The sequence below is a fragment of the Cibotium barometz genome, chromosome 40, assembly GCF_041138505.1.
Source record: "Cibotium barometz isolate CiBa-2024 chromosome 40, ASM4113850v1, whole genome shotgun sequence".
Classification (NCBI taxonomy): domain Eukaryota; kingdom Viridiplantae; phylum Streptophyta; class Polypodiopsida; order Cyatheales; family Cibotiaceae; genus Cibotium; species Cibotium barometz.
The window spans coordinates 42,717,648-42,861,826 of record NC_141085.1 but is presented as its reverse complement, the minus strand read 5'-3'; the positions used below and the strand labels follow the sequence as shown (position 1 = coordinate 42,861,826).

The 144,179-nt window shown below is 43.0% G+C and overlaps 2 protein-coding genes across 4 annotated transcripts; one reads left to right on the top strand and one right to left on the bottom strand.

Moving 5' to 3' along the window:
• Positions 1 to 44,123: 44,123 nt before the first annotated feature.
• AARE (acylaminoacyl-peptidase-like protein) lies at positions 44,124 to 116,279 on the top strand. Of its 2 annotated transcripts, XR_015262861.1 has the most exons (19): positions 44,124 to 44,278; positions 44,459 to 44,619; positions 69,747 to 70,068; positions 70,157 to 70,381; positions 70,461 to 70,676; positions 70,772 to 70,843; positions 83,890 to 84,028; positions 84,115 to 84,260; positions 91,682 to 91,764; positions 91,911 to 92,032; positions 92,119 to 92,191; positions 92,607 to 92,793; positions 92,882 to 92,942; positions 93,013 to 93,135; positions 93,449 to 93,509; positions 115,254 to 115,451; positions 115,569 to 115,637; positions 115,741 to 115,817; positions 116,005 to 116,279. XR_015262861.1 is itself a non-coding variant. In XM_086779624.1 (18 exons), exons 1-18 carry the CDS (start codon positions 44,166 to 44,168, stop codon positions 116,090 to 116,092), a joined length of 2,475 nt encoding a protein of 824 aa, XP_086635750.1. In that variant the 5' UTR covers positions 44,124 to 44,165; the 3' UTR covers positions 116,093 to 116,279. The 2 variants fall into 2 exon arrangements, 1 of the variants encoding a protein (XP_086635750.1); XM_086779624.1 differs by lacking the exon at positions 93,449 to 93,509.
• On the bottom strand, positions 47,294 to 49,657 carry LOC147615524 (uncharacterized). 2 transcript variants are annotated; one of them, XM_086778942.1, is made up of 2 exons: positions 48,344 to 49,657; positions 47,294 to 48,238 (listed from the first exon to the last, which is right to left on the bottom strand). In XM_086778942.1, exon 2 carries the CDS (start codon positions 47,981 to 47,983, stop codon positions 47,549 to 47,551), a length of 435 nt encoding a protein of 144 aa, XP_086635068.1. In that variant the 5' UTR covers positions 47,984 to 48,238; positions 48,344 to 49,657; the 3' UTR covers positions 47,294 to 47,548. The 2 variants fall into 2 exon arrangements, 1 of the variants encoding a protein (XP_086635068.1); XR_015262728.1 differs by having other exon boundaries at positions 48,035 to 48,238.
• Positions 116,280 to 144,179: the final 27,900 nt, after the last annotated feature.

Sequence of the window (144,179 nt, the reverse complement as noted above, 5' to 3'; positions counted from 1 at the left end):
GGGAAAAAAGCATTGATCCCAATGATCCAAGTGCAAGTTCTTCCTTGATCTGATCAAGTATCTTGAAGATGCAATTGGATCAGCTTGATCAGAAATGATCTTGACTACGTTAGAGTAAAAAGTTTTCCTGGTGGAATCTCTCGTGCTTTCCGGGTAAGGGAAGTTTTTCTGAGTTCGGTTTTGGAAAAATCGATGGATTAGTCTCTTGTCCGGAGATCCGTGGACGAGGCCCCGAATGTGGGACCCCTATCCCGCGCAAGAAGTGCTACTTCCGCTGCTAGTACCTCGAATCTATTGCTCGGTGGGAACAGGGATCCTACAAATGCCATGCAGGCTCGCTTCTGTCAATAGTTGACGAAGTGGACCATGACTGGTTGAAAATCCTTGCTACACTTGACACCCTCCCATATCACAAACTTAGCACACAATTCGTGCTCCCAAACAGTCAGACCATTCATGAACCCTACAAATCCATTGCCTCGCTTAACACCCTGAGTGTAATTGTAGCCCCACAACCTGAAACAACCACCCTTCTTAGGTTTGGATAAATTTTCCCTTTGGCAAAAATATACAATGAAAATGTGCCTTGCTATCTCCCACAACCTAGCCACAATCTTTTGCTATGGAAAACATGGGTCTCTCTGGGAAAACTCTCTCTTAAAACTGCCCATGCCAAAATTCACTTGGTGGACAACGCATACAAAGCCTTGGGTCCTTTACACAAACTGTACATACTATATCTAAACCCTTGGGTTGTAAGTTTTATGTGGTTCCAACAACAGGTGAGACAAAAGCAGCAGTCGTCCTTGGAGGACACTGGGTCAAGAACACTACAAGTACAATCAACCCAGTTGACAACACAACTAAACTCATGCTTCCCCAAAGCAAGGTAACAATGATCCTCTAGGATGAGGAGTGCATCGAATCTAATCCTTTGCCCCCACCAATTGCTTCCACAAAGGGTATTCTCACACCCCCCACAATAACTGGTATGTCTTCCACTACCACCAAAACTCCCAATCGAGAATGGTCTACAATGGTGGCAAGCCCACATATATCCCATGTTCCACACCAATCTCATATTCTTGGAGGCATGGAACACTTTTAGGAAACCCACACTAACAAAAGAAAACACTTACATTCAAATATCACACGAAATGCGTCTAATGAGTGTTGGGTATTTAATTCCTAAAATTATTAAAGGAAATAACCAGTTGGAGTGTAGATTTCAATGTTATCAATGTAAAAGCACTCCAAGGCCAAATCATAATTGGAAAAGAGTGGATTGATGCCACTCACTGCCAAATCAATTGGCATGAATAAATGGCCACAATGGAAATCAATGGCAACAATCCTCTTGTGTCCCCAAGTGGAAATCATATACACAACCTCACCCCCAACTGCCCATCACCAGCAATCTCCCCTGTGACCACACCCCATGTCTCACCAAAGCCGATTGAAAGGCCATTGTCAACACCATCCAACAATGCCAATCAAGCCTCGTCATCAACAATCCTCCTCAACTCTACATCCTTGACCACCCACACAACAAGAACCCCGACCTCTTACCTTTATAATGGCAATCAATGGTGGGTGCCCAAGAACCTTCTTGTAGCTCAAGGCTTCTATAATGGCTACACAGAACTCTAGATCCCCAAACGGCAACTAAGCTAACATAGGATGTATGTGTCGCCTACATGTGCCTACATGCAAAGAAGGGAGAGGAGATCCTTGGGTACCTCTGCTGCTAGCCAGCAAAGGGAGGCATGCTACTACTATGGGAGATGCTTATTGCCATTGCTGTAGAGAGAGGAGACACCTACTACTATGGGAGATGCTTATTGCCATTGCTGTAGAGAGAGGAGACACCTACTATCATATAGAGAGAGGGGCGATGCCTTGGTGGTGCAGTGTGGAGACAAGGGTCCCTTGCCCTTCCTTCTAATGTGGAGGGAGTAGTGAGAGAAAAGAAGGGTTGTTCCCTTGCATGATGCTTGTAGAGTTGACACTTATAGAGAGCACAGAGAATAAGGTCTTCTTGTGCCCTAGAAGAGGTAACAAATAGAGAAAAACAGGGGCTCTTTCCCTTGGCTTCCTGCACACTAGTAAGCAAGGTGAATAGAGAAAATAGGGGCTCATGCCCTTGGCTGTTTGCACATAAGCAAACACGGCAAAGAAAGAAAATAGGGGCACGAGACCTTGGCTACCTGCACACTAACAAGTGTTATAAAATATGTGATCTAGCATCCATTCCTAGTGTGAGATTCTTAGTGGTACCTTTAGAGTGTCTTGTTCTAAGGTTAGAAGGCTCATTTACTAAAGTAAGAGTGTAGGTCTAGTAGATACTTTCCCTTGATTAAGGCATTACCTTTTAGGTGAGTCTGGTGAGAAATCTAAGGGAGGTGGAGAGATTCATGGGCTCTAGTTTGTGAGTTAAAATACTCTCTTCTTTGGCATTTTCATTAGCATGTGATTATGTGATGCTTTGTGGTGACCTTGAGTACATTCTATTGCTCATTGGTTACATCTCATCTTTATCTTAGTGGTTGCATATGTTGCTCTATAGGTGTGGGTCTATTTATGTGATAATCATCTCCTTTGTGTGATTCATTTAATCATTGTCAAGCTTAATTTTACACCATCTCTTTTAACATGGTATCAAAGCTCCTTTCCATGGGAGTGTAGTCCTTCATGTATTGATAAGATACATCTTAGTGGTTGTGGGTGTATGTGTGATTTGCTCACAAGCATTCTCTTTTATCATTAAGTGGCATTTTTGGTGAGAGACTCATTGTTACATTTGAGGGCTAATTCTTGCTTCTTAGAGTGGCACTTTGGAGCATCAAGAAGGCCAACTTTAACTTCTTAGTAAAGAATTGCTTTGTGACATTGCATTCTCCTTTATGCTTGTGTAAGTGGCATAAAAAGGAGTGAGGGAGGGAAAGCATTATGATTCATCAATCTCTCTTAGTGAGTGGCATATTGAGAGAGGGATCATCTCTTAGTGGGAGACACCATTGTGGGTGTGAACAAGCATTAGAAGAAGGAAATCTCTATGTGAAAGAAGACCAAACCTTGTGTGGTGAGAGCATAATATTAGTGGCGTGATTGCATTGTGAGATAAGGTTGAGTACATCAATCTTGAAGCATTGGAGCTGAGCTTAGAGACCTTCTTCAAAGCCATCATCAACTTCAAGTGGTAACCAACATTGATGATTGAAAGCATCATCAACTTCAGGTGGTAACCAACATTGATGATTGAAAGCATCAACATAAAGAAGGTACCAAAATCTATTTTCTTATGTGTGCAAAACAAAGTGGAAGAGAGCACTAATTGGAGGCTTCAATCACACTTGTGTGAGTGTTCATTGCAATCATTGTGTTAGGGCTTTAGTAGTCCACCTTAGGGCGTTAAGCTCTGAGCCTTGAGCCTGCAAAAATCGCATGAAAATAGACACTTACAATCGATTCAATCACACTTGTGTAAGTTTCCATTGCAATCATTGTGTTAGGGCTTTAGTAGCCCACCTCAAGGCATCAAGATATGAGCCTTGAGCCTATAGAAATCACATGAAAACTGATGCCTACAATAATTTAATAGGCACGAGGGTCACAGAGCTTCTATGTTGCTAAGAAGAGAAGGTGATTTGGAGGCTCTCATTAGCCTCACATTGCACCAAACCATACGCATTTGGTGAGGGCCTTTGTAGTCCTGTTCGTGACAACCTAAATCAGCCAAAAACTAACCCAGATTCAGCACTCATTCAAGCACACAACAACAAGTACAGTCACTAGGCTCTCTAAGCCTAGTTGTTGCAAAAAAAATGGGTGCTATTTACACTCTTAATTTGTTGTAGAAAAACAAGTGTTACTTACACTCTTCATTTGTTTCTAATTAGTGGTGGTCAATTGAAGCCTTTGATTGCATAATCCTCAAGAACCTCTCTAGGCATCTCAATTCGAGCAAACCACCAGTGAATTGCTCCACAATTGAGGAGAATATCAAGCTCCACCATCACCTACTTTCCTCCTTCATTATAGGAGGGAAAGCATTTGTTTGAAAATTTCTTTGTGATTTTTTTCTAAAGCTCTAAGGCTTCAAAGGTCCTTCATATTTATCTTGTGATAAAGGGGATTATCACACTCTTGATATTTTTATCATCTTTGTGGGAGAGTAGCATTACACATGCATCCTTTATGAACAACATAATGTACATGCTCTAGAACTATAAAGAGCACATATAATCTTGCATTTCTTAGTGAAAGGGTTCAAGTGTGTGGTGTGTACATGCTCTAGAACTATAAAGAGCACATATAATCTTGCATTTCTTAGTGAAAGGGTTGAAGGGTTCAAGTGTGTGGTGTGTTAGCGAAATGCCAAGGTATTTGCACACTAAAACCAAAGCTTGAACTGCATTAGCCAAAGATTCAAAGACAAGTTTCAAGATCAAGGCAAAGCCAAAGCTCAAATTGCATTAGCCAAAGATTTAAAGACCAGTTTCAAGATCAAGGCAAATCCGAATTACCTGGAGTGGTCAAATTTTGTGTACACATCTTCACTTATTTGGTGAAGGGATACTTGAGTAGAGCATTTCTAGGTGAAAGACAAGCTCGATTGTAAAGTCCTGGAGCTATAAAGGACTTCCCTATTTATCTAATTTGGGAGCACTATGTGTGTGTGTGTGTGTGTGTGTGTGTGTGTGTGTGTGTGTGTGTGCGTGCGCGCACGCGTGCGTGTAAGGTTGAGTACCATAGCAAATATGGTGGGAAAGATGTTTGATAAAACATATAAATTTGATGGATCCAAGTACCCTACTTAAATGTGTCTCATAGGAAAAGACATGTGGGTCAATGGCACTGACAAGAGGCCAAATAGAGATTTAGAACTCATTACCAAGTGGAGAAATTTAGACTCCAAAGCATTATCTCTCATCATTTATAGGCTAGGTGATAGGCAAATCCATCAAGAAGTGAGCTCAACAAAGACTTCCAATGAAGCATGGCTTAGGCTTAAGTCCATCTTTGGGCAAACCAATGCAGCTGTTGGGTTCTTCTTAAGAAAGAAACTTTACAGGATGGAAAAGGATGAAAAAACTAGTGTTGTTTCTCATGTCAATGACATTTGATGTATGATTGATCAACTCAGTGGTGCAAGTGTTACCAATGATGAAGAGGAGACCATCTATGTGTTGCTCTCCAGCATGCCTCCTTGTTATGAGCAGTGTGTCTCAGTGATAGCAAATCAAACCAATCATACTCTTACCTCAATGACTTCTGCCCTCATTCAAGAGGAAACCCACATGGAGGGTTCCAAAGCTTCAGCTTCTTCAACACCAGTTCTAGTGGAGCATGCCTATTCTGCTACAATCAAGGACAAGAAGACCAAGGCTCCTCGGACTTTCTATTATTGCAAAAAAAAAGGGCCACATCATCAAAGATTGCTTCAAAAGGAAAAGGATAAAGAGGAGAAAGAGCAGCGCAAGGCAAAGCAACCAGAGAAGTAGGAGGCAAGCTTCTCTGACATAGTATTCTAGCAGTTGTTATGTATGACATTTTATAGCCCATGGGGCATTTTTTATCTTGGTGATGTCTTAGTGATCTTTATCTTAGTGGTGGTAGATCTTATCTAAGCACACCCTCCATGGTATGGATGCTTGATCAAGGGAGGGTGTTAGAAAATATGTGATCTAGCATCCATTCTTAGTGTGAGATCCTTAATGGTGTCGTGTTCTAAGGTTAAAAGGCTCATTTACTAGACTAACTGAGTGTAGGTCTAGTAGATACTTTCCCTTGATTGAGGCATCACCTTTTAGGTGAGTCTGGTGAGAAATCTAAGGGAGGTAGAGAGATTCATGGGCTCTAGGCCCCCCCTCTCTTGAGCCTATATAAACAGGGTACACTACTCACTCTCATAGAGCTAAGTGGAGAGAGTAATGCCCATGCTTTGTGTACTTACTGTCCTTTGTGAAAATACTCTCTTCTTTGGTATTTTCATTAGCATGTGATTATGTGATGCCTTGTGGTGACTTGAGTACATTCTATTACTCATTGGTTACGTCTCATCTTTATCTTAGTGGTTGCATATGTTGTTTTAGAGGTGTGAGTTCCCTTATGTGATAATCATCTCCTTTTTGTGATTCATTTAATCATTGTCAAGCTTAATCTCACACCATGTCTTTTAACAACAAGTAGGGTAATCGAGTAAAGAAAGGGCTCTAGCCCTTGATCATCTCATTATGTAGAGCACAGCTGGGTTTTGGCCAAGAGGTGATGATGCAAGGAGAGAAAGAAGAGAAAGGGCTAGCCTTTGCAACCCTGAGTAGGAAGAAAAAGAGAAAAGGAGGGCCACATGCATTGGCCATGTGGAAAGTGCAAAGAAAAAGTGAATCATTTGCTTAGTCAAAGAGTTTTCCCTAAAAAAGCACTTCACTTCTTGTTGCACTTTCAAGGCCATCTCTAAACTACATAATTTTAATGAAAGAAATGTTACTTTAGTTATCATTGCTGTAGAGAAGGAAGGGGCAACACATGTGGATATTTCCTATATTGTGAAGTTGGCCCATGGAGTTGAATCAAAATCTTTTATTCGGGATGTTAGATGGTGGAGCTCATATTGTGGAGATAGGAAACTATGTTTCTTTTTATTAGCAGAACAAGTGCATCTTTTTTGTAGAAGAGATGTTAGATCTTACAAATAAGAAAACTTCTTCCATTATCAGTTTTATCTATGAGATTATCCCACATGCCCTCACTCTTGCTAAGCAGGCTAAACTTGCAAAATTGCTTCAAAAATAAGGCATTAATATCATCCGCACAGAAGGTGAAATAAGCTCGATGAAGAGAGTAAAACAAGGGCTCTTACCCTTGGCTGCCTATGTACTAGCAAGCAGGGTGAACATAGAAAATAGAGTCTCGTGCCCTTTGTCACACACCAGCAATGTAGGACAATAAAAAAAGGAAAGAGTTATTGCCTTGGCCATACTGCCATCAAGTAGAGCCTGGTTGGCTCTTGGCCATTGGCCGCACCGGTTGGACACACAGGGAGAGGAAGGAGGAGAAAGAGCTTGGCCCTTGGTAGCCTATGCAATCCCAAGTAGGAAGAAAGGTTAGAAAAGGTGGCCATGTGCCCTAGCCTGCTTGTAGAGTGTAGAGAAGAAGTGAATCATCTTCTATAAAATAGTCAGGGAGTTCATGGAAGAAGCTTCTACATGGGCCCACCTTTTGCTCTACTGAGTGCCCATACACATCACTTGCAATATCCATGGGCTTTGCATGTAATAGACACATAGACTATTCTTTCACAAAACTACATTAAGGTACATCTCTAGATGGGAGAACCTTGGTGTGGGCAGGTGCAAGCCTAGCCCATGGTATGGCCCATCGCCTGGACCTTCCTATAATCATCAGTAGGACCTCTTCGTGTCTTATCTTTGACCACCCCCACCCATTCAATCCACCATGCCTCTAGCCTACATGCTTAACCATGCCAAGTCCATCGAGCCATAGAGGCCACACCCTGCCTCTAGCCCACATGCTCGATGCTCGACCACGCAAAGTCCATCAAGCCACAGAGGCTGCACCCTGCCTCCACCCCACATTCTCAATGCTTGACCATGCTTGGCCACGCCAAGTTCATCGAGCCACAGAGGCCGCACCTTGCCTCCAGCCCACATGCTCGATGCTCAACGATAATAAATCCGTTGAGCTACAGAGGCCACCAAGGTCCCTTGTAGTTGTGGGTATAACCTTGTGCAAATCTACTACCATATCTTTAACAAACTATTGATCTTGACTCCCCAAGAAAAGGGATGTCGAGTAAATGTCAAAGAAAGTAGTAAAAATAGTCAAAAAATGTAGTTAAGTTGGAGAAGTCCTTATGTTAAGAGAACTGCACCCACACGGGGCACACCTTTTGCCCATTGCCCATGCACATCACTTGCATATTTCACTATGGGTATCATAATTTTTTCACTTCTCACATCATGCACAAACACATTCATTTACACCTGATCTCTTGAATGCTAATAACCATCCGAGTACATCTTTGTGGATGGGGGGACAATAGCATGCCTCGCCCATGGTATGACTAATCACCATGGAGAACCCTCAATCTTGCAGGTACCTCCAATGTGCTCCCATCCATGTATCCTCTTCTTTGACTTCAATTCAATGCCAACAAATCCGTGCCCTAGGTGATGTATTTGCCACAAAACAGCCCAATGTTTGAGCATCATGCTTTGAGATACGGACATAATACCCTATTGTGCCATGACATCATGGACCTCCAACTACCTATGCCAATCATTTCCATGGGATCTTGGCACTCATTCGACTAAACATAGAAGAGTGCAAAGAACTTCTACCAACTACCTCATGAATGGTCCACACCATTTTCAAAACTAACCGAGATGTGGCATGAAGCACCTCTACATCGCCTACTATCACTTCCCATGCCACCTTGACAAGCTTCCTACCACACCATCTTGGCTACCCAAAGCTTTCCATCAATTTGACTTACACCTGGCTCCCAAACTAACCACATAACCTCGACTGCCAACTCCATGTCATATCTTGGACCATCCACGCCATTCACTTCTCAGTAGCTTCACCACCAACTTGGGTGATGGGAGGACAGGGTCACCATTAGGAAAAGGGGGGTATGTTGGTTAACATGGTTTCGCTTGCCCAACCTACCAAGGCACTTTGCCATATTACCCACACGAGAATAGACATGTAACTTTGTAAGAAGATGCCGAAACATAAAAAATAGCCTTACTATGAGCTTAATGTCAAATAAGGAAAGTTCACAGACTTAGTGTACATAGTTTTTTAAGACTAGTAATAGAGGCCGGACCATTTTTAAGTTTAGCTGACTTAGTGTGAAAGCTAGTTACTTGTATGTAAGTAATTTTTTATAATAAGAAATACATAATCATTCCCTTGCAATAGTTTTCTTGTGAGTTCTCCTCCTGTCCCTCTTCTTGCTTGCTTGCATGTATGCTATTGTTCTCTTACTTGCTTAATGGATGCTTGTTCGGATAGGTGTGATTGTAAATACGTCCAAGTCAAGAGATTACCTTAGCCTTGCCGAAGCATGGGTCATTGTATCTTACCTTAGTGCCATAATTTGCAACTTCCTGTGTGGGTGCACTAGCTCGTCCCACCATCCCATCCTCACTATATTGTCACAATGAAATGCTTCTTTGCCAATGGGGTGAAGGGAGAGTCCTTAATGTGTAGTAGATGGAGGCAAGACAAGATCGTCTTTTACAATGGTTCTCTGTCACAAATGATGGGAAAACATGAAGCTAATACAAGAGGGAAACCTACAATCACACCTATCCAAAAAAAGCATCCATCAAAAGCAAGTAAGAACACAATGGCATGCAAGCAAGGAAAAAGAGTGAAGGAGAAGATCTCACAAGTAAATTATTGGAAGGGAATGATTGTATATTGCTCATTATCAAAAATGACTTATAGACAAGTGAATTATTGGAAGGGAATGATTGTGTATTGCTCATTATCAAAAATGACTTATAGACAAGTGACTAGTTTTCAACATAGTAGGTTGCTCAAACTTAATAATGGTTCGACCTCTATGACTTATATACAAGTGATGGTCCGACCTCTATTACTAGTCTTAAGCAACTATATACACTAAATTCATAGACTTTCCTTATTTGACATTAAGCTCATGGTAAGGCTGCTTTATATATCCCAGTGATATTTTATAAAAGTTTGTTTGCTCTCGTATACAGGCAAGATAGCAAAGCGAGCAAAACCATGTGAACCAACCGAGTGGGTAAGTCAAGAGATTACCTTAGCCTTATCGAAGCATGTGTCATTAGTTCTTTCCTTAGAGCCATAATCTATAACTTCCCATGTGGGTGTGCTCGTTCGTCATCCCATCACATCCTCACTTTGTTGTCACACTAAACTTCTCCTATGCCAAAGGGGTGAAGGGAGAGATCTCAAAAGCTAGATGGAGGCAAGAAGAGGTCATTCTTTGTGATGGTCCTCTCTCACAAAAGATGGGAAAAGTAGTAGCTAATGCAAGAGGGAAACCTACAATCACACCTATCCAAATAAGTACCTATCAAGCAAGTAAGAACGCAATAGCATGCAAGCAAACAAGCAAGAAGAGGGAAGCATGAGAGCTCACAATAAAACTAGCAAGGGAATGATTGTTTATTGCTTATTGTTAAAACTGACTTATATACAAGTGATGAGTCTTCACACTAAGCTAACTAGACTTAATAATGGTCCAACCTCTATTATTAGTCTTAAGCAACTATGTACACAAAGTCCATAGATTTTCCCTATTTCACATTAAGTTCATGGTGGTAAGGCTGTTTTATATGTTCCAGCATTGTTTTACAAGTTAAGTGTATGTTCTTGTGCAAGGGTAAGATGGCAAGTTAGACGAGAAAAAGCATGTTAATCAACAGAGTGTTAACATCTTGGTGAAGATGTTAAGAGTACAAACACTAAGCTCGAAAGATGCAACCAAATCTAGAGCTACATAATGTGACCATAGGGAAGTTAAGTATAAATAATAGCTCGATAAAGGTTAAAGGACTTGTAGATGCCCTTTTTTCTATTGGATCACGAGAAGATGACAATGATATGGTGTCAAACGTTGAATGGTCTTGTGGCATGGAACACAACTAGTTTCAGAGCTTCATTAGAGTTCAAGAGAACTTTCCTAATTTTTAGGAACTAATTGCTCTCCTCATCCCGCGAGGAGACAAGGGAAACTTTGAATGGTCGTGTGGTGGCAAGGAACATAACTAGTTTCATAGCCCCATTAGAGTTTGAGAGAACTTTCCTAATTTTTAGGAATTAATTGCTCTCCTCATCCGTGGAAATGAATATTAGGGGGAGGTTCATTCTCTAGAAGTTCATATGAGCAAGCCTTCTACTTAGATACAAGTAGAGGGAGAGGTAGTTTTGTGATCTAAAGGATTAGGTGGTGGTCGATTTGGAAAAATTGAAACCAATTACAACAACAATAACAATAAAATCAATCTCATACAAGTGGAAGATGTCACTCTAGAGGTAGGAGGAGCTAGAGACACCGAGATGGTTGGTAAAGAAATCAAAATGCTATTACTGTGTGGCAAACCAGAACACATTGTAAAGGACTACTATAAAAAGCAAAATGATATGAAAAATGCTAAGTTGCAAAGGCAACTATGCATCATCCAGTAAGTAGGGTGATGATAGAAGTGAGCAGCTATTTGTGATGTAGCACATGCTCAACTCCACCTATAGGAGATGTGTTAAGATCAGGAGATATTTGGTATGTAGATTTTGGTGCCTATAACCACATGACTAGTGATGGTGAGTGGTTTAGAGATATGCAAAAAATGAAAAAACCAAGATATGTGGAAACATGTGATGATACTATACATCCCATTGTGCATGTTGGTAAAGTGCCATTATCTATATAGGATTGTTAAAAAAAGTACTTGATGCACTTCATGTTTTAAATATACAAAGAATCTAGTTTCTATGGTATAGATGGTTGAGCAGGGTCTGTAAGTGAGGTCTAATCCTTAAGGATGTTTTGTGGAAGACTTCAAAAATCATTGCATGCATGTTACCCTTTGCATGGTTGCAAAGGGTAACATAAATGGTAGGATGTTTACTTTAGATATTAATATGCTTGAGATTAAAGTAACCATATTTGTGCATGGGACGGGTGTTATTACAAATATTAACATATGGCATAACTATATTGTATGATCATGTGAATATACAATGGATGAAGTTATCTAGGCCCAAAATATTGTTATAGGTTTTAAGGTTGATGGTATGCATAAATTATGTGAAGCATGTCAGCCTGGTAAGCATGCCAAACATACTTTCCTATGAAAAGCTGTCAGTGCAAGGCCATTGGATGTTATACATTCAGATGTATGGGGACCGACTAAGACTATGACAATTGTAGGTTGTAAATATTATGTTACATTCATTGATGATCGCACTAGAAAAGTGTGAGATCATTTCATGAAGGAGAAAAGTGAGTTGTTTGCTCACTTTTAGAGATTTCCAGCCTTGGTCAAGAAGGAAAGGTATGCAAATAAAATGCATGAGATCAGATAGTGGGGGAGAGTATTTTCCAACTTGAGAAAGCAAGGAATGAAGAGACAGTTTACATGCAAATACACTCCGCAACGTGATGGTGTTCGAAATAGTGTTATAGAAAGGAAAAATAGGCACATTACAGAAGTGGTAGGCCTTAATATCTAAAAAGAATATGCCATATTATTTTTGGACTAAAGCAATAGAAAATTGTTGTTTTCATAATGAATAAGACCCCCACTATAGTTGTTCATAGCATGATGCCTAAACAAAATCTTACAAGCATAAAACCATATGTGTCTCACTTGAAAGTGTTTAAATATATTACATATGTGCATGTTCTCGATGAAATAAGAAAAAAGTTAGATCCAAAGGTAGAGAAATGCATCTTCATTGGCTATGCTTTGGAGTTAAAATGTTACAGATACTATAACCCTACCACTTGTGTGAGATGTGAGTAGGCAGAGATGTTGTCTTTGATGAGATGAGTAGCTGCACCAAACAAAGATAACTAAAGATGAACATGTAAGAAGTAATGATGTTGTACCACATGTAGAGCAATAGTTCACAAGTGCTAAGTGGACCTGGAGAGTCCCCTAGTAGTGGATCTAGGGTTAGTCCATGGTTAGGTAGGTTGAGGATAGATGTATATACACGTGTATCATGCAAATGGAAGGAAAAGGTAGATAAGCCTTTTGTGTTGGCTCTATCAGTAGGCCACTCATATGTGCATGGTGACTCTAGTGGCTTTGAGTAGAGTCTTAATGAGGAGCTTGACATTCTTGGTTATTCTTGGTGTAAGGAGAACCAAGGCTATTTTATCTAGCAATGATCCAGGCAGGTCTATGAGGGTCAGATACTCATGGTGTAAGGAGAACGAGGACTATTTTGAGGACACCTGGTAGTGATCCAGCTTTATGTATGTCTACGAGGATTAGATACACAGTTGAGAAATGGTGGATATATAACCCATCATTATGCTTACATAGTTAAAGCAATATAAAAGTCAGATCCCACTTGTTTTGAGCAGGCACCTTGAAATAAAAAATGGAAGGTGCCATGGATGAGGAGATGGTAGCATTGGATATAAATGAAACATGGGAGAGTTAGTATCTTTGCCTAAGAAAAAGAAGAAAATTGTAAGTGCATGTATAAGGTCAAGCATAACTTGGATGGATCAAAGATTGGTTGGTTGTGCCCAGTGCTATGGCATTGACTATAAGAGCTTCTCTATACCCAATGCCTTTGTGAAGATATTAGCCATTTGATCCTCTTTGCTGACATATACCAAATCCATAGTCACTTGATTCTCTTTTGCTAACATATACCAAATCCACATCACTTGATCCTCTGTGCTGACATATACCAAATCTACATCACCTTCTAGAACTTCTCTCTCACAAAGCGATAATTCACCTTAATGTGCTTCGTCCTAACATGATAGACTAGGTTACCAGGCATGCTACTCATGTTATAACAATAAATGATAATGGCCCTATCCCAGTCTCACCCATAGTAGCTTCTGAAACCAAGGTACCTCATAAGCTACCATAGTAGTGCCCTTGTACTCTATCTCTATACTCAACAAGGCAACTATCAGCTATTTATTACTATCAACACTCCCAAAAGAAAACATAAAGCCATTGGTAGATCTCCTATTTGTGTGACACTACGAACCTAATCAACATTTGTGTACCATGAAGATGTATCTCCTTGGTAGCCTAATAGAATAGTCCATGATCACCTATGGACTTTATGTACCTAAAAATCCATCTAGCCATATCCAAGTCTAACAACCTAGCTCAAGTATAGCCTAGTAATGGTCATGTAGATCAAGCTACCCAACATGTTCAAGCCATAAAGCCATATTGCCTTTGTAAACAACAAAATGTCATGAGGTAATCTCACCACCTCTATACCCAAAAAATACCGTAGCTCACCCAAATCCTTCATCTCATACTTCTCTTTTCAAAGCATCATGACATCATGTATATCAACATCACTATCACTAGTAATAATCAAGTCATCCACATAAATTACTAGTAGCATAATCCCCCTATCTATCTTTTTACATAAAGTGAAAATTATGCATTGGATATCTGAAATCTAATGGTAAAACAAGATACTCCTCCCCAGTCTTGTTTGGACCATGCTCAGGGTGTCTACTTTAAGCCATGTAAGGCTTTGCATAACCTTCATACAAAATCTAGATGTGCATCACTTACATAACTAGTGGCTACATTATGTATACTTTTTCTTACAAGTCACCATGTAAGAAAGGATTCTCTACATCCACTTAATGTACATATCAACCCTTCATCTCTGTAACCATAGCAATGACAGCACTTACAAATTTCCATTATTGTAATTGTGGGCCATTATCATTTATTGTTATAACATGAGTAGCATGCCTGGTAACCTAGTCTATCATGTTAGGACGAAGCACATTAAGGTGAATTATCGCTTTGTGAGAGAGAAGTTCTAGAAGGTGATGTAGATTTGGTATATGTCAGCACAGAGGATCAAGTGATGTGGATTTGGTATATGTTAGCAAAAGAGAATCAAGTGACTATGGATTTGGTATATGTCAGCAAAGAGGATCAAATGGCTAATATCTTCACAAAGGCATTGGGTATAGAGAAGCTCCATAGGTCTAGAAGCTTACTTGGAGTGTGGTGTGTGGAGTTGAGCTTGAGGGGGAGTGCAATAATGTGTGGAGTTGAGCTCGAGGGGGAGTGCAATGTGTGATCATCTAACAATGGTTTGAAGGTTGGTTTCTTACATTGTTGCAAATGTCTTGAAAAAATTTCTAGGTTTGCTACCACTTGAATCATATTACTTAGAGTTATTGACACCCAACTTCTTATGAACAAAGAGCAAAACTTGACTCTTTATGGGAAAACATTCTCCCCCACTTGAAGATCCGAGATGTCCTCGTCTCTTAAACTGGGGATAATCTTCATTTAATTCTTCCTCTTTTTCCCAAGTGACATCTTCAATCGGGAAAAACTTCCACTTGATTAAATACTCATGTAAGATCATGTTTTGAAGAGGATTTTCTCTGACATCTAAAACAGCTTTTGGTTCCAATTCTACTCATCCTTGGGTTAGAAAAGTATTTTTTTTACATCGTTTAATATATATAACTAGGATCTAGGACAAACCTTCTTAGCAAACTAACATGGAGAACATTGTGGATTTTTGAGTACAAAGGAAGTAAAATTTTGATAAGCTTGATCTTAAACTCTCCGTGTAATCACATAAGGTCCATAATATCTAGTTAATAATTTATTACACTTTTCCAAGGAGAGAGAACTTCTCTAGGATCATACACGAAGAAAAACCATATCAATTTATGTAACTCCTTGCTATATCTCTTCACATTGGCATACTACTTTTGAGTATCGTGGGTAGCTTTAATGTCCTTCTTTATAGACTGTATTTGATGATTCATCTCACTGAGCATCTGCTTTGACACTTCCTTGCTATATCTCTTCACGTTGGCATACTACTTTTGAGTATCGTGGGTAGCTTTAATGTCCACTTCCACTTTGCTCAAAGGATTGGACCACTTTTGTAGCATTAGACAATATTTGCCCATATAGTGCCTTAAATGAACTTATTTTGATACTTCGATGATGAGAGGCATTTTAAGCAAACTATACTAGATGTAGATAGTTCATCCACCTCCTGGGTTCTCATCCACAAAATGCTTGAAAGATATCTTCGATCACCCGGTTTACCCTCTCCGGTTTACCCTCTTTGTCTAGCTATAACAATTTTTGGATGATAAGCTGTACTAAGATCCAGAGAGGTACCCAACGGCTTAAAAGAAGGCAGTCTAGAATCAGGACATAAATTTAGCATCTCTATCATCACTGATGGTGGTTGCAAGTATTTTTCATGTGTCTTTGAGAAGACTCTAGTCTTTCTGCTCACTTTTTCTGTGAGTAGTTCCCTTGCTAATTTTGCACAAACTTTGTGTTGGGAGAAGTGTGTTCTTCTCTTCCCTCTTTTCAACCTATTATGCAAGATTTACTCTTCTTCTGAGGAGGGACTAGCTGCCCCTTGCTGATTTGTTTGAAGAGATTATCTATAGAATGTGTCTTCTTATGTTGAGCTCAATGTTGTGGTTGTATATTTGAGCTCTTTCTCTCTTCTCTCTTCTCTCTTCTCTCTTTCTACACACCCTAAACTTGAAAGTGTAATGTTTGTGCAAACCAAGGAAAAAATTTCTTAATAGAGAAACATGCTAATTATTAGTCACACACTAACATGTGATAATATAAGCTACTTATGCTATCATTTGCTAAATCCTTCCATAGACCTATACACAGGTAGTCCTATTACCATGATAAAAAAACATGAATCTAGGCAATGGATTAAGGTGTGTAAAAATGGATTAAAATTAACATCTTGACATAGTATAAATGCAAGGAAGAGATTAAGATTAATAACAAGGTTAATAACAAAATGAGATCATAATGAAAAGATAAGAGGTTTAGCAAAAAAACTCACATATTAATCCATTAAAGAGAGGACCTTTTTTTATAGGTTTTAGTACTTCTCCATTAGCCACTAATTATGACCCATAAGCTTGATTAATCTTTCATATATTTAAGCACCATCTCCCTTGAAATGAGCACACACTTGGCCTCTTTCCCATCTTCTTCTAGGCACCTACTCTTGGCCTCCACATGGGCTAGACATTTCACACATTCCTTCATATTTGGACTCCTTTTGAGCCATTTAACCATAGTTTATGACTTGTACAACTCATACAACCATTTGAGGGGGTCACATAGCACTCCCTTGACATGAGTGGAGGAACAATGGAACCTCTAGAAACAAGAACCACCCACACAGGCCTCTAAACTTCAGATTCACTAACTGGCCATGTAAACAGTGCCTTAAACTTATGAAGAAGTGTTCAATTACCCTATTTTGGGGCACGGATTGAGTGAAGGAGTAGGATTAGGACTAGGAACCTCAAGGTTTACACCCACAAGAAGTAATCAAACCATTTCTAGATGCTGCAATGTTTCAAATATTTGGTGTCGATCCTGAGCTAGATTTATCCTAAGCAGACCATGACTGATAAGTAGCCCAACAACAACCAACAACCTTTTCTCCATTTATGATGCTAAAGTACAATCGGGTTCTCTTGCACACCACCTTGAGTGTTTTACATAGAAACATGTCCTCATTTGGACTTATAGCGGTGGCTATATAGAGTAACTGCATTAAACAAAACCTAATACACTATTCATTGCAATTACAAAAAGGGAAAGAAGATAAAGAGCGAAATTCCTGACTCGAGTGAGACAAAATTGCACAAGTGTGCATGATTGAAATGGGCATTTGAATACAAAAATGGAGAGGACTCTCTAATTTCATCATATGGTAGATATGCCAACTCACACACACATAATTGCTCGATGGCTATAGGCATTGGTTTGCTTACCTTTCTTTTTCTTCTTTTGTGCGACTAGTTGACCAGACTTATGAGGACAAGGCTTACGTTTTGGGACAAGAGAGGACAAGGGAGCATCAAACTCATTGGAGGAGGAATTGATTGGGCTCTCTACTTTCCTAGGAGAGGTCCTCCTTGGTGTCTTTGGAATATCCAAAGCAGCCTCTTCTTTCTGCTCAGCATTAGACCGAGTCCCTTGTCTTCTAGGTATGCCCACTTTGCCACCAATCTTCTCTTCAAGAATGGTCGATGGAGGACCTTCTTTGGCAATTTCCAAAGTCTTGACATCAATGAATTCAAGTGAGGTCTTTGCTGAATGCTTCTTCTCCTTTGCCTTTACACATGATCCTGCGCCTTCTTTTGCACCACCCTCTTCATTATTTGCAAACAAAAAGAGGCACAATATCAACATGTTTCCCTTCCTTGCCATCACCATAAGCATACATCTTTGCAATGGAGGCAATATTATGTGTGGCATGAAAATCCCACAGCTGTGGTTAACTACTCTCCAATTTCATACTACTCTCCAATTTCATCATCTGGCAGATACGCCAACACACATAATTTCTATAAACTTTCATTGTGCTATCAAGGAGAGAAAACACATAGAATGCTTTATATCATAGTGCAAATGCTTCATTCACTCGCCTATTATGATACGAAGCACAAAAGGGCTAGAAGCACATGCTATCAAGCACAACATAATACATTAATAGCAGAGGGACTACAATACATATGTGTTTACAAAGTCTATTGGTGCTTTAGAGCACTGCTGCATTGTGCTATTAATCACAACTTCAAGAGAAGCAAATGCTGTAAAATAAATTTTGCTATGTTGTGACCTGTAAAAAAGCTCAGGCATTTAGTCAGATATTTGTGATGTAATATGTTAATGCTCCAAGGAGAGGACTTGATGTTACCATATTATAGTAGTGATGTGTGTGAACACACTTAGGACCGCCGGGGCACTTTTTCCCTCACTAGGAGGTTTTTTCCCCCGTGCATTGTATATACGCCCATTATTTTCTAGGGCTTGTCAATCTTTCATTTTTGGCACTCATAATACACTACTGTGTTGTGCTCAAGCTTCCTCATCTTCTTGAAGTTGTGTGTGCATTCCTGCAACCCTAATTCCAACAATTGGTATCAGAGCAGGCTTCCTCCTCCCGGGCAGCATCACCGGCACCTGCCGCTTCATCTCCTCCGATTGCGACGAGGTTTCACGAGCGTCTGCAGGTTAGTATATGCCGTGGATGAGCCCATAGGGCTCGGTCATTTCATAATTTTGATCTGAAGTCATTTCGCCCTCCGTTTTTGCATTCCAAGTACTGCGCAGGCAAAATCGTCCTACTGTGCAGATTTTCTGTCAAGATTAAAATCTGCAGGACAGGTGCCCATTCGTCTGTTTTGGGCTGTGCTGCATAGCACAGGTCAATTTTATACAGGTTTACCTCTTACAGACAGCATTTACATCTAGTAGTACAGTCATTGGCCATGGCTGACAACAATGATGTGTTCCGCATGTTGGCTGCTGAGGATAAGTTGGATGGCACCAACTATCCATTGTGGGCATATATGATGCGACATGTATTGGTAGCAAAGGGGTTATGGAACATTGTGCAGGGTATTGATGCACGTCCTATTGTGGCTGGGAATGCTGCAAACACATCAGAAACAGGTACTGTTGATGATGGTGCAGGCACAAGTGCTGTAGCAGCTGTTCGAGAACCACCACTTTCAGCAGAGCAGATTCGTTGGGATGGTAGAGATGCGCAGGCTCATGCCTTGATTGCGCTGTCTGTCAAACGTACCATTATCCCACATATTCGCTCTTGCAGGACTTCTAAGGATGCTTGGGATGTACTTGCCACATTGTATCAGGCAAGAAATGAGGCTCGTGTTGCTTACCTCCGAAAACAGTTGGAGAGTGAGCATATGAACGAAGGTGATTCTATGGATAGCTTTTTGACAAAGATCAAGGATTTCAAAGAGCAGCTCATTTCTGCAGATGAAATCCTGTCAGACAGTTCACTTGTGCAGACTGTTTTGAATGGTCTACCAGATTCTTATCAGGGTTTTGCTTCCACTCTTCGCTTGATGATGAAAGGCAATCCCAATGCCTTATCATTTGAGGAGTTAGTTTCTGTTTTGCTGCAAGAAGACCAGTCAAGGCAAAACAGGAATATTATGCGTGTCGCAGATCAAGCTTTCGTTGCTAGTCAGAGAAGCGGGAAAGGTAAAGCTGGCTTTTCTTCTAGTAAGCAGAAATCTGCAAATGCTGCGCAACCAAAGAAGGAAGACAAAGATGAGAAGAAGGGTGACAAACAGAAGACATTTTGCAAGTACTGTAAGGGAAATGATCATGTCATCAAAGCGTGTCCTAAGCTGGCTGCGAAAGAGGCTAAGAAGAAAGAGGCTAGTATGGCTGTTGCAGATGCCTCTCCTTCTAACAATGAATCTGCTAATGTTGTGCTAGATACAGAATGGGCATTCAATGCGCAGTGCAGTTATGACCCATCTTTGCATGACACATGTATGTCTGCAGTAGATTCAGATGTATGGTACTTTGACAGTGGTGCCACTAAGCATATCACCTCGCAGCGCAGTTTATTCACTTTCCTTGAGTCTGCTCCCACAGGGAATACTGTCACTTGTGCCAATAACTCCTCTTATCCCGTTAAAGGAGTTGGACAGATTGTGCTGAATGTTGCAAATGGCAACACCTTTACACTTTTTGATGCATTGTATGTGCCAGGGATCAAAAAGAATCTGCTGTCAGTCTCCGCATTTGCCAAAACAGGTTTGGTTGTAAAATTTGTGGATGACAGATGTACTGTTCATGATCTCTCTTGTGGTGACATCATTGTAGCATCTGGTTCACTATGTCGAGGGCTGTATAAGCTCAATATGGATGGCAAATGTGTAGAGGATTCAGCATGTGCTATTATGGATACGCAGGCTATTTCAAATGCAAAACTGTGGCATGCACGTTTTGGTCATCTGAATTTTGCAAGTTTGCTGCGCCTGCAGAAATCTGAAATGGTGTCTTCTTTGCCTAAAGCTTGAGGCACCTGTCAAGCATGTTTGTGAGGGCTGCATATTGGGTAAAATGCAGCGTGCTTCCTTTCCCAAAGATGGATCAGTGAGAGCTGAACGCAGATTGCAGCTTGTTCACAGTGATGTTTGTGGTCCCATGCAAACTCCATCATTTGGAAACTACCTTTACTTCGTGACTTTCATTGATGATTTTACCAGGCATGCATGGGTATATCCTTTGAAGGCAAAGTCCGAAGTGTTTTTGTGCTTCAAACAGTTTTTGGTTATGGCTGAAAATGTGTCAGAAAGTAAGATGGGCACCCTCCGTTCAGATCGAGGGGGGGAGTATATGTCTTCAGAATTTAATGCATTTCTGGCTGAGCGTGGGATAAAACACCAATGTACAGTGCCGTATACACCACAGCAAAATGGTGTGGCTCAGAGAAAAAACAGGTCTCTCATGGAAATGGCAAGATGTATGGTTAAGAGTCAAAGTCTACCACATGGTTTTTGGCTTGAGGCTGTCATGTGTGCCACTTATGTACTAAACAGGTGTCCCACCAAAGCATTACAGGTTGTCACTCCATATGAGGCTTGGCATGGCCGCAAGCCATCTGTTGGCCATTTACGTGTTTTTGGTTGCCTGGCATATGCATTAGTGCCTGTGCAACATCGCAGAAAATTGGATGACAAAGCTATCAAATGTATTTTTGTTGGATATAGTGCTGAGAGCAAAGGCTATCGTTTGTATCATCCACAGACAAAGCGCATTTTGGTTAGCCGTGATGTTGTATTTGTGGAAGATGCAGTTCAGCCCTTGGTTTCATGTACTAAGGAGACAGATATCAGCTCACGTGATGTCTATGATACATTGTTGCCTCTTTTCAGTGGTGCACAGTCAAGTGCAATACCTCATGAGGCAGTTTTTCAGCCTATGCAGGTTTTAAATGATGGCACGGATCAGCCTATATCTGATGCAGATGTGCATGATGCACTTGAGGATGAGAGACAAGAGATTGAGGGCTCTAGGAACATGCCCAGATGGCTGGTGCAGACTTTGCGTGACAGCAAGTTGGATGCCCCTTTGTCCAGTCGCACTCGTTCTGGCTCTCATGGTGCCTCTTATGCGTCAGATTGTTATGCATTGGCTGTTTCTAGTATGTGCGATGAAAGTGAGCCTGTTTCATTTGATGAGGCACAAAGTTCAGAAAATTGGATGGCTGCTATGCAAGCAGAATACGATGCTATTATGAAGAATGGTACATGGTCTTTATGTGACTTGCCCCCTGGCAAGAAGGCCATTGGCACTAAGTGGGTATACAAATTGAAGCGTAAGCCTGATGGCACAGTGGATCGCCATAAGGCTAGGCTTGTTGCAAAAGGTTATGCTCAAGAGAAGGGCATTGATTTTGATGAGACTTTTGCTCCCACATGTCGTATGACCACTGTTCGTAGCATCTGTGCATTAGCAGCTCATAATGGTTGGAATGTACATCAGCTGGACATAAAGACTGCGTTCTTAAATGGAGATTTGCATGAGGAGGTGTATGTATCGCAGCCTCGTGGTTTTGTTCAAAGAGGGCAGGAAAACAAAGTGTGCAGGTTAAAAAAGGCTTTATATGGTTTAAAGCAAGCTCCACGAGCTTGGTATGAAAAAATACATGCATATTTGACTGCACATGGGTTTCAGAATAGTCCAACAGAAAGCACTTTGTATGCTAAACGTGTGGATGGTGTACATCTAATCATTGCTCTCTATGTCGATGACATGCTGCTCACAGGACCAAATGAGAGTCATATTGCTGATTTTAAGGCTGATTTGAATGCCTCTTTTGAGATGTCAGATTTGGGGCATTTGCATCATTATTTGGGCATACAATTTAAGCAGTGTGATGGAGGTATTGCTTTGTGTCAGACAAAGTATATTGAAACATTGTTGCGGAGATTTGGCCTTGAAGACTGCAAGCCTATTGCTACTCCAATGGAGACAGGTTTGAAGTTGAGTCTTCATGATGCTGGAGATCACTTTGATGTCACACTCTATCAGACAGCTGTTGGTTGCCTCATTTATGTATGCATTACGAGGCCAGACATTCAGTTTGCAGTCTCACAGGTGAGCAGATTTATGCATAGCCCAGGCATTAAGCATTGGCAGGCAGTGAAGCGTATCTTTCGCTATTTGAGTGGTACTCGGCATCTTGGGTTGTTTTATCCCAAGGGGGGATCATTGCCGCCAGATTTACATGCTTTTTCAGATTCTGACTGGGCTGGTTGTTATGACACACGCGTGTCCACGAGTGGTTTTTGCTTCATGCTTGGAAGCTCATGCATATCATGGTTGAGCAAGAAGCAGCCTACTGTGGCCACTTCTAGTTGTGAAGCTGAGTACAGGGCAGCTTTCACAGCTACGGTTGAGTGTGTGTGGCTCAGACGCCTTATGGCTGATTTGGGTGTTGGGCAGCCATCTGCCACCACCATCTTCACTGACAGTCAGAGCGCATTGGCAGTTGCGCGGAACCCAGTGTTCCATGCTCGTACGAAGCACATTGAGGTGCACTACCATTATGTCAGGGAGAGACTCTCTGCAGGAGAGATCAGTTTGGCTTATGTGCCAACACAGGATAACCTTGCAGACCTTTTCACAAAGGCTCTGCCTCGTGAGAAGTTCGAAGCTTTTCGCAAAGCTTTGGGCTTACTCCCTTTTGTGGATTCATCCACATAGCTAGACACTTCCCTATACATGAGTGCTAGCTCTTGTTCACCGCATCACTCCAGGGGGGATTTGTTACCATATTATAGTAGTGATGTGTGTGAACACACTTAGGACCGCCGGGGCACTTTTTCCCTCACTAGGAGGTTTTTTCCCCCGTGCATTGTATATACGCCCATTATTTTCTAGGGCTTGTCAATCTTTCATTTTTGGCACTCATAATACACTACTGTGTTGTGCTCAAGCTTCCTCATCTTCTTGAAGTTGTGTGTGCATTCCTGCAACCCTAATTCCAACACTTGATGCTCTAAATCACGGTAACAAAATTATAACCACTAGGAATGCTTTGAATCACATCATGCATAAGGGCCACACAACCTACAAATGCAATGTCATGCATAAGATATGAAAAGCATATGCAAGGAATTACAGAGGGAGGGGGAGTGTGGGTTGCAAAAGAGGACGAAGCAGAGGGAACCAGTGTGGAAAAAGTCAAAGGCGAGGATGGGGGAGGAGGAGAAGGAGGGGGGAGGGGCCAGAGGAGGGTGGAGAGGTGGAGAGGAAGGAGAAGGGACTGGCTGAGCGTGATCCATCAGAGGGGGAGACTACTGCGAGGGCCTTGTCGAGGGTTCAGTGGGGCCAGCTAACCTCACTGGAAATTGAGAATCGGAGGAGGAATCTCGATGGGGAAGTAGCCACCAAATCAAAGTGTTCGAAGGGACCCTCTCTATGGTTGAAGAGGGCCCATCACCGATGGTTGGGTGCTGTGATAGATGCTCAAAATGGTTCTCTAACAAAACCGAATCCTCCTTTATTCTGCTAGCCTAGCGCGCGCATGGTAGGGATGCTCAGCTCTAGTAGGTCAGTTGCTAGCCTGAGCGGGGCCAACCATCCTCTCCGATAGGAAGATCGTCCAGCCAAATTCTAGTGCTTCGCTACTTGAGAGCCTGCCTCTCTCTCTGCCCCCTAATAAGGATCTGAATGGGGATTAGGGGGGACCACTGGTAGCAATCTCTTGGACTGGCATCAAGGGCAAGCTCTAGCAAGGTGTCCCATCTACCTGATGAAACACTAGACCATGAGCCTGGAGTATTCCACTTTTTGAATGATGGGATCACCCTAAAGGCATGGGATAGATATGACATGAGGCACTGTCTCTAGCGAGGCGATACAAATGCAAAGGGATGGAATCCCAGTTGCCCATGCAAGAGATGAGGAAGCAGTGGGAGGGGATTCCATCACTCTCCCTATGGCTATACCGATCACCAAGAGAAGAGAGAGGTATTCCTTTCTAAGGCATGGGAAGCAGATTATCTCACTGGGAAGCTTGATACGCTAGCTCGAGGGTCGAACATGGGATCAAAGTCATGCTACGTGCAAAGAAGGCCTATGCCATACGTAGTGCGATGGGGCTCAGCTACATGACTCGATCTAATGCTGTTGGGCGAGTCGAATTCCACCTAATAGTAGCTATGCCCCAGAGGATGAATGTCTAGGATCTTTGTAGGCCCACCACAATGAGGCGGCTACTACCGATAATCTTGCATACCAGAGTGGATGCCTCTAATGATATACAATAGTAGTAGGCGAGAAGCTGAAGATCTACTTTAGAAAATGATAAGCAAGTAATGGCAGTCTCGGTCAGGGTTGATGTAGCGGTTGCATGGAGTCCTCCTTAGGGTGAAGACCATAAAAAGCCAAGACTTGCTGATAAGACCAAAGGAGAGGCTACCAAGAAGGAAGGGGAGACACGGGAGGAGGGGGGGCGGCAAGAAAAGAAAAGACAAAGAAAGGGAGGGGGCACAAGCTGAGAAAGGGAGAAGGGGGAGGGGTTAGGGATTAGGGTAGACATGCTAGAGCAGGAGGGGGGCACTAGTGGCGGCGAGGGAAGGGAGGGGAGGGCACTAGCCGGAGAGGAAAAAATCACACAAAGAGGGGAGGGACGATGCTGAGAGAGGGGGGCAACATAACAGTGAGGAAGGCAGGGGGCAAGCAAGGGGCGGCACAGCAGTAGCAGGGGCAATGCTATAGAATAGCGTAGGGGGGGAGAGGCGAAAAAGGGAGAAATAGGGTTTGGGAGGGGCGGAAGCAAGGGGGGTCAAGGCTGACGGAGGGGGCGATGGCAATAGTAGGGAAAGGGAGGGGGGAGTCGCAGGCACAAAACGCAGAAGGGGGGGGAGAGAGCAGATCGCCCTATGGCTTTGGCTTGAAACAACTTAAAATAAAATAAAAATTCATTATCTTGGCAATCTTGTTGATTTCTTACCATGCAAGGTGGTTGTTGCGCTTTAGTTAGCATAAGGTGTTGTCCTTGGAGCTCTCTTCTTCTTCTTTTTTTATTGTTGACTCCCATAGACTGGCACCGTTTTCATTCAACTTCGTTAGCTTTTACTTATGGTGTTGCGTGATGATGTGCACACGGGGGTTTCATTTTGCTAAGGTGCCTTCTTCTCTTCACGTAAGGTGGTGAAGCACAAGGTATTGCTACTATGGCTGGCTTATGCTCTGCTGCTCTAGGCATGTGCTGCTTATGCTAGCACACACCTAGAGCAGCACACGCCTATGTAAGTTGGTGAAGCTACTGTGGCTAGTTTATGCTCTACTTCTCTAATTGCAATGGGTCATTGTGGTCAAATCCAAGGCATTTTGAGGAGGTTTTGGGAGATCGGGATGTTATTTTTTTCACAGAGACACGCAAGAGTCAAGAGAGGAGTTTGTCGAGGGTGACAAGCTATACATGGGAGTCTGCCTTTAGAGGACATAGTAGATGGAAAGGAGGTGTTCAAGGATTGGGGGAGTGGTTGTACTTTTTAGGGAGGAGCTCCGGCCACGTTTTATAGTGATGAGCCAAGATGAGGAGGCTAGGTTCATGCGGGTCAGAGTGTAGCTCACGGATATGAGGGCAGTATATATTGTTGTGTGCTATTTCTCACCAGATGGCTCACTTTTTGCTCAGGGGAAGCATCATAGAGATCATGTGGAGGATGTAGAGGAGCATGAGGATGCTATAGTAGAGGAGGGGGAGATATTCACAACATTGTCGAAGGGGATCACGGAGTATAGGAGGAGGGGGGATATTTTGCTAGCGGGAAACTTTAATGCCAGGACCCAAAGTAGATAGTGTGAGGTGTATGACATGGAGGATCTACATTTCAGGGGGGCTAGATGAGGAGGACCTGGGATACAAAGATCTTCAAAGGATCAAGGGGAGATCAAAAACCATGGGAGACAACTATTGATGTTTGGTGCGCATCATCGACTCATTATTTATAATGGGCTCGAGAGGTGGCCAAGCTCAGGAGCCTACACTTGTTTTCCATATGGAGGAGAGAGGAGCGTTGTTGACTACATTCTTGGTCCCATAGAGACCATGAGTCTCATGGACTCTTTTTCCATCCGTACTTGTCCTATTTTGGGGTGGATCATACATACCTGCTACTATCTTTACAAGCATATCCTGCTACTATCTTTACGAGCCTATCCTTCTAGTTCTACCACTTTACCTACTACTAGTACATCACTTCGCCCTACAATATATGTCACACATGATTGTGATCATCTATATAGTACTTCTATCTACCTAGGCCTTCTTCATCTATATAGTACTTCTATCTACCAAGGCCTTCTTCATCTAGACCAACACTCACCTCTTGACACTCTTACTACACAGCTTGCAGATTTATTTTATACATCTACCATATTGAGCTTCCCACATTCCTATAAGAGTACCACCAAGAGTAACACTAGAAAGATACCCTAAAATAGTTGGTACGATTTAATAGTGTTGGGCTCCTTGTTCGTGTCTCTCACAAATGGGAGGTAGAGAGAGGTGAAATCTTGGGCTGCAAGGCATAGAGACTTAACCAATCTTTAACTCGCCGCGCCATAAGAAACTCATGTTCGAGGAAACCAAACACTGGGACATGTACCACTTATTTTTTAGCACTATTTTAGCTGAGGCTTGGCAGAGGCTACGGGAACACCATTCACACACCCCCTATCTCAGGCCCTGAGATAGGGCATACGTATGCTCAGTCACTATATAATGTGCCAGATCAGTAACCTTCAGAGCCTCAGCCCACTCACTCTACTTTCTTTACAGCAGATACGGTGGAGAGTGCTATACGTCGACTCCAGCACAGACGCGCAGAGGACCACACAGGCCTTAGAGGTGAGCATTTTTCATATGCAGTAGTGGCGCCATTTATAGCACATCTCTTTAACATGGCTATCGTAGAGGGGTTCCTGCCCACATGGACTTTACACACTATTTCCCCCATCCATAAGGTTGGCGACCCTATGGATCCGGGTAACTACAGGATTGTTATGGTAGGCCACACATTGGCCAAACTTTATGGGTCAGTCATTAAGCATGACCTTAGTAAATTGGCAGAGATCTCTGGATTCAGAGCTACTAGGCAGGATGGTTTCTGTCGAAACCACTCCTCTTGATCATATCTTCACACTCAAGAGCCTCATACAGGAGGTGAAGGCACAGAGATGTAGATTATATTGCTACTTTGTGGATTTTCGTAAGGCATTTGACATTGTGCCTCACAACAGACTTATGCAGAGATTGTAGACACTTGGGGTACCATCACAGATGATATGGGGGATTATTGCTTTATATGAGAGAGTTGTGGGTCGTGTGCGATGCCTGAGTGGATTATCAGAGGAGCTTGCTCTAGTACTATTGGTGTTAAGCAAGGATGTCAATTATCTCCCACCCTGTTTGGATTATACATTGATGAGCTAGCAGATTTTGTGGGCAGAGGGGGGGGCAGTGGATTATCTTTGGCAGATCTATATGTAGCTTTGATGCTTTACGTAGATGATGTAGTACTTGTCTCGGCTACACAGCAGGGGTTACAGTGGCACATGGATGCCTTGGGAGAGTTTTGTAATTAGAGGGGCCTGACGGTCAATCTTGGTAAAACCAAGGTTATGATTTTTAGTACCACAAAGTAGGGGGGCTAGAGACCACCCACATCATATGCCAGGACAGACGTGTGAATGTAGTGACTTCATATGTATATTTGAGTGTCACCTTTACTAGCCTGGCGGGGAGGTTCTCCATGAGACAAGTAGTTCAGGACAGGGTAGCCAGAGGGTATGCAGCTTTAGCTTTACTTGAGAGGTAATGTCACCAGAGGCGCATTTTCAAGAACCCCGTAACAAAGGGATGGCTTGTTGATACCATGGTCACACCAGCCTTGATGTATGCATCCCCCATTTAGGCTCCAGGACTATCAGTGCAGCGAGCGGATGGCACAGTTTAGAGCACCCACACATACTTATGTTCTCATGGATGATTCATAGTAAAACCTCGACACCACATGAGCTAGTTTTGGTAGAGTTTGCGTCTTCGCCCATGCTAGTGGAGGCACTCTTTTAGACAATGACATTTATTCAACGGGTTAGGCACATGCCTCGAGATAGATTATTGAGACAAGCCCTAGAGTCATCAAAACGAGTAGCAGAATCAGGGTGACAATCATGGTATGCAGAGGTTTTACAGTGGTTTTCACTACATGGGATGAGTATGGACAGGCTCCCTTCGTTTCAGTATGATGAGGACCATCCAACCATGAGACTCTCCCGTGGAGAGGAACCGATTGATACGTCAGGATTTGATATAGCTATACACACGTCATACATGGATTGATCCTCCATAGCCTCTTCCTGTGAAGAGGCAGCACTACCACGATCATTTCTTATAGCTCACAGAGGATGGGTTTGTGTAGAGACTGGGTTACATGATGGTGGTAGTTGGGAGCAGTGCAAGGTTAAATATGTGGGCTAGACATAGTGAGCAATTAGAACAATCTCAAGGTTTGCACGTGGTCATTCAATTCTAGTTTGAAATGTAAGCGAGTAGTAAGAGATTTCTCCTTATACCAAGGTGTTAATCAAGGAGAAAATTCAAAAGCTTGCAAATGAGAAGCTAAAGTTCAAAGGAAGGCTTACAAAGTACCCTTGGACAAAGAAGGAAGCAAAGGCAAGGACCTTTGGGCAAACTATATGCTTATAACCTTTACAAAGGCTTGTGTAGTTATAGGGCTTATAGAAAATGGGGAACCCTCTCACAAAATGATGTTGATCATTCTACATAACAAAATTTGCTACATGCCACCATCTAATCAAAATCTTATTACATATGGCTTTTAACAATATCATGGAGGTCCCATAATGTAAAAACATGATCACCTTATATGTAGAGATCAAGCGTTAAGCCCCTAGCCAAAAAGTGCCATTTTTGTCACCTTTTTCTAGGTAGCTTACATTTTTCTTGATCCAAAACTCAAGATTAAGCTTGTTCATTAACCCTTGTACTTAGGAGGCTTAAATAAAATAGGCTTTTACATTGTTTTGGAGCTCAATACCTATGTCCTTTTCATAATTGGGGGCTAACTATAAGGGCTTGTTCCTGCACACAATTTTTGCATAGTCTCGGTGCGATGTTAATAAAAGAAGACATATCCAAAATGTTGAGATATCAAGCTTAACTATTGCTATAGACATTGATGACCTGCCTAGGTATACCTTTTGTGTTATTGCCACTAGCATGGTTGGTAAGATGATTATGGTTGATTTGCCGTCGGTGGATGACAAGCTATGTAACGGCCACATTTGGATTACTGGAGTATGGCATAGTTATAGCGCGAGCTCATATAGTTGAGATCACACAATGGACTGACCTTATATGTTTTAGTAGGAAAGTACTTTCCCTTATAGTTTGTACTCTTATCTTTATGATATACTAGATTGAGAGAAGAAGATAGAAAAAAATTCAACCATCTCTCTCTCTCTATTGTGTCTTACTCTCTCGTGTGTGTATGTTTGCTTACAAGGAACTCAAGCTCTCACTCTCCCTCACATTCTCTTTATGGTATTAGAGCTCTGGTTTGAGTGAAAGTTCAGGAGGCAATGAAGAGGCAAGAATAAGTTAAGAAAGGAAGCAGTACACAGGTAAGGGTATTTCCATCTCTTTCTTGTATGTGTGTGTGTGTGTGTGTGTGTGTTTGCTTACAAGGACCTCAAGCTCTCCCTCTCCCTTGTATTCTCTTCATGGTATTAGAGCTCTGGTTTGTGTGAAAGTTCAAGAGACAAGCGAGAGGCAAGAACAAGTCAAGCAAGGAAGCGGTACACAGGTAAGGGTAGACATAGAAGTCACATACTCTTGGGTGAAGAAAGAAGACCTTTTTGTGTTTAAATAACTTTGTTAACTTAAAATTTTACGCATTTTTATGCGATTCAAGTGCATTTTTGGCCCCGTTTGGCTCTACAAGTTTTTCATAAGCACTTTGTGAAAGTGTTAATTTTGGCTATGTATGTCAATTTAGGGTTCAATGAAAAGTTACAATAGAAATTCAGTTGTAGGACAGCCTATGCAGAGAACCTAAGTGTTATAAGTATTGGTGAATATATGTTTATGTGACCAGTTCACATAAAATAGCATTATAATAGGTTTACAATACTGTATAGGGAGTGTGACTATGAGAGTTTATAGGTTACTATAAGTGAAGAAGTTACTAGAAGTGCTTAGTTGCTTTGCAAGTAAAGATGTCTGGTAGCTTATCACATATTGTGAGCAAGAAGTTGGATAAAAATAATTTCCAGGCGCATGACCGATTTCAAGGATATTGGGAGTTCATCACACGTGACGAAAAAGAGCCAGAGATTGCTGAAGAAAATTCAACCCCACAGTGCTGGTATATAAAGCATGGAATGAAAGAGCTAGAAAGGTGCTTTACCGATTGTCTATCAGTGTCTATGATTGTGCATATACACAATGTATAAACACCTAAGGAGGCTTGTGTTCTTACTTGCTTGATGGATGCTTGTTTGGATAGTGTGATTGAGGTTTCCCTCTTGCATTTGCTTCTTCTTTTTTCATCTTTTGTGAGAGAGAACCATCGTGAAAGATGATCTCGTCCTGCCTCCATATAGGCATTGAGAGCTCCCTCTTCACCCCTTTGGTGAAGGATCATTCTGGTGTGACAATGGAGTTAGGACATGATAGACATAAGCTAGCGCACCTACATAGGAAGTTATAGATTGTGGCTCTAAGACAAGACCCTTTGGCACAAGGATAAGGTATTTGAACATATTTGGTGCCTAGGACTAGCCTAGGACTTAAGTTTGTTTTTTCGTTTATTCCAAGCTATTAGGATCACCCAATATTGCCCGGTCTTGATTAGGTCACACTCCGAATAACATATAGTTTTGGAGCCTTAGATGTGCTTATTTGTTGTTAATTTTAATTTCCATTTAAAGTTTATTTTGCATTAGGTAATTCTATTTCATCGAGATGATTGGTAGAGCAAAACCCTTCTTTTTTGGCGATTTGCATGAAATTAAACCCTAAGAGGCTTAGATTCATTACTTTGATCCAAGAAATAGCTTAGTAATTGTGATTAGGAGTGGAATCCACTCTGAAAATATGAGCATTGAGCTCCACTAGGTTGAACTAGAGTGAAGTTATCAATTTTTGCTCATGCATGAAATCTATGCCTGAGGTTTAGATTTCATTGCTTTGATCAAAGAGCTAACTTAAAAATTGTGATTCGGTAGTGGAATCCACTTGGAAAATATGAGCATTGAGTTCCATTAGGTTGAATTAGAGTGAAGTTGTCAATTTTTGTTTATGCATTTCATATTTTTTCATAAATTATTCATGAATTATTGGATTAGTTGCATTAAAATCCTTAATTAAGATTAAAAACATTAAGCACACCTCATCAAGTCTAAAAAATCATAAAAACTACCAAAAACCAAGCCAGGGCACATGAGGCGTAAGTCTAGACACGTGAGCCTATATAAACATGATCCTATATATGCCCAAACATGTGAGCTTATAGACGTGAGCTTGGGTGAGTCTAGGGGCATGAACCTGGACATGTGGGCCTAGTAGTAGCACAAAAAAAAACTTTACAAAAAAGGGGTGGAAAAAAAGCTTGATTGAAACCACTATCAAACCTCAACTACAAACACTCAGGACTTTTGATGTAAGCCCGATCTGGACTAATTTGTTAGATACGACAATACAATCAATTGTAATGCACACCTCCTCAAATCCACCAAGCATTCGGTCCCAGAAAATGAGCACTCAGCAGAGAGTAATGATGAAACTTTTTAATTGTATATACCATGGCTAACCCTTCTCTTTATGTGGTAGTGTAATTTTGTTCTACTTCGTTTAATTGACCAACTGGCAAAGTTAACAGGGAAGTCTCTGTTGTGTTCTCTGGGTTGAGCCAATACATAACCAATTGCAAAAACAGAAGCATCTATGTGGACATGAAATATAAATTCCCAATTTAGGTATCTCAAAATGGGAGCACTTGTTGCCAATGCATTTATGAGGGTATCGCATGCTTGTTGGCACTCCTCTATCCATTTAAAATAACCAAGAGGCCATATAGGGGACGAGCTATGTCAGCATACATGAAGAAACACCGGTAATAACCAACATGCCCCATAAATCGTTGGACTCCCTTAAAGTTGGTAGGGGGTGGTAGAATGAGTCGCATCGTACTCTTATCTACGGTGGAAATGCCATGTTCTAAGAAGATAATGTATCCCAAGATCACTCTATTTCAGACCCAATACTGGTATTTCAGAGGGTTAAGAGAGATTCTGTAGAGTCGGCATCTCTCTAGCCTTTTTTCAAACACCATAGATTTGCTTTCCATGTAGAATTGACACAGAGGTCATCCATAAAGACTTCAAGGAATTTTCGTAGATATTCCTTGTAGGCTATGCACATTAGACATTGAAAGGTTCTTGGGGCATTGATCAAACCAAACGGCATGACATGGTATGCGTATGTGTCCCATTCACTGGGGAAAAAGCCATTTCATGTTGATCTTTTGGGTTTATCAACACTTGGTTGTAGCTGAAAAACCCGTCAAGGAAGCTATAGGCCTCCTTTTTTGTGACACGCTCCAGCACATGTTTTGTGAAGGGTAGCTAATCCTGGTCTCGTATCGTGGGTAAAATTGACATTTTTGAGGTCCACGCACACTCTAACTTTTCCATTTTTCTTGGGTACTATTACGATGGGTGAGACCCATTCGGTGTGCTCCATTTCGTAGATGAATCCAGCATCTATGAGTCAATCAAATTCTTCACGGACCATCTTGGAGTACTTGGGATTCATAGGATACACTCTTTAGTTTACTAGCCTTTCCCCTTACACCATGGGGATGGTGTGTTTAACCACTTTAGGAGGTACATCTTTCATATCATTGTATTTTTAGGCAAAGCAATCTTGGAATTCGGTGAGGAGTGTTGCATTTTTTTGAAGCCTTGGGAGCTTGTTATTGTGTGAGAATTACATGCATGAATGTGTTTTGTATCCACATGTGTCCATTTACTACCGTTATGTGCATCTCACATAATATTTATCTCACACTGATGATGATATCACTTGATCAGCCTTGAGGATCTATTTTGACAAGGACTTGGATCGAAAACACAACAAGAGCACAAGCTAGATGGAGGTCTTCAAGGCATTGCACATTTAGGGAAACAAACCCATAAGCACAAAGAACCTAAAGATGTGATATGGATTAAAGGCTTGATAAATACATTTCAAATTAGTCCGAGGGGTAGATACATGAGGAGGTGCACCAGGAAGGGAGAAAAAGAAAAGGAGATTCGTCGTGACCAAGTGCTTCTTTTCATCAATGGCTTTCATGACCACTTGTACTAAGATTCTTGGCATTGCATATGAAAGGGGACTAAGTTTTTATAAGTTGAGGAAACTTTAGGCCTTAGGGAGAAAAGAAAATCAATACTTACTTGAAAGGTCGCCATCCATACACGCATTGAAGGGATGGCTAGCCATTGAATAGGCGAACCCATCATGAAGGGGCATCTAGTATTGGGGGGGGGACATCATCGAGATGGTTAGCTGAGAGGACGGGGTAGAGCATCGTATAGCCGGCATTGTGGAGGAAAACATGTGTTGGAGCTACACGACAGGGGAGAATGTGAAGGGTTGCAACCCTTGGATGTGGGAGTGCAACATCAAAAGGAAGCAACCAGGGTGATTTAAAGAACTGGGGATATGAAGATGACGGTGAGGAGGAGTAGAAGAGTTGCTACCTGTAGCCATTAACACATGGAGGGGGGTCTTGGCCACCCAGTGCTTTGCCATGTTGTGCAGTATGACCACCTTGTGCGGGAAAAAAGCTAGTGTAGCAGCACACACCTAGAGCAGTAGAGTGCTGCATAAACCAGCCACAACAGCAGTACCTTACCCTTCACCACCTTACACGAAGAGAAGAAGGTGCCTCAGCAAAACGAAACCCCCGTGTGCACATCATTACACAACACCATAAGTAAAAGCTGACTCAATTGAATGAATACAACGGCAGCTTGTGGGAGAATCAACAATTAAAAAAGAAGAAGAAGAAGAGAGCTTCAAGTACAACACCTTACGCCAACTAACAAAGGTGGCACAACATAAAAAAATCTAGCACCTAACACCATAGAGAGAAGTGCAGCAACCACCTTGCATGGCAAGAAATTAGTAGGATTGCCAAGATAAGATATTTTTATTTACCTTTTTGTGATATCAAATTCATGCTATTGTGATATATAAACAACACTCTAGTTTTGTTATGAAAACACTATCAATTATAAATATATTCAGTTGTTCTTTGGTTATGTCTCATGATGTTGATGTTATAGTCCTTTGTTTCTCTTGGCTTATTGGTGATAAATTAAAATAACATGTTTTCGTCTTGGCTAGTTTGTGGCATTGAGATTGCATTGCATGCTCCTGACAGAGAAGATAGTCTACACTCCAACCATAGACCCATTCTTCTTTGTAGCTTGGTCTTGGAGTTCAGGATAGCCATCATTTGAGAAGTTTTCTTTGCTAGGTGTTCTTGGGCTTGGGTTTAGATCCAAAGCTTAGGCTCCAAAATATTTCTCGATAGTGGCACGCTCGATGGGACCCTTTTCTTCGCATTGTGGTTCAGTGACAACCTATAATTTTTTTCATGGAGCCCATAGTACAATTTTATTTTAGGTTGTTAGATCTTCTTTTGAAGTTGTGGTATGATTGAAGCACTAGCACCCAAAAGCATAAGAGGTTCATAGAGTTTGCAACCCAAACTATTAAAAAAGTTGATAAAGAACACAAAAATTTCTCAAGGGATGATGAGACTAGTTTCCTAAGAATATGGGATGAGTTTCTTAATAACCTTGTTGATGACCAAGCTTTAGAGGCCAAAGAGATTCTTGTGAGTAAATGCAAAGGTGAGTGCAAGGGAGATAATGATGCAGTCATTAATTGGCAGTGTCTATTCTCGTACAACTTGGTAAATGTGGATGCTTTAAACATGATGAAATGCAAGTAGTGGATGCTTTAAACATGATGAAATGCAAGTAGTGCGTGTGCTTCCAAATTTTGATTTTTTGCTTATATAGAGATTCTTGATAGTATCCCCAATGCAAAATTAGTGCTTTTGATATGTAAACACACTAAAATGCAACTCTAATTACTCACTTGTATCCCAATTTCACCCAATTACTCACTTGTATCCCAATTTCACCCAATTTTTTCTAATTGCATATTAGTAGTCAAGAAAGTGGAGGCCCAAATTGAGCTTGTGGATAGCAAAATAATTGGGGCTTTTTTGCATGGAGTTGTTGTACTTGATGAGAAGAAGTGACACAAGAAAGGGTTTTAGCTCAAATGCACCCAAACTTCCCAAATTTGACCTAAAGCAGCTGACTATGTTTTTGTTGTGACTCATACAGTGGATGAAATGGCACCAAACTTGAGCTGTGGGCAGCTTTTAACATTGCTAAACTTCACCTAAGGGCTTGCCTTAATTGTGAACACGGACAACAAATAGAGCAAAAGACTAGGTGGTGCATTTTCACGATTTTTAGCCTCATGGTGGCGATTTCGTATGATTCCTCTTGGCTATAGTTTAGCGAAAACCTAAGGAACAACCTCCTAAAATGTCTTTGGCAATGGTGAAGGGAATTAGGAGAATGAAGAGTTCAAAATCTAGCCACAAAGAGGGAAGAAGAGATAAGCTTGTGATTAGTGGGTGATTAGTGGATTAAATACACTAATGAGCTAAAATTAATTAAAATAAAGTCATTAAGAGAATCTCTAAGGAGAGAGGGAGGCTCTGATACCATGTTAAGATTCATGATACCTCCTATAAGAAACTAATTAGCCTAATGACACACTAAGCACATATTAATCATACATGATTAATATGTGACACACTAAGCACATATTAATCACACATGATTAACTTAAACCTACGGTGAATGGTGCCCAAGTGCACTCATAATGATGAGTGTATGCATTAGAGTCAAGCACAATTAGGTTACAAGATTAAGACTTGTACTCATAAAAAGAAGCTTTAGTTGTGTTCAAGTGCTTGTACTTCCATTGCTTGAAAATGACCCCTTTTATATGGGTAGAGTACATCTTTTCTTGTTCCTTGCATGTGGGATAATCCACTTTTGCCATATGGCTTCCTCCTCACCTACTCACTCCTTGCCTCTACATGTGCTCAATGGCACCACACTTCTCAACATGAGGAGGAGTATAAGGGTTGCCGCCTGCAACCATTAGCGCATGGAAGGGGGCTTCGCCCCACCACCACTGAGCGCTTTTCCACCTCGTGTAGTATGACCTCCTTGCGCAAAGAAAAGCTAGCGTAGTAGCACACGCCTAGAAAGAAAGAGAGAAAGAAAGATTTTATTAATGTCTTATAAAGGCAAAAAATAGCCTATGAGACAAAACCTGTGTACATCATCATCATATCTAAATGGACATCAAATGGATACAAAAGGAAAAAAAAAAGTACAAATTACTCTATAATGTGGAGATAAATCGCACACAGGGCTCTGGTTAACTACTGTGGGGTGAGTGGGAGGGAGGGGGGGCTCTGGTTAACTACTGTGGGGTGAGTGGGAGGGAGGGGGGGTAAATATATCAAATAAAGCATCTAACTCCAACCGATGCCAATGACTGGGTGTAGGATGTCATACATTGGGTAGGGGCAAGATATCTCCCAATTTGTGCTAAATCAATTTGGGGTCTGTCCTCTTTGCTATGTCTCCTTAAGATCAATCTGGGGTGTAGGATGTCATACATTGGGTAGGGGCAAGATATCTCCCAATTTGTGCTAAATCAATCTGGGGTCTGTCCTCTTTGCTATGTCTCCTTAAACCTGGGGGGTGACGGCCAAGTGGGCGGGGGGCGTCTCCTAGATATCGTAGCTCTCTCGCTCAGGCTGATGTCACTCCTCTACTAGTAGATGTAGAGATAGTGACGGCCAGGTGGGCGGGGGGCGTCTCCTGGATATCGTAGCTCTCTCACTCAGGCTGATGTCACTCCTCTACTAGTAGATGTAGAGATAGTGCATCTCCGAGTGACCCGAGTTTGGACCAAAGGAGTTGTGGAGGATGTCCCACCACACTGAGTGGTTGGAAGAAGATAGTGATCCGTGTATGAGATGTAGTATCCCTCTGATGTGGGAGCTACTGTAATAGCCGCTCTGTATGATGTCGTGACTCCATCAAAAATCCCCCCAATCATGAAACTGCATAACTCTGCTGAGTGGACCAAATCGTGGTATCGCCCCCGAATCTCATAGCATACTAGGAAACGGCAAACATAATGCTCCTCTATCTCCACCTCTATGTGGCACAATCTGCAGATACATGTCTCCCTGGGGACTCCTGCTCTCCCTGCCTCTATCTCTAAAGTGTGTGAAGATACTTAAAGCTGCCCACTTTCATTATATTCATTAAAGTTGTAGACCAAAGGACCCATAGACATATCATTGTCCACAAAGATCTAGCTACACTCTGCTCGCTCATAGAAAAGTTGCCTTGATCTTCTAGTTACTATAGTTCTCTTTGGCCCATGTATGTTCTATTTCTTTTAGTAGTTTTGCCTGATGAGCTCTCTCTCTCTCTCTCTCTCTCTCTCTCTCTCTCTCTCTCTCTCTCTCACACACACACACACACACACACACACACACACACACACACACACTCCCTAGAAGCTCCTTGCTCGTGAAACCTAGCAAGTCCTTGTTTGGTGTAGGGTTGCTACCCGTGCAAGGAGGGAGGGGGGGTAGACCTTGTTGTGCCTCAGCCTCCTACCTCGCCCACTTGCATGCTTACAAAGAAGATGAGGTTGTATATGAAGAAGGAGAACTATTGGGGTCATTTGTTAAGTGAAGGGAAGAAAATTATAGAGTAGTGGAGCTCGGCAGGGCTTGAACCTCCCCAGAGGGTTTGAGACTTGGTTCAAGGAGCAGTTGGTCCTACTCTTTGATGAAACCTTTGCAAAACTTTGGGAGGACTTGAAGAATTTTCTTGATGAAGGCATGCAATGAGAGATGGAGACATCTTTGCCTTAATGTGGTTTATACGTATGTGAATATATTACACTACTATGTGGGTGGAAGCATGGTAAGGTGGACTAATTTTTATGATTTTAGCATAGGCTTAATAGCGCATTGGATAGCACTTTTTGTAGTGGTTTATAGGTTTTTAAGAACCTTTATGAAATTGTAACGTTTTCATTTAATAAAAATTTGAAGTTTATAATTTATCTATAGTTCGTGTTAGTCACAACCATGCATGATGAGCTAAACATCATTCCTTTTGAGTGTGCAAATCTTTTTCACCCTCATATTTGCCTTATGGATCTTCTCTCCTTCCCTCTTCAGCAAATGCCAATTTTTCTATGTATCCCTCCTTCCCTAAACCACACTATCCCTAGCTTCTTCCTACTTCCCTACAAGATGAAACGATTGTTGTTAAGGCCTTCCCAGCATATGAACTTCCCTGATGTGTGCCCAAAGGAGCCATGGAAGTTTTGTATGACATTAAAGGATTTCTGTGAGACTCATGGGTGGATTCTCGGGGATGGATTCAATCCATGGGGCATTCAACTAGATAACATCATGGATGAAGATTGGGAGTCGGTGTGAAATGTTACAAGTGAAGAGAGAATTGTACGAGGACTTGATGCTGCTACACTTCAAGGTTTACTAGGATTCTCCTATTAATAACGAGATTTCACATACATTCACAAAGGTATTTTCTTGGAAAACTGCACCTCAACCCTTTATGTAGCAAACAAATCAAAGTATTACAGTCGTGTGCATGGTGATCTAGATATAAAGATGAGGAAGCTGGTTTTAACTTTGCTCTACCTTTGGATGCTTTTCCCAGCAAAGATAGCAAATGTACAAAGATGATGGCTACGTATGGTGATGCTTACAAGGATGTAATAGAAGAAATGTGTATTATAGTAGTTGGAACACACCTTGCTTATTGTAAGAGTATGGTGGAGGGAGCACGAAATGGAGGATGCTATCAATGAATTTTATAGAGCTGAGGGAGCATATGTATCTTTGGAACAAGTCACAGCCATCCAAGAGAGAATGCCATATTAAAGCCACAACTATCCATAGAAGACACAATGTCCTCGGAGGTTGGCAAGCTTATGGAAATGCTACGATCTCTTTGTCCACCAAAGAACACTGAGGAGTTATCTAGGAAAGTATAGGAAATGCTTATGAAAATGTTACGATCTCTTTCTCCACCCACCAAAGAACACTGAGGAGTTGTCTAGGAAAGTATCATTTGCAAAGGAAAGTATAGGAAATGCTTATGAAAATGTTACGATCTCTTTCTCCACCCACCAAAGAACATTGAGGAGTTATCTAGGAAAGTATAGGAAATGCTTATGAAAATGTTATGATCTCTTTCTCCACCCACCAAAGAACACTGAGGAGTTGTCTAGGAAAGTATCATTTGCAAAGGTAAACCCTCTAACTTGTTACCACTATTCGCTAGGTTGCTAAAGTGATAATTAATGCCATATTAACATTTTCTTGTTCTCATGTAGCATCTGATACATCACATGTGAAGCTCCTAGATGGATAAGCAAAGTGCCATATAGCAATTGTTACTTCATAGATAAAGAATATAGCTGTATGGAAATGCTATATACCATTGTAACAACTACCATATAGTAGACACTAAAAAGTATGACATATCTAAGTGTTTTAAAGGTATACATGTAGCAGTGCTATGTAACATATAACATATAGCTCTAGCCCTACTATATAGCATTACTATGTAACTATGCTAAATATCACAATCATATAGCAGTGCTATTTATCACTGTTATATAGTAGTGATATATAGCACTGCTAGATACAACTATATAAGACTCTCCCAAATGTAAAGAATGGCACATCTAAGTGTTAAAAAGGTATGTAGCAGTGCTACTATATAGCAATTATTACAATGGTATATAGCATTTTTAGCTATATTGCAAGAATGTCTATTGTACAGCTATTGTTACAATGGTATATAGCATTTTCATAGAGCTATATAGAAACAATGTCTAATATATATAGTGATTGTACATGTATAGCATTTCTATATAGCTATTTAGCAACAATATCTCCTCTATAGCAATAGTGATTGATGTATAATACTTTTTATAGTGCATTATAGCAATGCTATATCATAGTTGCCCTATGATATATAGCACTTACATGTCTCATTTGTAGGACACGTTGAATGATGTATCCTGGCATTATAATATCTACCTAAATATGAAGATGGTTTTAGCCTACAAGAGACCTTTCATGGTTTCACCATGTCCTCCTCCACTTGGACATAGCATGGGAAGATTTGATGGTGCCTCCACAAAGAAGTAGGCCTCCCACCCATGGTTGACCTGTAGTTAACAATAGTCCGTATCCAACTCCAGCTTCTCCCAGTAGTAGTTCCTCATGAAACAATGTGACGATAGAGCAATAATTTTGGGGCAGCAGAGCATCGAAGATGAAAACATTTTCCTTTAAGGTAAGTTTGGCTGCATAGAAGTTGTTTACATGAGCATTGTATGCCCTCCCACTAGACGTTGACTCCATAGTAGTTGTTTACATGAGAAATGTATGCCCTCCCACTAGAGGTTGGCTCCATCACAGTTGTTTACACGAGGAATGTATACCCTCCCACTAGAGGTTGGCTCGATAAGAGTTTTTACATGAGGAATGTATGCCCTCCCACCAGAGGTTGAGCAACCTTGTGGATAACAAGATAGAACATAAAAGAATATGTTATTCACAAAAATGTTGAATAACCTTGTCATCATGCCGAAGAAGCTCTTGTTATTCACCTCCTCTCTCTCTAACCCTCACAAAAATATCCCATAAAAAACCACTCAACTTCTCTCCTCTCTACCACTCAATGAAGAGGATGAAAAAACCTAAACTCCACTCAACTTCTCTCCTCTCTACCACTCAACGAAAAGGATGAAAAAACCTAAACTACACTCAACTTCTCTCCTCTCTACCACTCAATGAAGAGGATGAAAAAACCTAAACTACACTCAACTTCTCTCCTCTCTACCACTCAATGAAAAGGATGAGAAAACCTAAACTCCACTCAACTTCTCTCCTCTCTACCACTCAATGAAGAGGATGAGAAAACCTAAACTCCACTCAACTTCTCTCCTCTCTACCACTCAATGAAGAGGATGAGAAAACCTAAACTCCACAAAATTTCTAACCCACCAATCCACTCATGCCTCACACACACAAAATGATCTCCTAGGATGTAAGCTTTGATACCAAGTTAATATTGACACTAAGCTTGAATCATAAAGAAAATAGGAACACACTCAATGAGCAAGTAGCACAATGTGAGTCACAAAGCGAGAAATTAACCAAAATACTATTGAGCTTAAAAGGAGAATTTTGAATTAATAAGCTTGCCACAAGTATTCGTAAAGCTTTTTGCTAAGTTCTCATTATCAAATCAAGAGAAAGTACATGTTTAATATAGGCGAATCAAAATCTCTTACGTGACCTAAGCAAAGATGTTAAAGGCTATTTCCACCTAGCCCTTCTAGATCTATCCTTGTCAGACCCAATTAAAAGTAATTTCCACTTACGTTTAGGGAACTAGTCTTAGACTCCATGTCTTTATATAAAAAAGCACTAAGACCGAATGCAACACAAATATCACAAAGATATTGATCCCTTACTTTTCAGTAATGTGAGAGTTCATGAATGAAAAGAGCACCATGATGCAATCAATAAATCGTCATGGTGAAATGAATCAACAAAATGGATAAATGATAATAATTTAGCCATTTACTCTTGTTTTTGGATACTAGGATTAGGTGAAGATGGCTACCTTTTTTTTAAAGAGAATTGTGGCATAATTCGCTTTCATGTATTTAAATTTTGCGGAAGAGTCCAACTCACACATCTTGATGAAAACTCGTGACTCTTAAACAACACACATGTATGTATATGGGTTTGAGTACGCACAAAAGGAGATGTTTGCCAGGCCATTTCTTTGTCATTCAAGGTGGTCCACAAAAAAGGGAACTATAACTCAAGTGTTTATGCAATAATGCAATGTGGATTGCCATGTTGTAAGCAAACAAACACCAAACTATTAATAAATTTATTTGGATTAAAAAATTTATAATTTGGCCACAAGACAAATACATAAATGACTTTGTAAAATATGTGTTAGAAATAGGAGCTTGTGAAAATAGTATTGTAGTCCCAATCATGACTTTATAGCCTCAAGAAAATGTATTTTTGGCACAATGGCTTTTTCGAAATTCATATCACACCGTAATATTATACTATTGCATTTTGCTTCAAAGATGATTTATCAATTTTAGAGTTGGGTTTCCATTTTTTTTCCCTTGTCCTTTTTTCACTTGCTCCTAAGAGATGCTTTAGGTAATTGTCCACATCATGAGATGGTTTGCATTTTATAGGGTTTTAATATTAAAGTTTGCATGTTATAGGGTTTTAATATTAAAGTTTGTTTCTTTTACAACTCTAGTTGTGGTTCCTAAATCATAATCACCTTAGAGAGAATAAAGGAAAGAGAAAGATGCTCATGCACTTGAAGGTCACCTAAGGAGAGGGTGTGGTATTCTATGCCCTTGTTTGCGACGACCTAGCTCTCAATTTGAGAGAGAGTTAGAAAATGCTCTAAGGTTGGTCAAAATGGCAAAGATAGAGTAGGCCATTTCCTTATTCATCAGTGAGTAGGGTGTTTACACACGTACATTGCCCATCAAAATTGTGCAAGAACCTTATATTAAAGGGTGGATTGTAGCCATGGATGAGGAGTCTCCTCATCCATTTGACCTATTTCTCTCCCATCACATGCACAAGTGCATAAACACCCTTTTCAATAGAATTTGTGATGAGGGTGAAGCCTTTGTTGAATAAGGACCTATTTAGCAAGTCTAGAGGTGTTCGAGAGATAAAAAACTTCTTGAGGATCATCCTAAGTATGGGCCAATAATGCATTCCCTTGGCCCAACACCTATTGTTCGATGGCTTTTTAAAAAAGTGTGCATAAAATCGATTTGAGAGAGAGAGAGAGAGAGAGAGAGAGAGAGAGAGAGAGAGAGAGGGATGACCTCTCCACATCTAACAATGCCTAAGTCATGTTGAACTCTCTATAGCACACCACTTGCTTATTTACAATTATGTAAAGTGGAAATGGTTAAGTAGGTGTGTATGAAATGAATCTACCAAAAACTAGGTCCATGGAAACATTTCTAAAGCCATACCAATTAATCCTACCCAATTTCTTTTTCAGAGAGGATGTACTTGGGCATGCCTTGTGTGCGGCATGTATTTGTGCGTGCTGCCATCCGTCGTGTAGCCCCTAGGTATCGAACCCTTGTCCTCATCCTGGAACCACCACCAACAATTGAGCTAATCCTACCAATTTCTAACTATCTAATATTTATTAAAAATAGAGAGAGACGATTCTAAAGGTGAAAGTCGAGTCATGCTGCACTACTGTTGCCCACCTAGCCTTATTCCTCTCCACTGCCCACTTCGACTTACTCCTCTCCGCTGCCCACAGTCCCTTTCTCTCTCCTTTCCCCCAAAACCTCCCTTGTAAGCCCCTCTTCTTGCCACATCGCACAATCCTTCACTGCCGCATTCAGCTAGCCTTGTGTGGCATCCATATCTGATAGTTTTTGTTTTAGGGTTTCCCTGATTTTTTCTTTTAGAGTTTTCTTCCTTTGCAAGACATGATCATGCACTTTGCTTTTGTGCTTTTCCGTTTGAATGCAGGTTTCTGGAGCAGAGGACTCTTGCGGTGTGCTTGAGCATGGAAGCAACTAAGGCAGCAGATATAACAGGAGAACCGGATCTTTTCGAGCATTCTGAGCTGCTAGAATCATTCTATAAAATTCCTGGCATTGACAAAGCCTGGCTGTTCTCCTCCAAGACAGGTACATCACCAAAAAACAATAATTATACAGTTTCTCTAGGTTACTGTATTCAGAAATCATCACCAACGTTTACATTAAAGAATCACAAAAAACGTAAAAAATTAGCGTGCATAGATTGGCCTGTACATCGCCTGTGCAGAAACCCTGTGGAGATGGGTCACTCCGGGATGATTTTTTGTTTGTGCATAGATTGGCCTGTACATCGCCTGTGCGTTCCTCCACTGCCTCCATGATGTGAAGGCTGCCTTTGCTGTGTTATGTTATGTGCTCCGCCCCCAGCCGCTGCCTCAGTTGCTGCCCGCCGCCGCATCTTGCGACCACTTGGCCGCCTCTCTCTGTGCCGTGTGCCTCTATCAGTCTATCCATAGGCAAACCCCCCTGGCTTTAAGTAGAGAGAGAAATGAAAACCCCCACGTTGGTGCAATGTCGATGAAGATCTTTTTTCACTGCATTGCCAAGCGATGGGCACTTGGGCTATCATTTCAGGCTTGGGGGCGAAGGTAAAGGACCTATATTTGCATAAATTGGAAGCTGTAGAGGGAAAACCCCAATTTTTCGTTGATATAGAGGTTCCAATATGATGCAAGAGGCTGAATTCTGAGAAAGCCCCAAATATTCATGGGTGCTAGATCTTTAGTTTGATGAAATTCTCCATATTTGAAAAAAGCCCCTGAAAGAAAGAGAAAATACAGGTTGTAGGCCCCAAGTACAAAATGTAGAAGGCTGTAGACAGACGTTTATTGCTGAAAATGAGCACAAGGAAAACCTGTAGGTGCTTGCAAGAATAAGAGACTGCTGCAATAGCCAATGATCTCCAGCAGATATACCAAAATGAGGAGAAGGTTGAGAACCCTTATATACCTCACATATGAGCAAGTCGACCAGGTGAAGCAGTCATGAGCCATAAATAGCCTAAAAAGACTCATAAAAATGCTAGAAAAAACCTAAATGATGTCTGCCAGTTATGCTAATGCAAGGCCTCATAGAAATGACCAGTACAAGCAAACTATTATTATGTCTTCAACCTCTGGATCCCAAAAGCGGTACCCTTTGGATCTCAGACTGGAGCTTGTGAAGATCATCCTCTTTGACTTCGGTGCAATTGTGGTCCTCTTCCGATATGGGACATGCACATAAGCAACACAACCGATAACACTTAGGTGAGATACAAAAGGCTTGTGTCCTATAAAACCCTCCTCCGGAGTCATCCCCTCAACCGCTTTTGTGAGAGAGCAATTAATGAGATAAACTGAGGTAGCCACATCTTCACCCCAAAAAGCAAGAGGGAGATCTGCATGATGCAACAAAGCATGAGCCATCTCTTTTACAGTCCGATTCTTTCGCTCGACAACTTCATTATGATGAGGAGTGTAAGGAACTGTGGTCTGTCGGTGAATGCCCTTCGATGCAAGGAAGTCATCAAATGGTACAAACTCGCCACCATTATCAGTCTGAAGAAATGAAACTGTACCCCTAGACTGATTTTCCACCATCGTGATCCAAGTCTTGAAACTGGCAAAAGCATCTGATTTGCGAGCCAGAAAACATACCTAGACTTTGCAAGTGAAATCATCCACAAGAAGAAGAAAATATCGAGCCCCTCCAAGAGACTCAACCTCCATGGATCCAACAAGATCTGCATGTATAAGCTCCAGTCTACGGGTCGCTCGATGAGTGGCCTCCTCTGGAAATGCATCTCGATGATGCTTGCCCATCATGGAGGATGAGCAAATGTGTGAAAGAGATCTGAGCCGAGGTAGTCCGTTGACAACCTGCTGAGAATGGAACTTTTGAAAGGGAGTAATGGGTACATGACTGAAGTGTGAATGCCACAGAGAAGTATTCGCCTCCGAAACCAAAGCCATCAAGGGGGAGAAAAGGTGATGAATATGTGAGTCAGTGTGAGGGATCTGGGAAGTAAAGTTGGTGATCTTGTAGAGACCCCCATCATGGACTCTATTAGCAACAACTGAGAGAGTCTTCGTGTCGATCACTTCAATGACCTCATCATCAAAGTACACAACAAGTCCCTTCTAAGAAGATTTGTACTCTGAAAACAGATTTTTGGAAATTTGTGGTACATATAAAACATCATGTAAGGTGGCAGAGGAACCCAAAGAAACATTACCAATATCGGTGATAGGAAGAGAGGAGTTGTCGTTGACGCGACCCGAAGAAGAGAGAGTCTGGTAGTCCTCTAGGATATGGGCTTGATTGGTCATGTGGACAGAAGCACCAATATGACCAACCCATTCCACCGTCTTTAGGTGTGTCACTGACCTCTTCTGGAGAAGTCATCTACGTGATCACGAGGAGTGAATCCTGTGAAGAAGTGGATGAATCTGTGACTGCCATGTATGCTATTTTCTGAGATCCCTCCTTTGGAACTTTGTTCTTGCCCTTGTCTTTGGTGGTGTCCTTGTCAGATGGTTTGGAAGCATCTTGAGCTTTATACTTGGCTTTGGCTGCTCGAGAGCTATTGCGAGACGAGCAAAGCAGTGATCATATGACTTGTCCTACCACAGTAATCACCAAGGTGGTAAGGTACGTAGTGTACAGCACGCTATCAGCACGTACGGAACGTACTTCTGTACGGAACAAATTTTAAGGTACGTAAACAGTACGTACCATTTGTAAACAGTCCTAGAAACCTGAATATTTTGTAGACATAGCAACCAAAATACTTAAAATAAAGACCGAACCTCATTACTTAAAGTTTAAATCAATTATCAGTTACCAAGCCCATTACACAATACCTCATGTTAACAGTCATAGTGATATAAGCAAGAACCATGAAAGTCATAGATGATAAAAGAGAGTACAAATATCATGTCTACAGCTGTCAGCACATGTCCTGGTCCACAAGTGCAAAAAGCAAAACAATGAAACACTACAGTTGTCTAGACTCTAGAGTCTAGACGCAAGAGTCTCAAATCTCATCATCAGATGAAGATGATGAGTCTTTTGAAGAGAGCATGCCTCCATCATTGATACCATTGCCCTCTTCATCGAACTCTGGCTCAGCAGCAACAAGCTCCAGTGCATCCTCGTCATGTGCCTCGGGAATCTGAGTGTGAATGAGTTCGACAGCCTCATTTGCACGCCTCTGCTGGGTGCGACGAACTGGAAGCTTTCCCTTGCGAATGCTCTCTCGTCTCGCAGAGCCTGGATCTGGAGCTGCTTGGCGTAGAGGAATGCTGAGAGATCGTGCACGTGAGCGGGTCACACAACGATCCACGCTCTCAAGCTCTCTATGTAAAGCTCTCAAAATCTCCTCTTGCTCATCTCTAATCTGCCGATCCACAAGCTCCGGGCTGGGTTCATCTACCATTTTGAGTAGCGTTGGATCAACCTGTTTAAACATGCCACAAATTGCATATTGGACAATGGATATTCATTGAACTAGAAAAAAATTTCTACTTCTAAGTTCTTCTTGAGTCCAAATTTCAATTTATACCTGCTTCGGTGACCCCAAAGCATGGTAGCTTCGCACGAGCCTCATGTTAGCTCTGCAATACACCAACTTCTCTAATTGAGAAGTACTAAGGCGATTCCGAATCTTAGTGTGTATAAGAGAGTATGAGCTCCAGTTTCGCTCACATGCTCCAGCTGAGCAATCCTGTGCAAAAATGAGTGCAATGTGAGCAAATTTGTAAATCTTTTAATGCTAAAACATCAATCTTCATTTCCGAAGAGTATACTTTAGAGATTAATTACAAGTTACCTGAGATAGAACACGAAGAGCAACTCGTGAAAGGTTTGGAAGACCAACCCTTCCATAAGAGTGCCACCATGTCAAAGGGAATTTCATGGCTTCCTTCCTCAATGACACAGGTCTCGCAAATGAAGCACCAATACCACTCATGTAAGTGGTGAACTCTCTATCAATCTGAAGTTGCTCCTCCTCTGAGAACATCCTTCCCACATACTTTGACTGCTTCATGCTCAAAGCAGTATTATTCCATAGCTCTGGCGACCTGTAGAGAGGATGGAGCATGGCAGCCATCGCATGGATGGGACGGCTCATGAATGTCCACCGTTTGTCTACAATGTCCAAGATCTCACCTTGGCTGAAAATGAGAGATTGAACATACATGTCTTAGGTTATAGTGCTAAGAGAATCGAGAATCGAGAAGTCATAAAAATCAAAGAAAGAGGAAGAAATTAGAACTATTGCTTACCGTTGAGCAGTCATCATGGAGCACTGAGCAACATGGTCTTTCATTTGCATAAACAAATGAAAGACCAGTCCCAAAGTTGAGCCCTCCATGTCTGTAAGTCGGAGAAGGACATACACGGGCTTAAGTGCAACTGAAAGGCTATGAACTTGCTCTGCCAAAAATCATCATCCAGGATCCGCCTCTGCAAGTATTTTGTACGCTCATCCTCTGAATGATGCATCTGTCGCCACCTTGGATCCACAACTGTTGATGATAGTGAATCTCTTATCTTGTAGAGCCTATCCAAGACCAAGAATATGTAGGCAAACCTGGTCTTGGAGGGTCTCACCATATCCAAAGGGCTATGGCTCCGAAAGATGGCAAGAGCCTGATGCTTCTTGCGAAAGAAGGTGGTGATCTTTACAGCATCTGCAACAATGGGCTGCACCCAAACAAGCTTCCCAATGTCTTCCATAAGTAAATCAAGACAATGGGCAGCACATGGAGTCCACACTATATGTGGAAACTCTGCCTCGACCATTTGACCCATTGCCTTGCAGTTAGAGGCGTTGTCGGTCACCACCTGCACAACATTGTCCTCCCCAACCTCAAGGATAGCCTGTCGAATGTGGCCATAAATGAACTCCCCTGTGATCCTGTCGCCTGCTCTCCCTGCATCCACAGCACGCAAGAAATAGGTGCCCAAGCAAGATGACACAAGGATATTGATTATGTGCCTCTTGCGAATGTCTGCCCACCCATCTGAAATAATAGTGCATCCAAACTCCTGCCAACCTGCTTTCACAGGAGTGAGCGCCTTGTCTATCAAGGCCTTCTGCTCATCCAACATGGATGTACGCATCTTCGTATACTCAAGACCTGTCCATGTCTCAGTGGGCCCTACCTGCGCAATTGCTTTCACCATTCTTTTCCATTGGTCTGTCCTTAACACATTGAAGGATATATTATACTCAATAAGAGTACGACAAATCTCCATTTCTGCCACCATTTGCCGCTCCTTTACCCAAGCTTGTGATGAGATACAAGAACGCAGAGTGGATTGCTTTGATGCCTCCCTTGTACCTCTCGCATCTTGTGGCAGGAGGTCCTCATCATCGGCAATACGTGCCCTCTTCCTGCCTGTGGTGGATTGGGCTGAAGCCGAAAGACTTTCACCCTCATCTACTGTACCTGAACCTGTAACATTTCCAATAAAAGCATCATGGAGAGCATCTTGCGTACTTTCACCACCTCTAACACTGCTTGCACCACCCATTGCAGGACAATTCTCCGCAATCAATTGGTCCCTCACAGCTTGTGGTATTTTATCACATGGACCACATTGACTGGTGCACCCGATACCTGTCATGTGCTTGATGACGCGAGTTATGGTGCTGTACTACTCCCCGCAATACTTGCATGCCCATAGCCAAGTACCTGACCCTTGCTGAGAAGGGGTGTTCAGGACATTGGTGTGGATTGCCCAGTTCGGGTTAGTCTTGCACGGCATGATGAAGCCTGAGCGTGAGAGAGAGCGAAGAAGAGCGAAGAAGTTTGCTCTGCAGAGTTTTGCAGGTACACACGATTTTGCAAGTATTCACAAATGCCCAAATTTTGGTCGCTTATCCACAAGCGCATGGTCACCACACGCGTTTCGCCACGCCACACCATTTTTTATTTTTTTAAATGTTTCCGTACGGTTCCGTACAGTACGGTTTCGTACCGTACCGTACGGCTGTACCGTACTGTACGGATCCGTACGTACGTACGGCATCAACCTTGGTAATCACATTCATTGCTTTTGTCCTTGGACTCCTTTGAATCCTATTTACCCTTGTCTTTGTCTTTGTTTTTGTTGTTGGAGTTTCCTTTTCTGCCTTTGCCTTTGCCCTTGTCTTGCATTTTCCGCGAAGCATGCACTTGTCGTGGAGATAACTCACGACTTCCTCAAAAGGGGGGTGGGGATCACGGAAGTAAATACGATCCCTAAAAGAATCAAAGGAAGCATACAATTTTCCAAGAAGCTTATGGATTGGATTGTTGATTGTGCTCCTGTACTCCTCAAGCTGCAGCTTGATACTGGTGAACTCTCCAATCTTCTCAACCATGTTATCTGACTCATTGATTGTAATCTTCTCCAGATCTGACTCCGGTTTGGCAATCTTCACTGTTGAAACTCTTCCATACCGCCTTTGGATCTTCGTCCACATTTGATGAGCATTAGTCTGGGTGGATACAAATTGTGCTTGTATAGATAGAGTCATGTAGTGGATGATGATAAGACGGGCCTGAGCATCCAATATGCTTCTCAAAGCAGGATCCACCAAGTGAGGTGTGGAGATGGACATCCACACACCGGCTCCTTCTAGCAATAACTGAGTGTAGAAAGACCAACTATGATAGTTGGTTGCTGAAGCTTCATGGAGTTATTGACTTGGGGAGAATGTAGGATGGTATTTGGGTGGGAGCAGTAGAAAGAACTGGATGAGAGAACTCAGAGAAGAAAGATTGGGAAGAGGAACCACCTGGGGAGTGGGAGGAGGAGATCCAAGCTCTGAAGGTATTGGTGTATCAACTGGAGAAGGAGCAGCAGTAGAGAAATCTCTTGAAGCCATGTCCTCTGACAAGAAACCTACTCTGAAGCAAGAGGGCCGTAAAAAACAAATAGCCTCCTCTCAAGCTGTGCACAGCAAGAGGAGAGAAAGAAGAAAGGGAGGGAGGGTGGGAAATAGTAATAGAGAAAGCAAATCTCTAAGGAACCCTGTCCTCAGCACCTAGTAGAGGGCCTCAGCCTCCAACAACAAAAACGTAGAAGTCCCAAGCTTCAGCCGCAGAAAACACAGCACTCTTGAGGAAACCTTTGCTCCAAGAAGAAAAATGCATCACTTTTCTGCCTTTAGGTCAGCTTTGGCTTTGATACCATGAAAGAAAGAGAAAACAGAGGTTGTAGGCCCAAGTACAAATTGTAGAAGGCTGTAGACAGACGTTTATTGCTGAAAATGAGCATGAGGGAAGCCCGTAGGTGCTTATGTCACATGCGGAAGCTCTGGGAGTCTTCTTTCAACCCTAAACACCATCTGGGAACATGCTGATGCAAAACGCATGTAGAAGAGAGAGGAGAGAGAGAGAAAGAAAGAAGAAAGAAAGAAAGTTATATTAACGTCCACGGGAGGCCGAATCCGACCTATGGGACAGATCAGGTACATCCATTTACATTCCACTCTGGGTATCGATGCCAAAGAGGCATAAAACTGGAAAAAAAATAACTCAAAATGAACTCTTAATACTCTTAAGAGTTTAAATTACAATGGGTTCTATTGCATCTAGTTCGAAATTGAGGTTCAAAATAAAAATAGCTATATTTCATCCATGGATGGATTTGCTCTTGAGGGGGGTGGGGTACGGAATTCTTTAATGATTGCTTGTCCTCCTCTGTATATTGCCCATTTGCCATTCTTTCTTGCTTCTTTAACTTTATTCAGCTCTGCCGATTTGTTCTTGAGTTGTAGCGGGGTGAGTTCATCAGCTATCCATACCTTTGTCCCTTGGAGAGACCTTGTTTGCTTCATCACTGCTATTTTCTCATTGTTGTCCATATAGGAGACTTTTGCCTGTGTACCCTTTACTATAATAGAGATAGGGTCTCCTAAGTCCACGAAGGGGACTACTTTGCTCAGTTGTGCTGTAAGTACATCTGTATCTAATATGTAGTCTTCTCGAAGCTCTTGAGCTATGTCTGCCCTATCCCAGCCTTGAGGAAGACCACCGACTCTGATTACCTTTTTGTTACTTTCCATTCGTTCCTTTTCTTTGACCGCTGATATGACTTCTTTAACAAAATCTTGTGAGTTAACTGAATTGACCTTTGAAACATGGTTTGTCATTTCTGTTTGTAGTGTTGTAGGTATGGGTCCTTCTCGTGCTTCCTCTTGCTTCGTCTTCATGGCTTGCACTTGCACTTTCAGTTCGTTGATTTGTTCATCTTTCTTGATAGTCTTGTGTTTCAGTGCTGCTAATTCTCCCTGGAGTTTCTTCAGTTCTTGCATGAGGTAGGCTTCCCATGGTGTCGGCTTGCTCACGGGTGGAGGAATGGGCGGTAATCGTGAAGCGGTGACTGAGGCAAAAGACTTCTTACTTTCCATGTGTTGCTGTTGATAAAGGAGAGGGCTGTTGGTGGAAGGAGTCCCCCCTCAAGGGTACCCTCTCCCCTTTGGGGGAGACTCAAAAAATGCGACCTACAAGATGCTCAGCTACAGGTGCAGGAGAGAGTTATGTTGCTGCCTTGGGGGCCTGAGCAAGGGTGAGTGGGGAGAGGCGGCGAAATGTAGAGGGTGGGTGGGGAGAGGCGGCGAAATGCAGAGGGTGGGTGAAGCGAAGAGAGAGAAGGCCGGTGGAAAGAGATAAGCGAAGAGAAGGGGGGGGCCGAAATGCAGTGGGTGGGAAAAGGGGGCGAAATGCAAAGGGTGGGTGAAGCGAAGAGAGAGAAGGCCGGTGGAAAGAGATAAGCGAAGAGAAAGAGGGGGGGGGGGGGGGGGGGGGGGGCGAAATGCAGTGGGTGGGGAAAGGGGGCGAAATGCAGAGGGTGGGTGAAGCGAAGAGAGAGAAGGCCGGTGGAAAGAGATAAGCGAAGAGAAAGGGGGGGCGAAATGCAGGGTGGGTGAAACGAAGAGAGAGAAGGCCGGTGGAAAGAGATAAGCGAAGAGAAAGGGGGGGCGAAATGCAGAGGGTGGGTGAAGCGAAGAGAGAGAGAGAGAGAGAGATAGCTGAGTATTCAGTATATCATATAGTACAAAAAGGTACAACAGTCTTTCAGCAGGCGGCGAAATGCAGAGGGTGGGTGAAGCGAAGAGAGAGAAGGCCGGTGGAAAGAGATAAGCGAAGAGAAAGGGGGGGCGAAATGCAGAGGGAAAGGGGGCGAAATGCAGAGGGTGGGTGAAGCGAAGAGAGAGAGAGAGAGAGAGATAGCTGAGTATTCAATATATCATATAGTACAAAAAGGTACAACGGTCTTTCAGCAGGCGGCGAAATGCAGAGGGTGGGTGAAGCGAAGAGAGAGAAGGCCGGTGGAAAGAGATAAGCGAAGAGAAAGGGGGGGGCGAAATGCAGTGGGTGGGGAAAGGGGGCGAAATGCAGAGGGTGGGTGAAGCGAAGAGAGAGAAGGCCGGTGGAAAGAGATAAGCGAAGAGAAAGGGGGGGGCGAAATGCAGGGTGGGTGAAACGAAGAGAGAGAAGGCCGGTGGAAAGAGATAAGCGAAGAGAAAGGGGGGGCGAAATGCAGAGGGAAAGGGGGCGAAATGCAGAGGGTGGGTGAAGCGAAGAGAGAGAGAGAGAGAGATAGCTGAGTATTCAGTATATCATATAGTACAAAAAGGTACAACAGTCTTTCAGCCCTTGGTTTCCTTCCATGAAAAGGTCAAAACCCTAGTGTAGGCCTAATCCTATGATCCAGCCCATTTCTGGCCTGAATGCTAAAAACGATGAGCTTTATTGCCTTTTATAGGCCAGAAAAGACATATTGAACTGGCCGACTGGTGGTCGTGTTGGTCATGTCCACCCGGTCACTCTCAGCTAGTTTAGGTGTGAACCCAGCTTACTCACGAGCACTTTTTCCCTATGGCTGGACATGTTTTTTCCCGTGTGAACACTCGTGTGTTGGGCACTTAGCCCTAGGCTTTTTAGTACTCTCATTGTACTTTCATTTTTATCATTATTGAGTAAATCTTTTCCAGCACTCATGTTTCTCTGTGCTTGAGCTTGTGCGTGTGCGCAGGCTAGCTGCCCTCCTACTCAACATTGGTATCAGAGCTAGGGTTTGCCCTTCTTGCTTAAGCTTGAGCCTATTGCACGCATAATACACGCATGTGTGCCTCTTTTTCTTCAGGGTGCTGCTGTTTTACGCACGGAAGCCTCTGCCTTGAACTGCGCACTGTTTGCAGAGTTGACCACCCTGCTCTGCACCGCCCAGCTGTTGCCCCCTGTGCCGCCCAACTACTACCTTGTGCCGCCTTGCCCTGCACCGCCTTGCAGTTGCTGCACATTGCCGCCTTGCTACCATTCGTAGCCCTGCAATTGCAGCTGTACAGACCGACTGCACCATGCGAGCATCCATGTAGTTGACAACGTTCGGATCTGCGCCTTCCTGTACACTGCAGAATTTAGGGCATTTGAAAATTTTCAAAAATTTCAGCCCATATAGGTTTACAGGTTCATGGGATTTGTAAATTTTGACCTGAAATTGCACATTTTGTCTGCTAAAATTTGGGGCTTTTCACCATTGAGCTTGCAATTGCAACAGTGGTACACATTGGCATTGATTTCAACAGATTTGGTGCGTAATTGCACTAGAAATTTCGGGATTTTGTAGAAATTGACACTATTTACAAGTCTATTATAGACATTTGCTGGCATTTTGGGTGTTACAGGCAAATCACTTGGCATTGGGGCATTATAGCATTGGTACGGGTGACAATTGCACTTTTGGACACTTAAGCAGATGTACAGGTGTAGATTTATAGGTGCCTGTTCAGATTTGGTCTAATTGGCCGCCTAAAAATTGGGGCTTTTCTACATTGAGTCCATTTTTGCAGCATTCGATCCATTTACCTTTGATTTTGCTGGGATTTGCGCACTTGCAGCTCTTATAGGTGTCAACTGATCGTATTTTTCATGGCACATGTATACATTTGTGGTTTACTAAAATATATGTATGCCATTGTTGACATTTTGACAGATTTGTGCACCACACTTGCAGTTTTGGGACATGCATATGTATTTCTTGTGGTGAAGGAGTTCCCTTTCAGTCCATTGATTATCCTACTATTTCTCTCTTGCATTCTTATAGTTTTGCTGGGGCATTCCCTACTCTTGTGGTAACCTGTGGACAGATCTCTTTTGCTGTGTTGTCATAACAATGACCTCGTTGGCATGCTGCCTCAAGAGGACAAGCTCAATGGGGATAACTACCCTATGTGGGCTTATACAATGCGTCATGTATTGGTTGCCAAGAATATATGGCTATATGTGGATGGCACTGAGGAGCGTCCTCTCGCACCTACCTCAGCGGAAGGTGAAGTGATTCCCGCTCAGCCTCCTGCAGGTCAACCTTCTCATTCTCCTCCTACCTAGCAGCAGCGTACTTGGGATGCTAGGGATGCTTAGGCCCATGCGTTGATTGCTCGCACATCATTCCGCATATTCGTTTCTGCACCACCGCTAAGGGCGCTTGGGATACCTTGGCAGAGTTGTATTTAGGTCGCAATGAGGCTTGTGTAGCTTACCTTCGGGGCAAGCTTGAGACTGACCGCATGCTTGAAGGTGACTATATCGATCAGTACCTTACACATGTGAAAGACCTTAGAGAGTAGCTCTTAACATTGATGAGGTCTTGACAGATGGCTATCTTATTTAGACAGTCTTACGTAATTTGCCGGACTCTTATCAGACATTTGGCACCACTTTGCAGTTGTTGGCTGGCAATGCACCTAATGCGGTCACTTTTGACAACCTTGTGACTCTCTTGCTCAGTGAAGAGCAATCCCGTTCCAACAGGAACAACATGATGTCTGTTGAGTCAGCAATGACTGCTCCCTTTCGTGGGAATCGATCTGGGCCTAAACCTAGCCTATCGGATCCTCCCAAGACAGAGGACGAGTCTGAAAAGAAAAAGCGTTGTAATTATTGCAGAAAACAGGGCACACCATAGAGGAATGCAAAAAACGTATTGAGAGTGAAAAAAAGAAGAAGCTGGCATCTTCTTCAATAGGTGCAGATCAGGCCAATTTAGCTACACATGTATCAGCCTTGACCATTACATCTTCATCACCTGCAGAGATGTCTTCTGATGGCGTTGCTTTTGATGACTCTGCTCTATAGTCAGTACTTCTTGGTATGCATTGTCTGGCAGATGCATTTCAGGGGGGGATTTTACTTGCCCACATGCAGTTGGTGATGCCTCATGGTCACTTATGCTTGTTGACCCTTATGCGTGTCAATGATAGACGCTTTCTCTTATGTGATGTCTACTGGAGATGCCTTTTGTGCTGCATCCCTTGCAGCGGGATTGTTTCTACAGTGTTGACACTGTCACTTTCTCACATGCGATGTTTACTGGGAGTGCCTTCTACACACTTGGCGAGTGTTGGCTTGCCCTCATGGTTTTGACATGTCACATGTATATTATTCATTGTTTGATTATGCATCTTTACACTTGCTGTACATGCCATTGATCATGGCATCGTTGAGAGTTTATCCATCCTGTCATAGCATTGGTTGATGCTTGCCCCGAGCTCCCACTTTCTCTCCCGATTTTCAGCTTTCCCCCATTGCTGAATTTTTATTTTTATCAGCCCTACCATTGCTGATTTTTTCCTCATCGGACCCTCCATTGATGAGTTTACCTCTTGCAGCTTACATTGCATGTCTCATAGGCATGACTTCTGGATCTTGTTGCCTTTACACATGCGTATATCTGCTCCATCTTCTTATGCTTATCACTGGTGCCGTTACAGAGCTATGCTTTGCTCTCTTGTTGTCATTGATGTGGATTACATGCAGTTCAGTTTGGCATTTGGATGCTTACCTTGAGGGGGGTATTATATTTATTTTCCTTATTGGAGGATATTATAACACCTTCTCGTAATGCAGCTTATGCGATGCCTCTTGATTTGATGCAGTTGATGTACACATGATCTTTGACATGCATTTCAAGTGATGCGTTTATGTACTACTGGGCTCTAGCTTTAGCACTATGACATTGGGGTTTCTCATCTTCCCTATCATATAGTGCTTGCTTTTCCCATTGGCACTGCAGTTCATCTTTGCCATCGTGATCTCTCTTGGTCACTCTTACTCTGCGCAAGCGAGAGTGCGTCTTCGAAGGTGGCTGGCCGAAACATACGCACCTCCCACTGGATTTGCGTGTCTGGAGGCACCCTCTCTCACCTTGACACATTCTGAGATTAGTAGAGTCATCAGACAGGACCTCATTTAGTTGGACACTAGGAGGACATGGCTAGAGCCCTCACAGGAGCTGGGGACGAAGATGGCTTTCTATAGAGACCATCTTCTCCGCACCACTGAGGATGGCTTTATACTTAGACTGAGCTACATGTACCCATCTGTCTCATGGATTGATGTGATATGCAGCGGAAGTCTTTGTATTGGTTGATCCTGTCACACAATATGCTCACACCGTCTTCTGTATCCTGAGTTTCGTGAGTTTAGCAATCCATTTCATTTACTTCAAACTTTAAAGAGATGAGAGAGAGATATGAACACTGTACACCAGATGGGGTCCCGAATTACCCACTGAAGGGCCCCCTATCCCGATAACGAGATAGTATTTGCTTTATTACTTTAGAGAGAATGACTTTGGACTGTGGATAAGCCGAACGCAAGATCTCGGAGGATCGGAGAGCGGCTGATCTGTACACTGCTGTAGAAACACCTCAATGACTTGATCTCGAGCCTATGCACTCCTCCCAAGGGCATGAGGAAGGGCTGCACACCTGAGGCTCAAAGAAGAAGAAGGTGGACTGTTCTACACACTGTTAGAATGCTGAAAACACATATGAATGCTGTGTTACCTTCACCAGATGACTGCTGAATGTGTTGATGATGCACAGAATGCTGGACACTGATGCAAACAACAATTTCAGGGCTGGAAACTGCTGTAGACTGCTGATTCAGGGCTGGATACTGCTGTGGACAGAAACGCAGGTGTCTGGAGTGCTGATGGACTGAAACGCAGGTGTCTTGGAGCTGCTGGACAGAAGCTGCAGGGTACTGAGGCTGCTGGACAGAAAACGCAGCACTGCTGCTGTACGGCTGTGCAAAAACGCAGGTGAATACAGGCTGCAAACTGGCGTTGAATTGAAGATGAACTGTGGACTGAATCAGGGCCTGAACTGAGTGCTGAATTCAGGGCTGAATGCAAGCACCTAGGGCTGAATGAAGCTAGGGTTTCTCAAGGGCTGGAGAAGCAAGCTTATGGGCTCTAGGGTTGGATTAGTCTTGGGCTGAAAGCAAGAGAGAGGAGAGCTCTTAGCACAATGAAGACTGAATGAGCAAAAGAGGCTCTAGGCAAGCCTATTTATACTAACTGGAGGTTGGTCATTAAATAAAATTAATATTTATAAATGCCCAATAATGCAAATAATGATAAATAAATACTAATAAATATGGAAAAAATACCGGATAAATCCCAGTAAATTCCCTAAGGCTTTGGGGATGTTCTAAATGATGCACAGGCATATGTATGCATATTATGCAAGATGCAGAGTGCTTTCTGATGCAAACCCTAAGGCTTCTACTGACTCTACATGCATGAATGATTCTCTCCAAGTGGGTTAAGGGACTTGACTGACTGACTGACCCACTAAGGCTGAGGAATGACCTACGTAGCTCGTGCCTGACTTATCCTGGACTGAGGATGTACAATGGGGTCACGGCGTACGACAATTATCATCCTATTGGGTTCTAAAACTGTACAAATGCTGCACTTCTGATGATGAGCCATCTTGTCACCATGCACTTAGTGCAGAGTGCATGTGACATTCCCTCCTGATTAGCTTGGCGGCAGGTTCATGGCTTCCAAGTAGTCCGCCAATAACTGGGGGTACTCCTGGAAGAACTCCTCGTCGAGCCATACGGCTTCGTGGGTGCCTCGATCTTGGAACTTCGTATAGAACTGACGAATCCGTCGACCGGAACCATGCTTCCATCGATGAAGAAGGATCTGCTCAGGCTCAATAACTTCTGCCTCGTCTACCACGTCTGGCTGCTGTTCATCTGAAACATCAAACACTTCTGGACCAACATATGGTTTTAGCCAAGAAACATGGAAAACATCATGCATTGTCCAACTGGCAGGCAACTTTAACTTCATTGAGACATCACTTATCTTCTTAACTATTGGAAAAGGGCCAAAACTGCGGAATGAAAGCTTGGGACAACGTTTGCCCACTTGTTTCAATCTCTGCTTCATGATACGCAAATAGACCCAATCCCCTTCCTTGAAGTGGACATCTCGTCTAGATTTATTTGCCTGTCTGCTATATGCTTCCTGAGCTTTGGTCAAGCGGTCTTTGACTGACTCAATGATCTCGGAAAATGCTTCCGTGGTTTTATTAGCCTCTAAAGATGGAGACACCATTCTCGTCAAAAGAGAAGAAAAACGGCGACCAAAGGCTGCTTCATATGGAGTCCGTCCGACACTGGATGAATGCGTGTCGTTCAAGATAGCTTGGACCAATGGAAGATAGTGCTCCCATTTGGACTGCTGGTCATGACAGTATGACTTGAGGACATCGAAGGCCAACTGATTATAAATTTCTGTCTGGCCATCTGTCTGGGGATGAAATGCACTAGACAACTGCAACTTAGTTCCAAAGTTTTCAAATAATGCCCTCCAGAAATGCGAGGTAAACTTGGAATCTCTGTCTGATGTTATATTGCTAGGCAAACCACAAATTGGATACCAATGCTTGAGAAACAGACGGGCTACTTCCTCGGCTGTGGCCGTATGCTTGCATGGGATGAGCATGCAGAACTTACTGAATCGATCCACAATGGTAAAACACTGAGTGTTACGGGATCCAGTGGATGCTGGTAGAGGTCCTACAAAGTCCATAGATATGTCGATGAAAGGTCCGTCGGGGATAGGCAAAGGTTGAAGTAAACCTGCCTTCTTTGTATAGGGAACCTTGACTTTTTGACAAATCTTACAGGCTTGTACATGTGCATAGACATCATGCCTCATCTTTGGCCAATAAAAGGACCGTTTTAATTTCTCGAGGGTACTGTTGATACCCCCATGTCCTCCAACTGAGGAGTCATGGGCATCGTGGAGAAGAGCGGAACGCTTTTCTCGAGTAACACAGAGACGGTTCTTGTAGAACAACCAACCGTTCTGTACTGAATAGTGGCCAGGCTCAGAAGTGAGGGCCAAACTATACTGAGTACCAAACTCAGGGGAGTCGACATATTGGTCTTTCATACTATCCAAGTCCTTCCCCGTGATTTCGAGAATGGTAGCTTCTTGGACTGCCTGGATGCTGGACTTTCGACTGAGAGCATCTGCTACTGGGTTATGCTTACCAGGGATGTATTCAATCATACCTCCAAACTGTTGGAAGATTTGACTCCACCTGGCCTGTCGATCACTCCACTGGGCACTTGGCATAGTCTGAAGCCACTTAAGTGCTTGGTGGTCTGTTTTCACTGTGAAAGCCTGTCCATAAAGAAAAGGCTTCCAATGTTTGAGCGCTGTGATCACACCCAAAAGCTCTTTGTTATATACTGAATAATTCTTTTCAGCGACATCCAACTTTCTGCTGTAATAAGCCACGGGTCTATTGTCCTGCTGGAGGACTGCACCTATGGCTACATTGCTGGCATCGGTGATGACCTCGAAAGGTTTGTCCCATGATGCTAACTTTAATACAGGTGCTTCTGAGGCAGCTTTCTGGAGTGCACGAAATGCATCAAGTGCCTTACCTGTAACTGAGACTTTTTGCTTGCGAGTCTTCACCCCCTTGAGCAAGTCGGTAAGAGGTGCTGCAAGGTTGGAAAACTGATGGACATGTGTGCTATAGGCCTGACAAAGACCTACGAATGAACGGATTTCTTGGGCGGTCTTAGGAATATCCCAATGTAAGATCTCTTGAACCTTTGAGGGGTCCAGTCTAATCCCATCGGAACCGATGATGTAGCCCAAATACTGAACTTCCTTAACACCAAAGATAGACTTTTTGGCATTTATGTAGAGCTGATTATCTCGCAAAAGTTGCAAGACTTTCTCCACATCTTTCTCATGCTGCTCCGCAATGGCTGAGAAGACTAGTATGTCATCAAGGAATATGAAAACACACTTCCCAATGTGGACTGCGAAAATCCTAGACATCATCTTATTGACCGTTGCGGGTGCATTTGTAAGCCCAAAAGGCATGACTACGAACTCGTAGTGACCACGCTCTGTCCTGAAAGCTGTTTTTGGAATGTCAGCTTCAAAAATGCGGACCTGATGGTAACCGCTCTTGAGGTCGATCTTAGTGAAAAATTTAGCACCGTCTAAACGCTCCAAAACGTACTCTATCCTGGGCATAGGAAACTTGTTCTTGATAGTGAGTTTGTTTAATGCCCTGTAGTCTACACAAAGGCGTGCAGACTTGTCCTTCTTTTGGACAAATAGGATAGGTGCAGCAAATGGGGAGGAAGAAGGCCGAATGAATCCGGCTCAGAGAAGCTTAGATAACTGCTTTTCCAACTCGCCCTCTAAAGTCTTGGAAAGACGATAGGGAAACCTGCTAGGAGGGTCTGATCCAGGGACCAAATCAATGTGATGGTCCTCAAGGCGAGAGGGTGGGAGACTGGGTGGGAGATCGTCCCTAAGCATAATGTCCTGGTGTCTGGATAGGAGGTCTGCTAACTGAGGGACTGAAGATGTAAGGGATGCTACTAATGAGGGAGGGGCTGTTTGAGCACGAACATAAAGGAGTGCTCCTTCTGCTCCCTTGCGGATAGCTCGTCTGGCCTGGAGATGTGAAATCAATGGGATGCCAAGAATGCTTCTATCCCCACGAATCATGACAGGCTCAGGAAAACCTTTACAAATAGTAAAAGTGTCCTGCTCCCAATCGGGAATAGGCTCATACTGACGGAACCACTGAATTCCTAAGATCATGTCACACCCTAACAGAGGGGAGACGATGAAATCTCGTTGAAATGAGGCCTTCTGAACTTCAAAGGCAAACTGCTGTGCCTTCTGGGAAATGTGGGTGCGAAGACTAGGTGTAAACCCGTCCACATCCAAATGATATGGGACTAAAGTGCAGTTCAATTTATTAGCCAACTCGGGAGAGATGGCGTCTTCAGAACTACCCATATCGAAAAGGACTACAAACTGTCGGCCCTGGGCAGAGCCATAAGCTCGGATAAGGCTCTTCTGAGCAGCATCGCTCTCACCCTCCTGCTTAGCATCAAATACCACGGATGGCATAGGATGCATGGAAGGTAAAAGTTGAACTGCATTTGAGGTAGTAGGCGGGGCTGGAGGAGCTGGGGAGGCTGTGGCAACTGTGGCAGAAGGAGCTTTGGCAGCTTGTGCCGCTTGCCATTTGTGGCAATCCTTCTTACCATGCCCTATAATATGACAGAAAAAACATCTATTTTCTGACTGGTACTTCTTTTGCTCCTCTGGAGGAAGATAACCTCCAGTAATGCTTGCTTTAGCCTTTTCATCAGGGGTTTTCTTAGGTTCTTTATCCTTCTTACCCCCTGAACTGGAGCTATTACTGCTGTCCTTCTTAGCATCTTTAGAAGATGCGTTACCTTTCCCTGTTTGTGCAGCGGATTGCTGCTGCAGGGGTTTGGTACTGGACTGAGATGCCTGCTTGGGCTTGCCCCCATTGAGCTTCATTTCTTCATTCTGAGCGAGAGTCAAAGCCCGGTCATCTGTACTTGGTTCAAAGTTACGAACTGTGAACCGAATGTTGGAGTCCAATCCACGAATGAATTGCTCCATCTTGGCCTGCTCAGATAACCCTAACTGCTGTGCTAAAGTAATAACCTTACCGGAAAACTGAAGCACTGGGGAACCGTTCTGTCGGAGTCCATAGAACTCGTCTTTCAGACCGGTCATGTACTGGGGCGGGAGAAATCTGGTCTTCAGGTCATGGACAAAGATGTCCCAGTCAAAGGCTGTGACACCTGTGGCCTGGTCAGTATGAATACTAGACCAATGCTGCCACCAAGTGACTGCCTCACTAGTGAGATGGGGAGCCGCTAAGTGGACTTTGTCTTGTGGGTCTGTGATCCTAGCTAATGGAAAATGAGCATTAAATTGATGAACAAATTGATTAACTGAAGAATGATCACACTTACCATCATACTTGCTGAAATTCGGTTGACTGCGAATGATGGTGGTTGCTGCTGCGGGCTGCTGGCTGGTGACACCTATGACTGGGGAGACCGAGGAGAGCTGCTGATACCTCAAGTGTATGGCCTCCTTTTCCCGTTGGTGTTCGAGTAGCATACGTTCTCGAACAAGCTCACGTTGGTGTTCCCGAGCGGCGAGTTCAGCCTGACGCCGGTCTTCGTCGATCCTGCGTTGGGCTTCCTCATAGTCCCGTCTTTCTTCTTTTTCTCTTCGCCTTCGGGCCTCGTCCTCTCTCCTTTGTTGTTCCATCTGAAAGAAGAGGGAGATGTAGTCGGGTGCTGCTGGAGGTGTAGAAGGACGTGCTGCTGCTGCCTCCAAGAGTTGGAGACGCTCCATGAGTAGCTGGTTCTGAGCTCTTAGAAGAGCTATGGTGTCTGCTGTAGGCGGAAGAGCAAGGTCTCCGTCGGGGGAGACGTCTTCCGGCGGATGAGTACTCTCTCGTGTAGACATGATGCTGAAGTCGGTGGTCGTGCCGGAACGCAATCTAACCATCCGAGGATGCCCCCATGCTAGGATACGGTGTGTGTGGACTATCTGAATCTGATACCAATGTGATATGCAGCGGAAGTCTTTGTATTGGTTGATCCTGTCACACAATATGCTCACACCGTCTTCTGTATCCTGAGTTTCGTGAGTTTAGCAATCCATTTCATTTACTTCAAACTTTAAAGAGATGAGAGAGAGATATGAACACTGTACACCAGATGGGGTCCCGAATTACCCACTGAAGGGCCCCCTATCCCGATAACGAGATAGTATTTGCTTTATTACTTTAGAGAGAATGACTTTGGACTGTAGATAAGCCGAACGCAAGATCTCGGAGGATCGGAGAGCGGCTGATCTGTACACTGCTGTAGAAACACCTCAATGACTTGATCTCGAGCCTATGCACTCCTCCCAAGGGCATGAGGAAGGGCTGCACACCTGAGGCTCAAAGAAGAAGAAGGTGGACTGTTCTACACACTGTTAGAATGCTGAAAACACATATGAATGCTGTGTTACCTTCACCAGATGACTGCTGAATGTGTTGATGATGCACAGAATGCTGGACACTGATGCAAACAACAATTTCAGGGCTGGAAACTGCTGTAGACTGCTGATTCAGGGCTGGATACTGCTGTGGACAGAAACGCAGGTGTCTGGAGTGCTGATGGACTGAAACGCAGGTGTCTTGGAGCTGCTGGACAGAAGCTGCAGGGTACTGAGGCTGCTGGACAGAAAACGCAGCACTGCTGCTGTACGGCTGTGCAAAAACGCAGGTGAATACAGGCTGCAAACTGGCGTTGAATTGAAGATGAACTGTGGACTGAATCAGGGCCTGAACTGAGTGCTGAATTCAGGGCTGAATGCAAGCACCTAGGGCTGAATGAAGCTAGGGTTTCTCAAGGGCTGGAGAAGCAAGCTTATGGGCTCTAGGGTTGGATTAGTCTTGGGCTGAAAGCAAGAGAGAGGAGAGCTCTTAGCACAATGAAGACTGAATGAGCAAAAGAGGCTCTAGGCAAGCCTATTTATACTAACTGGAGGTTGGTCATTAAATAAAATTAATATTTATAAATGCCCAATAATGCAAATAATGATAAATAAATACTAATAAATATGGAAAAAATACCGGATAAATCCCAGTAAATTCCCTAAGGCTTTGGGGATGTTCTAAATGATGCACAGGCATATGTATGCATATTATGCAAGATGCAGAGTGCTTTCTGATGCAAACCCTAAGGCTTCTACTGACTCTACATGCATGAATGATTCTCTCCAAGTGGGTTAAGGGACTTGACTGACTGACTGACCCACTAAGGCTGAGGAATGACCTACGTAGCTCGTGCCTGACTTATCTTGGACTGAGGATGTACAATGGGGTCACGGCGTACGACAATTATCATCCTATTGGGTTCTAAAACTGTACAAATGCTGCACTTCTGATGATGAGCCATCTTGTCACCATGCACTTAGTGCAGAGTGCATGTGACAATTGATGTGCGCCATTGGGCATATCCGCATCTCTTCACATCAGTTAGAGATAGAGACAGGCAGATTTAGAGGCATACCTCCAGGGGACAGGATTTATCAGATTTGTTGGATAGAGCCAGAGACGGAGGAGCACTACATTTGTCGCTGCACAGCATATTATGAGATTCGAGGGCGCTACCATTGCCTTTTCAGAGAGGGATTTGGACCACTGGCTAGAGTCATGGACTATTGTGATCAGAGATGCTTGGGTTTTTATCTCCTGGAGATCCGCAGGCTCAGAGAGTCCATTATCAGGAGCAGACGCCCGACTGGCAGGGAGTCCACACAGAGACAGATTAGTGACTTCTTTAGAGGGACTACTCGGGAGGACACACAGCCGATAGCCCAGCAGCAGGCACCCTGTGGGACTCTAGTTGAGAGAGCTATCCAGTTGGGCAAATCCAGACGCCCGAGGGTTTGCGGATCCTCACATCAGAGACGGTGCCTACACCGGAGGATTCAGAGCATCATTGCGAGGCATCGGGCTCGTTCGACCAGGCATCTCACTATGGCAGATATTCAGGCCATCCGACAGAGACCCATGCTAGAGCTCCTAGGATGATTACCACTCCAGCCATATACTGTTGTACTCACTGTCACTTTCGTACTCCCCCATATTCATGTATTCATGTATCCATGTACTCATGTACCCCATTTTGACTAGTAGCATTAGCTTCCCACTCTCCCTAGTTGCTGCTTCCGGATGCTCCCTACTGATGTATTGTAGGGCTAGTTACTTACCTTCAGTTCTTTCTTTTCTTCTCCAGACAGTGTATCAGATGTCACATGGTTGTAACTTTGTTCTCACAGGTCACTTTGGCCTTTTGAAGACGTTAATATAACATTTCATTTCATAACATTTCTCTCTCTCTCTCTCTCTCTCTCTCTCTCTCTCTCTCTTTGTGGATTGTATCTTTACTTTAGGTGCTATCATAGAGGAGGCAAGGTCCTCAAAGACACATGTATATTGCTGCTTTGTGGATTTCCGCAAAGCCATTGACTCCATCCCTCGATCCCATCTCATAGGACTCTTGCAGGAGCCCCAGTTCTCACATGAGATGATATGGGGTGTGATGGCACTATATGAGGCAATACTCGGCCGAGTACATGCTCCCGGTGGGACCTTAAGAGATGTATGTAGCACTATTGGGGTTAAGTAGGGCTGTCCACTCTCCCCTACACTCTTTGGCCTATACATTGATGAGATCGCAGTATTTGTGGAAAGTTTCGAAGGTAGAGGTTCACCATTGGCTCAGACAGGAGTGCCCATATTGCTATATGCTGACGACATTGTCTTGATCTCAGATTTAGTCGAGGGTTTATAGAAACAATTAAATGCATTGGACAGATTTTGCAGGGAGAGACCTTACGTTCAATTTTGGCAAAACCAAGGTTATGATCTTCAACACATCTTATGCAGTCGCCTCACGATTTTTTTTCATATACAGAGATGCCCGAGTGGAGATTGACCAACTTGCGAGGGGACACGCCTCCCTAGCCCGTATGGAGAGAGTGTTTCCAAGCACATTTCCAAGAACTTTGCACTAAATGCTGGCTCTTTGATACTCTAGTACGACCAACGGCTATGTATGGTGCAGCCTTTTGGGGGCCAGGCCTAGGAAAGGATCACTGGAGGAGCATAGAGAGGCTACATGTGATGATGTTGTCATGCATGATCAAGAGTAAGCCATTTGTGCCACATGACATTCTATGTGCATAGTTTGGGGTGGCCCCACTGGTTATAGATGCCCTTTTTCAGACTATCACTTATATTCAGCATGTATACACGCTTGAAAGAGATCGCCTCCCACGACTAGCACTACAATCCTCTATGCAATTATACTGCGAGAGGGAGAGGGAGCGATTGAGACGAGCTGGACTACCCTCCTCCTCAGCGACACGACCACCACCATTACCGACACATGCATGGTACTCTGAGGTAGTGGAGTGGTTTCATGCACATGGCATATAGATGGACCGTCTCCCCCCGTTTCAGAATAGCTTGGATCCCCCCACCTTTATCTCTCACGACATGAGATCAACCGGATCATCCGGTTAGATATACTCGGGAAGACATGGGTGTCTCCGTTAGAGATTGGTAAGAAGTGTGAGTTCTATAGAGATCACTTCTTGAGACTCTCCAAGGATGGATTCTTTGAGATCCCGGGATACATATAGTTACACATGTCACATGCTATGCGTATCATGATTGGCCAGCTCAGGGTCCGAATCCCTCTCGAAAGAGGCAGTGGAATCTCGCCTGTATCTCATAGTAAGGCGGCAACTGAACATATAATGGGCCTCATCCTCTACTGCTCCTATGATGCATACTGTGCATGTCCTCTTCTCATGTGGGATATCCTTAGCTCTGCCAGTCTCTACTCCGAGGCGGTGGGAGGATACCACTCACATGGGTGATACAGTTTGAGGATTAGAGGTGCTTGGGCACTTGATGGAGCTTAGACGACACAGGGATGTAGTGTTGAGGTAGCATGCTGAGAGACAGCTCCGGCTCCGACATGACACCTCATAGAGAGCCATCACAGATTTCTTTGTGGTACACACATCCACATCGGAATCCACTACCCACAAAAGTTCCTCTACTATGACATGAGAGCCCACCACCCGTACCCACGCTCTAGCTCCACGCCCCAGAGGAGTTCTTAGTGAGAGCACTCAGACGTCCCTGACCGAGAGCATCAGAACTCTCCACCACACAGAGACAGATTTGTGAGGTTCTCCGTCGACATGACACGCTCCCATCACAAAGGCCTAACATTCACTCCACCATCATATTGGCTTTGGCCGAGGCGGGTATCGTCTTTAGCTGATCACAACATATCTCACTCTACGAAGGTCCTAGGATCGTCTGTTGATCACATGTACTGGCAGATGTTTTCATTTTACTTTTTCTTTATGGTACCATTGTATTACTTTTGGTCTCGTAGGCCCTTGGGGTCTTTTGTAGACATTAATATAACTTTCTTTCTCGCATTATATTTGTGAGTGCTTGGTGTATTATGAGACCAGGGGGAGATTCCATTGGCTATTCAGAGAGGGGTTTGGGCCATTATCTTGGGTTATGGAGTATCCAGATCAACATTGTCTTGGAGTCTTCCTGTTGGAGATCCGATGACACTTAGTATTACTATTCAAAGATCCGCGACCCCGATACCCATCTTAGTCTACCATCACTAGTTTCCTCAACCCACAAGAGGAGGACACTCAAACGGAAGAGGACACCATAGTAGTGACGAGGGGCTCACCATCTCGCCCCTCGATTGGAGTTACCTTGCCTTGCACCACCGCACTTTGGAGAGCCAGACGCCTTTACCGTCTTCGACGTCAAGCACCCTAGGCTCACCAGCCCCAAATTGATGAGATCCTCACCCTCCACTGAGCATCTGTAGCTGCTACCTCGTCCCAATTTCTCCTTGGCCCTGCAGATCTAGGGGCCCTCGTCACCCCCTCGCCGATGCTGGACATCCTTGATGGACCCCTACCACAAATCGATGGATAGCTCCCTCTCCACACTCACACCTCCATATCTTCTACAACCACTTTGTATCCACAATGATGAGGATGGTGATCCACCATGACAAGGATGATGATGATGATCCATACATATCACATTTACCTAGGGATTAGTGTTAGTTCTTTTTTTTTTTGGGTGTTTTTTTTTTCCATGATGAGATTCGATGGACACATTGTTCACCTTTTGTTTCATAGACCCGTTGGGTCTTTTGCAAGACGTTAATATATATCTTCTTCTTCTTTTCTCTCTCCTATTTTTATAGACTAGTTTTCTTGATTTAAATCATAATTTGCTGAGTTGCTTGTTTTAGTAGTTACTATCAGTTGAACTTTAAATTCAGAAATTTGTAGTTTTTCTTTTTGTCGTTGTGTAAAGGTTGGATCTACAAGTGTGTAAGAGCATGAACATTGCTATGTTCCAATCACTCAACATGCGAATTATGGACTTAGTGTGTAGATTGTGGATGATTTATGTTGTAAACATGCAGGAAACATGGAAGCAATGGTTGTGATGAGTGAGTTCAATCTTGTGGCCAATTCCAAGAGAAAATACTTATCTTTTGTACACATTCCAAAAGGAATCGTGGAAGCAGCATCATGCAACTGGTCAGCATTCCCCTTTGAGCTTACAGGAGTGTCTCTTCTAGTCCCTTCCAAATCTGGGGGCAAGCTACTTGTAATCAGAAACGGGGAGTCTAAGGGCAAAAATGGTTCTAGCCCTACAAAGCTTGAAGTATGGAGCTCTGCTCAGCTTTTGAAAGAGATAGCGGTTCCTGCATCGGTCCATGGTCCTGTGTATGCTGATGGATGGTAAATCTTATAAATCATATCATTAATCTGCATTTTCTTGGATAATTTTGCATATTTATGACTTTTTATTTTCTAATCATTTCTCTAGGTTTGAAGGTGTTTCATGGAGTCAAGATGAGTTGCATGTTGCGTACATTGCTGAGGAGCCGGATTCCAACCGGCCAGTTTTTGGGAAAGCTCTCAAATCATCTGATACCAAAGCAAATGAGAATGATTTGTACACATGGAAAGGTCAGGGAGACTGGCAAGAGGATTGGGGGGAGTCATACACTGGAAAACGGAAACCGGTTCTCTTTGTAGCAGATCTGCAAGAGTAAGCATCAGCTCAGATGACTGCTCAGCAGAAGAGTCAGTTTCCATGTGGTGGTGTTGCTGACCTCCATGCTCTTTAGTGGGTCTGTGCAGAAAGTGGAAGGTGTTCCTGATGATCTGAGTGTGGGCCAAGTAGTTTGGGCGCCTTTGCCTGGGCCTGGCAAAACCCAGTTACTGGTTTTTGTTGGCTGGCCATTGGCTTCGGACAATTTTCGAACCTACAGAAAGCTTGGAATCAAGTACTGCTCTAACAGGCCTTGTGCACTTTATGCAGTGGAGGCATTTCAAACAGAAAGGTATGCTCCATTGTGATCCACTCAGAGTTAGACAGGGCTTTTAATTTGAAATGAAGTGCTTAATGGCTAATCATGGGGTTATTGTGTTAAAACAGACCTGATGATGTTTCACCCTGCATATGGAAACTGACACACTCTTTAAGCAGTGCGTTTTTGCCACGTTTCAGGTAACCCTTTTTGTATGGTGTTAGCTCTCATTGTTGAAATATCATCAATTCAAAGGTGTTCATAGAAGTTCCCTGCACAGCCTGCCATGGTAAAGAATATGCAATTTAACCTTTCTGTGCTTCCCACCTAGCTAGTTGGCTGCTCTGTACTCCTCTTTTGTGGGTTGTTTGTCTGCCTCATATGTTCCCTGTTGTGACCACTTATGGCCTCTGTCCCTTCATAAATAAGGCGAACAAATATTTCAAAAGTGTGCCTTGAGGCTGCCCGAAATTGCGACCACCTTATGTGATTTCAAAGCTTGTTGTATTATTCAAGTTTTATGGTTGTGCTCATACTGTTGCAAAGTTCATGGCCAAACTCAATGGAAGAACAGATCCAACAAGATACATCCAGCACTTCGAGCAAACATGTGAGCTTAACAAGTGGAGGGCATGAAGTGTGCTTAGCACAATAGGTAAGTTTCCTTTATTGTGGAATGGAGATTTCAAATACTGGATGGCTCGTAAGTATTGATGCTTTCAATGTGGTGATCTTTATCCAACAATGATCTGGAATGGTCGTTGAGGGCAACTACCATGATTGACCGATACATTATGATGGTCAATCAGGGACTCATAAGTGAATGAAACACAACAAAGTTGAATTTTAAAATGTTGGCCATTCCACTTGCTGTGGCAGTCGTTGGTTGCAGGAATTTGAATCCTGGCTGCTAATTTCAGCAGGAATTAATCAACATAATCTGCAGGATTTTCTTCCTAACATCAACATTATCATCTTCAATTGTCAATTGCGGAGTTGTCTGCTTCTGAATGACTGATGCATCCTTTTCACCTGCAGAATTTTATCCCCATGCTGTTTTCAGCTGCAGAATGCTGATGTGTCAGCTAATCCAGATTTCATGCCTTGCTCCCAATCGATTGTGATGTTGTTAGTCGGCCTTTCTCTGGGCTTGCGGCTGCTTCTGCTCCTGATGGCCTTCCTTATCTTTCTTTTGGACGAATAAGATGAATGTAGCGAACAACGAGGATAAATCGAGCCTAGAGTAACTTAGATAATTGTTGTTCGAGTTTGTCCTCCAGTGCCTTAGAAAGGTGATAGGGAATTTACTATGGGTGGCTCTGTCCCGGGGACCAACTCAATGCGATGATCCTAAGGATGAATGGGTGGAAGCTTGGGTGGGAGGTCGTCCCACAACATGATGTCTTGAAACTTTGGAAGGGGACCAACCAACTTCTTTTCTAAGGGTGTTGCTGGTTGAAGAGTAGACTGCTGGGTGCGGACATAAATCAATGTACACTTAGCTCCTTTTCTGAGAGCTCTTTGAGTCTGGATATTTGAAATGAGAGGGATTGGACAGAGCCCGGGAGCCTCTGGCTCCAAGAACTCGAACAATGCGTCTAAGCTTACTCCAGACCAAAAAGCGGAGGCAGGCAAGACAGGTGGCAAGTTGAGTGCTGAGGAGCTTTCTCAGTACAGGAAGGAGGGTAGATGTTACTTTTGTCACACAAAAGGACATACTTCTCGGGATTGTCCGAAGAAGCCTCCAAAGGCCGCCGCCGCCTCCACGGCTTCCGTGGTGAGCACAGCCCCCACACAGACCCCAGCGGCTACCCCTAGTTCTTCATCCCCCGGTGCTTCAGTTGGAGCAATTATTAGCCGGGAGCTCGAAGATAAGCAGAAGGGCGCCCATGACCAGGAGTATGAGCGCAACGAATTGCTCAAGTCCTTTGGCTACATAGGTGGCCAGAGAGTCGTTGTCTTGTTTGACAGCGGCAGCACGGAGGATGTGATCATGAAGAGGCCGCTAGGCGTGCCCGTTTCGAGCTGACTCCGGTGGACAAACAAGTTGAGGGTTTTAGCACAGGTATGACAACGAGCGTCAAGTATGAAGCTCTAGGTGCTAAGTTAGTGATTCAGGGCATAGAGTTTGTGCGTGACTTTATGGTTGCCCCTCTTGTAGGAGCAGACATAATTTTGGGTATCTAGTGGTTTCACAAGTTTCTTCCTGATGTCAAGTGGGACAAGCACACGTTCCAAATCGATCGGAATGTGTCAAACACCCCGGTGACCATTAAGTGTGAGCCAGGTATTCCAAACTTTCCGCTCATAAGCCACTTGCAGGCTAAGCGAGCAGTCAGGAAAGGCGCACAGTGTGCGATGATTTACATCCAGACAGCCCAGACGGTGGCCAGTGCTTCCGAGAAGTACTCGGTTCTCCATGAAAAGTTCCAGAAGATTTTTCTTCGGGACAGCCTCCCTCCCTAGCTTCCCCCGTCCAGGCCGGAGGATCACAAGATTGACCTCCTCCCAGGCTCGGAACCCCCAAGCAAGTTTCCGTATCGCCTTTCTAAGGCAATGGAATCGGAGTTGGACCGCCAACTCCAAGAATTGTTGCAAGCTGGCTTCATCCGCCCGAGCGTGTCGCCATTTGCAGCACCGATCTTGTTTGTCAAGAAGAAAGATGGGTCTTCTCGGTTGTGTGTCGATTATCGTGCACTCAACAAGCTGACTATCAAGAGCAGATTCCCGATGCCTCGAATTGACTATATTCTCGAGAGGCTGAATGGAGCTAAGGTGTTCTCTAAACTGGATTTAATTTTTGGTACCACCAGGTACGGATTGTTGAGGGGGACATCCCCAAGACAGCTTTCCGTACAGAACGGGCCCACTATGAGTTTGTGGTTATGCCATTTGGATTGACGAACACCCCAGCTACATTTAACCGCATGATGATGCGTATTTTTCGGGAGTTGATTGGAGTGTGTGTGTTCATATTTTTGGACGACATACTCATATTTTCAGCTACAGTTGAGCAGCATGACATTGATGTGGAGAAAGTCCTGAAGTTGTTGGAAAGTAACGAGCTCTATGTCAATGAAAAGAAGTCAGAATTTTATCTTCCAGGTACATTACTTGGGATATATAATCAATGCCGAAGGCATTCGACTTGATCCGGCTAAAGTGGCCGAGATTGTTAACTGGGAAGTACCTAAGACCGCTTATGACATTAGATCATTTGTGGGTATATGCCAGGCATATTCCACCCACATTGACAAGTTTTCTGATCTCTCGGCAGACCTCACCGATCTGCTAAAGGGAGTGAAAACAAGAAGGCAAAAAATTCGAATGACTCCACGAGCGTTGGAGGCATTCCAGAACCTCAAGGTGGCTTTGTTAGAAGCGCCTTGTTTAGCCCTTGCCTCGTGGGACGAACCATTTCAGGTGATCACCGATGCGAGTAACATCGCAATTGGAGGTGTATTGCAACACAATGGTCATCCAGTAGCTTACATGTCTCGTAAGTTACTGCCCGCCGAAAAGAACTATTCAGTCTATGATCGTGAACTCCTAGCAGCTATACAGGCCTTGAAACATTGGAAACATTTCCTGTATGGCCGTGACTTCGAGGTTCGCACTGACCATCAGGCATTGCGCTGGATTCAGACGATGCCAAGTGCACAGTGGAGTGATCGACAACACCGCTGGAGTCAGATATTCCAGCAGTTCGGTGGTATGATTGAGTACCTTCCAAGAAAGGCCAATCCAGTGGTCGATGCTTTGAGCAGGAAGGGACAAGTATCTGCGATTCAGACCACTAGACTTGACCTTGTTGGTACAGGACTAGAAGACATGAAGCACACGTACGCGGATTCCGAGGAATTCGGTACGCAGTGGGAACAGGCATTGGATGCCACAGGACCATGCCATTTTCTGATGCGCGATGGTTGGCTTTTCTACAAAGGCCGACTATGTGTCATGAAATCATTCCGGGCAGCTCTTCTCCATGATGCCCATGACGCCATTACAGGTGGTCATAGGGGCATGAATTCGACTCTGGAGAAATTAGAACGGCAATACTATTGGCCAAAGATGAGGCGTGATGTGTTTACATATGTACAACGCTGTGACATTTGTCAAAAGGTGAAAGCTCCTCGTGGAAAGAAGATAGGGTTGTTACAGCCTTTGCCAATTCCTGAGGGTCCTTTCCAGGACATTTCGATGGACTTTGTCACAAATCTGCCTCCCAGTCCGAGTAAGCGTAATACACAGTGTTTAACTATTGTTGACAGGTTTAGCAAATTTGTTATGCTTATTCCTTGCAGGGCCAATGTGACCGCCGAGGATGTTGCCCAGCTATTCATTCGGCATTGGTACCCGATTGGTGGGATTCCTAGGACCATAGTGTCAGACCGAGATGCCAAGTTTACCAGTCATTTTTGGAGGGCATTGTTTGATAATTTTGGGGATTGGGTATATCTTCGGATTATGAAGCAAAGATTGAAGCAGGTGGGCAAGCGATGCCCAAAGTTGTCTTTCAGGAGCTTCGGACCATTTCCCATCCGGAAAAAGATTAATGAGGTGTCTATGCAGTTAAAGCTACCTCCGAGTTGGACTATGCACGATGTATTTCATGTCAGTTGGTTAAAGCCATATGCAGGTCCATCCCCTTCAGAGGTCAAAGACAAAGCGGAACCAGACATTATTGATGAAGCAGAAGTAATGGTTCCAGAACAGATCCTTCTGCACCGTTTCAAGCATGGCTCAGGCCGAAGACTACGACAATTCCTCACGAAGTTTCAGGACCGAGGAACTCATGAAGCGGTATGGCTCGACAAAGAATTTTTCGAAGACTATCCGGCATTATTGACGGATTATTTGGAGGCTATGCAGCTTCCGTCAAGTTAAGCAGAAGGGGATGTCACGTGCATCCCGCACTTGGATGCCATGTAGACATTTCTGTACAGAAGGTGCAGGACCTGGGATGGTGAACTGGTCCCATGTGAGCCCAGTCCGGGACGAGTCAGCCAGGGATCCATCTCAGTCGTCCGAGGTCAGGTGTGCATTGTCCTGCACATGAGTCCAAGGTCAGGTGTGCACTGTCCTGCACATGAAGCAGTGCTAGTCCGCGCTGTGAGTCTCCCTCTGGAATGATGTCAGATGTTCTGTGTATCTGGTTTGCAACTGGATGCCAGACATCTGTAGGCATGTAGGTTTGCATGTAGAGATGGGGCCAGCCCATAGGGCTACCCCAGTGCGAAGATTTGCACTTGCACTTGTAGTGTGGGCATGGGGGAGGTGTAGAACCACCCCCAAGGGGCGAGGAGGGCTCAAGTTGTGCCCACCAGCCATGGCATGGGCTGGAAGGGCTGTCGGCCAACTTTACTGCTGCTGGACAGGCAGCCGATAGGGTCAGAAACCCTAACCAGCAAGTTGGCCAGGTGTAGGGGCAGTCCCACACCCATGCGCAGCCTGGTATTGTCCCACACAAGCATAAGCGCAGGCTGGACAGTAGTTATTATTAGTGTGAAAGCATGCGCAGGCTGGACAGCATTTATTATAGTGTGAATTCAGTTTATTGGAAAATACCCAGTCGTGGAGCTTTCTGAAGCTGGCCGACTGGATGCAAGAGGGAGTATAAATACTCCAGCCTAGAATCCATGAATCCATCTCATAATTCACCAAGTGCTCCAAGCAAACAAGGGCCAGGACAGCCAAGAACTTGCTAAAGCAAAGGGGTGAAGGACTGAAGGTCAAGGGCAGGTTTTCCAGCCAAGAAAAGGTCAAGTTTCTGTATTTGTTTTCAGATTTACATCATTCTAATAAAGCAAATACACCATCCGTGGTGGGGGCCCTACAGAGGGTAATTGGGACCCAATACTGTGTCCTCTCCATCTCCCCCTTCTCTCTCTATTTTCTGCACATCGTCTTTCAGTTTGTGCGTTAATTCCGTCACGAAAAGAGTGCTGATTTCTGAGTTTTGAAGTACCGATCCTTCTCCGAAGCTTCCGCATATTACAGTGGTATCGGAGCATCAGGCCCAGCCAGACTAAACGCTGATTCAGTCCCATATGATGGTGTACAGGTCCAAGGTACAGGAAAGCACACGGATTCGAAGCCCAAGGCGGGAACACAGGTCGGGAAGAACTCCCAGGAGGTTGGTTGGTGGTGTTCCACAGTGCCAGATGGGGATGGCAGTTCCGTGAGCCAGATACGTTCTCACGTAACGGTCCCAAGGGAGGTTGATCCTCCAAGGGTGATGTGTGAGTGCCAGACTCAGTTCCAGGAAAGAAGACCAAGACGGTGTTCAGAGTCAGGGCAGGAACGGATTGTGGACTAGAGGAACCAGATGCATAGATCTTCATCAGAGACAGAGTGGTTTGGAGAACAGCTCGGATTTTCAGAGAAAAGAGTTTGCCAGGGATGGATGGATGACAGAGGGACTTAAGGAAAAGGATTGGGATGATGACAGTCATCCAAGAGCAGGTTGGATTCCCGTCATCAAGTTTAGCAGAGGGGGATGTCATGTGCATAAGCAATGCCATGGACCTTCTCAAGGCTAAATCCAGAAGGGGGCAAACAGATAAAGACCATGAACCAGTAGAAGATAGGTAGAACCAGAATGAAGGAGCTTCAGGTATATCATCTGAAGTGGACGTGGAGCAGGACAAGTGGGATCATGGAAGGAAACAGACAGCTGAAGAGCATGATCTAGATAAGTGCAGTCGGCTGGCTGCAGAAGTGACTCGGCTGGCTGTAGAAGTGTGTCGGCTCTGCAGGACAGGTGGTGTCGGCTGCCCATAGCCATGGTTGGCTGAACCAGCACATAGGGGCAGCAGCAGGCGCATCAAGAACAAGGATCGGATCCAGTCGGGCTGCATTAAAAGGACTTTAATGGACTTTTGACTGGCCGACCAGCAGTCGGCCAGTTCCCCATGTATTCCAAGGGGCTATAAATAGCTCCCCTTGCTCAATGTTTTATTCATTCAATCCCACTAGGGGTTTGGATCCTTAGAGGTCCCATAGGGGACAGATTTTAGGGTTTACCACCTTTTTATGAAGGCAGCCAAGGGCTGCAAAGATATGTACCTTTTTGTACCATAGTATATACTGAAATTCCAACACTTCTCACTCTCTCTCTCTACTCTCTCTCTACTTGCGTTTTTGCATCAGATGGTGCGTGTTTGCATCAGAAGGTTTTCAAGAGTGTTTAGGGCTGAAAGAAGACTACCCAGAGCTTCCGCGCGTTACACAAGCATGAAAAGAGCATGCAATTTCAATTGCAAGGAAGCACATGAAGATGGTATGCAATGCAGCATTGGTATGGACAATCCCTGTTCATGAGACTATACCAAAATAGACATGCTCCAGGCAAGTACACGAGGTACTAGACCCAATGGAACACCAATCCATCAAGCATTTCCGAGCATGTACACGAAGGCACAAGTCCCAATGGAAATCCAAGTCCACAGTATCACATGAGTGGCATCAATCCCGGGCATATACAACTGCCATGGACACCAGTCCAATGTACATACATGATAAGAAAGCACGGGTGGACCAATTGGGTGGGCAAATGGTGACAACAGGTTGACTCTATTAAGGCTGAGTGGGGGCTTCTCTTTTGGGATCATCAAGCGCATGCCTCTACTGGCCGACTGCAGCTTTCTCTCTCTTCTATCAGCGTTGGCCGTACAACTCCTCTCTCCCTCTGTTTTGGGGCTGGTCGCCTATAGTGCTGGGTTTTGCTATTTTTTCCACTGATCACCTAAAGGCTGGTTCACAGCATTGACTATTCTCTCTTGTTCGATTGGGTGCTACAGAGGAGCTAGCCGTAGACTCTAGAGTTCTTTCTCTCCTCTGTGCGCTGTCCGTACACCAGTCAGAGTTGGCCGTACACAGTAGTGATGTGATTTGACATCTGGTGTTCTTCACTCACAGTTTTGGCCTTATCATGGGCAGATTTGGGGCTGTTTTAGAGGAATCCAGGATAGTTTTGAGAGCTCTTTTGGGGCTGATTTGAGGCTCCGTTTTGGGGCTGTTTTTAGAGCGGAGTTCAGGGTTGTCATACTCGTTTCTTGAAGCTGTGTTTTTATCTTGGTACTAGATAGATATCTGGGCAAGAGATTTGCTGATGCTTTGTGGAAATTCCGGTGCTGTATGCACCCACACCTTGGTTTCTTGTAAAAGCTTCTATCTCAATAAAGAAGTTCCTAGGGGGGGCCTGTCGTTCCGGCTCAGTGCGGTGTTATTATATTATTTATGGTTTTTTCGGTGTGTTTTCATGCTCTGTGTTTGGTATTTGAAGTGTTGGTCTATTGTTCGAGGTCCCCAATTTTGGTGACATTGGTATTAGAGCAAAGGCTTTTCTCGGAAGCAAAGGCTTCCTTCCAAGAATGAAAAAGGGAAAAGATCAGAAGTGGGGACTACACTGACCAACATTTTTGCTTATGGAAGCAGTCATGTGTCAGAAGCATGAGCGGGTCACAGCTTGGTCTAAGGATTTATGGAATCACAGATTTTATCCTCGAAGTATGGAGTTGGTATTATGTGCCCGTGTTCAACACTTTTTCCATATGGTTTATTGTCTTGTGGATAACTACCGTGAGGTTATAAATTGCACTTTCTTATAAGGTGAATTTGGTCATGTTCTTGGATTCATCTAGGTATACATATAAAAATCAAGCTTACAAGCAAGCTATATGGAGCTATATCTTAAGATACCTTATGTGTATGCCAAGGAGATATTTCTTCTGGGCTTCATGACGAACTTGGCAAAGAAAGAAAGAAAAGAAGCTAAGTATACTTTGAGTTTTGCAAAGTCGATGCTTTTTGGCAATTTATTGTAAGTGTTTTGGACACTCCCTTGTATGCCTGTTCAAGGAGAATTGTGTGTTGTTTGTCTGCCTTGAACTATTTCAGGTAAACATTATGGTTGAATAGCTTCGTTTATATGGTTTTTCATATGGATATGTTTAACAACTATGGATTAAGTTTTTGACATATCTTTGCTCATCGTTGGCTCGGTGATTCTTGGGCTTTATATATAGTTCTATGGCTTTTTTTATTGGGATGGAGTATGTTTTTCTCGCTCTGTGTTCTATGGGATGAACTGGATTCCTAGAATTTATCGATATCTCATGGATCGAGCATTTTTCTATGGATTTCTTTTATCGGCCAAAATTCCAGTAAAACTATTTGTCGCAGACATATTTATGGAGAACTTGGATCTCTATGCTTGTGATTTATTCTTATCTTATGTTATATTGCACTCATGAAAGAGTTGGTGACTATAGTGAGTGAGTATGTGAACTCGTGGAAGAGTTTGTGACTCTGTCTAGTGAGAGGACTTGGTGACTCCATTTAGTGAGAGGAGTTGGTGAATCTGGCTACTCACTATCTAAACTCATGGGATCATGGAAGAGTTGGTGACTCTTTCCAGTGAGTATTTCATGGAAGGGTTGGTGGCCCTCGTGAGTGAAATCTCGTGGAAGAAGGGAAACCCTTTTGAGCATGTGTGGTTTCATGGAAGGGTCGTTGCCTTGGTGAACCATATGGACATGTGAAGCATGTTTGGCTTGAGCATGCGTATGGATTAGAAGAGTTATGCAGTCCAATGGCATGGCAAGATGTTTTGTGGCAATGTATTCTGCTTACTTCATTTTTGCAGGTACTTAAAGCTATGTATGGACTTATGGGTATTTGGGACACAGTTGGCTTTTGTGCTTGTTCTGGTTAATATCAGAGTCGTTGACTTGGCATATGGATTTATGGATATTTGGGACACAGTTGGCTCTTGTGCTGTGTCTGAGTTATTCTCAGAGTTGTTAACTTAAGATATGGCCAAAATTTGTTTCTTGATACAGTTGGCTCTTGTGCCCGTATCAGACTTCGGATCGTGGATTTGTATAAATGGCTTTGAATGCTTGGATTATGAAATATTATAAATTGGTAGTGCATCTACTTTATTAGAAGAATATTTCAGTGGTATCAAGCTTATACAGTTGCGCAAAATTGCTTTATAAGACGGAGGGGATGTCCCATTTGATCTCTTCACCAGTCTTGACTAGTGTTTCACACACTAAGCAGAGCCAAGGTGTGAATGGGGATTTTCCACAGAAGAAAGCTGGAGCATTAACTGGCAAAGTTTGGTCTGAAAGATGGCTTTTGAGCAAAAGCAGCATGGGATTTTTATCATTTAAAGTGACTTATAAGGTTTATAAGTCAGTGTGTTCACACATCATTAATGAAGGGCTGGACATATTATTATTTTGGGCATGGATAGGTGGACAAAAGGAGGCGCCTACATGAAACTTGGGAAGTAAGCATAAAAGTAGCTATTTTTGGACAGCCAAGCCACTTTTGGCCAAAAAGGAAAAGCACATCCAAATATAGAGTAGGTTGACTCTATTAAAGCTGAGTGGGGGCTTCTCTTTTGGATCATCAAGCGCATGCCTCTACTGGCCGACTGCAGCTTTCTCTCTCTTCTATCAGCGCTGGCTGTACAACTCCTCCTCTCTCCTTATGTTTTTGGGCTGGCTGCCTACAGTGCTGTGTTTTGCTGCTGTTTTCACTGATCACCTAAAGACTCGCTGACAGCAATGAGTATTCTCTCTTGTTTGATTGGATGCTACAGAGGAGCTAGCCGTAGAGTTCTCTCTCCTTTGTGCGCTGGCCGTATAGCAGAGAGAGCTGGCTGTACACAGCAGCCACACATGTGATTTGACATCTGGTGTTCGTCACTCACAGTTTTGGCCTTGTCATGGGCAGATTTGGGGCTGTTTTAGAGGAATCTAGGACAGTTTTGAGAGCTCTTCTGGGGCTGATTTGAGGCTCCGTTTTGGGGCTGTTTTTGACGCAGAGTTCGGGGCTGTTTTTGGCTCCATACCGGGCTGTTTTATGGACTGTTTATGAGCTGATTCATAGGACTGTTTTGAGACAGTTTTCGGATGGCTTTTGGTGCTGTGTTTTTATCTTGGCACTAGATAGATATCTGGGTAAGCGATTTTTTGATGGCAGATGCTTTGTGGAAAATCCGGTGCTGTATGCACCTGCACCTTGATTTCTTGTAAAAGCCTCTATCTCAATAAAGAAGTTCCTACAGGGGGCCCGCCGTTTCGGCTTAGTGCGGTGTTATTATTGTTTATGGTTCTTCCGCTGTGTTTCATGCTCTGTGTCTGGTATTTGAAGTGTTGGTCTATTGTTTCGGGTCCCCTATTTCGGTGATAAGATCTGCTGAGAGAGATGCACTACTAAAGGCTGAATGCTAAAGAAAGCTTTGGGCTGGGGATTGAAGCACAAGGTGATTTGGCTTAAAATGATGCATACAAAAGACAGAAGCCTTAGGCACACATGTTCTGCGCTTCTCTCTTCTGCTGAATTGGGTGAAGAATGAGATGATTTTAGCAACTGCTGGTTGGTGGCTTTATGCTGCTATCGGGCAAGTAAAAAAGCCCACGACTTGCTGAAAATGGTCATTTAATGACAACTGCCTTCACATGTGCGAAGCGCCTATCAATTTGCTGGCTGACTGTTGTTTAAATTGTGTCGACTGGCGCTCCAACACTTTCCAATGTTGTCGAATGGATGCCAGGCACCTTGTATGCCTTTCAGATGTGGCCTATGATGTCCAAAATTCCAAGGCTCCTAGGCTGACCTAGAGCCTTTTCATCCTTTTGCTAAGCCTCTTCTAAATGCTCCTATTTGCTTGCTAATACTAGGATGACTATATGCTTGACCGTTCTTCAATTGGGTTAAGTGACAGAGTCTAACACCTACCGTTTTAGAATGACCTACGTCGCTCATGCATGACATGTCCCTAGGGCCTGGACTAGGGATCGCATTGGGTTCATTGCGTACGACAAATGTTTCTAAAAGGTAACTATTGCTGTATAAGTATAGCACTGATGATGAGCTAGTGTGTCACACTGCACCTCAGAGCATGGGTGCATGTGACATCCCACCTCAATCTAAGCTGGCTGCCAGGTAATCTTGGTCGTGAAGAAAATGATGGCTGGACAAGTGATGGGCGGGTGCTGGCTGGCCAATGAGAGAGAAGCTGGTGTGAGATTTGCAGGGACAGCTTGGAGTGCTTTTTGCACAGCATCATTGTTTGTGAGAGATCATGGGATCTGGACAATGCACCCTGGCTGCCTCTCTGTGACAATACCTGCAAAGATTCTTGCCATCCTCTGCTTAAGGAACACCTGTGTATTGGGCGCACAGGGACAGGTGGAGGCTATTTGTGCATTCAACCTAAGGTTATTATGCTGTCCGACCTGTGCGCATGCGCATGCGCATTGGGCTAAATTTTTTGGGGCTGTTGGGGTTGCCCTGTCCATACCCAAGCCATGAGAAAGCGGGTTTACCAAATCAGCCCAGCTTGCCTGCATTCTTTGTGTGCTCATCCGTCCACTGCCCTGCATTCAGCCTGCTGCCCATGTGGCCTGTTTATTCCCACAGGTGTCCGGGCAGCTCGTCTCTGTGGATGCTGCCTGCCTGGATTGAGGCAAGTCACAGTTTGTCAGTTTGATGGTTTATCTATGAAGATATGCCTATCAAGGTTACATATCTTCATGCTTGAACTTGCACCTACTCTTGGGAGCTAATGACATGAGGGGTATGCCACAGCACATAGTCTATGCTATGCATACATGATGAAGTTGATGGTTTGAAGCTTTGTGAGTAGACTCTCATGGTGTCAAAGATTGCATTTAGTTTTGTTAGTTTGGGGTTTAATTTAAACTTTTCATTTGTATATACATATCCACACACCGAAAAGCATATTTACTGGTTTTACTATCCCCAGAATGTAGATTAATATAGGTTATACAAACCTTATTTTTTAAAACATCTTTGAAAATTTCTGTTTCTGTATGGCTACCCAACATGAAGGCTGGATATCCATTAAGCATGCTGGGTGGCCAGATATGTTGGGTGAGCTAATAGCAGGGTATGTGTGAACTTGCAGAGTTGTAATTTATATGTGACCAATTTTCGACCATTGCTTACTTCAACTGTAGCTTACGTCCTTTGGTCTCTTTGTCTCCAGAGTCCATTATTTTCTCTTTTCAAAGATTATGCGCGTCTCTCTTCTAGTCATTGAACATTAAGTAAACTAAGCAATCTATACATACATGCTCATAATTATGCGGGTATAATTTTATTCAATAGAAGGCATGGATTTTGGCCAATAATAATACATTTTTAAATCATTTAGGTAACATGTACCAGTGTGTTATCCTTATCTTGTTTGATTGCAATGCAGCCCCAATGGAAATTTTTTAATATTCTTGTCAGCCCAAGCAGCTGTCAAAAGTGGAGCACATAGTGGGACCAATTCCTTACATAGTATAGAATGGCCAATCCATGAGATGGGGGATTCAAATTTGACGATCAATGAAGTGGTAAGTGGAGGAAATGGAAAGTTTCACTTTTTGATAGTTGTCCCCATTGTGCAATGGATAATTGCTGTCTACCATGGTGTTATTAGGTTTCCATTGCACAACCAAAAGGGAGCTTTCCGGGTTTATATTGCCAAAGTTTAATTGCATCTCCATGGCTGTTGGATAAACAAACCCTTTTGCTTTCATCTCCTTGGTTTAGCACCCAAGTAATCTTGGCTATCAATGTTAAAAGGTCCGTAATGTTGATTTAATGTTTACGTTTGAATTTTGTTGTGCACCTTGTTACATAAGATTAATTTTTGAATAAAGTGATTCAGCTATGGACTTTCTTTCTTCATGACATCATAGGCATGGTCAATAATGTGTGTATATAGAGCATAGTTGCGAAGCATTTCTTGAAACATGTTTTGTAATTACATTTCATAAACATTTTGTATGGGGGGTGCAGGTCCCAAAAAAACGTAGATTTGGACCTGAAACATTAGGCACTCCCTGTAGAATGATAGAACACACACAAAGTGCATATTTTTCATACTTTAAAACATGTTAGAAGCCCACATTTAAAGTGCTCTGTGTTGCATGCTGCTCGCAAGTTGCTAGGTGTGCAGTGCCAAGGCCCAAGATTGAAGACACAGATTCATGACTCATTTGAACTTCAAACTTCAATGATCATTAACCAAGTGAATAGCCAAGTCATAAAATTCGTGAAGCTGATGCATGCCAATATATGGGTGCGTGTAGGAAAACTCATAGTGATAGTGTGAGGTGTGAACATGGGCTTATAAAGGACATTTTTAACCTTCTATATTGAAGGGGTTTTTCCCCTCTCGACCCAGTGTGAAAGGACACCTTATGGACAGCATTTTATTATTATGCCTTATACTTGTGGTTGTGTACACCGACCTTACCATGTTAATCGTGTTGCTTTCCCACCTCTCTCACTCTCTCTGCTATTTTCTGCTCCCATTTCTTGCACATTAGGGTTAAGCCTGACCCAAGAGTGGTATCAGAGCCCAAGGTTCATCTTGCCCGAATTTTTTCTTTCTATCCTCGTGATCCCATACCTCCCCGTACACCTTCGTGAGCCTGTACTTGTCCATACGATTGCACCATGTAAACCGCCATATAGGCCGCCACCTCTAGGCATCAACTCCGTATAGCCTGCACAATACTGGGCCGTAGGGTCCGTACTGCCACACCATCACTAATGTACTTGCTTCCGTATTGACAGCTGTTCCTACAAATGTACCCTTTGTACCGCTTGGACTTGCCCATAGATGCTGCACCACTTGTACCTATACATTTCAAGATTTGGGGGTTACATTTCAACATTTGGAGGTTTCTCCAAAATCAAAGCAAACTCATCAAATTGGTAACAAATAACTCATCACTCTACACATTTGTTATTTGCATGTATTTTGGCTAAGGTGCGCTACAAGCCAGAGCACACACATCGCAGGTGTGATTGTAGATTTGTAGTGATTTTTCCATTTGGGCATTTGCAAATGGCTCAAAATGCAAGGGATGTATTTGGAGTTTTGGCACAAGAGGACAAGCTTGATGGGAGCAATTACTCCCTGTGGAGCTTCATGATTAAGAATCTATTGGTGGCCAAGGGCTTGTGGGGTTTTTTGTGTGGGGATGACACCCGTCTAGACACTGCGCCTGCCACACCTCAATGAGGTGAAGGATGAGGTGCCTAGCAGGCTCAAGCTCAACCTGCAGCATCCTCACAAGAGCAAAGAAGATGCGATGCAAGAGATGCACATGCTATGTCTCTTATTGCTTTGTCGGTCAAGAGGTCGATAGTATCTCATATTTGGTCATGCAAGACGTCAAAGTATGCATGGGACAATTTGGAAGCCATGTTTTAGGCCATAAATGAAGCTAGGGTTGCTTACCTAAAAAGGAAACTTAATGGGTTGCGGGGATCTCTATATTGGATCTCTCGACAAAAGGTCCAAGATATTCGAGAGCAGTTGGAATATTGATAAAGTGATTCAAGATAGCCAACTTGTGTCGACCACTTTGGATTCTTTGCTAAAGGTATACTTGGCTTTCCACACGTTGCTTAACCTATCCATGAGGGGAAACCCTAACCCACTCACATTCCAAGAATTGGTGGGGCTTCTTTTGTAGGAAGGAAGAGCAGTCTAGGAAAAATATGTATGTTGGTAGGTGTGGCCACGACCAAGCTTTTGTGGCAAATAGCAAGGGCAAAGGCAAATTTGGTGGCTATCACCCTAGGGCTGAATCCGGACAGCCATCAAACAAAGACAAGGATGATGTAGGCAAGCCCAAGAAAGGAGCAAGTGCCACTATTGCAAGAAGCCATGGCATTACATTAATGAATGTAGAAAAATGATTGCCAAGGTGGCCACACCTTGGACAAGCTCTGGTCTACCGCCGATGGCCAACCACGTGCCCACTACCAAACTCATGTGTACTAGCAACCACAAAAAGAGGATGATCTTCTGAGGCCAAAAACTGTCCTAGAGCCTCTTCCAAAAATCTGAGAGAAAACGCAATCAGTGGCCCTAAGACTCCCAGCGTCATACTGCTGTCAGGATGTCCTCAACCTCGGGCATCTGGATCCTGCGGCCTAGCCGTGTGGTTTATACCAAGAACAGGGTACCCAGAGTGTCCTCCTCGTCAGTAGGATCAAGCCAAGTCCACTCCCCCGGGTCCCACTGAAGGCGGGGAGGAGCCAGCTATCCCAAATCCATAAATGCCAAAGTCTCTCCCTGGCCACCTTGGCCGGAGGGGGGTCAATGTGCCACTCATGTGCATGAAATCCGATCACCCTCACCCTTTGCAAGGTGCATCTAGTGAAGTCATCCAAGGGGGGCTCTGAGCTTTCTAATCTGCCATGGGGTCCAATTGAGAAAGTGAGCCTTTGCGGGGAGCTGCCTGAATGTAAGGCAATCTCCAAGGGATCTAGCACTAGGTAAACGGATTTGGGGGTTCTAGATGAGGGGCTGTCGAAGATGCTCCTCAGAGGCTACCGAAATCAACTGCTGGTGACAAATCTATCCTCAAAAGTTGGGCTAAAGTTGCGGGACTGCATCTTTGTGAAGTTCCATCTAGTGCTCTGTGGCCATGGGCTCCCCATGCTCGGAGTACGAGCTGAAATCGTGGCCCAAGTGGAAGTCCTTCGAAGGCTCACCGCCTGGGAGAAGTCCTCTAACAATCAACTTGCCTAGCAGGGCATGGCTCTGAATGACGGGGTCGATTATGCCTAGGCCCCCTATGTGTCGCAGCTAGATGATCACTCTCCAGGCCACCTTGGCCCTGGTTGGCCTCCCATTGTTGCCTACCCACAAACAATTGTGGATCAACCGTTGTATGTGTCCAATGCAGGCCGAGTAAGAAGTAATGTACCACATGGTGGCAAGAAGGATCTGGTTCGCCACCACCACTCGGCCGGCTAAGGAAAGCCTCACAAAACTCCAGTACAAAAGCTTCTTCCGAATGTTTAGAAGAAGCGGCGCTAGTTGCTGGTCTGGGGAGATAACGATGCCCATGTAGTATCCAAGATAGCGGATTGGAGTGCCCCTCGGGATCTATTGAAAAGCCTCCACTGGATGCCAAATCAGGGCGGGTGGAGTGTGTGAAAACTAGCCCAAAAAGGTGCCCATTATATTACCTAAAAAGCCTTTTTTCTGGTTGGTTTGTGTTGGCCGACTGCCGCACCATGCACTATATAAAGTGTCCATCATAATCAACACATCATCGTATATGATCAACCAACACAACCAGCGGCCGCCGGCTCCATCACTGCAACAGCCGCAGTCAACCAACACGTTGTGAGAGGTGCTCATGGCACAAAACAAATATGGAGGGTGCCAATAAATAATAAATATATGATGATGTTTAAAGGTCCAAGGTGGCAAGGACAGCATGGCGGTGGGGAGGATAAGAGAGGTGCTGGAAAGCCAAAATAGAAGGTGTATGGTCGAAGGAGAGAGACGGCACAAAGGTTCCAGAAGACGGCGAGGTGGCGATGGGAAAAAGGAGGTTTTGGGGACAATTGACGAAGGCAGACGGCAAAAAGGAGTCACGACAAGTGAAGCAATGAGTGAAGTAGAAGAAGTACCTACAATGAAGTAATCTATTTGCAGACAAGAGTTCATCTAGTTTTCAAAAGGAGCAGAAGAGATGTTCAGTGCAATCGAGGTGGATTTGGAAGAATCAAAGCAGAGAAGATGTTAGGATCTAGAGAATCATTTGGGAGCGGTGTACCTGATGGTTTCTATGAGGCTTCTCTGGTAGAGACGTGATTTTATCCAGAAGCCATGTTCAATTGTTGCTGTCGTAAGTAAGATGGGTGCTGAATTGGGTTTGTCTAGGGAAGGCATGCAGTCTGTGTTAGTGAGTTCACTGTAGCTTGAGTCTACAGGTGAAGAAATTACAAGTTTTCAGTGTGTTTGTTTGATGTTTTTTAACCCATTGTCTCAGGGCTATTGAGACAAAAGTTTTTTGTCTATTTGAAGCAGACATTGTGTTTGGGTACTTAGTTCTTTGCTTTGATGTTTTTGTTGTGAGAGTTGTTGTTTTCATTGAGTTTGAGGAGATAAAGCATCTGTGTGTGCTAGTCTGATGACTGTGACACTGCTTCTGTGTCAGAATCAGTTGAGAAAGGTATAGAGGCATTTGTGTATCAGCTGAGCTTCAGTATAGTCAGCTGATGGTGTAGATTGCTTGCTCTAGCTTGTTTGAGATCGGGGAAATTGATTGTGGGTCTCAGCTGACAGGTAGAATAGTTAGCTGACAGTAGTCTGATGGGATAGTGGGAAAAGAGTTTATCCAGAGTCAGCTAGGTGTAGCTAGTGTCAGCAGAGTGGTTATAAGGCCAGATCCTAGCTTGGTTTGAATGTCCGGTGGGTGTAGAGGTGTCAGCTGACCCAGAGGACAATATCTACATCAGCTAGGTCAGTTTAGCAAGCCTTAAAGAAGATAGACTGTTCGGAGGCAGCTGTGCATCAGTTGCTGTCAGCTGAGAGCCTGTAAAGTGATAAGCTATCAAGCTTGGAGGTGCCTGAGGTGTTGTGGATGTCAGAGGACACTTGAGGAAAGTTTCTATTTTAGTGAAGGTTTTTGAGTCAGAATTTTGCGTTAGATTTCTGAGGCAGAACTCAGTTTACTCCAGTTAGGTGGGGGGTCAGAAGGTGGTCAGCAAAGGATCCGGGTAGGTCCTGGGGATGTAGATGTGAGATCAGCTGACCTTGGAGGACGTTCTGAGAAGGGGAGGGTCTGTTTTGGACTGGGGTTATACATCAAGCTTTCGGAGGTAGAATCTGAGCAGTTCTGCATCAGCTCGAGATGATTTTAGTCAGCTGGTTGTGGGCTGAGGCTTTTGGTAAAAGATTTGAAGCCTTGAAGGTAAGGTCTGACGGTGAAGGACGGTTGGAGGTAGTGGTCAGGTTGGACAGAAAGGTGTAGAGGTACCCATTTGTGTCAGCCAGAGGTTTGGGGATTGAGCCTGAGCTAATAGCTGTCATTTGAGCAGGGATCCTAGAGAGACTCCAAGTTCTGATCCTTACACATTTTCTTCTTGTGTGTCTACTGGTGTTGTTATAGAGGCCATCACCCAGCTACCGGTGCTAAACACCTGTGCAACAGCCCGGTGATCATTGATCTTCGTCCTCATCAACCAGCCAGCACAGCATATACCAGCAGCCGTCGGCTCAGCGTATACATATCTTTAGCACAGCATACGAGCAGCCCGATGATCATTGATCTTCGTCATCAACCAGCCAGCGTAGCATACCAGCAACCTGGTGATCATTGAGCTTCGTCATCAACTATCCAGCGCAGCATACTAGCAGCTGTCGGCTCAACGTGTAGGCATGCATCCCTCTCTGGAAGCAAAGTCTGATAAGCTTGGAGAGGAAGGTCGAGATGCCAAAGGTGTAGAGGGTGAGTAGGTGTAAACAAGCTGATCGACTCCGAGTGTAAGACCTCGAATGGGGCTCTCCAATGAGTAAGCAGTCCCATCCTCCGTGTGGCCTAGATCTGAGTAAGGAAAATCAACATCTGGTGACAAAGGCTCAGAATCATGGATAGACGATCCACGTTGTGTGCTCTCGAGGTCTTCAATCCCTTTTCTCACGATAGCTCTGATACCATGTGAGAGCAAAAGGACGAAAGGACCAGATGTGCGAGAGATCAGAGCAAATCAACACAGCATGAAAAGGATGAATGAGTGTATGAATAATGATGAATGTAATCCAGTACAAGGGTCCCTCTAATGTGAGGTGACTCTTAAGTAGTAGACCGGCGAAGGAGTAAAGACGAAGTCGAAGCAAAAGGCTCGGTCGGTGACAAAGGCTCACATCAAGGACAGTGGTGGCACTCCGTGAGGATGCAGAGATTGTAAAACACAGAACTGCTGAGGAGGATGATGAAGCAAGGTGCTGCGCTGATCACCAGGCTGCTAGATGCATTGATGAAGGTTCAAGCGGCTGCGTCAGTGCGTAGGTGGTGAGCGCTGAAGATGTGTCAGTGTGCCAGTAGTGGACCCTAGTATCCGGCCTCATGTGGAGAGCTCTGCTGCACAGTCTAGCCGACAGCTTGAACTTCGGTTTGGGACATTCTCTTAGGGAGGATAGGTACCACCATGGTCGTCCGGAGATCCATCATCAGCAACTCAGCCAGAGACTGTGCTAGGTTCGTATGGTACCTTTGAGTGCTTATGTGCCGAACACTACCTAGGTGTCTTCTTCTGCAGCACAGGTTCACCATATGGTATCAACTACTATCCTCGATCCCTGGAGTAATGTGAACCCGAATACAGGAGGGTCTAGGAGTAGAGTACGCTCCCAGACTACTGGTGTGTAAGGAGGTAACCCTATTTTCTCTTCTGGTTCGCATTCTATTCCTGCTCCTAATGTGTTTTGGAATACTGCACAACCACAAGCACAAAACCCTCCCACCCAACCCATGCTTCTTCCTACTGGCGTTGGCATGCATCCATCACAGGCCGCACTGCCACAGGGACCTGCGTATGGGTTTTACCCACCACGGGGATCTTTCGGCACTATGCCCACCAGCACTGTCTTGAGTTCCTTCCTTGTGTTCACGAGGCCTTCGTGGAGTTGGGTTCTGAGGTCTTCAACCTCTGAAAGTAGGGCTGATTTCCCCCTCCTCCTTTTTAAGATCCTGAATTGCTTCCGTGAATTTCTGGGCCTCTTCTTTATGCTCTTGGGAGGCTTTTCTGAGAGCTGAAATCTCTCGCTCAAGGGTTTCCACCTGCTTGCCATGTTGTTCCCTCATCTTTGCCATCTCCTCTCGGAGCTCAGCTGTCTCTTTTTCCGGTTGGTCATCCCGGAACACCAAGATGTCCTTGATGGCCTTTAGCACATCTCTGGTAAGAGTTCCCTGGCTGTTGGGTTCTGAACTCGTGTTTGCTTGGGTGTCCAGCTTGTCCATCGCTTTCTTTAAATCTCCCTGTAATCTGTGCCATTCGTTGGACCGAGTCATGATCATGTGTGTCCTTCGTCTGCGCGATGCATGAAGTCGAGAGGGGGAGGCCTTTCACATTCTGCAGCTTGAAGAGAATCACACACACACACACATACACACACAGAGAGAGAGAGAGAGAGAGAGAGAGAGAGAGAGAGAGAGAGAGAGTACTTACTTTTTCATATGCAGTGGGGAGGTCTCTAGAGTTAGTCCTTTAGATGATAACTCATCTTGGAATCTTCTATCTATTCATGGTGATTACATTTTGGCAGGTATTTGTTGTTCTACAGGGTGTGTTGGGTGCATTATTTAGCCTCATTACAGATCTTGGAGTAGGTTGTTGATATTTTGTAGAAGTTGGAATGGCATGCATTGTAATAATCATATTTTTGAACTGATTATGAGACTTGCATGTCAGCTCAAAGCAGCTTTGGAAAACCTCACAGCTTGAAGCTGGGAGTTTGCAGCTCATCAAATGCTTCTATTAGGACATGGGATTGGTTTGATATATGCAGTCCCCACTTGCAGTTCCCAGACAAGGTTTCCATGTGCCGCTGAATTTTTATGCTAAGTCTCTTACCTTTTGATTCTACTGGAGTGTATGATTAATATGACAATTATAGCAGGTTGATGCAATCTTATCTTCAATTGTGTATGACATCATAAATATTCCTATATCGAATGAACATGCATTGGAAGGTACACCTTTTGTTTCTGAAGTCCATTGTCCTAATGCTAAAAAGTACTGGTTCAATTATTAGACACTTAGTACTAATTGAGTATAAGTGAGTTACTGTTGGATGAGCTAGTGTAAACTGACCTTAAAATTAAGAACACTCACCTATTATCTACGTAAATGAGGATAAAGATCATGAACAGTATTATAAAGAAGTTGGAGACTTTGGGAATAAGGATCTGGTTTAGGTCTTTGCTCAAGCTGAGCATTGGGAAGGTGTGTTATGGTGGTTGGTTGAAGAAGCTTACTGAAGCTCAAACTTATAACCATGTAGTAGGCTTTATAAAATAGGTGTATTTTGTTCCCTGGGTGATAGCTCACAGAGTTTGGTTCTTGCATGGTCCCATATAGTAAGAGAACAATTTCTGTGTATTCTAGGTATGGAGCAACGCTATGAAGCAATATTTGTCTCCTCGAAGGCAACTGAAATCGATCAAGCACACACAAAGCTCCCTTTAGTGGTAGTTGTACACGGAGGTCCACACTCTGTCTATACTACGAGCTTCTCTAGAGAAGTCAGTTTTCTTACTGGACTGGGTCTAAATCTACTGCTGGTTAACTATAGGTAATGCTCATCTCAAAAAGTTGTTGACAGCATCTTGGAAAAACTGCAGTTCATGCAAGGCATCTCGTTAAAATTTGTGCTCGTGCAGAGGCTCCCTTGGCTTTGGGGAAGAAACATTGCTATCTCTTCCTGGCAAGGCGGGTCATCAGGTGAGGTTTCAAGCTAATGAAAGGGAAACTATGTTTGGAAACATTTGATCGATGTAAATTATGCTTACAGGATGTGACGGATGTGCTTAGAGCTCTAGATCATGTTATTGCCAAAGGTCTGGCTGATCCTCATAAGGTTGCAGTTCTAGGCGGATCACATGGGGGCTTCCTTGCGACACATTTGATTGGGCAGGTAGAGTCTTGAACATTTTGGTTCTTAGAATTGCCATGACCACACATTGACACATGTTGAATGATCAATACAAGTTACCATGAAGTCTGTTTGAACAACTCAAGTTTTTTAGATGTTTTTAAATGGATATAGATGTTTTTAAAGGGACAGGGATAAGACCTTTTAAATTTCTTAGACATAGGCTAAACACCTCCTTGAGGCATTACTGTTCTGTGTCCCCTTGCCATCTCAAGTGGCTCTGAGCGAGCAATAGAAAACAAAGGTTTCATATCAACCTAATGAGATCGACCAATTATTAACAATGAAAATGCAGTGTGTGAAGCTGTGCTGAATTGTTGAAGAAGGCGCCCCACCGCACGCATGAACAACTTCAAGTAACTCCTTCTCCTTTGTCAGATAGTCCATCGACGCTTCTTCTGTGAGCTTCTTGCTGTTGGGTATTCGGAGCTTCATATGTGTGAAACAGCCCTTATATATGTTTGTGTGTGTGAACCACATCTAGTGTGTAAGCGTGCTTATGTTTTTGAACAGCCTCTAAGGCTAGATATTATTCTTGTGTAGTAAGCAGCGATGTCATCGAATATTATGTGTGTGTAGTAAGCATAGTCACAAGAAACGTTTCGAGGTTTTTTTCGTTTCGAGGTTTTTGGGGTTTTGTTTCGAAAGGTTTCGTCCCTCAGCTAAGAAACCGTGAGGTTTTGAAAAATCAATAATTTCATAAAGAATAAATACTTAAAGAACTTATAGTAGCCCTACCCTTAGACCTCATTGGGAGTCCTATGGTATTACCTCTTGACATTCAGAGGAGTTTATGGTGGAGGCTATGGCACTCTTACAAGAAGACACAAATCTCCTCATTCTTTTGGATTTCACTACATGGTGGACTGGCCACCAGCCAGTGGAGATCGGTTTTGGTGTTAGCCCAACTTGCCCGAGATGTGCGGGAGCTTCAGAGATAGTTTATCACTGCCTATGGGAATACAGGGAAGCACGAAGGATTTGGACCGTGATAGCACACCTATTTGGCAAGATTATTAAGGATGCCTACATATCTTTTGGTGCTATCATTTGGTTGACTCAGTGGGGCCCCCAGCTTAGGTATGAGGGGGGCGACAAGAATCATGTCATTTTGATCAGGCAAGGAGTTGCTTAGCGGGGTTGCCTTGAGGATTTGCCAGATTCAAGATACACCCCGCTTGCACAGAGATTGGACAGTGCATGGGAGATTATTGCTAGTATTATAGCCTGGCACATCTGGAAGGCTATATGCATTGAGGCCATAGAGGGCACTATTGTCTTGGACACACAGTGCCTTTGCAGGATTTGGAGTGATATTATCCATACCCTTATGGCAACCTTGGCCAGAATCCAGGGATCTTCAAGGGCCGCAGAGAGAAAGTGCGGCCAGTTTATGAGAGAGTGGGATCATGGTCTATTCTTCATTTCCACTCATATGGGACCTCGTTGGCAACACAAGACACCCGATTGGTTGAGATCTCCACCTAGTTTGGTTTGAAATCTCCCTTTTGTATATTTTTTCATACTTAATAGAAGTCTCTTCTCTGGAAAAAAAAACAGTGTAATGATAAAAAAAATGGTCTCTTCTCACACATCACAGGAAACCATCCTTATTTTGGTGAGGCATTATGGCACTTTTGCTTGATTAGATGCCACAAGTGGTTCAATCAAGGACTCTTAAGAAATTGAAGAAGAGAAGGTAAGAATTGGGAAAGATATAAGACATTGAAGGAAGAAAAAAGGGGACAGAAGAGAGGACAAGAAGAGCAAGGGCAAAGAAGAGAAAGGAAGAAGAAAAGGAGAGAAGAAGAGAATGAAGCAGGAGTAGAGGTGAAAGAAGTAGCAGAAGATGGAAAAGGGAAGGAAGGAGGCAGAAAAAGAAGAGGGAAGGAAGGTGATGAGGAGGATATGGAAAAAACAGAAATAAAAAAATCCCAGACAACTCAAGGGAAGAAAAAATAAAACTTGAAATTTGGGCGAAACTACCGTATTGGAGAGGTTTCGAGGTTTTTAAAAACCGTTTCAAAGTTTCGAGGTTTCGAAAGTTAGAAACAGGTTTTTTTGTTACTATGGTAGTAAGCAGCCTGTAAGGCTAGATATTATGTGTGTGTAGTAAGCAGCGATGCCATGGAATATTGAGAGCTTCTTGTTGTTGGGTATTCAGAGCTTCATATGTGTGAAACAGCCCTTAAATATGTTTGTGTGGTGTGAACCACATCTAGTGTGTAAGCATGCTTATGTATGTGAACAGCCTCTAAGGCTAGATATTATGTGTGTGTGTGTGTGTGTGTGTGTGTGTGTGTGTGTGTGTGTGTGTGTAGTAAGCAGTGATGTCATGGAATATGCCATGTGTCATTATTCTAGATTATGTGAATGAGTCAAAAGATTTGGCTTATGCCTATAAAAGGATTGTACTTGGTGAGGTTCAAAATTATCAATCAAGTCTCATGGAGTCACGGAAACGCCATCATGAAAAGTCTGCATTGACATTCCATCTACATGGAGGCAGATCAAAATCTGCAAAATAACTTATTTTCCGTGTGTTTATGTGTGTGCCAAGTGTTCTGTGCCGGGGTTGCCACCAAAATGAGATGTAATAATCCTGTGTGTGTCAGATTTCTTTGTGTTTTTTCTCCATGTGTGTAAAAAAGGCTTGATGTTATAAAAGCCTCGTTTCTTATGTCATTGCCTGTTTTGGTCAAAGAGGGGGTTGTTTTGTGTGGAGAGCCGATGTAGGCTGTCATGTTTTAGTGTCGAGCTTTTTTATCATGCCTTGTTGACGTGAGGTCCGGGTGTTGGCACAAGTAGTGTGCAGGTTGGAGGCGAGCTGGAACTGGCTATCGAAGGTTTCTCCGTTTCATCTTCCCATTTGCTTGGAGGGGGGGTTTGTTGGGTATTTGAAGCTTCATATGTGTGAAACAACCCTTATATATGTTCATGTGTGTGAACCACTTCTAGTGTGCAAGTGTGTGAACAGCCTCTATGACTAGAAATTGTGTGTGTGTGTGTGAGGCTTATTCCTATATAAACATTGTACTTGGTGAGGTTCAAAATTATCAATCAAGTGTCTCATTGAGTCATGCAACATATTCTCTCTCTCTCTCTCTCGCCCCTGCTCAGTTCGCGTCCTTTTCCCACCCGCCAGCCCCTCGCTTCTCTTCTCTCTCCAGTTCGCCTCCTTCGCATACCTCTGCGCCTGCCTCTCTTCTCTCGCCCCTGCTCAGTTCGCGTCCCTTTCCCACCCGCCAGCCCCTCGCTTCTCTTCTCTCTCTAGTTCGCCTCCTTCGCAAACGGTCCCTTTCCCACCCGCCCCTGCTCAGCTCGGGTCCCTTTCCCACCCGGCCTTGCTCAGGCCCCCTAAGGCAGCAACATAACTCTCCCTCTCTCTCTTTCTCTTTCCCGTTGCCCATCTCTCCTGCTACTCACGTAAGGACTTGTGCACCTATTGCCCACCTGCTCACCCTAGTTGTAGGGTAGGGTTGTAACCCACCTCCAAGCAGGTAAGGGCTTGCACCTCGTGGGGGTGGGGTACAGGAAACAAGAACTCAATAAAGTATACGAAGCAAGGAAACAAGGAAAATGGGCAGTCTATCGTAGAGGTAGAGCTGTTATTGCAGATTTCAGGACAACCAAACATGGTAGTAATGAAGAGTAGCTGCTAGAGAAATCCTTCATGTTATCTAGGATTCTCCTACGGTCATGTAGGGAATTTGAACTATTTTTAGTTTTATCTCTATTTTCATTTTGTTGCCCCCAAAGTGGAATGTAATCACATGGATGTATCTGATTAGTCCTATAGGTCAGATGTGGCCTCTAAAGGACGTTAATATAGTTTTCTTTCTTTCTTTCTTCTTTCTCTCAGATCCCGGCACGCATCTCAGTCTACCATCAACAGTTTTTTCCGCCCAGAGGAGGAGGACACTCAAACATAGAGGCCACCATAGCAGCAGCGAGGGGCCCACCATCCCGCCCCTCGACTGGAGTTCCCTGCCTCGTGCCACCGGACTTCGGAGAGCCAGACGGCCTCACTCTCTTGAACCTTGAGCACCCCAGGCTCACCAGCTCCAGATCGATGAGATATCCTTGCTTGCCATCGAGCAGCTCAAACAAGGTGGCAACACATGGAGGATAGGATCCGTGCCCACTTGGTGTGCCTTCGTCCCAGGATAGACTGTGACTACTACCTGTTGAAAACCACACCCAAGACTCTTGGAGTGGAGGGCGGTTCCAATAGTTCCGCCTCCCATAGAGATTGATATGTGGATTGTCTCATGGAACATTCAGGGTTTGGGGGGGCCTTAGTGCTTTGAGAGGCAAGGCATCCTTAGAGGAGAGATCCATAGAGCTGCAATTGGGGGACCCATGGACATTCTTTTCCTCCAGGAGCAGCATGTGCATTACTTGTATAGCGGGAAAATCTCAGCCCATGTGTGGTTTCTCCACGGGCCAGTTCTATAGGTAATGTACCATGTGTTGCGTATGGATGATCACGTGGCTGTCCACCCTCTTTGGCCATAGGCATGTCTCTTATCCCTCATGTCATGTGGTGAAGAAGCATGGCGGGAAGTCACTGAAGGCAAAGACTGGACCCTGCGAGAGAGAGCACCACCAGGCTCTATGCAAGGAGGCCTCTTGAATTGTAAAACACCGGAGTCACCTTCCAATACATCTCCATTCTGTTTAAGATAGGCGAGGACCAACACCCTCGGCTTCACACCCAACTCCCTTGCCATGGAGTCGAATGTACGGTCTAGCATGAATTCAACTTTGGTGGCCTCAATAAGCTTGTGAACTTCGGGGTCTCATGCAAAAGCTTTAGCTCCTCTTCTCTTGCGGGCAATCACCTCTTCACACAATCAAGTCCAGCCCTCAATGGATTGGGCTCCTCTCCTTTCACCTTCTCTTTGCTACGGGAGAGTTGTCCCACCAAAACCATATTGGGCTTGTGAGTGCTTGCAACGTTCCGGCCATGAGACACATCCAAAGCATGAGTTGCTTGGTTAATTTTCAATGAAGTACATGTAGCTTTTTCATCCTTCTCCTGATATCATTGCTTATGTCACATCATACACAAATATCTAGATATTATTGATACTCCTCTAAGAGGTGGTTCACACACACATACCTTCCTCCTCACTCGTAAGAGTGGGTTCACACACATGTAAGACCTTGATTCCCAACAATGCCCCCCTTAAGGGTTTTCCTCATACCGTGTCAAGGATAAATCTAGGCTCATGGTTTCTCATTCTAGTTTTCTTGGTCAAGGATAAATCACATGGCTCTAGTTTCACAGGCTAGTTATGGGATCCCTAGGGTAAAGGACACATAGGATCATGTTGCACACACAAATGAAAACAACACACAACTGATCTTCTTTTTTGTGCAAGCAATGCTTTTCATTGTGGTTGTTTTTCCCACAGTGTTTGCATGGCTTCTTTGAATAACAATCCTTTGTGTGATTGTTCCTACCACCTTGGTATCTTTGAAGTTCTCCTTTGTGAAGGGGTTGTTCTCTCCTATTGCCTTGTTCTTGAACTTCTTTTCTTCTTCTGAGGGTGAGGTTTGGGAGATTTTTGAGTGTGGTGATGAGGTTTTCGTAAGGATATTCAGGCATTGACATTGACTTGATAAGAACTACTAGTACTACATCTTCTTTGTAAGGGTATTTAGGTATTGACATTGACTTGATAAGAACAACTAGGACTACATCTTCTTCCACCTTGGCTTTAAGTGTAGCAAGGTGGTTCATTAATGACTTCATCTTGTTCACATGTGACTGCATCATAAGGCCATAGAATTCTACCTGCAAAGAGACCTTAGTTCTTTCCCTGTGCTTCAAAGAGCTTATCTAGCACTTCAAAGGCTTCTTTGGAAGTCGGGAGATCAGCAACATAGCAGGATCTAGGGTGACAAGAAGACACAACGTGGGTAGCAGGCATGGGGAGATGGCTCCAATACCAAATGTAGGGTTCGGTAGTGGTGGCTGCTCTGGTACTGTGTAGAGGGAGGCTGTATACTAGCCCCATGTATCTGGAGAGGTAATGGCCGGAGACAGGGGGTGCTCTCTAAGCAATCTCCAGACCTCCCCAGAATCCTGACTGAAAAACATGTGATACATGTCTCTGTACAGCCAAGCTAAGAATGCTCTCTTCTTCCGCCGAATGAGGCATCGCAAGATGATGTGTGACTGTCTATATGTAGTAACACCTGTGGCCACCTCTCTCTGTAGCCGGGCTTTGAGCTCCCTACAGTCATCATCATACCAGGCATGTTCCCAAGACGTGGTTGTACTGTGGGCTGCGTGTGTGGGAAGGCCGTCGCTACAGTTGTATGTAAAGCCTCTGTCAGGATCTATATGAGCTCTGCTAATGGCCTCTGTGGATCCTTTGCATTCAACAAGCTGTAGATCTCTGCAGTGTATACTCCATCAGTCTCTCTTCAGAAGGTATATGTCGGGTGATAGGACTGCTCAACCTGGCGGGTACTGCAGTGGAAATCCACCGTAAAGGAGAGAAGTGCATGATCCACCGTAACTCTGATGGGCCTGTGGGGCCAATCGCAAAATCCTGGATACTCGGGATGAAGGCTAGCGAGGCTAAAACATAATCCACTGTGCTGGCCCCATGTCTGTGTGGAAGGCAAGTAAAGCCACTGGCAAGTGGATACCTCTCTAAGCCATTTAAAATGGCCAGTCCATGTGCAGTCCCCATCTCCAAGAGGTATCTCCCATACTAAGTACACTCCACCTCATCCTGTGATCTCCGGGTCAAACACATCTCCTCCACATCTATGTCTCTCAACATCTCCTCTGAAGTGTCAAAGACGGAGGTCTGGTACTGAGCCGTTCGAGCATTAAAGTTCCCAAGTATGATAACATCTCCCTCCCAGGAGAACTCCCATATGTTCTCATCTAGAATCATATATGGAGATTGCCCCTTGGGCGCTGCATAATGAGATGTGCTGGGTGGAAAGTGTCACGACCCTGTGTTTTTCTTTGGACAGTATGCAGGTGTGCACGGGGACGTGGTGGACAGTGTGAATGGCATCAGATTGGAGTTAAAAAGGAAGCCCATGTGTGGACAACCCCAAGTGTGAAGGGGGCAAAGAGACTTTAATTTAAAAAGGTTTTATAACCTTTGGTGGGCAAAAATTAAAGTTATAAAGGTTTTAAAACCTTGGGAGGCCCCTAGGAAATTTATAGAGGCTACTCCACTTTTGGAGTTATAAAGTTATAAAGGTTTTAAAACCTTGGAGGCCCCATAGAGGCTACTCCACTTTTGGAGGTCCACGTCTCTCTCTTCTCCCTCTCTCTAGCTTTTTGGGAAGCGTGCTGGTTCTCTTGTGTATAGGGGTCTACCCTCATTTGCCCTCACTCTGACCACATGTACCTCGCGCTCTCATCACGGCACATAACATGGATGAGTGGTTGAAGCTCCTCTCTAAAAAGAACTGCAACTCCTCCAGATCCGCGACCACCATGCTTCGAATGGGCCTCCTGTCTACAAGTCGTCTCCCATCTGTATCCCGCCACTCTCGGTAATGTGCTGCTTGGGGCCTGATGTGTCTCCGAGTAGAAGATGATGTCCCTGTCTCTGAAGCTGTCCTCAAAGGCCCCCACATCCAGTCTCAATGCTCCGTTGAGACTTGCAGTTCCATACTGCAAGTCTCAGACTGGTCCCATAGGGGGGGAGAGAGAGAGAGAGAGAGAGAGAGAGAGAGAGGTGGTTCGCAGAAAGATAGAGACCAAATACAGCCCATGAGACACAATCATGCATGTACATGCTTACTTAAAAATGATAAACCTAGTGATAGTAGTGCGTAGTGGCAATGATCTTCCCCTTTTGTTTCGAAGAAGTGTGTGGATGTCAACACATTCCTTAAGGATATGAGGGAAGCACATGCAAATAGTAGCATAGCCGGGCATTTCGAAAGTAAAATATTATTCTTACTTCTACGGAGAAAAACTTTCCCAGTCCCCTTTGACCAACATCTTTCCCTTCCGAGTCCCCTTTCCACTCCACTCTATCATTGCCTTCATGATTAGTATTTACTTGCACATTGGGAAGTGCATGCACATTCACCTTGGGTTGCTTGTTTCTTTCATTCTTCTTCTGTCGAGGACATTCTCTATACACAAGGTATTTTCTCCCACATGGAAAGCACTTCCCTTTCTTCACATATTGATCCCTTTGCTTGGGTGTGAGTCCAAACTTGTGCCTTTTGTTGTTTGGTGAAGGTATTCTCAGCTTCCCTCTCTTTTGTTTGGCCTCTTTTGAGACCCTTTTAGGTGGCTATCCAGCTTTTTGCAGGTTTTGGACAGCCTTCTCTTTACCCTTGTTATTGTGCCCATCTTGATTGGATTGTTTGATCTTTTGTTCTAGCAAGAGTAGAGGCTATGAGCTGTTGCAAAGCTTGATTTGGATGAAGTACCAATCCCGATTTGATAAACGGGACGCTAGCTGGACTCAAACTTTGTTTTCTTCTCTTGATCTCTAATATGCATAAACGGTGATACCTCCAAGACAATAAACGGTGACACATGCTTGTACTAATTCATGCTCCTTTTGATCTATGCTGTCCCACTTCTTCACAATCTTATTTATTGCATTAGGAGGCAAGAATCAAGCTTAAAAGTGCTCCTTATACTCATCCCAAGTAGTAATGGGGGAGCTTTTCGAAGATCCACCAATGGACAGTTGTGCCCGTGACGAACATGCTCATATGTCTTATCTTTGACTTCTATGTGAAGTTTTCATCGCGGAAGGCAATATCAAATTGAGCAATAAATGCCATAACCTTGGAAGCATGATACTCCCCATGGTATGACTCAACTTGTCACCTGCCTTGAATTCCTTGAGCTTCTTGGCATGGTGCCCATCATCATCATGCTTTCGCTTCCCCTTGTCCTACGGGACAGCCCTTGATGCTTGGGGCTTAGATGCAACTTGAGACACAGGGACATGTGCTCTTGGAGTTGGTGGCCTTGACAACGGTGGCCGAGCTGCACATGCATAGAAACATCTCTTCTTGCATCACCATGCTCACGAGAGTACTCTCAGCATGAGTACTATGAGCTGACTTGTCATCATGTGCTTTACTTGTATAGCGGGAAAATCTCAGCCCATGTGTGGTTTCTCCACGGGCAAGTCCTATAGGCGATGTACCATGTCTTGCTTATGGATGACCACGTGGCTGTCTACCCTCTTTGGCCATAGGCATGTCTCTTATCCCACATATCATGTGGTGAAGAACCATGGCGGAAAGTCACCGAAGGCTTCTCGCTTTGAACAAAAGGTTGGACCTTGCGAGAGAGAGCACCACCCGGCTTTATGCGAGGAGGCCTCTTGAATTGTAAAACACCGAATTCACCTTCCAATACATCTCCATTCTGTTTAAGATAGGTGAGGGCCATCTCCATTCTGTTTAAGATAGGTGAGGGCCAACTCCCTTGGCTTCACACCCAACTGCCTTGCCATGGAGTCGAATGTACGGTCTAGCATGGATTCAATTTTGGTGGCCTCAATAAGCCTGTGAACTTGTGGGTTCTCATGCAAAAGCTTTAGCTTCTCTTCTCTTGCGTGCAATTGCCTCTTCACACTATTAAGTTCAGCCCTCAATGGATTGGGCTCCTCTCCTTGCACCTTCTCTTTGCCACGGGATGGTTGTCCCACCAAAACCATATTGGGCTCATGAGTGCTTGCAACGTTCTGGCCATGAGATGCATCCGAAGCATGAGTAGCACTAGAGTACCCTCTAGAGTTGGGCACTTCTTTACGTGTGTTTTTCTGTCCATAATGTCGAGCGTGCTATTTATGTGGTGTCCAAGCCCACAAGATCGTTTCCTCAATGTGGAGAGGGGAACAACTGTACTCCGATACTAATGTAATTCACCCGGCTAGGTGTGAGCACGTATTGGGCACCGTTTCATAAATAACAATCACTTAAACACTTTATGAAATGGAAACAACACAAAACATAGACAAAGCTAAAAAATGAAATATGCTAAAAGATACCGTATTGGGGCCGGAACCCAAGCCGACCCTCCCTCAATACCAAGTATATTATTGGAATATTTTATTTGTTTAATGTTCTATGGTCTATGCTTGCCTGATTTTCCAAAAATGAATACAAATTCCAAACAATGGTGTTGTTGATAATTCCGTCGATGTAGAGCTACTATGGATGTCGGGAATCCTTAAATCGGCACGACGAACCCCTGGAAGGATTTGATTGGAGTTGAACTATGGTGGCTTGAAGGTGAAGTCAGACATAGCTATGGTATTGAAGCAAAGAGAGAGGGAGAGAGAGTGAGAAAATACAACAGCACAGTGTAGAGAGATTCACACACGACTGTAAATGATGTGATAGTTGCTTAATTAATTTTCAATGAAGTACATGTAGCTTTTATAAGTACAAAGGTCCTTCTCTTGGTATCACTGCTTATGTCACATCATACACAAATATCTAGATATTACTGATACCTCTCTAAGAGGTGGTTCACACACACCTTCCTCGCTTATAAGAGTGGGTTCACACACATGGAAGGCCTTGATTCCCAATAATCTCCCCCTTAAGGGATTTCCTCATACCTTGTCAAGGATTAATCTAGGCTCATGGTTTCTCATGCTAGTTTTCTTGGTCAATGATAAATCACAAGGCTCTACTTTCACAGGCCAGTTATGGGATCCCTAGGGTAAAGGACACAAAGGATCATGTCACACACACAAGTGAAAACAACACACAACTGATCTTCCTTTTTGTAAAAGCAATGCTTTTCATTGCGGTTCTTTTTCCCACAATTTTTGCATGGCTTCTTTGAATAACAATCCTTTGCATGAAAGTTCCTACCACAAAGGGAATGCTTTGTACCTTTGAATTTTTCCTTTGTGAAGGAGTTGATCCCTCGTATTGCCTTGTTCTTGAACTTCTTCTCTTCTTCTTAGGGTGAGGTTTGGGAGATTTTTTAGTGTTGTCATGAGCTTTCCCTAAGGATATTCAAACATTGACATTGACTTGATAAGAACAACTAGGACTACATCTTCTTCCGCCTTGGCTTTAAGTGTAGCAAGCTGGTTCTTAGGGACTTCTTGTTCACATGTGACTGCATCATCAGGCCATAGAACTCTATCTGCAAAGGGACTTTAGAGTCTTTCCCTGTGCTTCAAGGAGCTTTTCTAGCATCTCAAAGGCTTCTTTGGAAGTTGGGAGATCAGCAACATAGTAGGATCTATGGCGACGAGCAGACGCAGTGTGGGTAGTAGGCGTGGGGAGATGGCTTTGATACCAAACGTTGGAGTTGAGCTATGGTGGCTTGAAGGTGAAGTCAGACATAGCTATGGTATTGAAGCAAAGAGATCAGAGGAGAGAGTGAGAAAGTACAAGGACACAAGTTTAGAGAGATTCACGTGATTGTAAATGATGTGATAGTTGCCTGCTTAATTTTCAATGAAGTACATGTACCTTTTATAAGTACAAAAGTTCTTCTCTTGACATCACTGCTTATGTCACATCACACACACATATCTAGATACTATTGATACCCCTCTAACAGGTGGTTCACACACACACACACACACACACACACACACACACACTTCCTCACTCATAAGAGTGGGTTCACACACGGTAAGACCTTGATCCCCAACATTGACCAGCTCAAAACAGGCTTTCAGTAGCATGGGCTGCTACGAAGGCCGAACAGCAACAAATTCCGCTGCTTGTTGATGATGTGGCACCTATAAACTGCCCAGATAAAGTAGCCAAAAAACAAAGATAAAGGGGTGTAGCAGGGCGCTTTTCTTATGAGGATCACAGTTATATGCTCGGTTTTGCAAATGGTTGAGTGTTCTCTCCTCTATTGGCAAAAATGATGGAGATCTTTTGTGCAAGAAGACGATGATTTTGCTTGTAGGGGGCCAAGAATGAGTCGTCTGCTGCCTCAAAATCTGGCGGCTCTTTGAATAAAATGGGATATCTCTCTCTGATGGCTGTATATGCTCTGCATCTACATACATAATGCTCCTCACTCTCCACCTCCTCTCTGCACAATCTGCATACCCTCTCCTCTCGGGGGATCCGTGCTGCTCTGTCAGTCTCGATCTCCAATCGATGTGATGAAACTCTAAGCTGACCAATAGCCACTCGGGAGCCGTGTGGTAAAAGGCTCTCCATGTATCTAGGCCTCTCTATAAATCCATCATCAGTGATACTCATGAAGTGATCTCTGTAGTATAGCATCTTCGGTGGAAGAGGTTGTGTAGGTGATATCCATGTCTCTCGTGTATAGAGCTGCCATAGGTCCTGTCTCAATACTCTGTTCCTCTCACTAAGAGAGACGGATATGTGGTGCATCCCTGTCATACTAGAATGGTGGTAGATGATCCATGTCTAGGCCATGTTGTGAGAACCAATGTGTGACCTGTGCATACCATGATCCTCTGTCTGCTGCCTCAGCCAGCTGTCTAGATGCCTCAAAAGCTCTGTATGACAATCTGTCTTGTGGCATCTCTCTGAATCTGTCTAGCAGGCATATAGTCTGGAATATGGCCTCTACTATCATAGGAGGCGCAATGAACTCTGCTCGGATAATGTCATGAGGTACTGACGGTTTGCTGCGTATTATGCGTGCCATCATGAGGGCCTGTGGTCTCTCTATCTGTGTCCACCAATGGGTAGCAAGGCCTGGCGCCCATACCGCTACTCCATACATCAGTGCCGGTGTGACTAATGTGTCAAATAGCCACCCCTTCGTCCGGGGCTCCTGAAAATGTGCCTGGTGGCACTGTCTCTCTAGCATAGCCAATGTTGCATATCCTCGTGTCAATCTAGCTCTGGCTGCTGAACCCATGGTGAAGCGTGTGGCTGCTGCAGAGAAGGTAACTCCTAGGTACACATATGATGTCACCACCTCCACCTGGCGTCCTGTGAGAGTGAATGTGAGTTGACTCCTGTCCTGTCTCGATGTATGAAAGACCATAACCTTGGTTTTCCCAAGGTTCACAGTAAGACCCCTCTGTGTGCAGAAATCATCGAGTGCATGTAGATGCTGCTGTAGACCTCCTGGAGACTCAAACACTAATACAATATCATCAGCATAAAGCATAATATGTACTGAGGTACCTGCTAAATCAACTCCATCTCCGCCTCCCCGTGTAATGAAGTGAGCCACCTCATCAATGTATAACCCAAATAGCGTGGGGGAAAGTGGGCATCCTTGCTTCACACCAATGGTGCTAGCAATAGTCTCGGACATACCTCCTGGACATCCGACTCGCCCAAAAACCTGCTCATATAATGCATAGATGCCCCATGTCATATCTGCTGGTATGCCAAGAGACTGCAGGCGTTAAAAGAGCCTCTCTCGTGGTACTGTGTCAAATGCCTTGCGGAAATCCACAAAGCAGCAATAGAGCTTTCTCTTCCTCACTCTGGCTTGATCAATCATACTCTCAAAGTGAATACATGGTTAGTGGTAGAGAAAGCTCTCCTGAAGCCTGCTACCTACCCTGATGAGCGTAAACCTGCTCGCTCAGCATATAAGCTAAGCTCTTGCTCCAACACTGCACCATAGAGTTTGGCCAACACGTGGCCAATCATAACGGTCTTGTAGTTGCTCAGATCGAGCATATCCCTTGTTTTGTGAATCGGCACAATGATGTGCATCGTCTACTCCGCAGGCAAACCCTCTGCTAGTGCCCTGTTAAACAGGTGTGCAAGAAAAGGAGCCAAAGAATCTAGTGCATATATGAGATGCTCACCCTGTAGGCCCATATGGTCGGCGGCCCGTCCATGCTGTAGGCGGCGGACAGCTTTCTTTACCATCGAGTGGGTAAAGAAGCTAGCTGTGGTAGGTCGAGGCTCCTGTGGTTGAGGTATAGGTGGTTGCTGTGGGGCGTGGTATAGGCCCTCTGCATATGTGTGCCATGTCTGTGGGTCTGCAATAGGTGTCGGTGTCCGGGGCTCTCTGAAGTGCCGCCATGAGATAGGGCTATCTCTACTCATGAAGAAATGAAAGATCTCTAGCTCCTGTATCTCTGTGAAGGCCCGCCTTTTGCGGCGAGTAAGTCTCCTCATCTCTCTGCTCGACTCCTGCTCTGTGATGGCTCCCAAAGCTCTCTGTATGCGGAGCCGTGAGTAAAGGGCTCTGCACTCGTCATCATACCATCTGTTCTGGGGCATAGTCCCAGATCTCGCAGGCTCTCCTGAGTGGACACAATGTGGGAAGCTCTGTAATGTAGCTGTGTGTAGGAGTGATGCCAAGTGGGCTGTAATGGTATCCACAGGTGCCAGGGGATCCATGAGTAGGAGCCCATCCTCTACTCTGCCAGTGTATATGTCTGCCATGTCATGTGTGAAGTAGATGGTAGTGTGTGGCGTCGGTATGTGGGGGGCTGGTGATACTGGTGATCCGGCTAGTGAAAATGCCAAGTATGTATGATCTGCCCTAGTAGGACGAGGTGGAATGGAGAATGAGGTGACAAGCTGTGATGCCTCCAAAGACCCCATAATGTAGTCTACCACCGTGCCTCCGGTCCGTGTATGACTGTTGGGGTAAAGGCGTTATGCCCACTCTTATAGTGTGTACAAGTCCATAAGTTATAGTACATAGTACACTTAGTACTTTTGATGTACTAAGTGCACTATGTGTACTAGTGCAATATACATGTGTGATAGGGGAGTCACACACTCATGCCTCATGAGTTGACTTATCCCCACAACTCTCTCTCTCTCTCTCCCTTGTTCTTCTCTGTGTATGTCTCCCACATGAATCTCTAAACCCTAATTCCTGTTTCTCCCACACAACTGGGGTAAAGGCGTTATGCCCACCCTTATAGTGTGTACAAGCCCATAAGTTATAGTACATAGTACACTTAGTACTTTTAATGTACTAAGTGCACTATGTGTACTAGTGCAATATACATGTGTGATAGGGGAGTCACACACTCATGCCTCATGAGTTGACTTATCCCCACAACTCTCTCTCTCTCTCTCCCTTGTTCTTCTCTGTGTATGTCTCCCACATGAATCTCTAAACCCTAATTCCTGTTTCTCCCACACAACTGGTATCAGAGCTTGATGAGCTTTATGCTTCTGTACAGGGATCATTGTTGCCCCATCCTTTACCCATGCGCTTGTTTTTATTAACAGCTTGATTCGAGCTGATCATGGTAATTAGCGTAGGAGCTTCATGCAAACGATGTCTTCTCCGCTGGGAGCAGCACCGAGCTGAGGTGAAGAGGCGATCTCAACAGCAGTGGAGAGCGCCGTATTGTGAAGCTGCCTCAAGAAGCTTACCCTGAAGTCAAGAAGCTCACCCTGAAGCAAGGCAGCATACGCGCATGGAGTTCCAGCGCACAGCAGAGAAGAGCCAACACCCTGGAGCATGGATTCACAAGCTGTAGCAGTGTAATCACCCCCTTCTGCAACAGAGCATCAAATTTCTGCATAAGCATCAGCACCAAATTCATCAACCCGCCTGCAAATCAGAGAAAAATCAGAAAATTACAAGGTATTTTCCTCAATTTTTTCTTGGGATTTGCAATTGAGCAAGTACAATCAACAATTGAGCAGATACAGGTGTCGAATTGCTCAATTTTGAGCAAAATTGGCAAAATTGGGTGACATTGGTCACAATCAGGATCAATTTGCAGGAAATTGGTCACAATCAAGATCAATTTGCAGGAAATTGGATGTCGAAATTTGGGGCTTTTGATGTAATTGTGCAATTAAGCACTCATACATGCCGTATGATGTGAGAAATCGCACATTTGGGCAAAATTGCAGTGCAAATCAAGGGGCTTTGTGCCAATTGGATTGATTTGCATGCAGGCAATCGCATTTGATGCTGTGGATAATGTGTTGATGCCTTACAAGCACTCAATGTGCCTGTAAATCAAGGGGCTTTCATTATTTGGATGTATATGTGGCCAGGGGGAAGCATCGTGAACACTCTGGATGCCTTCATGTGCGTCAATGTACCATGTATGATCAAAAATTGATCTTAAATCAAGGGGCTTTTCAAGTTTGTATGCTTGTTGAGCTTGGCAAAGCAGCAGGCAAGACATTTATGCCTTGAATCCTCAAAAATCAGCTTGCAGTCAAGGGGTTTTGCCCAATTTCTGTTCGGGACTGTTGTATGCAGTGTACAGGACTGTAAAAGTCTGATTTTCACTCATTTGGACAGCCAGAAGAGCATTTATTGCTACTGTACTTGCTGGTACAGATTTGGCACAACTTTGTGCAAGTTTTGGCATGGCTGTACACTGTTTTGTGTGACCAAAAGGTTCAATTTTAGTTGCTGTACTTGCCGGTACAGGTTTGGTACATCATTGGTGAGCACTTGGTACTGCTGTACAGTACTTTGGAAGGGCAACAGAGCACATTTAAGGTGCTGTCCAAAATCTGCAGCAACCAGATTTTGGTGATTTCATCACAAACAGTGGGAGAAAAGTTGCATTTGTGCTTCCGCAGTGGGAGATAAAGCTTGGGAGAACAATTGTGAGCACTTTGTGTGCTTTTGGTGCAGTGTTTGCACATTTTGCAGGGAGTCAGGCATTAACAGGTTGCATATTGCTATGGCAACCACAGGTGAGAGCTCTTCATTGCTTCATATCAAGAAGCTTGAAGGCTCGCATAATTATGATATTTGGCAAACCCAGTGCTACAATGTGTTGCTCCAGAAAAAGCAGCACAAGCCTATCAAAGAAAGGGGTGTAATGCCCGCTTCTCTTACTGCTGAAGAGTGGGAAGATATGGATGAGCTGGCAAGATCTACTATCATGTTGTCTGTGTCAGACTCATTACTTTTCAGCATTCGTGAAGAGAAGACAGCTTGGGGAATGTGGCAGAGATTGCAGGACTTGTATGCCCAGCAAAGTGCCTCAAGCAAAGTGTATTGGTTGAAGAAACTCATAGGTCTTCAGATGAAGGAAGGGGCGTCTATGACAGCCCATCTAAATGAGTTTAATGGTATTGTCAGCCAGGTCATTAATCAAAAGTTGGCAATGGACGATGAGTTCAAAGCCACTTTTCTGTTATGCACTTTGCCAGAGAGTTGGGACACATCCAGGACAGCCACTAGCAATTCGCATGCTATGCTGTCATATGCAAATGTTGAGGGTGCTCTTCTTCAAGAAGAGATGAACAAGAAAAACAACTCTGTTGGAAAGTCCAATGCAATGAATGCACGTGGGAGATCCCAGCAAAGGGGAAAAAGCCAAGAACGGGGAAGGAGCAAGTCTCGCTCCAAAAAGGATTTGGAATGCCATTATTGTGGCAAGAAGAGACACATTAAAAAGCAATGCTACAAATGGAAAAATGATCAAAAAGAAAAGGGAAAAGGCAAAGACAAAGACAAGGATGAAGCCAAAGATGTAAAGCCAAAGGGCAAAAGTGGAGTCAAGATTGAAGAAATCAATGTGTCACATGCAGGTGGCAGTGAGGATGAGGTCTCTTCACTTGATGCCCATTCACTTCTTACAGGTGGTCATGGTATGCACTCACGGATCATTGATTCAGGTGCCTCCTTTCATGTCACAGGTTGCAGAGACTTGTTTGTCAGGTATACTGCTGGCAATGAAGGAGTGGTTTATTTGGGTGATAACCATGCATGCAAGATTCTTGGCAGAGGTGATGTGAGGCTTGTGTTTTCAGATGGCTCACAGCTTATGCTCCATGATGTCAGGCATGTGCCTGAGATCAAGAAGAATCTGCTTTCTACTGGACAGCTTGATGATGCTGATTATGTTACCACATTTGGTAGTGGAAAGTGGAAAATTAGTAAGGGCTCACTGGTTGTTGCCAGAGGCTCTAAGGTGGACACTCTTTACTTTATGCATGCAGGTGTTTGTCACCATGCTAATGTAAATGCAACCGAGCTGCCGGAAATTTCTATGTGGCATAGCCGGTTGGGACACATGAGTGTCAAGGGAATGGAGCAATTGTCTCGTTTGGGTTACTTGCCTTCTCTAAAGTTTTCAAGTTTTCAGTTTTGTGAGCATTGTATATATGGCAGGCAACTGCAATGGTATGTGAGATGCCTCAGCTTTCTTTGGGAGGGGCAAAATATTTTGTGTCTTTCATTGATGATGCCACACGCAAGGTGTGGGTCTATCCTCTTCGCTTGAAGTGTGATACATTCTCATTGTTTGAGAAGTTTGTTGCTCTTGTTGAGAATCAAACTGGCAAAACACTGAAAGCTTTGCGTTCCGACAATGGTGGAGAGTACATGTCCAAACAGTTTCAGGACTTTTGTGATGCTAAAGGCATCAAGAGGGAGCTCTCTACTCCTTATGATCCTCCACAAAACGGGACAGCAGAGAGGATGAACAGGACCATTCAGGAGAAGGTCCGTTCTATGTTGTCACATGCTGCATTACCTCATGGTTTTTGGGCTGAAGCTGTTATGACAGCCGTTCACCTTATAAACAGGTCACCTAACACGAGGCTTGGTGGGAAAGTGCCAGAAGAAGTATGGACAGGGAAGCCTCCGTCATACAAGCACTTGAGAGTGTTTGGTTGCGTTGCGTACGTGCACATACGCAGGGAAATGCGCACCAAACTTGATCCTAAGTCTCACAAATGCATATTCCTAGGATATGGTGACAGAGGTGAAATGGGATATAGACTTTGGGATCCCATGAATAGAAAGATCATACGCAGCAATGATGTCATTTTTGATGAAACATGCATGTATAAGGAGCCTGCAAGGCAACAGGAGCCTAGCAGAGTCATCTTTGATGATGATGGACATCATGGACAACAACAAAGGGCTGTAAATCAGCCATTACAGCAGGAAAACCAGCCCTTAAATGGTGCTGAAAATGGTCCAAATGGACAGCCAGAGATGGCAGAAGATATCCCTATGGATATACCACAGTTGGAGGAGATACCGGGCATGATTTTTCAGCCTTATGGCATGGAACAGGAGCCACCAATGGGTGATATGCAGGCTGGACAGCAACCTGCAAATGATGGTCATTGGGTGCGGAGGTCCACAAGACCCTCCAGAGCCCCTGACAGGTTTGTTCCAGGGGTTGACTATTTGATGCTTACTGACTGTGGGGAGCCCTCATGTTATAAAGAGGCTTTACAGAGGGCAGACAAAGCTCTTTGGGAGCGTGCCATGAAGTCAGAGATGGATTCTCTGCACAAAAATGGAACTTGGAAGTTGGTGCATTTGCCTGCAGGCAAGAAGGTTTTGCCATGCAAGTGGGTATACAGGCTCAAAGTTGCACCAGATGCAAAGCCAAGATACAAAGCCAGGTTAGTAGCTAAGGGCTTCAAGCAGGAATATGGTGTGGACTTTGATGAGATCTTCTCTCTAGTGGTCAAAATGACCACACTTAGAGCTGTATTGGCTTTGGTTGCTCATGATGATCTGGACTTGATTCAGATGGATGTGAAGACTGCTTTTCTTCACGGTGATCTCCATGAGGAGATATATATGCAGCAGCCAGAGGGTTATGCAGTGAGTGGAAAGGAGAAGCTTGTATGCAAGCTGAAAAAGAGTCTTTATGGGCTCAAACAGGCACCAAGAGAATGGTATCATAAATTTGATACATTCATGAAATCCCAGAAATTCAGGAGAAGTGACATAGATCAGTGCTTGTACACCAAGAAAGCTTTGGATGGCAGTCTATTGATCCTCATCTTGTATGTTGATGATATGTTGATCGCCGGGAAATCTCGTAAAGAGATGGATACCTTGAAGCAGAGGCTGCATCAAACCTTTGATATGAAGGATTTGGGTGATGCAAATCACATCTTGGGTATGCGGATACTTCGGGACAGAAATCAGCATGTGTTGTATTTGTCTCAGAAGGAATACATTGGCAAAGTCTTGCAGAGGTTCAATATGGACGGGGGGAAGAAGACTAGTACTCCTTTGCCTCCATATGTGAAACTCAGTGCTATGGACAGCCCATAGTCAGATAGAGACAGGGCTGATATGGCCAAGATTCCGTATGCTTCAGCTTGTGGCAGTCTCATGTATGCGATGGTTGCTACTAGGCCGGACATTGCATTTGCAGTGGGAGTGGTTTCTAGATACATGGCCAACCCTGGCAAGAAGCATTGGGAAGCAGTGAAAGGTGTCATGAGATACCTGAAGGGCACACAGGATATGTGCATATGTTTTGGCAAACAGGATGCATTAGTGCATGGTTACATGGATTCGGATTATGCCGGTCATCCAGATAACCGGAAGTCTACTACTGGTTATGTATTTACATTCACAGGGGGTGCTGTGTCATGGATATCCAGGATGCAGAAGTGCACTGCCTTATCTACTACAGAGGCCGAGCATATTGCAGCCACAGAGGCTTGCAAGGAGGCATTATGGCTATCTCGGTTAGTGGTTGATTTGGGCTATACAGGGGATATTCCATTGTTGCATTGTGACAGTCAGAGTGCCATTCAGTTGGCAAAGAACCCTGTTTTTCATGCAAAGACGAAGCATGTGGATGTGAAGTATCACTTCATCAGAGAGGTGATAGAGAACAAGCAAATTCAGCTTGTTAAGATTCATACGGATGACAACCCGGCTGATCTGTTGACGAAGAGTTTGCCTCCGGAGCGGTTTGCTCATTGCAGACACTTGATGGGCATTGGATGAGGCCAGTTTCAGCCTTGATATGGCCTTGTATATTATCATGTACATGCTGATTTTTTCTTTTCCTTCATTTAAGGGCACTTTGCCTTTAAGTGGGAGGTTGTTGGGGTAAAGGCGTTATGCCCACCCTTATAGTGTGTACAAGCCCATAAGTTATAGTACATAGTACACTTAGTACTTTTAATGTACTAAGTGCACTATGTGTACTAGTGCAATATACATGTGTGATACGGGAGTCACACACTCATGCCTCATGAGTTGACTTATCCCCACAACTCTCTCTCTCTCTCTCCCTTGTTCTTCTCTGTGTATGTCTCCCACATGAATCTCTAAACCCTAATTCCTGTTTCTCCCACACAATGACCCCCATGTGGGAAGCATGTCAGCCCTCCTGATCCTGGCCACTGTAGCATCCCGTTATAAATAACGAGACGATGCCTGGCTCCCAACTCTAGTAAGTGGTCCCCATAATGTCCTCTGTCTGGTCCAGTGTCCTCTTATGCCCGACTAGCCCCTATCTCCTCTGGATCCACAGGGTGTCATGTCATCATAGTCATACACCTCACACTGTCTGGTGTGTTTTTGGGCATTGAAGTCGCCCGTAAGAAATACTTCCCCTAGTGTAGAATAATGCATAATCTCCTCTGACAGACAAGTGTATGGCGAGGCTCCTGTCTCCTCCTCCTGTGGCATGTCCTCTGTAATGACATAGGAGGATCCTGATGGAGGAAAGTAACATAGGGCTATGTATATAACCCTGTCCTGTGAGAGCTGTAAGCTGATCCACATATATCTGGCCTCTGGATCCTGTGCTACCACTCCCAGTCATGCAGAGAGGTGGTTTTCAGAAATATAGAGACCAAATACATCCTATGAGACACAGTCATGCATGTACATGCTCATTGATTGCTTAGAATGACAAACCTAGTGATAGTAGCGTGCAGTGGCAATGATCTTCCCCTTTTGTCTGGAAGAAGTGTGTGATGTCAACACATTCCTCAAGGATATGAGGGAAGCACATGCAAATAGTAGCATAGCCGGGGATTCCCAAAGTAAAGTATTCTGCTTACTTCCACGGAGAAAACCTTGCCAGTCCCCTTTGACCCAAATCTTTCCCATTCCAAGGATGAGAGCCTAGCAGGACGGTATTGTGGTCGAGAGTGGGGTGCTTTACAACCACTTTCTGCAAAGTGAAATGTACGCGGGGCTTATGTGCAAAAAGTATTGGTGGTATTGGCCTTTCGATGAATACTGCGGCTGAAGAAATGCTTCATTGAGAATGGGGGAGGACGAGATTTTATTAGGTTTTGAGACCTCAAGTCAAATATTTTGCCTTTTTTTTTTTGAGGCGGTTGCCAAGTATGATAGCGTTTGGGATATGCCCTTTTGTTACTTTAAGGGTAAAAGCATGACGACCTGCAAGCTTGTGAAGGAGGATAGATAAAACGATATACTAACCTGTTCAGGAACTTGAAAATACCGTTTACAGGCACCTGATCGTTTTGTTACTGCCGTAGTGAGAAATCCTGTGTGCAATGTCTCTTCAATGGTTGGTATCACTGATATTCCGGATTGGTGCTATGTGGAGATGTATGGACAAGCTTGCTTTGATGCCTACACAGATGCCCCGACACCTCAGGATCTAGAAAAGTTCTATCAAGCATCACCAATCTCCCATATTGCAAAGGTACACAAATTTTCTTTAAAACAGAAAATCTCAATTTCGAAATTTCTAAAAATCATGTGCTGCCCGCATAGCAATCCTTTCTTGTGTTTGAAATGTTGAGGTTTTATTGCAAGACAGGTGAAGGTGCCTACTCTGTTTTTGCTGGGAGCTCAAGATCGCAGGGTTCCAATCTCGAATGGATTTCAGGTGAAGTGCACACACACAGACAGATGTATAAATGTACAGACACACATATAAATGCGCACTGACTCTTTTGGGCTTCTGTTTTCATCATCTTTAACATGTGCAGTACGTGCATGCGCTACGAGCACGCGGTCTAAAGGTCAAGGTGATTGTCTTTCCGGAAGACGCACATCCCATTGATAGGTAACATCATCTTACACAAAATTGTTAATGGCCTCTGTGGCAATATAGATTGATTCTTACCTTTAGTGCAGGCTTTGGGTAATGACGCCCCTTACTCATACTGCTGTCAGAGCATGTGATGACAGGGTTGCACAGGCAAAGTATGGTGCATGTTACCTGACCTGCCTTTGCCTTGTTTCTGTTGCAGGCCACAATCGGAATTTGAAAGCTGGCTTAATATTGGAACCTGGCTAAAACAGCATCTTGAATTTAAACCAGAAAGTGGGGTGCTATAGACAAAATTGGGCTTCCAAAATCATGTAGCGCACCCTGTTAAGCCAGTAGTGCATTGGATATGCATACAAATTACCATCCACAGATTTGAGGCAAGTGAAAGAGCAACAGATGAATTACAGGGATTGATTTTGAGAACACGTGTACTAATTAATTGTGTCTTTTTTCATGAAGTGCTGTCTTCGACAATTGTACTCTCTCTCTCTCTCTCTCTCTCTCACACACACACACACACACACACACACATACATACATACAGATATGTGCACACATCTATTTGTGCTATGTATATATGTATCCAAAAAAGAATACATATGTTACACGTAATTATGAGTATATACTTACCTTTGTATCATTACTTACCTAATACACAAAAGCTCACACACACACATTGTTACTCCTAACCAATTTTTATACCCATTTATACTTTTTCTTTGGCTCATTTTTTATGAATTTACATGCGGAGAAAGAGAGTAACATTAACATTTACAAAAGGCCAAAAGGTGATATTACATCATGTCCATGGATTACATCATCATGGGTACTAAAATGAAATGAAAGAAAATGGCAAAGCTCAGATGCTAGAGCTGATCCATGTACAAAGAGTATAGGCTCGCATATCATTCTAAGCACTTAGTGGTAAAGTTGAGCCAGAGTGAGGGAGTCCTATGATAGTGTAAAATGAGAGAGAGAGAGAGAGAGAGAGTGCAAGCAGCACCATGTCTCATTACCTTAACATATCTAACTAAACAGAAACTCACTTTGCTACGTAAGTTATGTTTTCATGTTGAGTTCCCACTATTTATGCCATTTTACATTTTGTAGTTGTCCTCAACGATAATAGCACTCTTATGTTATTTTCACTCTAATTACTTTAGTGTCCACCTGTTGGCCTCTCTAGCTTCCCTTACCTCTAGAATGTTCTCTTTCACGTATTTAGGAACTAGAATACTATTGTTATTATCAATGATTGTTGTTTCCATATCAGCATGCATTATGGCCTCTAGATGAAAATGTGCCTCTATGTCTACTTGTTTCTATGTAGAAGTCTTGCTCCTATATGTTGCTAGAGGATATTACAAGAGATGATTTATTCCCAATATTCATCTCTTCATCAACTGATCAAAAGGGCTACAAAGTTCTAAAAAGTTTGTTAATTTTTTCGAGTGTTGATAGGTGTTTGAAACTAAAACCAAGTTATCGTCATCAAATAACTAGTGTTCCAACATGAGGCGAGGGCATCTACAAAGCCCTTTAATCTTCAATGAGAAATCATTGATACAACGCTTATTTCTTTTTACATTATGTAACTCTTTTACAACTTCCTAGCCTCCGTACTCTTGCTATATAACTTAACCAAGGTGTCCATCAATCTTTAGGAATCGTTGCACTTATATATGACCAATTTGGACACACTAATAGAGAGGCAATACATCATTTTATTGGGCCTGCCATACCTTAAAAGTATGTACCTAATGTGGAGTGGGATTTTCTTCTAGAAGATCAAGCTCCTTCTAATCACTTACAATAAACTCAATATCCTTGTTAGTTGTAATAAACTCCTAACATCCTTTTCTCATGAGGAAGTTTTTCATTTTGAATTTTCACACTTGTTATTCTTATACAAGCACTAAGAGAGATGGATGGTTGAATTTTCTTCTTTTCTTCTTCACTTCTCTCTACAACCATAACATAAATATAAGAGTACATATTGTAAGGGTGAATACTCTACTACTAAACATATATGGTCCTTAGTGTGAACTTAGTATGTTAGTTTGCCATTGAGCAATCCACATATGGCTATGACTATGGCTTGGCAATCCAATCATGAGCATCGCATCTTCCTTGAGGTTGATTTATGCTGATAAAAGCTTGGATCAATGCCCTTCATATCTATATAGTCCCAAAAAAACATGTCCTTGTATGTTGTGAGAAGTTGTCAGTTCATCTTTCAGCTCTTGCTCTAGCTTTGCACTTACCCTGATAGTCTTCTGCTCATCCTCATCACCTAGATTGATCTCAAAATGAGCTCATCCTCTTGGATTCCCACAAGTGATGCTTTCTACCTTATTTTAGGAATGCCAATCTAGCTTCTTCTTCTTTTGATGGCGGGTCTTTAGGCTTCTCTTTTTTATCGTCTTACTCCGTATTTCTTTCATTTGCTTGAGCCACTGGCTGTACTGTCAATACCTTAGGATCATATTTTTAAATAATCTTTTCCACGTCCACTTCAAAGAGTGATAATAGATCCGAATTTTCCCTTTGCTCCTCTTCATCATCCTCTACTTCTTCCGAGTAGTTGAATCTTTCAGCAGAGGTCTAGTTGTCGGGTTCATTTTTTCCTTAGCCTTGATAGAGGCTCTCATCTTCTTCTTGCCCTTTTGGATGCTGATATAGTCTCTTTCCCAATTGTGCTTAATGTTTCAATTCCTTAGCCGTAGTCTCCCTAATAACATTGGGCAAGCTCCAGGTATTTCTTACATTTTGAGCACTATAAACACCATAGGAAAGGCACATTGTGCTATCTCTATTTCCTCTCCTCTCACAATTTCCACTGGTCAGACTCTTCTTTGATCTTTGCCATTTTCACCTAGAATGGTTTTGGATGTATTATGGTTATGCCTATTATCTTGGCTAAGCCTTCTGACAATATATTCACTCTAGATCCTTCATCTAGAACGACATGTGGTATGGTTTATCCTCTCAGCTTGACCATGACTTTCGAAACTATAGTGTCACAGTCTATGATCTTTTTTACATTAGTGCAATCAACTATTGTGGCTTCCAACTCTATCATCAACAATGTTTCTAGCTTGTCCTGAGGTACCAATTTGGTATAAAAGCGACCAGAAGATATTGAACTTTATCTTGCTGTGAGGACTTGTCTTAGCTCATATCCTGCTAGGCTCTTCTCATTTCTTTCCTACTCTTGGGACAAGACTTGCTGGTTCCACCTTGCTCCCATGTGATTAGGGTGGTGCTTCTCTTTATTTCTTGTTGGTTCTAGCATGTCCACTTTAATGGGTCCATTGCCAATCTCCCTTTGAGTTGCTTTGCTGCTGCTAGTACTACAGCACCTCTCCACTTACTGGCACTCCAGGAGGTTCCCCAACCCCAGAAGTCTCTTTTTGGAAGCTGTGTGTTCCTTCTTTTGTTCATGGCGTCTTGTTTTGGATTGTTTTGAGTTGGCTCCGGGTGATACGGTCGTTCCTTCTTTTTGGAAGCTGTGTGTTCCTTCTTTTGTTCATGGCGTCTTGTTTTGGATTGTTCTGAGTTGGCTCCGGGTGATACGGTTGTTCCTGCATAGTCCTTGGGCTTGTTTTACTAACTTGGTAGCTTATTTTTTGATTCTATACTACCTCATCCATTCTTTTGGCTTAAGCCTTCCTATTTTTTCGCTTGTACTCTAGTGTCTCTAGTACTCGGCCTTGTGATCTGGTCATAGCCATCACTTATGGGGGCTCCTCTTACAATCTCCAAGGTACAATTTTCTACTCTTGCCATGTTTATTGTAGGTGCTTGTCCACCTTGGGCTCCATCACCCTAATGCCTTGTGGTTTTTCTAAATCAAATAGTCAGCTCTTTTGTGTCTAGGTGCATTACAATAATAGTAGGTTAATCCTACTCCTCTTAGCCCGAATCTGCCACCCCCTCCTCATCTATATTGCCGAGCATTCTGAGGGGCTTATCATTTTGCTACCTTTTAGGTACTTTTGGATTCATGTTTCTTGTGTTGTAAGCATTTGTATGTGGTGTGATTTGTCCTTTCACAGATGGCACATTGCTGAGGAAGGGGCATCTTACACTCTTTCTTGGTGTGCCCCTAGTTCTTACACTTTGTGCAATAGACATATATCCTCACTCCATAACCATCCATTCATATGTGTCCTTTAGCTATCTTGGCTAGGGAGACTTTCAATTCTTTTTGAACATGCTTCTTGCCTCTCTTCTTTTGGGCCTTTTTCTCTTTACCGTCGATATGTGAGTCTCACTTGGTGTCTATGCTTGAAGTGTCCTCTCTTGAATCTGACTCCCTCCCTTCCTGTGTCTTTCTGAGCCCTCTTCTTCTTCTTCTTCTTGGTCTCTTTCTTCAAAACTTTATCTGCTCTAACAGTTTCCACCACTTGTTCAAATGTGAGTGTATCCATATCAATGGATGATACTAGTGTCAATCTTAGTCCTCTCATAAACAATTGATTCAAAGTGGTGATCTACTGCATGTCGGCGGCTAGGCTCATCCAACCTCATCAGAACTCCAAGGCATAATCTTCTCCTACAAGCAATAGCCTCTCTAATGTGTCCATTACTTGGGTGGTCATCCTTTTTGAATCTCTTCAAAGCATTCTTCAGGATCTCAAAACTCTCTTCGCTTTGACAGTTTCTCTGCCACCACCACTTGTTCAAATGTGAGTGTATCCAGATTAATGGATGATATTAGTGGTAATCAATGGATAGAACGTGTTCAAATGTGAATGTATCCAAATCAATGGACGCTAATGGTGTCAATCTTAGTCCTCTCACAAACCACTGATTTAGAGTGGCTGTCCTGGGCTGCCCATCGTGATGGTTAGGCTCATCCAAGGGCCTGAACTTTGAGGCATAATCTTCTCCTGGAAGCTTTTTTAAAGTCAACCTCTAGAGTTTATCCATTACTTGGGTGGTTATCTTATCCTTTTGGAATCTCTTCAAGCAAGCATCCTTCAATATCTCAAAGGTTGCGAAGTCATAAAAATCAAACTCTGCATACCAGCCTTCCCACCCAGTGTTATGGAAGAACTCTATCTTTTATGGTAATGGCGCAGCTTTGGTGTGGCTCTTCTTTCTAAATTTTGGGAACTTCAAAGCCATGACGTATCTTCTAGCTCTTCTCACAGGACTCACTTTAGCTCTTTCTTCTTGTCTTTCCAGTTCTTCACTGCTAGCTTCCGCTCTCAAGATTATGATTTTCTTGACCTTGGGGTTGAGCTACCACTACAGCCTCTCTTTCTAGTGACTCTTTATGAGACCCTTTCTCTCCTAGCATGTTGTTTAGGCCAGGATAGACCTATACTAAAATTCCAAACTCTCTAAACATGCATTACTATTTCTAGCTACACCAATTTCTTCCTTTAATTTTTTATACTACTTTCAGCAATGCTACAAGCCTCTTATTCTCTCATAACACACTTGGGAGCTTATTCCCCTAGTAAGATCGCTAAAACTATCAACACATAGTCAATCCGACACTTAAGTGGTTATAAACCAACTTTTAGTCTAACCCGACACTTCAGTGGTTTTGGACCAACGTCTTCGAGCAATGATATCTGACTATGTCTAATGCAGTAAGGTGGCGGCAGCTAGCACCACACCTAGTCTCAATCAGCTTCTTGATGTCTAGATTAGTGTCTAGAAAACATTCGTGCCTGACGAGATGAGAGATAGAGGTGCAGATGCTAGAAACCCACTTTAACATTCCACAGCTCTTGTGCAGAGAAAGAGAGAGAGAGTCTATAAGCATTAATAATAAAGAGAATGCCCAAGGGGTTTAGTACAAGAAGTAACACAATAAACTACTAACTCTCCAAACCATAGATATGCCATATAATACTAGGAGCTTTTGAACTCCATCCATATACAAAGCCAACTAAGCTTGTCTACTCAATATAACTGTAAGACCATGTAACTAGACTAAACTTCCCCTCTTAGATGTGTGCTTACAACCATGAATTCTCCACACTCTCAAGCACTCTCTCTTGATCACTACTACTCTTGTCCTCATACAAACACTCAACCGAGTACTACCTGCTCTATTGTTATCCCCCCTGATAAGAGCCCTTGATCATGATGGGTTCATCACTTTGGCCGTGAGTGCTGAACTAACATACGTGAACCCTGAGAGCTAATTCACCCATTACCAATAAAAACATCAAAGCACCAAGGATTCACAAACATATGATGGCTCATGGTTTGACCATTACGCCAAGTATGCATGCCTAATGGGAAATCCAATCTGGTGTGCCTTCTCACCAACATTTACACAAAAGGCAATGGGACACTTCTCTGATTGTGATGTTTCTACCTCCTCCAAGGCTATAGATACCCATTCGATAGATCCATCCTTGGATATGGAATGTACAAACAAGAGGAGTTAGAACTGATAGATCAACATCTGACTCAACAAAATTACAAATTAGTGAATCTGTTAAGATCCAAACCAATAACAAAAACATGGAACAAAATTATAAAATCCACTAAAATTTGAACCAACAACAAAAATGCAGCACATGTGGCCATTAATTTGACAATTCAAAGTGTGCTCCGCATAAGCTCTGGATGCATGTTTTGATGGATTAAAATTCTACTCTTCAATGATAGACACTTTTAAAGTCAATAAGCTGCACAACTATCCAAATCCCATTTCCCATCTAAAACATTCCCATAATCATCTTATACCTGCAAGAGCAACATTTTGGTATATTTGTAGTAGTGACAACCATTTAAGGGAGAGGACAGGTGTTAGTGTAAGAAAGCACCCAAAGACATGACTACACACACCTAGGGTTTAGGTGTTAGCATAAAAAATCACCCAAAGATACTACTACACACCCCTAGGAGCAAATTGCCACTTAAGTGATGCTAATTGAAGAACCTACATAGTCACACTTATATGTTATGTGCACATCATGTGCATATACTGGGAGCCTAACCCACCCTAGGCATGTGAGCATGGGAGCATGGGAACATGCTCCAGTGGGGCTAGGGTTAGGTCTAACCTTGGGTTGAGGTTAGGATCAGGCAACCAAGGAAATGGAAGGTCAAGAGTCACCATGGAAATGGAAGATCAAGGGTCAGTCTAATCCCATAGATCACTCTAGTTAATCGTTATGCATAAACATGCATAAACCAGGCATATACTCAACCACCCGACCACCCCCGAGCCCAAGGGTGCACACATAAATACAATGAAATATCACATATCTTACCTTAGTGTCCCATACCACCAAGAGATATGACCACTCCATCATCACTTAGCTCTAGCTTGAAATGGCAAGATAGTAGACACAATGCTCTACACAAGAGAACCTCCCTTGAGAGTGTCCCATGCTCCTATTTATAGGAGAGCTCCAAAGTGACTCTTGACCTTCCATTTCCAAGGTGACTCTTGACCTTCCATTTCCATGTGTGACCCTTGGTTGCCTGACCCTAACCTCAACCCAAGGTTAGACCTAACCCTAGCCCCACTAGAGCATGTTCCCATGCTCCCATGCTCACATGCCTGGGGTGGGTTAGCCTCCTAGTATATGCACATGATGTGCACATAACATACTTCCCCTCTCTCAAAACATTGCACTCTTGCAATGAAAAGAAGGAAACTTGCGTTGAACATTCTCAACTGACTCCTAAGTCGAATCCTGATTTCCTTGTCTTTCCACTTAATTTTAACCTCAGGGATTAGGCGACTACGAAGTTTCCTTTCCTTGAATTCGAGTACCTTTTCAAGTTCATGTGGAACATAAGATAAATCTTCGACTGCAATGAGTTCTTGAGGAGTAACTGTGTTATCCTTGTTGGGTCTGGGGGTGGTCTTCATAGGGCCTTCCTTCAGTATGATAACAGCGGCTCGAGACAGGATGCGGAGAGGATATGCTTCACTGGCGCATCTCGAGAGATAGTGCCATCAGTCTCATTTCCAGCACCCGAACACGAAGTCCCTCTTGTTTGACACATTAATGTGACCTGCCACCATGTATGGGAGTCCTTTCTGGGCCTGCGACCTCGGATTGGACTACTGGAGAGCGATCGAGAGGGTACAGGTTCTACTATTTTCCAGGCTCATCAAAGCCAAGCCTTCGGTACCCCACCACATTTTACTGGTAGAGTTTGGAGCCTCACCATTGGTCCTTGATGCAGTCTTCCACACTATCATATACCTCCAACGGATCCTCAGATTTGGAGACACAGTAGAGGGTCGCACCCAGCTTCCATGGCTTGCTTTGACTTCATCGACGCAAGCTCTGGTAGATGCAGGTACTCTGCTGTCTCCATAGACTCCGTACATGGTTTCACTCGCTTGGCCTAGACCTAGACAGGCTTCTGCCATTCAGATACAGTCTTGACACTCCTCACTTATACTTATCATGACACCAGATTAGTCAGGTCATTCGTGCAGACCTACTCCAGCTCTACACATTCTGTACATGGATCCTCCCCACACGTTTGCCTGTGAAGATGGCTACATATCGTAGTCATTTTCTCAGGATCTTGGATGAGGGTTTCATTGAGCCTCCAGGGTACACAGGGATACATCTCTCACATGCACTCAGGATCTCTCTTGGACAGCTTAGAGTTTCATCCCACAGATTGGAGATTGAGGCAGGCAGGATGAGACGGATGAGGAGAGGTAGGAGAGTCAGCAGACAGGGTTTCATTGAGCCTCCAGGGTACATAGGGATACATCTCTCACATGCACTCAGGATCTCTCTTGGACAGCTTAGAGTTTCATCCCCCATATTGGAGATTGAGGCAGGTAGGATGAGACGGATGAGGAGAGGTAGGAGAGTCAGCAGACAGGACTGGACATGCTCCATATGTGACATGGGTGAGGTTGAGACAGAGGAGCTCTTCTTATGCAGATGCCCAGTGTACGATGAGATCCGGGGAGGTTTCATTGTCTCTTTAAAGATGGCTTTGGCCCTATTTCCAGGGTCATTGACTATGAGGATCAGAGATGCCCAGCGTACTATGAGATCCGAGGGAGGTTTCACTGTCTCTTTAAAGATGGCTTTGGCCCTATTTCCAGGGTCATTGACTATGAGGATCAGAGATGCCTAGCTCTATTCGTCAGAGAAACGTGAGTGCTGGAAAAGATGTACTCAATTATGATATGAAAATGAAAGTACAAGTGAGTACTAAAAGGCCTATGGCAAAGTGCCCAACACACATAAGTGTGTTCACATAGGGAAAAAACCTATGTCCAGTCACAAGGAAAAAATGCCCGTGGGTAAGCTGGGTTCACACCTGAACTAGCCGAGAGTGGACATGACCAACAAACCCCCCTCAAGTGAATGGTGTGAACGGGTAGCAGCACGGTGATAAACTTGTGAATGCTGCCCTGCACTATGCTCCACAGTAAGAGTGAACTGTAGTGCCAATGGAAAAAGCAAGCACTATATGACGGGGAAAAGGAGAATCCCCAATGTCATAGTGCTAATGCTAGAGCACAGTAGTACATAAATGCATCACCAGAAATGCATGGCAAAGATCATGTGGACATCAACTGCATTAAATCAAAAGGCATCGCATAATAGCCCCCTGAAGGCAAGCACCAAATGGCAAGTTGAACTGCATGTAATCCACATCAATGCTCTGTAAAACTGCACTAGTGATAAGAAGAGGTAGTAGATATACGCATGTGTAAAGGCAACATGATCCAGAAGTCATGCCTATGAGATGCAATGTAAGCTGCAAAAGTGAAACTCATCAATGGAGGATCCGATGAGGAAAAATGAGCAATGGGAAAAGCTGGGGAGAAAAAGTGGGGGCTCGAGGTGGGCATCAACCAATGCTATGAGAGGATAGGTAAACTCTCAACGATACCATGATCAGTGGCATGTATGGCAAGTGTAAAGATGCATAATCCCACAATGAATAATATACATGTGACATGTCAAAACCATGAGAGCAAGCCAACACTGGCCAAGTGTGTAAAAGGCAATCCCAGTAAATATCACATGTGAGAAAGTGAAAATGTCAACATTGTAGAAACAATCCCGCTGCAAGGGAAAACAACATAAAAGCCATCTCCAGTAGACATCACATAAGAGAAAGCGTCTAGCATAGACCAGCATAAGGGTCAACAAGCATAAGTGACCATGAGGCATCACCAATTGCATGTGGGCAAGTAAAGTCCCCCCCTAAAATGCATCTGCTAGACAAGCATAGTCATCAAAAGCAACGGCATCAGAAGACATCTTTGCAGGCGATGAAGATGTAAGGGTCAAGGCTAACACGTGTAGCCAAGTTGGCTTGATCTGCACCTATAGAAGAAGATGCCAGCTTCTTCTTTTTTTCACTCTCAATACGCTGCTTGCATTCCTCTATGGTGTGCCCTGTTTTCCTGCAATAGTTACAGTGCTTTTTCTTTTCAGGCTTGTCCTCTATTTTGAGAGGATCCGATGGGCTAGGTTTAGGCCTAGATCTATTCCCACGAAAGGGAGCAGCCATTGCTAACTTAGGGGACATCATGTTGTTCCTGTTGGGAACGAGATTGCTCTTCACTGAGCAAGAGAGTCACAAGGTTGTCAAAAGTGACCGCATTAGGTGCATTGCCAGCCAACAACCGCAAAGTGGTACCAAATGTCTGATAAGAGTCAGGCAAGTTACGCAAAACTATCTCTGAACAAGATAGCTATCTGTCAAGACCTCATCAATGTTAATGAGCATGCGGTCAGCAAGCCTGCCCTAAAGGTAAGCTACACGAGCCTTGCGACCTGAATACGCCGCCAAGGTATCCCAACAAGCACCCTTTGCAGTGGTGCAAGAACAAATGTGCAGAATGATATGCCTACGGCACGAGAGAGAGCAATCAATGCATGGGCCTAAGCATCCCTAGCATCCCAAGTATGCTCCTACTGAGTAGGACTCAAGACGAGGAGGTGGACCTACATGAGGGTGAGCGAGAATCATTTCACCTTCCGCTGGAGCAGGTGTAAGAGGATGCTCCTCAGTGCCATCCATATACAACCATATATTTTTGGCAACCAAAACATGACGCATCATATAAGCCCACATAGGGTAGTTGTCCCCATTGAGCTTGTCCTCTTGAGATAGCATTCCAAAGAGGTCATTATTACTATTGGCCATGTTAGCACAGCAAATCTGTCACAAGTCACCAAGAGTAGGCAATACCATGCAAAATCATAAGAATGTGGGAGATAAATAATAGGATAACCAATGGATTGAAAGGGAACTCCTTCACCATGAGAAATACATATACATGTCCCAAATCTGCAAGTGTACTGCACGATGATGCAAATCTATCAAAGTGTCCACAATGGCACACATATACTACAACAAACCACAAACGTATACATGTGCCGCGAAAACACAATTAGCTGACACCTGTAAGAGCTGCAAGTGTTTAAATCCTGGCAGATCAAATGTAAATTGGTCCAATGCTCCAAAAATGGGCTCAATGTAGAAAAGCCCTAATTTTTAGGCAGCCAATTAGACCAAATCTCAACCGGATCTACACCTGTAAATTTGCTAATGTGATTGTCACGTGTACCAAGTGCTGGAATGCCCAAAAATTGGGAGAAATGCCCCAATGCCAACTAAATGTGCCTGTAATACCCAAAATCGGCTGCGCCAATTTTTGTAAAATCTTGCCAATTTCTACAAAATCCCCAAATTTCTAGTGCAATTGTGCACCAAATCTACTGAAATCAATGCCAATGTGTGCCAATGTTGCATTTGTAGGTTCAATAGTGAAAATCCCCAATTTTTAATAGGCAAAATGTGCAATTTCAGGTCAAAAAATTACAAATCCCTCAAACCTTGCCAATTTTGGGTAGATCTGAAGGTGAATCTAAAGTTTCTTTGGGTAGTGCAGAGCAGGTACAATCGTACGGTAGAGGTGCAAGTACGGTCGTACAATGGTACAGGGCGGCTGTAATGAGGCACGGTACAGGGCGGCGATGGTGGCAGGGCGTCGTATGGCGACACAGGCGGCGGCGGCAGCTACTCCATGAGGGCGATGGCACATAGGGTGGAAGGCGCAGGCGATGACGATGGCATCGAGGTAGGCACAGATCTGGCAATGGGCGACGCAGATCTAATCGCTACAATCGATGGGTGGCACACATAGGGGCGACGGTGCAAAGGGGCGATGGCGGTGTCGTGCAGCTGAGGACGCAACATCAGTACAGTACGGTGGCGATGGCGGCTGTGGGCGGCGGCACCGGTACAGAACATCATATACGGACAGAGCAGCAGCAGCATGTAGAGGTGGCCAAGAGTGACGGCAGCGCGACTGGGGTGGCTGCAGGGTGGGGTTGAGGGGAAAACCCTAACCCTAAATAGCAAAAACCTTAATGCTGCAAACTCTAATGCACTAGGCTTAAGCTCAAGCTCTGAAGGGTAGCAGGGGGCACCAATGTTGGGTAGGAGGGAAGCTAGCCTGCACACACACACACACACAACCTCAAGCACAGAGAAACGCGAGAGTGCTAGAAAAGATGTACTCAATAATGATATGAAAATGAAAGTACAAGTGAGTATTAAAAGGCCTAGGGCAAAGTGCCCAACACAGATAAGTGTGTTCATACGGGGAAAAAACATGTGTCGAGTCACAGGGGCAAAATGCCCGTGATAAGCTGGGTTCACACTTGAACTAGCCGGGAGTGGACATGACCAACAATCCTCGTCTCCTAGCTTCTCTTTCAGTCTACTGACATGAAAGATTGGATGAACTCTGACATGTGGACGTAGTTTTAATTCATAAGTACTTGTGCCAATCTGACGTATAACTCGGAATGGACCACAATATCTAGGAGATAATTTTGAGCACTCTCATGTTGACAAAGTCTGAGAATCTTTAGGAACTTTCAAATAAACCAATGCTCCTGGCTCAAAAGACTGAGGTGAGTGTCCCCTATTAGCATAAAACCATGCTCTATCCTGAGCAATCATGAGCTTGGGTCAGCATTTCTTGCATATCCCACAAGAAATCCCTCGATGCATCAAGCTCAATGTCCTTAAAACTGACATCAACTGGTGCCTTGGGTTGATACCTATACATAAGCATAAATGGACTATAAACAGTAACCGTATATGCTTAGAAATATTATAGGCAAATTCCATCATTGGAAGATAATTTGCCCAACTCAATGGTTTTCCAAAGATATACGCACGAAGAATATCCTCTAAAATCTGATTCACACGCTCTGTTTTCCCATTAGACTGTGGGTGATCAGAGGAACTTATACTCAAAGTAGTTTCCAATTTCTTGAAAACTTGTTGTAAACCATTCGGAATAAAGTAGGAAGACATGGCAATATAACAGCAGGAACCATGGATCCATCGGTGGCCTCTAACATACCCACGTCTGTGCAGGGAATTATGAGTGTCCCGAGTTACCCATATCAACATAGGGAGTCATCAACGTCTCGATGAGTCATATATGCACATCCGTAAACCATGAGGTGGACTATATAAATCACCTAAAGGATGGAACTAGAGAAAGAAAGGCCAACAAAGGAAGAATCCAAAATTCCTTAATCCGAACACAACAAGAAACTCATTGAACTCTAAAGAAAGAGATTTCAACAAGTGAAAATACTGACGAGATTACACCCATCAAAACATGCAAGCTATAGATAAAAGAAGTTTATCTAGAGAACGCCGACACTACAACTTCAAGTGAAGTCAAAAAATGAGATTGTCTTTGAATGTTGGGGTCAACATGTCAAGTGATGTAAGCAAGGCAATAATCCTGAGCCCAAATTATCCGATAAGATAATATATGTGAGGGATCGCTAGCATCCCATACGACCATGATACCACCCATACATACCATACCAATTTGGGACTCCCTAGTATGCCATCTAGGAAATATGAACAAAATCCTACATAAAAGGAATGCAATGGCCTTATCCTAGACTTTCGCATACTAAAACCTGTCTCTATATACCTAAGACCACATCAAGAAATAACTCTTTCTTAGTATATCATTAGAAATCAATTTGAAATAACTACACAATAAACACAATAAAGTTGGGATAGAAAAATAACAATTCACCTAGATACATAAGTAACTAGGCATCTAAGTTGGAATATGTACAAGAGTACAAGAAACATACTCCAAAATTATGTGCAAAAATGAAGGCGAACGCTACCTTCAAAGCACATGATATTATCCAAAAGATCAAAAGATCCTCATAAAACCATGGATAGAAGCATAGAAGCACCTTGAATCCATGAAAACCATAGTTGATTATAAAAATCAATGCATGACGTGTCTAATGGTTAATCATGCCAAAAGAAGCATTAAAATTGGTGGCCAACTCATCAATCTGGAGTATATGAATGTGGTGTTGTTCAAGTAGAACTCCACACAGTAAGCAAGTGAAACCCATGTGTGTAGCACTCATTAAAAACCCTTAGACACAAGTGATCTAGGCAGAACCTGATGAGTCCATATAAAACTTGGAAACCATGTAATAAAATCCACCAAAACAACTAGATCAACTAACCCATGATAGGATTTGTCTTAGGCTTAGGAAATTAAGCATAGACCACACTGAAACAAGTGCAAAATAAACTATCATGGACAAGTGTCAAAGGCGAGACTCACTTGGAATGTAGATTCTAGCCATCATCGAAGAAAGTAAGGAACATGTCCAATAAGACAGAATTCCACACGAGATAAACTCAACAAAAAATCATGGAAAAATTAACTCACATGACCAATCAAAGGTTCAACCATAGCACCATCCCATTCACCAACTGTGAATGCGTGTGCCAAAATAAAATTTGTGTATAGACACACATATGTGGCACAAAAAGTCTTAATCTTTCCAGATTCTACTCTTTATGCCTACCAGGTTTTCTTACCCTCATCCTGGCCACCGTGTTTTCTTAGAGAGAGGGGGGAAAGCATAAGCTCCACACGACATACAAGCACGATGCCACTCAACACGCATGTGGGCTTTTCTTAGAGAGAGGGGGGAAAGCATAAGCTCCACACGACATACAAGCACGATGCCACTCAACACGCATGTGGGCTTTTCACAAAAAAACCGCTAAAAAAGTCTAATTTACCATTTCTATGGTCAAAAAATGTCTTTAACTTTAAGGATTTCCTAAAATTTCATGAGATGTAAGGGGAACCTTTCTACCGAAATTATCCGCAATATCATGTGCGAAACTCTGATAACAAATCCGCAAAATGCTTATCTTACCCATGAAAAAGAGAGAAAAATAGCATTGACACTCACGGCATTCCTCCGCATTGTCGTCGATACGTCCGTCCAAGTCGAGAAGCACGTTCCCAACATGTTAGACACTAAAATAAACCAAAAATTAGTATTTTTTTGCTTAGTAAATGTTAAAATTTACTTAAAAAATGCTAAAAATTTGGTATAATGAGAAGAGGAGGAAAAACATCTAAAATTAACTAGAGACCGCTCTGATACCACTATTAAAATCCCATAGATCTCTCTAGTTAATCACTATGCATGTAAAATACTTCATGTTGTCCACCAAGTAAGTTTCGACCATGCCTCTTAAAGAGCAAGCAATGCTTGGGTTGACCATCGCTCCACATTACATGCTTGATCTCTTGAAAAGCACATATAGTGCTTTTCCCTTTGTAGATCTTGTAATATTTCTTGCACTAGCCTTGAGAAAGGCACCTTGGGTATAATCAACTTCGGATTCTTCTGGAACCTCCTAGTTTCATGAAGAGCGGCAGGGTGCCTAGTCTCCATCTTCTCTTCTTATGCGTAGGAGGATGAGCTTTATTAGCTAAAGCAAGTTGGAAGCAACTTTCCCATTTGAAGGAGCTTAACCTTCATCATTGTTGGTGTTAGTAGGTTCACTAGATCTAGATGAATGAACTAGTGTCTTGGTAGGCATCTTCTTTACAGGATGTTGCTTAGTGCATGCCATGTTGAAATATATGATGTACAAGTGATAAAGGGTGAGAGAAAGAAGTCATGTAGGTGTGAACACACCCCAAATAAAGTGGGCATGTGGGTGGAAAAGAGATCTAGGGTTGACCTAGCCCTAGCCCTTGGTGAAACCTATATAAAGGGTAGGACGCCTCACTTTTTTTAACACAACACATTTCTCTATAACGCATCACTATATTACCTGGATTAACCTTTATCTTCAAGTATTGTGTTACTTGAGTTGTGTTGTGTTACAAAAAGCGAAGCCCCCTACCCTTTATATGGGGTTCACTACCACAAGGGCTAGGGTTGGGCCAACCCTAATCCCTTTTCCACCCACATGCCCACTTTATTTGGGGTGTGTTCACACCTACATGACCTCTTTCTCTCACCCTTTATCACTTGTACATCATATATTTCAACACCACCTCTCAATGCCACCATGGGACAATGCCAAACATGGAGAAAGATGAGTATTGGACATACAAGAACAAAATGACCCCCTCTTAACCTTAGGATAGATGACAAGGTAGGTAGCCTTTATAGATTAGTCTTTTATAGAAGTGATGAGTTATAGAGTAATGTGGTTCACTCCCAATTCTAGCAAGCATGCTTCACTCCTTAACTCGAAGAGTTTCTTATCATGTGAGGTACTTCCAAAATTCCCCTCAACCTTAGTAACATCTTTGGTACCATCTCTTCCATAGTGGTTTCGTGCACCATCCTTGTTTATCCTTCACTTTGATGAAACCATCTTCTTGCAAAAAGACAATCTTCAAGTGGGATTTGGATGTACCATTCTTCATTACATTGGCTTCATTGGTTGCATCTTTGTGCTTCTCCAATCCTTTCTCATAGTAGACATGCTTCATGCATACATGTCTCTTTCCAAAATAATGGGGAGTATGCATACATTTCAAAACAATGGGGAGTATGCACAACGGAAGTAATATTTTGATGGCAAGATAGAGCAACATATATGAGAGAGAGAAAGAACACAAGATGTATAGAAAGCTTCTATATTACCTTCTATTTCAACCACTCCAAAGTTGGCTTAACCTTCACCTTCAAGTATTGTGTTACTTGAGTTGTGTTGTATTACGGAAAGTGAGGCCTCCTACCCTTTACATAGGGTTCACCAAGGGCTAGGGTTGTGGGCTAACCCTAAATCCCTTTTCCACCCACAAGCCCATTTTATTTGGGGTGTGTTCATACTTACATGATCTCTTTCTCTCACCCTTTATCACTTGTACATCATAGATTTCAACACACCCTCTCAATGCCACCATGGGACAATGCCAAACATGGAGCAAGGTGAGCATTGGACATACAAGAATAAAATGACTCCCTCTCAACCATAGGATAGATGACAAGGTAGGTAGCCTTTATAGATTAGGCTTTTACAAAAGTGATGATTTATAGAGAAATGTGGTTCACTCCCAATTCTAGTAAACATGCTTCACTCCTCAACTAGAAGAGTTGCTTATTATGTGAGGAACTTTCAAAATTCCCCTCAACCTTAGTAACATCTTTGGTACCATCTCTTTCATAATGGTTTCGTGCACCACCCTTGTTGGTCCTTCGCTTTGATGAAACTATCTTCTTGCCAAAGTCAAACTTCAAGTGGGATTTGGATGTACCATTCTTCATTACCTTGGCTTCATTGGTTGCATCTTCATGCTTCTCCTATCCTTTCTCATGGTAGACACGCTTCATGTGTACATGTCTACTTCCAATCATGCTAGCTTCCTTAGTCGAGCTGTCACATAGACTAACACAAGGATGCCACCCACGTTTCAATAGCTTATGCATGTGCTTCTCAATATGTTTCTTGCTTCCACCTCTTCCACTTCATCATGATGCATAAATACATACACCAATGTGAACATTGATTTAGGAGAGGCCTTACCACTTGTTTATCAACATAAGGGCAGTGTCTAACTCCATTACAATATAGTAATAGATGACTTCCATGCATATGAGTTCATCAAAAAAATTTAGGATCGGATTTCATGCTTGATGCGTTGAATTTTGCTTGGTTTCAAAAATTGTGCATGCCTTGCACTTCCCAAGAGTGAGAACGGCACAAAATAATTTCTTCCTCCACTTGCCTCTAGCTTGAGAGAAATCAGGAAAAAACCTTTGTACAATCATTGACAAAAAAAATTGAGGACCTTTGAGATCCTGTGCCCGTGCCCTCTGGCAAAAACCTTTGATGGCACTAAAGGTTTAAAAGAACCTTAGATAAAGGATTTGAAAGAAAGGATTTTTTTAATACTTTTTTTTGAGAAAAAACGTAGTTGCATTTTGCCGTAATTTTCTGGTCGCCATGTTCTATGATTCCTTTGCTTCTGCAAATGTCCTTTGGCACTAGACTCTTCTGCACATGGCAGTTGTTGTTGTGTAGAAGGGTTAGTCCCAACACAGTTTATTGCCTTTGGACGGCATTGCCTGTTGCCGTCTCGATGATGGACTGTGCTACCCATTGACGGATGACAATGATGCCGTGATGCCTGCTTACTAGAATTGGGAGTGAACCACATTTCTCTATAAATCATCACTTTTATAAAAGCCTAATTTATAAAGGATACCTACCTTGTCATTTATCCTATGGTTGAGAGGGAGTCTTTTGTTCTTGTATGTCCAATGCTCACCTTGCTCCATGTTTGGAATTGTCCCATGGCGGCATTGAGAGGTGGTGTTGAAATATATGATGTACAAGTGATAAAGGGTGAGAGAAAGAGGTCATGTAGGTGTGAACACACCCCAAATAAAGTGGGCATGTGGGTGGAAAAGGGATCTAGGGTTGGCCCAACCCTAGCCCTTGGTGAGCCCTATATAAAGGGCAAGAGGCCTCACTTTTTGTAACACAACACAACACAACCAACACATGAAGGTGAAGGTTAAGCCAACTTTGGAGTGGCTGAAATAGAAGGTAATATAGAAGCTTTCTATACATCTTGTGTTCTTGCTCTCTCTCATATATGTTGCTCTATCTTTCCATCAACTATTGCTTCTGTTGTGCATACTCCCCATTATTTTGATATGCCATACTTACAAGCTAGAAGAAACAGAGAGAAATTAGTCCAGTAGCCGGAAGTACGGCTGGCTTACGAAAATCCACACATATAACAGATGGGATTCTATTTGTGCGGTGAAGCAAGACCAAGTCCATGAGCTTATTCTCTCAGTGACCCTAGTAAAGGCCACTCATTGAAATAACCAATTAATAAAGAACAGAAAACTTAATATTAGCCGTTACCGTGGATTTCGCAGCCCTATCTACCACCACGATTTCTATTTAGGCATGACATCCCGATCTGATTTTGCAAATACCGAAGCAAACATGTAATAACGGATTATGAATTATTCAAGGAAAAATGGACTTAGATCTGGATCAACAAATTGTTCCTCAGAATCCAGATAAAGAAGCTCCTTCATTTATAAATGGGACTTACTATAAGTTATTAACACTTGTTATTAAAAAACATGTTGTCCATGTTGATTTATTGATGTTTCCATTTGCCGACTCTCTACTGGGTTGTCAACCATTCTATATGATGTTCTCTAACTATAGTATTTTTGTTTCATGCTTTTCTCACTTCCTGCAAATAGCTTCTATATCATTGGATTTAGACTTTATTAATTTGAACACTATGAAAAAGTTAATTTGAACTTCTATATCATTAATTTAGACTTTATTAATTTGAACACTATGAAAAAGTTATCCATGTTGATTTATCGATGTTTCCAGTTGCTACCGACTCTCTCTTGGGTCAACCATTCTATATTTATATCTTGCTTTCCTTACTTCATATATCGCCATGCAACTTCTATATAATTGGATTTAGACTTTATTAATTTATCCTCATACCTTATCTCTATTGGAGCAGTTGCCTCATAGGATTAGAATCATTGATTCCACCTCCATGCCCTGTTGCTTTTTGCATCGAGCTTGCCAATGAGATCGCTCCATGTCTTGTGTGGACCATATTGCCAAAATTTCTTTTTCAGTAAAGTATGGACTATGAGCCTCAAGTATGTGCTACATTCAAAAACATAGGATCCACAATTAAACTCAAAATATTACATTCACATTTTAACTGTAGCAAATTGATTACTAGTCTTACCAGATAGTGTGTAATACAATTTGAAGTACATGCCTCTATCTTAAGTTATAAATGTTACCACAGAGCCTCATTCACATAATTAGAATTGAATGTCATCTTTTACGAAAGTGGTGCCAATTTATCAAATATGATAGAATTGAATGTCCTCTTTTACAAAAGGGGTGCCAATTTATCAAGTATGAACCACACATTTGCCTTTACTATCCGTGTCCATCCCCATTACTCCAATCAGGGGGGATAGCCATGTGTAGTCTTTTCCATGCTTTGTACTTCACTTGTTTTACAAGCAACTCACTATCTTCATCTAGCGATGGAAATAAGAATTTCCTAGCCTTCCCTCTCCCAAAACACAATTTGCATAGAAAAGTTTTGCTCTTTTTTGACTTTTTCTTGACCTTTTTTATTTTTACTTGGCCTCGGTGCAATCCAACATTATAAAAGACTTGTTCTACCTTCGTGCATGTTGTATCAATATTTCAAGTAAGCTACATCTTGTAGGAAAAGTACACGTACTCAAACACCAACTTCTCTATTATACTTACTATGCAATACAAGGTACAAAAGTGGACCCTTGTCAAGGGTATTTCTAAAATAGGACCTCACTTAAGATCTAATAGCACTCAAATGGAAACTTCTCTATTATCCTTACTATACAATGTTAAGGTGTAAAAGTGGATCCTTGTCAAGGGTATTTCTAAAAAAATAGGATCCCACTTAAGATCTAATGGCACCAACTTTCCATATTTTGAACATGTTGGTCACATGTTAGAGCACCCTATTATCCTATCCTTGCAATCTATTGTTGGGATCCAATGCTCTATTCATTAATGTCAAGCTAACATGTTCGATATTTTTGTCCCTCTTATCAAGCTTCAAAATAAATTGAAGCTTATCTCTGCACATCATGTTGTAGAACTTACCGTTTCTACTTGTAGCTTACGTATATCCAATATGAAGTTATTGTTTGCATGCAATTTGAAGGGCACTTCCTTCAATCCAGACTTAAGCATCTATGTATGTTCCAAATGCATTGGCTCACCAATTATGTTTAAGACTTTTGCATTAAGATCTTTCCATGCTTGCTTCAGATAGAATGGTTTAGGGATGGGCACCACCCATCTCTTTTTAAGCACAACCTTGAACCCTACATCTAATTGCTTATAAATCATAACATAAGATTTGGAGCTATAATTCGTTGAGAACCTATAGCTTTGAAGGTATTGCTTACCTCCTCCAAGTGTACTCTTGCAACATCATCACCAATGGTTTTAAACTTGGTATTTTCCAATTAAAACTTCACCATATACCTTTGTAATTGCGTTGTCAACATCTTCACTTGGGTTAGAAAATATATTCTTCATGTTTATACATTGTGCAATTACCCACTCCCTTTGGTCAACTCATGCAATGGTTTGAGTAGCCTCATGTACTTACATGCTTCTTGGGTTTTTATTATAGGTCCAACAAACAACGCTGTCTTTGCAAGTATTGTTGTCATCTTTTTGTTCTCCTTTTGCAATATAGTTCGGAATTGTCTACCTCAACAACATGCACCACATTTTCTATAGCTTGCAGATTATGACACGCTCTCTCTTTTTCACTTTAGTGATTTTTTGGTGTCTTTGGGTAATTGGATTGAGTGGATAAATACACACATCAACCGAATCGACATGTTTTTTTCCTACATTTCTCTCTTGTTACAATATCTCCGACCGCCTTTCAGTTGTTGTTCTTATCTTGTTGTATAATGGTGCATACTTGGCCCTCTAATTGGAAGTAAATGTATCTCATCCTGTTCAAGCATGTATCCTTAAATCAATAGTAGTATTCTACTATCATTAAACATAACTATTAACCAAAAATTAGCTTTTATACATTTGTGTAACTCAAAAATTAATAAATAACCCAACTTTAATCAGAAATAACATTATTGAATATAACTATAAACCTTAATATAACAAAAAATAATATTATTGAACACAACTATAGACTTCAATATAACCCAGAGCTAAATCATAAGTTTTAATCAACAATTATCTTTCACAAACTTGTTTCGCTAAAAAATTCACTAATGAACAACCCAAATAACACAAAAATAATATCATTAATCTTAACTATTGACTTTGATTTTACACACGACTTAATCATATTTAAAATAATAAGATGGTCAAAATAGAAACATAACTATGATTTTGTACATTTGTACAACTCTACAATTTAACAAATAACACAACTTAATCATAACTATCAATCAATAATTATCTTTCACACTTGTTTCTCACTCAAAAAATCACTATAATGAACTACCCAACTAATACAAAAATAATATCTTAAACTCAACCTATTAACTTCAATTTCACACATGACAAAATCTCATTTAGAACAATAAGATTGTCAAAATAAAAAAGTAAACAAAATATCTCAGATAAATTTAACCATAATAAAACAACATAATGCATAACAAGACATACATACCTCTATTACTCTCTTATTTTGTTGATTCTTTTACAGAGATTAACAAACAGAAAGATGATTGAAGGGTAGAATGAATATATGGTTCCAACTAAATGGCACCAAATAATCAACATACCTTTCAATTTCTCTATTTTATAAGAGCAGAAACCCCAAGATTGAGAAGATTTGAAGTCATTAATGTAGTTTAGGGGAGAAATGAAGCTTTTGAGCATAGCTATTAAAGGAAACAAATAGAGATTTGAATCTTCTCTGTACAAAGGAGGAAAAGTGAAAAAAGCTAAAGCAATATCTCATCAAAGCATAGTGAAATTGTCCTAAACTAAAAAAATCTAGAGGTCTAAATGAAGAAAAATTTTATAAACCCCTGTATACTTAATGGAAAATGACAAAAATTAACAACCACACTCTTAGAGTACAAAGGCAGGCATGGTTAAAAAGAAATTAAAAAATGTTATGTCTACATCAAGTTATCCCATTTTTAACTTCTCCCAATTTGAAAAACATAAAAGCAATCTATTCTAATGCCTTTAGAAGTTGAAAAGTGGGTATTTAAGAGTGTCACATCTTACAGGATTCTTTTTTTAATTAAATAGAATTAATTATTTTAGATTTGAGAATTTTGAGGACAGATGGTGTTAGCTTTGGACATAGGAGAATATTATTATAAAATAATAGGTTAATCTCTTATAAAAACAACATACAGAGATCTCCTTGATTCAACAACAAGAGGAGAGAGAATGATAATATTGTAACATTTTTTACCATTTTTTCTTAATTCATGGAAGAGAGAGAAAGCCTGTAAGGAGCAAAATAGAGAGTCCATATTTCTCATGATGCAACATTGACTCAATTAGCTTATTGCTCAAAATTTTCCATACATACCTATAAGAACCCATTGCCATTTGTGAGACATGAGGTCACTTCATTTCTTGTGAAGGTGCCTTTAAGACAATGCATGTGACCAACTAATGTATGAAAGGATTCATGTGACTTGTTATAGTGTACAAAAGTATGCAATCACATCATTTTGTTTCCTCCCTTTTGATAACATCCAAGGTGTTGGTGGTAGGATTATTTTGCCATTAAGTGATTATGGCCATAAGGCTTCCATTTCTTAGCTTCTTTCAAATCATCTCTTGTGCACCCTTAATATCATTTTTGTCACAAATCAAGTGTTCCCAAATGTCGCTTCCCACATTTTTAAATATGTGCGTAGGATCTAAGAGATGGTTTATTAGTAGATTGCTCCAATAAGGAAGTTGATGGAAAATAGAGAGTCTTTTAATCCATGTTGGCAATTTTGTTCTCTCTCCATATGTTAACCAATCACTAGTCTTCATTATGGGTGGTGATTGACCATAGAAACATATCTTATATAGATTTCATATATCATCTTTTTGGAGAGTCATAGAATGGCATGCATGTAAGTGAGGTCCACAAATAGGACATCCATGATATTCACTTGTAGTAAGACCTATATACCAATAAATGTTAGTCAATACTTACTATAGTTACATGTATTGTGACCTTTTAATCCCTAAACCCTAAATCCTAAACCTAAACCTAAACCCTATATATGCTAAACCCTAAACCAAAACCCAAAACCCTAAAGCCAAAACCTCATACCCTAAACCCTATATATGCTAAACTTTAAACCCTATATATGCTAAACCCTAAACCCTAAAACTAAACCCAAAAACCAAAACCCAAAACCCTAAAGCTAAAACCTCATACCCGAAACCATAAACAGATTGTAAATTAATTAATGAGAGATAAGCTCGCAGCTTTAACACTCTTGCATTTTATAAAGGAGTTGATCCCAAAATCTATACTCTTTCCTCTTCTAACACCGTGTTTGGTGCATCTACACATTCTTCACTTCCAAATAAGGCACCAATAATCTCTTCCATCTCTTGTTCTTGTACATGTGTCTCACCATCTTTTGCATGTCTGGCTCCGTATTTCATTAACCACATCTTTTTAATGTCCTTTGAATTGGATGTTTTTCATCATGCCTCCATTTTTGTGATTGTATGGCCTCATTGGGTTACACTCACATCATGTAGTTTGTTAATATTTGACATTCTGTGTAAGAATATATTAGAGCATAAATCCCTAGAGAGAGAGATAGAGAGAGTCTAGAAACTCTCTCTCTCTCTCTCTCTCTCTCTCTCTCTCTCTCTCTATATATATATATATATATATATATATATATATATATATATATATACATATATGTATGCATGTATGTATGTATGTATACGTGTGATATGTTGTATAGTAATTTGAGGTTGTCTTCTAATGAAGTACTTGCACCGTGCACATGGACATCCTATCCTCTCTTCCAACCATGCTACGCCCCTGTATTGGGGTCCCTCCTCAAAATTATCTACACACTCTATTAGGCAAATATGGGATTTGTTGCTTTAAGTTTCCAGTTTGGGTTTACCAATTCAAGAGAGATAATCAAGAAATGAGAAGTGTGAATGGGAAAATGATAAATTGCGGGGACTATATATTTGGTAAGTGGATTTTGAGTCGGTGTGTTTTGTAAATGTCAAATGGAATTTATTTGTTTAATTCTATCTTCCACGTCATCGTTATGATCTTTAATATAAGCACCTGTTGTGCATACCGATGAACATACCGAGAGGCATATGTTGAGACGATTATATCGATTCTGTTTTTTAAAAAAAGTTTTGAGACATATAGAAAACAATGCAAGATTTATAATTTTATTTGTGAGATGACCCTTCTCTTTCACTTTTTTTGATTGAAATTTTTGGACTCTCTCCCACACTACTCACCCTCTCCATCTAGTGCCCATGATCATCCTCTTACCCTCTCTCAACGCTTTCACTCCTCCCACTCCTCTTCCTGTAGATATGCAAACATGATATAAGCATGCTATTTGGCCCTTTTCTCAAAATATTAGCAAGATTTGAGTCTTGAGAAGAAATGAGCTAAATAAAGGCAGAGACCTGGATGAAGGAACCCCTAGAAATGGGAGGCATAGTCCTCCAAGCCTTAAATTTTCCATCAAGAACAATGAATAGTGCCATGAACTTTGTGAAAAGGGTATTCATCCTATCTTTGGGCAAAGCTCTAGTGAGAGGGAGAAAGAGAAGGAGAGGATGAGGGACCATCAGGGTTCACCCTACCCAGAAAGTATTCAATCCATGTTAGGAAGACGCCATACTTTTTTAAACTTTTAGCGTTAGATGACCCAAGCTAACCATGCCCATCTAGCCTCATTACCATCATTACATAGAAATTGGGACATGCCTCTTTTGTGTCACCATTAGAGGGGGCAGATAACCCATAACCCGATCCATATAGGGAAACCCACAAACCAATTCGCAAGAATATACAATGCAAGAAGAAGTACCTCTTGCCCACTTTGGTCACATCTTCACCATTGAGAACCAAGTTCTAGTACCTCTCCATTCAGACAAGAAATAGGGAAAGAATGAGCTAAGCCATGAATATAGAACCTAAATGCCTAGATCTGGGCAACAATGGGCATCATAAATAAGCTAATGCACATCTCAAATTTAATGGAATTGGATATCCCATTCAATGCTTGGATAATTTTGATGATCAAGTTTGTGAATCCATGAAAAGGATTGATGATCCCACCAAGATCTGTCCCTTTGATCTTTGCCTTGAAGACAAAGCAAGCTTGTGGTTTAGGGCACAAAGCCCACTTGAAAAATCCACTTATGAGGTCTTAAGACACACTTTTATCATTGGCACCCAGTGGAGCCAAATGGAGCCCTATTACTAACCCCATTTTGGGTTGACCGACACTCTTTTTGCCACACATGAGAGTAGTTATAAATGTCATAAAAAGGCACTCTAAAATTTGTAATATTTATAAGAAATTTGAAGCTTATTTAATTAGTTTATGTGTTTTGGGGCCAATTGTGTATTAGGAATTATCTCACAATGAATGGACACAATCCCTCTTTGTGCTAATTGAGTTCTCTAAGCTATCTACTTCCTCTTTTTACTCTTATTTGTGTATGTGTATGTGAGAGAGTTGAGAGTAGAGGCTATATTAATTCTTGGTAAATGTTCCTATCTATGTTTTGGTTAAATAGATTAGAGGCTATATCAATTCTTAGTAAATGTTCCTTTGTGTTGTAGAGAGTAGAAAGTGAGAGGAGAGTTAGTCCTTTTATAGAAGGGGAAGCAACTTCCTTAGTGATGTCTTAGAGGTAAGAGCTCGAAGGAGAGGAGCTAGCAGAGCTTAAACAGCTTCAAGGGACTCAAGCTTGGAGGCAAGGTAATTTTAGTTATTACTTATTTTTTCTCTTTGCTATAGGAAAGAGCCAAAACAAGCCATAACATTTTTGGTGCCGTGCCAAGGAGGCAATCTTACTTCCTCTGCTCTTTTTAGAGCCTCCTTATGCAAGTAAATTTTCCCTTGGCCAATGTTGTGACAGGTTGAGAAGTGGATAAGGTTGGGTGTGTTGAGTGAACAATAAGAAAACGATGGTTGTTGTTATTTATGATTTTGTTTATTGTTTTGGTTTGTGAGTGCTTCTTGGGAAACTTTGAGAAAAAGAAATCAATTGTTTTTACTTTCAATTACATGTTTTTTGCACAACATTATGACGCAAAAGTTCAAGTTTTATTTTATATTATCATAGATTTTGAACATTGTGGCATCGAGCATAGTTTTCTTAAAGGTATTACTCCCACTCCAACACTAGTCCAAACATAGGATTTTTAAATGCATTATTCATGAAGTTCACAATGCTATTTGATGGGTGTGTTGTTTTGGTGAATTTGGGACTTAGATAATTTCTTGCACTCCCCGTTTTTTATTGTTCAGACTAGTGGGCCCTCCACCCATGTCTGAGCTCATTTGGCTCATTTCTTCCCAAGAATCCTTGCTTGAGCTAAAAGATTTCCTTCTCATGATATGCACTCTATTGAATTCTAGTTGTTTGTTTGAGATGAATGTCGGGCAGTATTATGTGCTAGTTTAAGGGGGGCGGGGAAGATTTGCTCTTCGGAATCTTTCGCACAACAAGGGGTTGTGGAATCTTGCCTTCTTTGCGGTGGTTTATTAGTGGGTTGGCTTCCAATGTAGAGGCTATAGAGGCTTTACGATCTTGAGATAAAGTGGGAGCTTCAAATGTACTAGGGCTTTGCCCATAGTGGTGGGGTTAGATTGAATGTTTGGGTGGAAAGGAAGGTAAGGGTGGTGACCCCATGCGGGGTGGGAATAGAGGGGTGTAACTACTTCTAAAGTATTTTATATGTATTCTTAAGTATTTTATATGCGAATTTTTGGTTTTCACATCCCCCCTTCCTAGTGGTGTGATCATGTCCTCATGATCATAGACAAGAGTGTTGAGGGAACAAAAAAACATTTTATTTTTCTTCCCCCCCCCCTCCATATTTAAAAAGAGGGTCTCGGCTAGGGTCCATTTGCATGAATTTCCTCTTAGGAGTTTTATGGCACACTTTCACCCTTTTTTTCTCTCTTAAATAATAATTTTGTATGCTTCAAAGATGAATCCAACATCTATATACTTTTAAAGCATGTCCTTTTGTCCAATCGACCATACATTAGACTCATTTTGCTAAGGCCTTTGCTTTTACAAACTTACACTATCCACGATAGGTAACACATTCTCAATTGGAACATTCACAACCATGGGTCGTTGGTCGTGATGCTGGCATTTTGTACTAATGTGGTTTTGTATTTAGAAGTGGCACTAGATCTACAGATGATTGTTATGGTTGGGCCTATATAAGATATTTTGGGAGCAGTAAGTATATATTATATATACTTACTGTTCCCCCAAAAAAAGGTATTT

Coding starts and splice junctions, on each gene's coding strand:
- AARE (XM_086779624.1), top strand. CDS start 44,166: ATGCTGCACTACTGTTGCCCACCTAGCCTTATTCCTCTCCACTGCCCA. Junction 70,844..83,889: donor GCGTTTTTGCCACGTTTCAG/GTAACCCTTTTT, acceptor ATTGCAATGCAG/CCCCAATGGAAATTTTTTAA. Junction 84,261..91,681: donor TTGGCTATCAATGTTAAAAG/GTCCGTAATGTT, acceptor TTTCATATGCAG/TGGGGAGGTCTCTAGAGTTA.
- LOC147615524 (XM_086778942.1), bottom strand. CDS start 47,983: ATGTTTAAACAGGTTGATCCAACGCTACTCAAAATGGTAGATGAACCC.